Source organism: Protopterus annectens, chromosome 4.part1 (genome assembly GCF_019279795.1).
Source record: "Protopterus annectens isolate FY-2018-M chromosome 4.part1, PAN1.0, whole genome shotgun sequence".
Lineage (NCBI taxonomy): Eukaryota > Metazoa > Chordata > Ceratodontiformes > Protopteridae > Protopterus > Protopterus annectens.
The window spans coordinates 885,978,809-886,122,987 of record NC_056734.1 but is presented as its reverse complement, the minus strand read 5'-3'; positions in this window follow the sequence as shown (position 1 = coordinate 886,122,987).

The window sequence follows — 144,179 nt, the reverse complement described above, 5'->3', positions numbered from 1 at the left end:
GTTCCTTATTTATATTGGTGCCATAGCTGCAGAAAAAGGAGTGCAACTGGTTTAAGTGGCACAAATTACTTACCTCATATGGAGTTCAATGACCTCATGACTAGCACTAAAACAGCTGTCACACTGCAATAATAAACCAAAGTAATCTTTTCACAAATAAAAACAAAACAAAAAATGTATGTTCCCAATATAAACACACACTGCAGCCAAACTAACACACCCAAACAAAAATTCAGCAACTATACAAAGATGTACAATTTAATTGTGTTGTGTCTTTCTATCTGTATGAATGTCAGGGTAAGAATTAAAGAATTCAGAAGAGAATCCACCCCCTTGTCATTTATTTGTCAATTTGTTCTAAAGTAGATGTATTTGTTGGTATACATGCTTTTATATACCCCATGTGGTTGGTATATATTTAACTATGTCTTACCAGTTATATGCTGCTTTATTTTTAGATATACATGAAATGTGTAAACCTCATTAGTTTGCTATTCTTAAACTGATCTCAGAACTTGTAGACTTTTTAGACTTTTGCCCACAGTGTAACCGCTCTTCAGTCAGCAAAAAACATGTTTAATTATTTTATCTGCCCTTGCTAATTAGGTGTTAACTGTTTATAAGAAGCTTGCCTGCTCAAAGCTGGAACTGCATTGACCAATGATAACTAGATTGAATTTGTATAATTTGTTGTCAGACTTATCATTATTTAGCACTGATCTTTCAGTTACATGCGTACAAATAACTGGTTATTAACCACACAGTTCATTACCTAGCCCCATTCTTTGAATTTAGAGAGGTTTACCTGAACTTCCTTTGTCAGCAATCATGTCTGCTGTTGGCAGCACATCTGTGAGAACATCTGGATTAATATTTCCTCCTTGGTAATAAAATAACACAATGATAACCTGAATAGTTTGTGCTTAAGGAAGGAGATGTGAGGAATAACATGTCTTTGAGCTGTCACATTACATCTTATCTCACATCCTTAGTGTTTTATTTATTTTCTAAAAGGTCCACATGCTGTTTTCTGGGGCAGAAGAAATCTAGTTATATCAGTGAGGATTTTTTATGTTCATTTGGCAGCAGTGAGAAAATGTAGGGCTGATTGATAAATGAACTGTGCCTTGGGATTGCAAGAACATCAGCTCTAAAATCATGTTTCTGAGCTGAATTTTTTAATAAGAATTTTTAACGTGCATCCTGCCACATGACAAGCTACAGTGAACACCTCATCTCAGCTCTCTTCACTGGAAAATGGAGTAATTTATCGACTAGGTGACCTTGTTAAGTCTGGTTTCTACCATAAATATAGTAATACAAATCATGATCATATCTATTGAGACAGTTTTAGTCAATGTGATAAAGTTTTTTGTGGCTTACAAATAGGTCACTGTAACAGATGTTAGTTTGCCTTAGTTTCTTCCTGTCAGTGTTCATTTCCATGTGATGAATCTGCTTTGACATTCTCCAAATTGTCTGAGGTGGAGAACAAAGACCACTGTTTATGTATTGAAACAGTGTCATGAAAGCACAGGGCAGCCTTAATATTACATGACCCACTCTCCATGCCAACTACATTTTATGCTTTGTTTCCTTTTATTTTATAGCAATTTTCATTCCACTTCCTATGGCACTATGCCCAATCACAGCAACCTCCATAAATGAAAGCCTATTAAACCTGCTGGAGTCTATCCAAATTTCTCAGCTTAAGAATTGTTAGTGCTTATGTCTGTGAAATGTAATATAGCAATTAAAAATTGTAATAAATGGAATATGAATTCCCGAGGTTCATGTCCACTTAAATGCAATTGTTTGTTATCGTGCCTTATGATACCATATAATTTATTTTCTACAAAGTGCTAGGTATAGCTATAAATAGATTTAGGACCCCATGGAATGTTATTCGGATTCATCTCAGCTGGGTAGCCTTGAAAACTAAGGTTTCTGAAAATAGAAAAAAATAATTTCATTCTTGAATTAAATGCTCTGTGCAACTACCGTTTTGTGAATGAAAGCAGATTTCATCTTATTTTTCACGTTACAAAAGCAAATCTTTTGCTACAGTTCAAAGGTTACAATATATATCTATACCCTTCTTGTATATCATTCAGCTGTATTAGTAATAACTATATCAAGAAGATAACCACAAATGTAACAGAACATGAAATGAAGGACAGATCATTAAAAAATAAACATACTATCTCTGTTATAGCATGCTTATGTTATTTTTTTAGCAAATCGTTTATAATTGGTAAACAACCTTTATAAAGCCTTACACAGAGGTTTGTACCTTAAAACCATATAATTAAAAATAAGAAGAATGAGTGATTAATACATATTTTTCACTTAAATAATTAAAAATGATAATTTTTTTCCCACGATTCATAGACAGGTTGCCATCAATTCTGTGTGGGTAATACCAGTGAGCCCAGTAACGACAAGGCAATGTTTAGGGGCTCAGAGATTTGGTAAAGCTACATTGAGCAGTATGTAATTAACAGCTAATTTTGTCAATGAACTGCACACCTATATAGTTAGAGCTAGCAATCCTAGTGTCCCCTCTAAAAACCCAAATGATGTGGGCGAGCTGCTTTTTAATCACTTTACCACACTATTTTGATGACTATGAAGCCTTCCTGGGTACAGCATATGATAAATTTGAATCAGCTGCACTCTTGGACTGCCATGTTTTCATGCAGCCTTCACCCTTATTCCCAGTGCCATACTACTGGCCAGTGCCTTCTTACCACTGCAGCAATACAACAGTCTCTGAATTGCACGGGCATAGAACACTATGCACTCCTGATGAGAACAGGATTTTCTCATTGTATTGTGCATGTTTGAATCCCATTCTTAATACATATGTTTTATTTATGAGGCAAGACATTTTACAATATCTTATGTGGATAAGTATGTTTCCAAACAATATTGTATGATAGCTTAGAGTTTAAGGGCCTCTTTGTTTCAAAAGTAAACCTGACGGGGAAACAAACTTTAGGGATGCCATAGTACACTAGCTGGATGAATTTGTTTATTTAGTATTCTCTGTGCATATATAATTGCTGAAACAGAAGCAGTACAGTGATTCAAGCCAGTGCTTGTAAAGGGAAAAAGGGACTCTAAGTCAGGGAGGTTCTATGTTTTGAAAAGGGAGTTCAAATATACACTGCAAGGGTATAACTAGGCATGCCACCACACCTATAATGTTATACACTGTTTAAAAATAAATCACTTACTTTATGAAATCACATGATACAATTTGAAATAAGAAAATTTTATTTATAGATGTTGTTGTGTCTTTCGGCTGTTAGGGGTCGCTACAGTGGAACTCCGGTCCGCTAATGATTGGCAGTAGATTTTTATGTGCCCAGTTGCAAGCCCTGATGCACAACCTTCAACAAAGATACGCTCATTCATGCATGTCTCCACGCAGAAGATGCTCTAGCTGATAATAGAACCGGACAGCATCTTTCTGTGAGGCGACAGTGCTACCGCAGCACTACCACCGCAGTATAGCTGTTAAATAGCTTTTCCAAGCACGCCAAGCTAGCTGATTTATTCCATTAAAACTGACATTTCAGAGTTTGTTGTTTAGGAACATGAACTGTCTGGAGTGACTGGGGATCTCAGTTTGGGTGGCATATTCTAGAAGTTGTTTTACAAGTCTGTGTAATTCCAAATCTAGCTTTTCCCTGGCTTAACATTATAACACCGTTTCCTATGAAGTATTATCTAAGAAGACTGCAGTTATGAAATTCTTTCTTTCTGTCTTCTTTCCCATGATGACTTTTCTGCATTGAAACAGGAAATAACACGTAGAAGGAATAGTGATTATTATTATAGAGCAAAGCACATATTCTAATGATTACCAACCAAATGTGTTATTCATACCTGCTCTGCTTCCCTATCTGCTATCGCTTATTCTACCTTTCTCTACTTATCTTTCAAATCATCACACCATTTTGTTATTGTCCTTTTTCTGTTGTTAGTTTTTATCTTCCTGTTTTCCTTACTAGTTTGTGTCTTCCTCACTCTGAATTTGGTGGACATTGCAGCATGATGACGGACTGAATACTTTGTTTTTTTTTTTCTTTATGCACCAAACTTTTTCAACATTAACAGTCATAAATATGCAATCCACATTATAGATCATTACAATATTGTACTTGCAGCAAGCTGTTGTTCCCAGGCAATATACTATGCCTGGTAGCTGAAAACAGAGAGCTGTTAGGAATATAAAAAATCTCTTCCACTTCTACTGCTTGATGGCCCTTTCCCAGGTGTTCACCTCTCTCTCTCTCTCTCTCTCTCTCTCTCTCTCTCTCCCCTGATGTCTTCTTATGTCAGTAGTGCAGCAGGTGAATGGGTCAGCTGTAGGCATGATTTGATTATTTCAAGTTAGATGAGGGACTGAGGGTCTAAAATAAGCACATAAAAAAAATATGTTAGACACTAGCTTTCCAGCTAATTAAATGTGAGGATCAAGAAAATGACATTTAGTGATACAATCACAGCCACATTGCTTGTCTTTGCAAGTGTCTAATAAGTTCATTCTCAGATTGCACATTGTATTGCAATGCTATATGGAAGAACTGCAGCAAAACTAAACCTATACAGTACATTTATTATGGCGTTTTCCCCCTCAGATCTGTTTCACTATCCATCGAGACTACTCTCAAAATAGGAACTAGCTCCTTAAAAATCTAGCTCGAGGCTGGACGCATCTTACTTACCTTTACCAAAATTATACTTGTTCTTTTTTGGACATATAAATGGGTTATTAATGGACTATTTCCTCCAAAATTGACATCAGTAAACTGTTCCCTTGCAATCTGCCACAGAAGTGAAATACATTAGTTTCCATCCTGATAACAGTGACTCACTATTAGAAGGAAGTGTACTTCCTTATCATAGTGGCCCCAGTGATATAGTAATGTTGACAGTAAACAGGGTGAATAAGGAAGCACCAAAATTTTCATTTTGGGAGGCTGATAGTAGCAATGCATTACTTTTGAATGTGGTTTTTAATGTGTGACCAAAGATTATTAATCAATGAGTTAAACTATACTTTTCTGTGTGTGTGTGGGGGGGGGGGGTGCACATAAGTGTGACAGTTAAAATGAACAACAGTTTGTGTGAGAAAGTGGGTAATATTCCTGAAAATATGTAACTTTGAAAAAGTTAAGAATTATTTAATTTTTTATAGCTAGCCACAGACGTACCCTGGTATTTAAAAAATGTGTATGGTTCTGTTATATTGACTGTGTCTGCATGTTTGCAACTAGTTTCACTTTTCAGGATAGCAGGAATGATTATTATCGAAATGCATAAACACCCCATTGTAAAGTAATGTTTGGCACAACCTGGATTGGTTTCTCTGTTAACCAATGTCTTTTGTTGGTATTCGAGACTGTTATTGTGTCAAAGTAATATGCAACCTAGTTTGTACAAATACATTTTTGGAACTGGGATTTTATTTTAGTTGAGTCGCATACAAATAGCTGTAAATGGGGGTCTATATTATCTTATCGCATGCTTACAAAAGCGAACGATAAATAATCATCCCGATGTAAGTGAAAGCTTACAATATCGAAACCTCAGAACAGTGATTTTTTCCAAGGGAAAACAATCGCTGTTCCAACATAAAAAAAAACAACTTTAAAACATTACATAATGTGGGGGGGGGGGCTTTCCCCCCACACCCCCTACTTAAATATACCAACTCCGAGATCACACTACAGTGCTGAAAATGGCAAAGTTCGATCAAGACCCATTCGGCAAACTGTGTCTGCATCTGCGATCTGGTAATAGGGAACCATAAATGGGTAGTGATAATTCCCTGAACTTGTTGGAAATGATGGAAGCTTTTTTTCTCGCCTTTAGTAGGTTAGCAGTTTACATTCTGTGTTCCAAGCAGTCATCCTGTTCACTGTTTATGTTACCATATTGCCAGGGCTGCTACAATAAAGAAGTACCGAAGCAATTGACCTGAAATTGTAGGGAATGTACAAGGAATTTTAGAACTGAAACCTCAACTTCCAGAAATTAACTATTACCCCACAAGTATAACCCCCAATCCAATTATGTGAGCATTTCTCGACAGTATAGTTTTCAGCATTCCTTTCAGTACTGAAAAAAAAAAAAGAACATCCTTCCCAAAACGGCAGGCTTAAGCCAAAATTATTCTGCCATCCAGGCATCTTGTTAAATAAAAATCATTAAACAAAATTTATAACCATAAACTGTCCTAATGTTTTCATAAATCATTGCATAGCCCATTAAAGAAAGTAAATGTTTTATTTTTAAAAAGTACATGTTATTACATACTTGATAGGTCTGTAGCTATGGACATATTTTTTTATTTAATTTCTATTTGTTAACTGGGAATACTTCAATTGCGTTAAATGCTCATTTTTAATGGAGGCCTGTTGAGAAAAGTGACACAGTTACACAACAGAGCTAACAAAGAAAAAAAGCAACTGTACATGGACATTATTGAATGCATATGCAAAATAATTACAAAATAACATCTGTACATAAATAGGAAATGTCAGAAATGAGAATTACAAATAAATACATCAACATTATATAGCAATAGTTAAATATAAGGTTAAGAATGTGGATAGTATACTGGTTAAAGGAGGTACAGGAAGCGAGGGAGAAACTTGGATGGGTATGTTTTGGGATAGGGTGGATGAAGATGAAATCCAGGTCCAAGGAGAGGTTCATGTGGGTGTTATATAGGTTTTCAGACTGTACAGAAATGTTTTACATTTTCTATCATGTCTAAGGCTTTGGGGAATTGAATTCTGCAGCTTGTCTAAATGAACAGGGTATAAAGAGTAATCAAAGTGCTCATTTGATTTGAAAAAATCTTGGAGTTTTTTGGCTTGAGATCTTAGGTCCCTGGGAGGCATACATTCTGGAAGAAAATTAGAGATGGATGGGCACTTTCTGGGTTCATACAGAATTTTGCGATTTTAACTGGATAAATGTTAAACAGTTGTTTTAGCCCTAGCCAATTAATCTTTTGAAATCCTAAATCCTTTACAATGATGAGTTTTGTTTGGGACTGTAGATGCATATTTTGAAATTTATTGTATGTTTGTTCTAGCATGCATACCTAAAGTAATGTAGGTACATAAAGTACATAAAGTAATGTAGGTAGTGACAGTATTTAGGGTGTATTTAGTTGTTAGACACAGTTTTGATTTATATAATATACTCAACTTTTTCGAGTTTATTGAGGTTACAAAGTCAATATGTTTCTTGAAGTATAATTTATGATCTATGAATATACCTAATGGTTTGGTATGGGAGACTTGTTCAATTGGTATATTGTTTTGCGAAGTAATTTGAAATTTCACTGGAACTAAACAGAAATAGTTTAGTTTTATTGATATTTATTAAAATAATTGAATCTTTAAGTCAATGTTTTATGTTTTGGGGGTTAAGCTGTGTGGAATGCTGGGAGTGACTTAGGAAGTTAACATTACATATAACAGTGAAGTCATCAGCATGCTGTCCTAACGTGACATCAGATATCTTAGCATGCATGTCATTTACAGATACTGAATAGAACTGTCTCAAGTATTAAGCATTGTATAACACCTATCTTATCGGGTAGGAAAGTAGAAATTACTCACTTCCTGTTATTGATCAGTTAGATGACATTTGAACCAATCTAATATGTGTTTTGCTGGATACATATTGGCCAGCCTTTGTAACAGGAGAATGTGAGAGATGACGTCAAGGGCTTTAGATAGCTGTAAGTGAATAGTAGCTGTGGAAAGACCCTTGTTTTTGATATGACTGATAGCATTTAGGAAGGATTAAAGAGCAGTTTTAGTGCTGAATCCAGGTCATAAATCATGTTGTGCAGGCAATACATTTTTGTTTATAACATGATGTAACAATTGCTTTTGAATTAATTTTTCAGGTATTTTAGAGATGGTGGATTAACTGGCAACAGGTCTAAAATTACTAATGGAATTGCATGTCTGCCCTTTATGAAGAAGCATTACACACTATTGCTTCCACAGAAATGGAGCATAAGATTCACTTATAGATCTATATACAAGTACTCAATAAGGTAGGCTATTGTACTGACTGCAATTTAAAGATATTCTGATGGAAGATCAGGTGCAGTGTTTGGCTTTGGCAGTAACCTATTTTATCTGAGTGACACTTACTTGCTGAAGGTTCAGTGTACCATGCATGTCTCGGAGGCATTGCTATTTGTTATGAAGTTAGTGTTTTGCATAAAAGTGTTAGCTATGTCAATGAAAAACTTGTTGAAAGTGGAGGCAATGTTAATATCTGTTTTACTGGGGAAAAGACTGTGTGTGCTTTTTCATATTTTTCACTCTGGCTTTAAAAGTTAATTAATGTTTGCCCATTATTTTTTGGAATTATTTTGATGATGAAAGAGTTGCTGTTTAAATAATATTTGCTTGCTTTTCCAAGTAGTGCATTTAACTTGATGCTTAAGTATCTTATAATTTCATCTAGACTGGAGTGTTTGAGAGCTTTTCTAGTGTCCCCAGGTTTTGTGCTTAACTTACATTACTTTCGAAAATTCTGTTAGTATCTAAGGACCATAATGGATTTAACCTTTTTGTTACGTATGGGTGCATATACAACAAAGGAAATTTCAGCATCTGGTATTGCACCATATAAAGCATTTATCCACTGCCCTATACACCCAGTTATTTGAAGAGTTGTGCCTCTCTCTTCCTTGGTAACCATATACACTAACTTCAAGATCGCTGTATCTCTGGTAAGGGTTAAATGTATATACCCATTCACATTTCTTGTTCTGTTTTTTTTTTTTTTTTTTGAGGGGGGATCACAGATATGCTTCTCATAATTTCAGGAAAAGGGTAATACTTTTACTGTTCTTCCTTCCAACATTGTTAAGAAAAAATAATAATAATAAAAAATGAATCATTGTGTAAAGGTTACAGTATCTAAAGTTCTCACTCTAAAATCATGGAAAATAGTTCATTGTTCAGCCTGCTTGTACTTCATGTCACTCATACGTTAACTGCCCTGAACCTATGCATCCACTGTAAACTTACTTAACTGTACACTAGGGTTTTCAAACAGCATCACTAACTGGCACTGCGAGATCGAAATTGGCCTTCCCTTTAGCAAATCCTTATTTATGTGTAGCTTGGCACTGCCTTTGCCCTTCTTAGTCATTTCATCTAGAAAGCAACATAAATACACTAGGGTATTTTTTTCTTTCACACAGCATAGATGTTAGCATGCTTGGTTTCAGAGAACTATCTGAGTCTAGCAATGATGGCAGCCATGGCATGATAGACATAAGGCCACTGACAGGAACAAGTACCCTGGTGAGTGTATTATCTTTACTTTCCACAGGCACAGCTGCATTGCTTGTGTAACTCACACATTAGTCTCAGGTGAACCATACAGAACAGAAGTTGGCAGACACAGTGGCCAAAGGCATATCCTCATCCCCAGCACCACAAACACCAGCGGGTGCCAGTGGCTGCAGTGTGTGTGAGGATGGAAGTAGACAGCAGCATACCTGTGGCTGCCTTGGTTGCTGGTCTCCATTTAAGCTGACTGTCTCAATGACTTTTATACAACACGTTTGTGAGACATTCATACAGCATAGACTAATGCTGCAATTGCCATTGCAGAGCTAATCAATGTACATGGGCCGTGAGATGACATCAAAGAGAATTTTGCTATTTTTGGTAGCATTTTTGAAAAGTGCCATGGGGAGTCTATATCCTCTAGGGGTCCTGTTTTTTTCTACTTTCAGTGAGAAAACCTAGAGGGGATGGTTAGGGAATGGTCTAAGCCTCACAGAGCTATATCACCCACACTTACTACCAGTGTTGAGGGTGATGCAGCCCTCAGTCGACAAGCATATACAAATGGATATCTAAGTGCAGGGTATGTCCATGGCACAGCTTACCTTTGACATTTGTAGATTATACCTAGTGACATTTCTCAGAGGGGACAACCCTCTGTTAGGGCCTCTATGTCCAATGCACATGCCTTCTGAGGGCACAGTGCAGTAACATCTGCAGCCACTGAATCCATCCACATGCCATATGACTAACCCCCACTCACCTTAGCACAACTACCCACAACAGAATGCCAGCCCAGTGGAACAGAGGGAAAAAAATCAGATTATGACCCAGGTGACTTGAGTTTAACTAGCGGCTCAGGTGACCGGTGAGCTGGTAGGGGAACATTGTCTGCACCTATCCTGGGAGTGAGGGTGGTGATCCCTGGCTGACTTTATCAGCCACTGTGGTGTAGTGAGATGGAGGACAGATATAACACTGAAAGCAGCAGCTGGCCAGAAAGTGTGTGCCCTGTTGCTGCCCATACTAGTAATGTCAGATCCCAATCTCACATATTAAGGAGTGAGCGTGCACAGATGTGGGAAAACATAGGTAACCTATTTGGTGATGTGGATGGACATTTCACCACCAGAGAGTAGGGGTGGGGCTAAAAATACAAAATACTGTCATGGGTGGGATGCTGGCAAAAGCACAAAGAGCCTTCAATGTCTGCCTTGATGATGCTCCTCCCCACACAAGATTTCTGTTATAAATTTGAAAGGGTGTCCACCATGGAATCAGGGCTGGTGTATGACTGGGGAGGCTTGATGGTCTGCATGCAGAGGAAGCAGAAAAATACAAAAAAAAAAATACTCTGCACTGTACACACCACTCAGACCCTGGGCAGTCTTTCAAGCTCAGTACTCTCATCAGGCAATTACAAATATTCACATGCAGTCATTAATCCCATCCATTATCAACCCCTGTCACTGTGGTCTGGTCCTTCCTGAATATAGTGATGACTGTGGCCTGCCTTCATTGTTCTCTGACTAGGGTATGCTAGTCCAAATACAGTATAACATGACCTGGTTTATGTAATGCATGCATAATATTTTTTTTTTGTTTCTTTTAACCTGGTCCATAACAGGACCTGATTTTTATTGTATGCATCATTATTACATTGTTATGTCTAAACTGGTTCATGCTTGTGAGCCACAAACTGCCTATTAGGCAGGGCCACAGCATACCATGTCCAACTCCACCTCCTCCATTGCTGGTTCATATCATATCCCATGATAGCAATACCCTGCTGTATTTGTCTGCTTGCCAACATGTTGAGGTATATTGCACAGATGGCAAATATCATGTTATAAGTTTCTTTAGCATACGGCATGGTGTCACCACAGATGTCTAAACGAAGGAAGATGGCCTTCATCAGATTCCCTGACATGGTCTGTGGGTTTCCTTGGGAGGGGGTGGGGATCATTAGCCATTGCTTCAGGGCATCACCAAAATCACCAACATCACCAAAAGGATGCCCTTGAGGGAAATCTCCCAGTTCAAATTACTTTATACAACTTATTAGATGTGAGAACTGGGGGAGCTATACATTATACTCTCTGCACTGCAGACCACCTGTCAATTGATGGAGTGGAATCCCTTATGGTTGACATACCATTGTCTCTGTACCCTTGTGTGTCATGTGTGGAACCTTGATGGTAATGTGGGTGCATTCAATAGCATGGAGTACCTTAGGCAATTGGGCTATTTCATAAAATGCCCATTCCTTCTCTATTCTGTGGTACATGGAACTACATACAGTATGCTGCTCTATGTGATATAACATACCACTGAAAAATTGTTGCAGTATCAGTGAGACAAATGCTTAGGTGCACCTCCATGTGATACTTGGTTTCTAGAATATCCATGTAGCAAGGATTATCAATGCTGCACATATCTAGGTGGCCACAGCATGGGTATTCCATGCATCCCATCAGCCTGCATGTGGGGGTGATGCATTTTACCAGCTTCTATATAGTGTCTCTGTTCACATGGTACTGGTACACCCTTTCTTTGTCATAGAGGGGAGTCAAATGTTAGGCATGGTTGGACCATTCTGTGATTCAAAGAGCAGCAATGTACACCTTCATGACTACTGACTGAGAGAATGGCTATAAACTTATGCATTTCTGCAAATGCTGTTACCTTTTAACATAGCTTTTGTCTTTGTTCACTACAATTTAATGGCATTTAGCTAAACTATTAGTTGTGCCTTATGTCATAGTTTTTACATTTCCAATCCACTCTGCCATGTTGTTTACTATCAATTACATCTACCATTACCCCATTATCATAATGCTTCTAATTTCCATCTCATTCTACAGACATCTGCATATCATTTTGGCCACAGTATTTAGTGGACTTGGGTGATCTCAGTAAGTGCATCCCTGAGTCACTCCACTCTGCTGATTGGCACGCATTAAACAGTTTTGCCTTTTCTATTGTACTACCTGCTTCTGCATCCTGCACAATGATTATAGTGATGCACATAGTTCTAGAAACCACTTAAGGAATGAAATATTAATCATTTGGAAGTACCTCAGGGAATAATGACCAGAAGGGACAGTGTGCTAGAAATGGATGGATGGATGGATGGATGGATGGATGGATGGATGGATGGATGGATGAATTGAAGAATGAATGAATGGATAAAGTTATTTCTGGACTTCTGGAGTTGGAAGTTTTATTTCATGAAGTCAGAAAAGCTAGTATTGATATTATATGGGTGCTCACTGTTATGTTATACAGATGGGAAGGGCAATCTTGAACAGAGTAGATGTGGATGGGGAGATGACATAAATAGCAAATTGTATTAATCCAGTGTCACTAACCCCACCTTCTGATCCAGTATAAAAACACCTGCACCGGGATTCATGAAGCTTGCGCCAGGTGCAGGCGTAGCGTAGGTGGTATAATGCCAAATATGGCCACCGAGTGATTCAGGTACAATCCAATTCCACATGCACTACCAGCGTACGCCAGATCTGCACAGCTCTCGGCTCAGGTATGCTAATCACCCCATGCACAGCACTGCAGCATGCAAATGAAGGTACATAGTGATTCACGAAGTGGCATAGGCATAGTGTAAGCCTACAGAAATGTAAACCAAAAATAAATGGTTTACATTTTGCCAAACAGAACATTGGAGCTATGAAAGTGGACCAGACTCATGTATTACAAAGTTAACTTATGCCAATGGCTAAATATACAGCCAATGGCATAAGAAAAGATGCACAACACATAAAAAATAACATTTAATGTCATGGCCACAGTAACGCAAAGTACAACTGCAGGGCATGTGTGCGCAAATGGGAACACAAGGAAAATATATACAAATGTCATAAAATTGCAATGTAACACAAATCATGATTTCACCATAATAGTCAATGGTATGCATGCTACACCACAACCAAGCTGCAGGGGTTGCTAAGTGTCTGTGACAGTGTTCAGCGCGGTAACTATGAATTAGTACTCAATGCCATGCAAATGAGGCAAGTAATAGTGAATCGCAAACGTCCTGCTGGCCTAAGGATGTACCATATGGCGCAGCACTACAACACCGAGGCGTGGTCTGGAGGAATACAGGAATACATGACATCAGCAGTGGGGTGTGCCACTGCAGCTGTAAGAACATTGGAGCAATTCAAATCTGGGCTGCCCATTGCTAAGCAAAGCCGCAGGACAGGGGTGTGGATGTAGGTATAGCTTTGCTTAGCTGAGAGCACATATGGTGCCCAAAAGCACATGTGTACATGGATGAAAATGTGCCCGAAACACGGTAAGCGGACGCATGCGCCGCGCACCACAGCTCAAAAAGGAAGCTTAGGGAAAGACAATAAGGAAATGCCACAGTAGGGTAATTGGAGTACAACTGAGCAATTAACACCTATCAACTCACAGTGGGCCATTGACGGCAGCTAACAAGGCTGCTAGCAGCAACCTGCAGAACAGGATAGGGGAGGTGTCGGATTGCAAAGAAAAGAGAACTGTAACCACAGAGCAAAGCAAACCTGCAGTAGATCAGCTATAGAACACATTTCGCAAGACAATCCTGGTTTGGGAAAGTGCAAAACAAGAAAGCAAGCTGCTGGATGCATGCCAGATAATGGGAGGGGAATTGTTAAGAAAAGTTAAGGCAAGGGCAAGAGGTAATCCATGGCAGCTAAATGTAATTCAACACCAAAGGCACCACAATAGCAGTACCTGTGGTAAAACACATAAGATACCCTGCAGCTCCGATTGTACATACACACCCTATGACATCATCAGTGTTCAAAGCACAATAGTATAAAGTGTGAAGGAACCTCACACACACTTGTGTATTCCTAAACACTTCACCATCGGTGTAAACAGATGGGGAACTTTTACAATGTACTTGTTGGGAGCTGCCATAGCTGTGATTCATAACCATGTGTTGGAGGCTGAAGGTGTTGTGGAGGATGATGCTAACAACCACATCAGGCCCCGTGGGAGAAGAAGAGTGTTCAGACCAAGGGTAACCTACCAGGGGCTACATGATCTGGAGATAGTAGAGTGTTACAGAATGGACAGGGACATCATACAGCAAATAGTTGAGCTGTGCCAGCCACACCTGAGATCCAGAAACAACAGAGGGGAACCCATCCCAGTGGACACGAAGGTATGTGTAAGCTTGAGAATACTAGCCACAGGTACCTTTCAAAGGCCAACTGGAGATATCATGTAGATCTCACAGGCATCAGCATCCAGGGTATTCCACCAGTTCCTGGATGCCATGTTACCACATGCCAATGAGCATATATACGTCCCCCGAACTCAGGAGGAGTTAGCCAGCAATATGCGTCTCTTCCACCATGTGGCACACTAGCCGGAGGTAATGGGTGCAATAGACTGCATGCACATACATATCAAGTCACCACCCGGTGAGCATGGTAGGCGCTACATAAACCGCAAGGGATACCACTCCATCAACTGCCAGGTTATGTGCAATGCCCAGGGCATTATCATGGATGTGTGTGTTGGCAGCCCTGGAAGCTACCATGACTCCCACATCTGACATGCCTCACAGCTGTATCCGGTATTTGTTAGGGGGGGCATCCCATATGGCCACCTTTAGGGGATGCTGGCTATGCACTGGAGCCGTGGATGATGGCTCCCATCAGAAATGCACACACACCCATGCAAGAATGCCATAATGAGGAACACGCACAAACCTGAATCATCATAGAGCATGTGTTTGGGATGCTGAAATCACGGTTCCATTGCTTGGACATATCTGGTGGATCCTTGCAGTACTCTCCAGACACGTGTGCCCACATTTTTATAGTATGTGCCATGCTACATAATATGATCCTGTGGAAACAGCTGCAGCAGGGACATAATGGTGAAGGCCCTCACAGCCCACCACAATTGCCAAGGCCATCACAGGCACAGAGGGATTCAGACCATAAACACCCTGTGCCAGCCCCAGTAGGCAGATGGAGGCATGCCCAATATGCCCACGACTTGGCAAAGAGGGAACGTATAGCACATACACTGACAGTGTAGGCCCCTATGGACTGACACACTTCTCCACCTGCACACACAGTAAAATGGATGGCACACACACACGACCATCTGTAAATTATAATGTATAGGTGGCCTACTGTATGAATCCTACATAGGCAGCCCTCAACTATTGCACACTCAACAGCTATTGGAACAAGGAAAACCAACACCTGAACAGTAAACGAAGCTAACAGCATATGTTGATACTGTATGTATAGGTTCCTAGGTACATCGGTAGGTACATGCCCAATTGTCATAGGCCATTCATCAGCCTAGGCAAAATGTGTCTGCTGTCGCCACCCCATCGATTAACTAACTGTCCCTCTGTGGAGCAGAGCCAATTGCGGGATCCATGTGTGTAACCACTGTTCCCCACCTACTTTGCATGGATTCCCTGGTGTGTTAATGAGGGCCTCCATATAATGTAATCAGGGATGTAGTGCCAAAGCATGGGGAGTACCCATGACAGGTATCTGCTACCCCAGCATTCTCCAGTTATGGTTGTGTCAAGGTGTGGCACATTACAGTGTGTGGCTCACTGTGACATAGATTCCCAATGCTGGGCACATCCATTAAACATCACTTGGTCATACCATTAATAGGTATCATCCATATGTAAACTAACTGAGTTACACATTTGATTGCAGTATGGAGGAACAGCCATAGTACAGTCCACATACAAAACACCATAACACTTGTACAAATCTCAGATGACCAAGTGGTAAAGCCACTGACTGTGTCGTGCATGTTCCCGGTTCCACGTCCTGCAAGGTCCATTACGTAATCCCGATGACACGAATAATGGATGTTGGATGCAGGTCATTAGAGCACGTTTAAGCACATGTTAGTGGGTTTATGCGGTGGCAAGTGACGGTAAGCGTCGTTTAAACATGACTACACGGATATGCGCAAAACAGGTCTAAGCTTTGCTGAATTCTGCACAGATCACAGTCAAAGATGTCCAGAACAGGTGAAACCAGCATTATTCACCCTTGTACTAATAGTGCCTGCTCTGAGAGGTAAAACGATCACTGCCAGGAGTAGAACACGCAACCGTGTACACAATCACCTACCACTAAGCTACCCGAGATGTACCAACGGCAGGTGTGTATTGTGACAGGTTAAAACACAAAAGGGTGGAGTTCAGGAAACAGTATACACCACCATGTACCCAAAGAAAGGTGTGTTCACTCTCTCTCTCTCTCTCTGTCTGTCTAGATATATATATATATATATATATATATATATATATATATATATATATATATATATATATATAGAATAGGAATAGAAAGGGTGATAGAGAGATGTATAGATGTATGTCGATATATACAGATATACATATATCTGCAAATATATAGACAGGTTAACGACATGTACACAACCATGGAGGTACAAATAAATAGGATACTGCCAAATACCGAATGCTTTACATACCGGCACGCGTAATCACGAGGCTTAAAGACTGAAAGACCACAGTACCGGAACACTAGAACTGTGAGTAATATTATCACAATGTTAAGGGACATTTAGTTATTGCTGCTGGTGCTGCGGTCCTGGTAGGTACTGTGTTTAGGTGTGTTTCTGATTGCTGTAGTGTGTGTAAGTGTGTGTTGAGAGTGTGGTGTGTGTTTCCGTGGGACTGTAATGTGTGTGTGTGTGTGTGTGTGTGTGTGTGTGTGTGTGCATCATGTGTCTGTTCGTGCTAACTCGGAGGTAGATTATTACAGTAGGTGTGGTCATAGCTGGCCTTAGGCATATGGTTACCACCTGTCCCACTTTGAGAGGGACAGTCCCTCTTTGGACAGTTGTGTCCTGACAAAAAGTATTAAAAAGGGCAAATGTCCTGAGATTGTAGGACATAATTATGTCCCATATATTATATAATAGTTGCATTAAATAGTTATTCCTGTATCTAAAATATGTAAATGTTACAAGAAACATAAGATTTTATTTAGGACAAAAGTAAGTTCAATCCTTTGTACTGACAGTGGGTATGTGTCGGCCTCTAAACCCCGATGTGTGTCCTGCAAATGTCCCACTATGGCCATTTGAAAAGGTGGCAACCCAAGCCAAAGAGGTTCAGTCCCCAACACAACTGCAATGAGTGCAAATATCTGTGACAGAAATACACAAGACAGCTTTCATGTAGCAACATTTCATTACATACCGATGTATTTCTGGAGGGATTGAATGATCAACATCACCTGCATGCTATATAGGAACCAATTAACAATGGCTTAATGAATAAGCCTGCAATAACCATAGTATTAGTCTACTAAATGATAGGTCTTCAATTAGGGAAGGAGCCCCCACACACATATGGAATATGTATAAATGCAGTCCCCACAAACTTTTATCTGCTATATACACCCACCTACATCTCCCCCACACCCAAAACAATTGCAATACAGACTGTAATAACATCACAAACATCCACTCACTCAATGACATCTGCAGAAGTGTTAATATACCTTGTGAGAGACACACTTGTAATGGCGCCATGTAAAATCATTGCTGTTGTACAATGGGACAGACGCCGATGGTACAGGTTTTGTTTGCAATCATCCCGTATCAGACGGTTGAGATAACAGCTACACTCACATGTAGAACTACATACTCTAGCCATCACACACAATCCACGGGGGACATGAATTCAAAATATCTGTGTCTCTCCATATAGCAGTTGCAATTCATCACAATAAAACACATCCACACCGTCTCCCTCAAAGGTAGGGCAAAAGGACAATGCCCAAGTGTAGTATTCAATTATACCCCACTGTTGCCATGTAATTGGTCAATGGAGTAGCTGCACAGCTGATGTGCATGTAATAATTTACTCCAGAACACCAATTGGTGGCAGGATACCACATGTTACAGGTATCTACGTATAAAATGATGGCTTGCCATGCATTCAAATCGTATGCTCATTCCATAGAACCATTTAAACAGGAAAGGAGTAACACAGATATTACCGTAAACTTGGACCACTAAGAAGGTATGTAGAACACTCAGTATGTTAGTGTATGTAGTGCCTGTTCTGTATTAATGAAAGTGTATGCAATGCATACAGTGGGAAAAGGTATTATGTAGTGATGTCTTGTTAAGCATAGTAACGCTTGTAGAAATTGTGTGTACTGCTGTGGGCCACAAGGTAAACACCTCATACACCACAAGGAATGCTACATAAGGGCTTTAAACATAACAAGTCCACTCCAGCCGCTGTCGGTGGTAGGGTTTGTCCAACAAGTACGTGCCATAACAGGGGATAGTATATGTTGATATACTGTAACAGTAGGCATATGTATGGGCGTATAACGAGAATAACATGCCTAAGGTGGTCCTGCTGTGCAATTATGCTTTGCATTATGGGATATTGTTTCAACAATGTGAAATGTACAGTATTGTAGGTAGATATGTCAAATATTTTACATAGCATTACTGTTATATTATGCAAACATAAGGTATGTCTATTGGAATGTAAAATACACAATAGCAGGATACATATGGCTTGTAGTCACCAGACAGTGTAACAGCATGATAGCTAATTGAAATGGAAGAGCTACTCAATTATCCATGCACAAAGGACATGTAATAGCTTCATAGGTTCATAGTTAGCTACTATGCTGTCTGGCCAAGTCCATTTGTAAGCCCAACTACAGTGTTTTCACTGGCGACACCTCCCTAGGTTAGTGTCCTGTGCCTGTGAACAGCAGAGCCATTTGTTTCCTGCACCTGTGTACAGTACAGCCACTGCAATGATCCCTGGTGTACATGTCTTTTCCCCATCCACCCATCGAGGTATCTCATGAAGAGTGCTAGTGAGGGTCCCTGCCTGATGTACATAGGAATCATGTTCCAAAGCATGGTGAGTGTCCGGCTCAGGAATGTATCCCTCCAGCACGTCCTACTCATCGTTGCGTTTGGGTACATATCCCAGAGCATGTTGCTCTCAGTGGCATTTGCTTATGTTGCTTATGTGGAGCATATCCATCAATATTGTTGTGGACATGGGCCTTGTATGTTCAGCAGAGGTCACCTCTGAGTATGTAGTATGCAAATGAGTACAGTTGGGGTTTCTGTAGTTGTGCTGCATATGTCATCCTTCGGAGGTGAGTAATCCTGTTGGTGTGTTAATGTTGTGGTATTTAAAGCCGTTGCTGTTCCATAAGGTACACCCCAAATGGGGTGTTGCACCCTTGAATGTGTTTCATAAGTCAGGAGTATAGAGGTACAATAGCTGCCTTTGTTCCAGCTACAAACCCATTACAGATTAGGGTGGCCACGTAGAAGGATATCCACGCCACCTTGGCAATATGGTTATCAAAGGAGTGGGTGCTATCTATGTGTGTACTAAGATCCCTTATAATGTCTTATGTATGTAGGGGACTACCACCTATGTGATAGTCAGTGGGTGATTGGTGTAATCCAAAGGGGATGTCTATGCACCTTGTGGCATGCAGCTTGAGGCCATGTTATCGACACCAGGTATCCGTCACAGTGACACCCTTATGGAGGGTGTCTGTATCAGCTGGTGAATCAATCATGGCTCCTAGTTTACAGTCATCTGGAAAACTATTCAGGGAAAGTCCTTCTGTGCTAGCCTGTACCTCAGGGAAGCATATACCGAACATGAGGGGCCCTATGACTGAGGACTGGGGTACGCCAATTGTAACTGATGTACAGTAGGAACTACAGTATGCTACCCTCACTGTGTGTGTCCTGTCCATGAGCCACTTTGCATAACATCTTGAGACATAGGGGTCGATGTGCAGGTGGATGTGTATATTGACAATACCAGAATGGGGAACAGTGTTGAAAGCCAATGAGAGGACAAGGTAGGCTGTGTGGACCTCCTTACCATCATCTACTACCTTGGTAACTGTCTCAAAGGACTCCAGCAGGTGTAGGAGCCATGGTCTGGCCCTAACAAATGCAACCTGGGTGGTATCAAAGGTTTGGAGGCCACCAATGTCTCTGTGAATGACTTCCATGATGATGTTCTCCATAGCCTTGCAGAACAGTCTAGTCAGGCGTATAGGGCAATAGTTCCTCTTGTCCATTGTGGCGCCACATTTGTGGAGTGTGATAACTGTTGCTGTGCACCATTCAGGGTCTACAATGCCTGATACAAGGCTGTTAGTGAATTTGGTGCCCAAGTGGGGAGCCATGTCATTCTGAGCTTTGTGTAAATTGCAGCCTGGGACGTTGGACGATCACATGGAGTCTGTGTTCCAGGCTTTAGAGAGTGCAGGTTTGAACTGCGTAGTTGTGACCACAGGGACTCTGCATTGTTCCTGTATAGATTTGGGTCCTTTAGGGTGTGAGAGGGGTGTAAAGTTAGCATTGAACCTATCTGCCAGGATGTTGCCAATATCAGTCGGTTCTGTAATGTTCCTGCCTAACCGTTGTATGTCAGAGAAGATGTGGGTATTGCCATGGAGAGTAGTGACATACCTCCATAATGCTTTGTGGTAGTCCTTGGAATGTGTCGCAGTAATGTTTACATAGCTAGCTTTGGAGGATGTGATAAGGGATCTCAGTTTCCTACTGAGGCTAACCAGGGAGCTACCCCACCCATGGGATTGTACCCTACTTTGCAACAGTCTCCTCCTTCTGTCGTACATTATGTCCATGGCAGTGGACCCCCAAAGTGGTGTCCGTTATCTGGTGGGTGCCGTCATGGCTCTGTTTGGGATAGCATAATCCAAGCAGTCATGTAAGTGCTAATGAAGTGCAGTTGTGTATGTTTCAGCGTTTGTAACTATATTGTCCATCTGCACGGTGTCATGACATTTACTACTGCTGTCATAAGAAGCCTGAAGTTGGCTTTGTAGAAATATTGTACTGTGTTTTCCATGAAGGGTGTGGTGCCAGGATGTGGATAACAAGGGTGATTAGCATACGTTCGGAACTGACCAATGAGGGGATAACCCCAGGTGTGGAACACCAGTCACACATGTTGGTAATGCCCAGGTCTAGGATATTGTTGGCCTTGGTGTTGGTGTGTATAGGTTGATCCAGCCGATTGGATGTTATGAATCCATGAAAGTATTGGCCTAATGTGTCGGTACATGAGTAGTTATCACAGTTCAGTGTGGGGTAGTGTCAGTCTCACATCAGTAGTTCCTGTTTGAGCCATACTTTCCAGTACACCAAGAAATGAGGGCCGTTAACTGTGGGGTATGGTGTGGAATCCGTAGCAAGCTACAATTTGTATAGCAGTTCTGGCCACAGTTAGTTGCACTTGGATTACCTCTGATGCATTGTGCTAAGCAACTAGCCTGGAGGTGTGTACATCCTTGTGAAATATGGACACACCTCCGCTGTGGGTGTTCCGGTCCTGGTTACATGACTGAAAGGTGTGGTCTGTATAATAGCCTGTCAGTGCAGGGGTGCTCTCTGGAGCCTAGAAGCAGGTCCCAGTCACTGCAGAGATATCGAAGTGGTCTATTATAAGGAGTGCCTCGGCTGAGTGCATTTGAGATGAAGATGTCAAGCATTGAATAACATTACCCTCAGATGTTGCTTGCCTGTACCTGTTCTGGTGGTGAATATGTTATTTGAAATGTGTCTAAAACAGGCAGTATAGGAGCAGCAAGAGCCTTAGATGTTATCCATAATCCCAGGGCTGACAGGTGCAGGTCATCTGTGCCAAAGCATTGTGTTTTGTTGACCATGTCATTCAAAACAGACAGATACTGGATACCCTTGGAATGACACCAGAAGCATAGGCAACTGTTGAAGTGAATAATTCAGTCGTTGTACTGTGGTATCAGTCTGGACTAATGCAGAATGCTTCTCAGGGCTTGGGCGATACCTGCCCGGGCTACAAGATCGGAGAGCTATTGCATGTCCCTGTACATGTAGTCCAGGAAGTTACATCTCAGGGCATTCACACTAACATGGAGAATGACAGTCATATTGTACCTGTTGAGGAGTGACCTGAGTGCACAGGTTATGTTGCGGATCCTGTTACCCGACAGCCAGATGAAAGTGATTATCGCCTTGTGTAGCCTGCTGAGTGGGACATCAGTGTGACCACCTACAGAGTCACCTATGACTAGTGTGTTGGGTATGTTATAACACTCTATTGGCTGTTGTTGATGGGCACACATGAGTCTGTGGGCTATAAGTAATTGGTGTTGTGTTTGATGATGGGTGCTGCCTCTGTTGCCTACACAGAGTAGTATGGAGAGGCTCCTCAAATGTTGTAGTCTTACTATGTGTGGCCTGTGGTGGTGGAGATCTAGTGAGACTATGTGATGAGTGGGGTGTGGTGCAAATGTTTAACATCCCCACATGATTGTCAGGTTCAGTCTGGGTTGGAGAGAGCATTACCTCCAGCATGGCTACATATGTGCATTTCCCACAGGCTGTAGTGTCACATGTTAGGAGGTGAGCATTGACTGTGTACATGAGACAATTGCTATATTGCCTCATGTTGCCCATATTCATCATATAGACAGGCAATAACACTGGTAATTGACACTTGGACATGACTGCATACTCAACCATTTCTCAGAAGATATGTGAGGTGTGTACAACAGCTGTTGTACTGTCAGCAAGCTGGAAATGTAAGGACAAACAGTGTTTACCTGTAGGAAATTAGTAGGATTGAGTGCTATAGTAATTAGTAGCTCATGAAGTGCTTACATGTTCTGAACAAGTGCTGAGCATGAATAAGCAATACAGATAGGGTGTTGGATAAGATAAACTCACTGCCCCCCGACAGGTACACAATCACATATCCATGAACACTACAGAGCCCCTGTAACCATAACTATGATAGTACAAGGTGCACTCAGGCTGCATGTGACCTGTTCAAATCCCTGGTCGTATAACACACATATGGCAAAACAGTTTGCTCTACACATACACTTCCATGTAAAACATAGGTTCATGTCACTCTGTGAAAACACTGAATGGAGCACACCAACAGTTATCACAACCCACAAAGTGGAGATGCCACTCATAATGGGAGGCACTGCACTATTAACCATGCTGAGTATGGTCTGAAAGTCTATGAACCTTAATCAGCGTAGATGTTGTTAGCAGTACAGATGTAGATGACAGTACAGATGAATTCACACTGCATAGCATACCTGTGACAGGTCATAGGACATCATCCCCATACTGTGTTCCACCTACACTCAGTATACTAGATGTACCTTCGTATGTCACAGGAGTGTTCTACCAGTGGCCTGTTGACAGAAGCAACACTACAAAAGGTGTCTGAGTGACATGTGCATATCACACCAGTGGCAGCTACAATAAAACAGGGTTAATGTTTTGTACTCCCCCACATTGTAGCACATACCACACAGACAAATGGGAGGCATCTGCGTATGTAAGTATGTGAATGGCAATGACCTAGGAGCAATAGCTGACTCAGTGTTGTGGACAACATACAGAATGGGCTTTGTGGGTGAGGTGCGTGACGTATGTGCACAATCTGACAGCTACTTATTGCATTGTCACCTCTATGTTAATAACCCTGTACCCATTAACTACCACCTAGGCAGCAGTCAACATTATGGACACTGTGTGTATGGGATGGTGCTGTGCAGTTTACCTCCCTGAGCTAGTGACATCACCAGGCCTAATAGGTAGTCATAAGAGGCAACCCAAGTCATGACAGGATGCCGTCAATGAGCATGGAGATCATTGGACAGCCATACTCAGCACTCAAGTGACCAATATCGGATCACATATCACCTTTAAGGAGTATTGGCCATGCTTGGATGGGCGACACCAGCCTTCACAATCCTCATCTCCACTATGCAGCATGCTGCCTACCCTGCATAAAGACATGTGCAACATTGTGATGTTGGACATGCTACACATACATATCCTGATCTGAAAGACATACGTCATGGACAGCCGCCTTCCTAGTACAAGGGTCGCGACATGCTGGACAGATCCCTGTGCCATACATGTTACATACTCCTGCCATACCATGCAACCCTTTTCAGCAAAGCTGCACATGTCATCTCTGTCATACATAGTGCGATGACCACATTGTAGATGTATCATTAACTGTCTGGATCAGTAATGTGGCACTGATTCACCTGTCGGCGGGAACATGGCTGTTGGATACAGCTAGAAAACCTTACATCCTATGCCCATACATGGCCCAGGGCATACACACTACTACACGATCTTGGCCGTACATGCTATAGTTGATAACCATCCCTGCGAATACCATCAGGCTAGCCATTGTCGCATGTGTATCACATGTGCAACACAGGCGATACGTGGCAGGATGTTGAAGTGCTGTACAGTGCCGTGTAGATGTATATGGCAAAACACTTGCATGTAAAGGTTTCCATGCGCATGTCTGTATTGTCACTGCTCATGTCCGTTAAGGTAGTGTATGTGATAATATGTGACATATACACAGCATCAAGGTCAACAGCATTAATGTGCACACATCCAGGCATGTGCTGATAGGTAAGAACACCAGTACAGACAAACAGACATGCCCACATCAAGACAGCATTCACATGGCATATGAGCAATGCAATGAGGTGACACACATATATGGTGATAATATCCAATCCCCATCGGGTGTTACATGTGTGTGACACAAACATGTCAGTCATGTTAGTGTCATGATGATTTGCAAAGTCAACTGTTCATATGTACTAAATGTAATACACATGTATGTGCAGCTGTATCTCTGTGCATCTCTGAGATGCTGTGACCTGTCTCCATCATTATGTCTTCCAGATAATGCCTCGGTCATGACTGCCAGCATATAGCCGCTTGGAGGATGATGCCCTCATACCATACCTCCAGGATAACTATGAGGTATTGTTCAGCCATGTGCCACAACATGCCCAGCAGCGTGATGACCTGTGGCAGGAACTTTGCAGGAGGGTTAATGATGTGGGTGGCCATAACTGCACCTACCAGCAGGTGCGCAGACACTGCACGGACCTGATCCGACATGCAAAACAGCATGCCAATGCAATCGCCAGAGAACAAGGTAGAAACAGTGGTGGGCCACCAACCCAGCCCCCACTCACACCTACTGAGGAGCTACTGGCCAGCCTGGGGACCCCATCAGAACAGCATCCACAAACTCTAACTGCCATCATGGAGGTGGATGTCTCCTAACCACCGAGCCTGGAGTTGCCTGGTAAGTCACTACTGCACATATAACTATTATATCCCATTTAGTCACATGTGTCACTGTACAATATGTAATGTAACATCATATGCAAGGTATGTTTACACACATGCCGCATACTATAGTATGCTACCCTGTGTATGCACACATGTGCATACTCCATAGTATATGCTATTGTACTGGCGAATGTGTTAACATGAACAGTGCACCCTGTAGCTGTCATACAGTCATGGATAATGATCAAACTGCTGTGTCACCCCTATACAGGTACCTCTGGCATGCTGCAGAGACAGCAGGCCATTGCAGGTGAGACAGTTATCAGTATCAGGCATGTGAATGCACAGATCTATTCGCCATGTGGCCAGTTAACACATGTACACATAATGTATGGTCCAGTTACGATATACAGGTCACATTTTTCATCAATCACACTAGCTACCCATGTGCAATATATACAAACCAAATGAAACACCTACATGAATCTACAGTAACTGTCATTGCTAGATGTGTGGACAGCTATGCATACAACGGTGGAGGTGTTGTTCAATGTAGGAATATGTACTATACATCAGAACAACACATATGGGGTATGCAAACAGTACTACACAGTGAGGTGGGATATGGGCAGCCCACATGATTCACCATTGTGGAATATGCCCCTGCAATGAGTGCAGACATTGTTATGTGCCATCTGGCATGTCCCAGACATGTAGTGGTCCAGTTGCAACATTGTTTTACTATCCTATAAAACATACCCCACATACCAAACATACCACCCTTTGTCTGCATAACCCTGTGGACAGTGGAGTATCTGACATCTATGGGTGTATGCCATATGGGACAACACAGACATGTGAGATAGATGGCCATCACAAACATTTGGCCAACACATGCTCACACATGGCCATGGAGGATGGCCAGAGACATGTAGTAACACACAGTAGATGTGATGTGTATGTGTGTACACCCTGTTGCACATTGTCTACACATGGTCCAACTATAGCCTTTGTTGAATGGTTATATAGTAGATGTTGAACACTGGACATCTTAACAGCCTGTGCACAGCTTGTGGAGGTGTCACTTAATTCGACCACATAAGATGTGTTGAACACCATGACTGTGTCACAGCATGACAGTAGTCACCTGTACAGCTTCCACATACATACACAGATGCCACATCAGGCCAGATATACCATAAATTTCACTTGCTGCTGTTGGACATCACTGTCAGCCGTGCACCTCGTGTGTGTGGTACATAAATGTCATGTGGGACATGGTGCATTGACAAGTCTGCCATATGTGGACACGGTTGCCAGGCAGCTAAGAAATGTTAGCAGTTGTGCAGGGGTGTCATCCGTATGTCTTCCGGTGACCTGTCACACATGACACAGCATGGTTTAGTGTATTTATGTATTGTGTATGCACGCAGTCATGGCTATGCACTGTGTGTGTATTCCACACTGTATAGCAACAGAGATGCCTCATGATTCCAAGCAATGGCACTGTGTCTGTACTTCACACTGTATAGCAATATAGACACATCATACTACCCTTCAATGGTCATGCACATCTGCTAAAAGTGCATTCTATCTGTAGGGCATACAGACAAAACTGCAATGTGACACCATTACACCGCTGTACATACACCATTGTGTCAAACATGTATGCATGTCAATGCACACATCAGCAGATTACATGTCATACTACATGTTAATGTCAAGGACATATGCCTCATATCAGCCATGTGTACTGTTAACCTGTGCTGGTCCACATGGTGTATCACAGGGATGCATGCTTACTACCATGATTGTGTGAAATGCATGGCTTCTGCTATGACACATGCTTGCTGTTGTGTGCAACCCAGGGATGTATGCTAACTAACACTATTAATGTCTGAGTTGCATGCCGTCTGCTGTATCACATGCATGCTGCATGCATTCTGTCATATCACATGCATGGTTGTCTGTGTGTGTCTGTGTGTGTGTCTGTGTGTGTGTGTGTGTGTGTGTCTGTGTGTGTGTGTGTGTGTGTGTGTGTGTGTGTGTGTGTGTGTGTGTTTGTGTATGTGTCTGTCTGTATTGCAATGTAGAGTCTTTGTTTGCCTTCACAGGTGATGTAGGTGCGTTACCCTCCTGCAGTCCATCTGATGTTAGTGTCCCCACAGACTCTAGCAGTGATTAACATATGCTTGAGGTACAGGCAGGGTTGTCAGGGGCTGAATCTGTGCCATTGTTTGCCATTCCACCTATATCCCTCTCTTCCTCGCACACAGTTCTCATGCCAACACATACCCCATCACTAGTGGCCATAGAGGAAGGACAGTTACCGTGTGTTAGCTTGGAACAGGAATGTGTGGTGGCTACGGAAGGTGTGCCTTCACACCATGGTGTCTGTGAAATGACTGCAGATGTGTGGCCAGTGCTGCTCATAGGAGGACCTCTGGCCAACATGCACCTGCACGACAGAGCGCAGCAGCTGGTGTCACCAGATACATGTTTCAGACTGTAATGGCAGGACAGGCACATGCTGAATGGCAGAACAGAGAAGGGCAGAGGCTTCAGAGGGCTGCTATCCATTCTTTAAATGGCAACATCCAGGCATTGGCAAATGCTCAACAGCAGATTGCTGACATTTTGGACAGGCGATTGGGTGACATGGTTGAAATCCTTGACCATGGCATGGCAATCCGTGAGCATGAGCTGTCTATGCTGGAACATCTGGTAGGAGTGAGGCATAGACCACGTGGACGTAGGCCAGCTACACTACCTGGTGCAGGTCTATGTGAATGAGCTACCTCACATGCCCGCTCCCATAGTGCTGGTAGCAGCAGCATTGCAGCTGGTGCTGTGCTGTCCACACCAGGACACAGCAGTCCACGTGGACATGGCCCTGGATGGTCCCAGCGGGGACACGGTTCCAGTGGACATGTGTCATCGGACAGTACCCAATCTGTACCTCTGCCTGGTAGTACCCGTGCAACCCCTGGCAGGCACAGGTCACGTGGCCGTGGCTGTGACCAGACACAGTGAGCTGTAAATCCTGGTCTGTACAATATGGAGCTGTCAATAATACCCCTGTGTAGGCTGGACACATGGCAGAACTGTGTGCACACATGCACGCACACAAGAGAAACATCTGTAGGGCACCGCAACACCCACATGCATAACAACCACACATGTCCAATTAGATCACAGGCCCTAACCCACACACATGATGTCATCCACTTGTGCAGCCTAGGCCCCTGACAAACATTATCACCCTGTGCATATGATGATGCCTGTGCCGCATCCCTGTCATCCACACCATCGGTGCAGGGGCATGCTCTTATGGTCTGATGCACAGGGTGAACAGAATAGTGAGATAAGTGTATATTACAATTGTTGTGTACTGTTGACATGCAGCAGACATACCATGTAGTACAGGTTTAGAATGCATTGTTTTATGTTCACAGTATGTGTCTTGGTAACAACAGTTACAGCATGTTGGTAATGATGCTCTGCGTCCCTCCTTAAGGTCTAATTGCATGTGCCATTACGTCACAGTGTTTTCAGTTAGAATGCATTGTTTTATGTTCACAATATGTGTCTTGGTAACAACAGTAACAGCATGTTGGTAATGATGCCCTGCTTTCCTCCTTAAGGTCTAATTGCATGTGCCATTAAGTACCAGTGCTTGCATTTTCACATGTATAAATGTGGAGTACTCACAGGCATGTATGGCAACACCAGCATGCTATATGTAGCCTCAACTTCACTGTTAGAAAGGCTGACATTCCAAAGATCTCTGCACATCTACTGATCCAGGATCATTTGAGCTGTGTACTAGGCTACAGTGGCTAGAGACATGACATCCATACCGGGTGACATCACAGGTACAGTTACATGGTGCAGGGGGTTTACACAGCGGTCTAGCTGATGTCAAGGGTAGAGGTCAGTTGATAGCATGAGGCCTCACTGTGTAGCAGTAATACACTTTCACATTACAGGATGAAAACACCCACAGACACACACAGTAACATGCCCACACTCACGGGGTCAATGACATTACACACACTTGATAGTGTTGAGGTGAGGACCCCTGCCTATGTGGTAATCACCATTACAGTACTGTGCACCCACATGATGCAACACAGAGAATAAACATGTACAGGTAGTCAGTAATGTCTAAGGCTGATGGCATCAACAGGGTAGTAGATTGTATCACCTTGAGGGGTTAGGGGCCCTATCTGTTCTCAATGGTAGCATACATCCTCACTCCATGCACCAGACAGCCATACATACACACACACACTAGAGTCCACAAATGTCATGCACATACAGATAGCTAGCATGTGTGTGATACACACACCACCCCTGCCTATGTCTTGCTTTCTACACTGCAGTATGTACAGATCTCTACAACAGCGTACAGGGGTGTGTAATAATTGGGATGTATTCCCCACCATATGTGGCATATATGGTCACACAAGCAAACACATATGGCAGTACTGTGAATCAAACACCTGCTATCTTATGATACGTCTGACAGACATGCAGCAGTATTGCCCGCAGTACAATGTGTACCAACACTACCTACAGCAATTGTGCTGCTATATGCACACAGGAGGACTTAAGTGTTACAGGTGTCAAGTGATTTACAGTCAGTGACACCCTGATGCTCTGTAGGTTTTATGTCTTCACCTTCAATTAATAGAAACATAGCTTACTGTTTGCACATGTTATGGTAGGATGGCTTGTGACACACCTGTGAGCTGTCTTCAGCAAACATCCATCTGCAAAGGTGGCCCACCACTTTACGTACACACATCCATCCATACCTGATGTACATCTTACCATACTGTCAGTATTTCACCATATACAGGTGTCAATAATGGGTCTGCATTGCAACTGCATGTTGTAGTAAGACACAGATGAACTGCAAACATCAGCTACTGCACATGCATGGTAGCTGAATGCACACCACTACATGTACATGTGTATAGGTCCTACATTCCTGTCATGTAGCCATGTTTGTATGCATTGCAATTGGTGGACATGTGTGATGACCTACATGATACATGGACTGTTATATTATATGATAGTTGTCATGGGTAACCAGTACAGAGGGAATGTTAACTCAGTTGACATTGCTACCTTATGTACTGTTAGCATTCAACAGCCATGGACCTACCTTCCATGTGCATGCGCATAATCATTGTAGCCCTGTGTCTGCATGAAGGACAGCAAAAGCTATGCTATGTACGTATGTGTTGTGTGTGCGTGGGGCATGTACATATCCATGGCAGTTACATGTATGTCATATCCAAACATGAGTGTGTTGTCTGGTGTACAGCAACAGTTATCTGTTACAGCTGTATAAGACCCAGGGCCCCTGCTATGTGTAGAGCAGACCTGGTTATGAATAGTGGCATCAGTGCATTGCATAACACATGATGGAACCCTGTCAGTACATGGGTAGTCTGCACAGTTGCTGTAGAGCTAGATACAGTCCACTGGTTATGAGTAACATGGTGTTGTACTAATGTATGGATGTGTGTTGCTGGTCCAAGGACATGGTGATGTCTGAGGGCTACATACAAGAATGCGGAATTTACCACTGTGATCTGCACCTGACACATCTGTGATGGCTTTTGAGTGTGTACTGGTCAGTACATGTGAGTGGCCTTCATATACATGGGGACACTAACACCTGAAGCAGTCCGTAATGGTCTTATGGCCCACATGTCTGTATCTGAGATATACGGTGGTAGTGCTATTGTGCACAACTGAGCCTTATGCCAGGTGTTCCTCACTGCACAGATGTCAGTATTCCCCATTGTTGGATCTAGATTGGCAACTATGATTATGAACGCTACACATCTAGCACTGTTTAGCATACACATACAATGCAGTTGTCCTGTAGGTGTCAGGGTGTTTACCTGGTCTCAGGTTCTTCATCTATGTATGGTACTACATGTGCAAAGTACCCACTCCTGCCAGGACATCACCACGGGTGGTATTTGTGTGCCAGGTTTAGATTGGTACAGCTAAGGTGATGGACAGCAGCAGACATTGTGTAGAAGACTGGTGTCAGACATATGTAGTGCAGCGTTCATGCTAACAATAATGACTATCGACACACTGTGCCCGTCTGTGTTTAGAATCTGTGGGCATACAAGACAGCCCTTCGCTACTAAGTGTGTGAGCATGCCCAGTATGCCATTGTGTAGATGGACACATAGTGCATTCCAAACTGACATGTGCTACTAAGTGTGTGAGCATGCCCAGTGACACCTTGTGTTGGTTATGTGCCTCTGTGTATGGGCATGACCATTGTAATCCTGTATAGCGATAGTGGTCATCCAGGCAACAGATGGCCATACCCCACTTCAGGATGGATTCCTACATTGAACACACTGGTTCACAGGTATGTACACCGTAACTGGCAGCATCCATGTCAATGTCTGCATTCCTAGAAGGTCATATTGACTGTCGTGAAAGGTGTATTGTCTGTGGCGCGTCTCGTATCTATGTAGTGTTGTAATAGTGCTATGTAGATAGGCAGTTGTCCTGTTCACACCACTGCCATGTGTTTGTCTCCATCTGCCTTGGGACAGTAATATGCCTTTAGACTGCTCACACTCCATACAATCCCTATCGACGTTTGTTCCATTGTTGATGATGTCACCCACCTGGAAGTATGCCTCTGGGAGGGCTGTGATCCAGCAATCCCAGTAGTGCGTTCTGTAACTGTGTAATGCTGTAGTGTGATAAGGTGGTTAGGTCTATGTTCGAATCCCAGCCCTGATGTGTGTGTGTGTTTTCATCTGCATGGGGACAGAGTAATGCTTTTAGACTGCTCACTCTCCATACAATCCCTATTGGCATCTTTGCCTTTGCTGATGATGTCACCCACCTAGAAGTATGCCTCTGGGAGTGCTGTGTTCCAGTAATCTCGGTAGTGCATTCTGTAACTGTGTAATGCTGTAGTGTGATAAGGTAGTTAGGTTTATGTTCTAATCCCAGCCCTGCCAAGTGTGTGTGTGTTTCCAGTTGCCTGGGGACAGAGTAATGCTTTTAGACTGCTCACTCTCCATACAATCCCTATCTTCGTCTTTGCCTTTGCTGATGATGTCAACCACCTAGAAGTATGCCTCAGGGAGTGCTGTGATCCAGTAATCTTTGTTGCGCGTTCTGTAATTATGTAATGCTGTAGTGTGATAGAATAGACAGGTAGGTGCTTGATTCCAAGGCATGACAGGTGTGTGTGTTTGGCAGTCATATCCTATGTGTTGGTATCTGTGGGTGGCTAGCTTCAGGATGTGTTGAGTGTGTTTTGTTGCTTTCCTATATAGTGTCCACAAATGTCATAATCGCCCAAGACACTGGGTTGTCAACACATACATTCGCCAATAGGTCTGGTGAGTAAATGTCAGCAGCCCTACTCTTACCCTTAATACAGTCTGACCCGTGTGATGTAATGAAACACACTTGCCTTGATAGTAACACCACTACATAATGCAGGTGGCACATGTGGTTTCCTTTTCATTCTTGTCTAATGCTTTGGTGACATGTGGTCCGCTGTTGTGATATAAATGCAATATCTACGTATGTGTGTGTATGTGTATATGTGTGTGTGTGTGTGTGTGTGTGTGTGTGTGTGTGTGTGTGTGTGTGTGTGTGTATATATATATATATATATATAATATACATAGATATAGATATAAATAGACATATATATATATATATATATATATATATATATATATATATATATGTGTGTGTGTGTGTGTGTGAACATTAGCACTATTGAATGTTTGTGCTGGATGATCTGTACATGATCACCTTGGATGTATGTATATCTGCCATGGCTTAGTGGTAAAGCACATCATCTGTGGTGTGCAGGGTCTTGGGTTCTTGTCATGTAGAGACTGGTTATTTTGTTTCTGGGAAGAACAAAGGACATTGAATACGGTGATAGTAAGGCACCTTTAACCAGTTGTATACAGATCTGAGTGACAGTAAGCAGTGGTTATTAATTTGGAGGATCAGTATGGGTCATATAACTATGCATTAGAAGACAATACTATGCAAATGAGGGTGACAATAGTGAATCCCGTTTATCCCCAGGGTATGATGCAGATCCCAAGAGTGTATGTGTGTAGATAGCTGGGTGCAGGACTCGAATATAGGTGAAAACATGGGAGGGGGGGTCAGGCATACTGTACGTACATTGGAGACCTGTGCCTCCGAATTGCTCCTGCCTTAGCACGCCTAAGCTAAGGGTGTGTCTATACCTGCCTGGTGAAATTGGGAGGGACAACAGCAGTAGTGGAGTAGTCAAGGTGAACAGGCTGCACAAACAGGTGATAATCAGCGCAATCAGCAGATTACATGGCCAGCCCGCCCCAGAACACTACTGTAAAGTGAGCAAGCACCATACACACACATTTCCTCCACAGTCTACACCACCGGTGTATACATGCGGGGACATTTCTCGACACATTCCAACCAAATGAGAAGGGCTGCAGCAGGCAACATAGACAAACATGTGCAGGAGGCCGAGGGTGGTGAGGATGTGAATGCTGCTGAACAACCCTTAGTGAGGTGACATAAGACTTTACAGACCCAGGGTAACCTACCAGGGACTACATGAGCTGGAGATAGTGGAGCACTATGGGGTGGACAGAGACCTCCTACAGCAGCTTGTTGAGCTGTGCCGGCCACACCTGATACATCGAACAGGCCGAGGGAAACCCATCCAAGTGGATACCAAGGTATACGTTGGCCTAGGTATACTAGCCGCAGATACCTCCCAAAGCACTACTGGGGATATCATGGGGATCTCACAGGCATCTGCATCCAGAGTATTGCACCAGTTCACAGACACCATGTCACCACATGCCAGTGAGCACGTACATGTCCTCAACACACGTGATTTGTTGACCAACAATATGCGTCTCTTCCACCAAATGGCAGACTACCCTGGGGTACTGGGTGCTATAGCCTGCATGCACGTATGCATCAAAGCACCACCCGGTGAGTGGGGTAGGGCCTACATTAACTGCAGGGGAATAACCTCCAACAGCTAGGTCATATGCGATGGCCAGGGCATTAAACTGAATGTGTGTGCTATCTGCCCTGGAAGCTATGATGATTCCGATATATGGCATCTGATGCAGCTGTACCACATCTTTGCCAATATGGACATCGCCTACAGTGTCCTAGTGGGGGATGCTGGGTAACCACTGGAGCTGTGGCTGATGACACCCATCAGCAATGCACACACCTGAACAACTACACCATAATGAGGCACATGCACAGGCAAGACATATAATTGAGCATGTGTATGGGATGCTCAAGTCACAGTTCTGGTGTCTAGACACATCTGGTGGAGCCTTGCAGTATTCACCAGCTACATGCACCCAAATTGTTATGGTATGTGCTATGCTAAACAATCTGATCCTGCGGTAACAGGTGCAGCAGGAACAGCATGGGGCAGGGCCACACAGCCCCCCACCAATGCCACAGCCTGTACAGGCACAGTGTGACTTGGAGGAGGAACTAACTGAGCTGGACCCAGTAGGCGAAAGGAGGCGTGCACAGTATGACCTGCCCTTGGCAAAGAGGCAACACATGGCATATGCACTGACACAGTAAGTACCCAGGGAATTTCACCCTCTCTGACTCACACAGACAGTACAATGGATGCCAAACATGACACTACCTGTGCTCAGCCATGTATAGGAAGTGCACTGTGTGCATCCGACATAGGAAGCCCTCCAGCACCATCCTCAGGTCTGGAACACCCCCAAGGTAAGTCAATCAACCTACCAATTGGCAGTTATATTAGAATGTGTATTTACCTGTAGCTATGGTATGGATGTGAGCATACAAGGGAATTTGGTGGCCGACTGCTAGGGCAGCAGACAGTACACGTCCATTGTGGCACCATGACATCTGTAGCACATACCGGGGTCACAATAGTAGCCAGTAGTACACTGGGTGTCCTAACCCACTGCAGTTTATGGGCTGAACATCATGTGTGTCCATACAGCCCACACAAGTCTCATACAGCTGAACAGGTGTAGACCAATACAGACAAATGCTATACAATGGCCTCTGGATATGCTCAGTGGATGACCCCAACTCCCACAGACACACACACACAGACTACAGCAGGCCAGGCAGTTGGATGTAGGTTGTGAAGGCTAGGACGTCTGAAACCACTATGCTGGTAATTAAAGCTAGGATCTGACGTACACTGGTATGCCTCCAAACAGCAATTTAGGTAGGTCCACACACTGAAATGGAGTACCTGGCATACCAGTACAGTAGTAGCAAATGTGTACAACTGTCAGCTGTGCCCCCCTTCCAACGTACACATGTGAGAGTCATGTGCACCACCCCCGGTGCTGTGTAGGACTGTGGAGACAGTTGGATGTCCCCCCCACGCTGTGCAGAAATGTAGCAACAGTCAATGCCACATGACCATTAGCTACCCTGCAGACACAGCATGCCACCTATCGGTGTACAACGCAGGGGCGGTACCACAGTACAGACTATCTGGACATGTGACACATGTGATCCATTTGACCATACTGGGCATGCTCAAACACATGAAGTTATGACGGTAATGTTAGTCAACAACATGCGTAGCAGTCATACTGGGCATGCTCACACACTGAAACACAGGACAGCCAGGTCTGCAAACACCAGTGGTCTGGACATATCTGCCAGTACATTGCTATACTGTTGGATGACTGTGCTGTATGGTATGTGTGTGGTACTGTCTATTGTCTGTACATATGCCATGGTGCATTGGTAATTCACATGATCTGTGTGCACAGGGTATTGCTACCAACATGTGCAAAGGACAGTTCTTTGTTTGCGGCCAGAACGGCGCCTTTAGATACGGAGTGGGTAAGGCACATTCCAGCAGGTGGGAGTGATTGTGCGTTGGTTTGCTAGGTGTTAAGCACTGCTGACCTCTGGTTACAGCTCCTTATACTTGCTTAGACTCCACATTTCTTTAACAGTGCAATACTCGCATACTGGTAGACAAACACACTTACACCCGCTTGCTCACTCATTTGCACGTGCACCGACATTTGTGCTTACATTTGTCACTCATGCTGGGTGGGCACGATCCCTTGTGATGCCTATTATATCGGACTACATGATTACAGTATTGGGTATGTCTAACCATTAGGCGACCGCAGGCATTCAACTGTACGGAATCGGTGGCCTGTCCAGTGACATAATCATATTATATGCGTGTTCCTCATACAATCTGCTCCCATCTGGCTGATACATGGGAACCAATACTCTGCAATGCTGACATGTAAATGTTTTTTGGGAAACGCATCTCTCTGCCGGGTCATGCTACCGCATACCTATTGTAGGTTTTCCACCTTTTAGATTGGCCGACGTGAGACTCTAGGAGTACACCTTTCCCACTTTGCATGAGACAGTCCCTCATTAGGCATATGTGTCATGCAGGAATACTCTAGCCATAGCAACTGTCCTGATTAGAGGACATTATTATATTCTACGTGTCTGTAATAGTTGCATGTAATGGTTATTTTATACATGACACATCAATATGTTATGTGAAGTAGCATAAGCAACTTGACTGCTGCTAGACTAAGCTTTGATTTGTGCTAATATGTATATTTCTGTACTATGCATGTCTGTAGGTATGTTCTGATCTGGTACGTCTGACATTTCTACAGAGCAGGTCCCACTTTGGCCATTTGGAAAGGTGGCAGCCCTATAGGACCTATATGTAGAGCTGTCACATTTGGCAAGGCAACACATACACACAGCCAGTAGTAAACTGACTACTTCACTGGTTTGCATACGTTAAGGTTATTCTTGTAGCATTATAGTTGCTAATACTGTTTCCTATAACTTGTAGCTGTTTCTGATACAACAAAATCATTTTATAACACCACTACACACAATATATGACCTCCTTTCCCAAAATCACAGGCCATGTACCGTAACATTCATTTTGCAGGACACAACTGCCCAGAGAGGAGTGTCCCTCACAAAGGCAAACAGGTGGTAATCCCAAACTATTATGCTATCATCTACCTAAGGTGGTCGGTGGAATATGCGCTTTCCGTCACTAGCAGACTTCACATACCAATGGGGGAGAATGAACACTGTATCAGGGACACTGCATAACACCCTGAGGGACCCATTTAGATGATTGGTTCTATTAACCTGACACATTGACAGTCACAGGGCATATGTATTCATTCACATTTGTCAAGGTACGTGCTGTTTATGACTCATGCATGTTGTCATTAGTCATTACATGTATTCCGCCACCTGTCCACCTAATATCACTAGTTCTGGAAGTGTTTAGTTAGGACTGTGTTACATTCTGATTCATAATCATGGACGTCCATGATAATTGGGTACATGGCACTGATATAGTCCCTATGTGTTCCCCCAATGGTTTATGGACTATCCATTAGATATGCTCTTCAGGTTTGGGAGGTATAGGCGTCTACTTATGCCCACATTGGAATATTAATTACTTCCACTGGGCGGGCCTACTACATCTCTGCCATCCAATACCTGCGCACTTAGGCCCATTACTGCATACCCATGATTCACCTACCTGACACCCCTCTACAGCACTCATGACAAATACTTACTGTGAGCGCAGCTGGGGTATGAACACACCCCTACACATTGCCCACTCTCCCCATCTCGGGACACATGTTGTACGTTTTGTCAACCCATGTGTTATTACACTTGGACAACATACTGCTCCATGTACAGCTAAATCCTGCTCACATCGATAACCAAGGGTTCACATGTAAAGTGAATTTTTGGTGTCCCGCAAGGGACCCAGTTATCCATGTTTAAAGTGTAGACCTTGCAAATCTCTCCCACTGGTACTTTCCTGCCGGTGATTTGGAAAGCAGCAGTGTATTTATCTTTATTGCCTGTCTGTATGTCTGACCGGCCTAGCTGGGCGGTGTGGGAGGTAAATGTTTGTTTATTGGACCTCCCAGTAACATATGCCCTGTCTGAACATATGTTACCCGTAATTGCTGTAAAGTAACCTATTTATGTACATGTGTATATCTACAATGACATATATATGTTTTTTGTGTGTATATGTGTATATATATATATATATATATATATATATTTTTTTTTTTTGTATATGTGTGTGTGTTTATATATATATATATATATATATATATATATATATATATATATATACATATATATATATATATATATATATATATATATATATATATATATGTGTGTGTGTGTGTGTGTGTCCGTTGACCAATACATTTCCCGGACAAACACACTTACACATGCGTATTGGGTTTTATCTCTGCTTCATCAGCATACTATTGCCTTAGTCATTATGACACAGACACTTCACTCCGGTTTACTTGTAATCGGTATACAGCATGTTATACAGCGGACAGATGTCACACTTTGTTCATGTATGGAGTATCACTGATAAGTGTGATGTGATACAGTGTCATTTGACCTATTCCTCGTCTGCACAGCCTATTATTCCTGCTACTGTATTTGTTTCTGTGCACATTCATATTATTTATGTCAATAAATGGAGTGCATGTGTTACAGAGAATGTACGTCAACATATTGAAGTCTGCATGTTGGTGTGTCTTTCGGCTTTTCCCGGTTAGGGGTCACCACAATGGAACTCCAGTCCACTAATGATTGGCAGATAGGTTTTACGTGCCGAGTTGCCAGTCCTGACGCACAGCCTTCAATAAAGGTACACCCATTCATGCATGTCTCCACGCAGAAGACACTCTAGCTGGGAATCGCACCTACGTACTAGCTGACTTATACGGGCCGCTCCATTGCAACCGGTGCAGCCAACCCTGGCACTCCTGTTTCCATAATCGCATAGCAATAGTTTTTCCAGCCCACCCGTGTTGAGTTTCCATGCATAACAGCCATTATCCACCTGATATCGCAGCCATGACACACCTTTACACATTGCCCTCTCCAGAGCGTTAGGGGCCCTACACACATTTTGTACTGCCTTGTGTATTCACAGGGTCTCCCACCATTTTTATTTGCACATACGTGCCTTTCCTGGTGTTATGGATTACGAACATTTGTGGGTTACAAGTGTAGGTGGTCACAACATGAACTACATTCCATCTGTGTGTAATGCTGACATAGCAGTTCAACGATATTATGGCCACTGGTATAACCCTGCCTCTGGTGTGAATAGCGGTGCTCTACTCACTCTTGTGCAGCTTTATCTGACATACGCTGCAAGCACTTTATAATATCTTAGTTGCTCTAGATTCCCTTCACAACCCTTGTGTATGCTTTCTTCTTTCGGCGTTCATTATATATATATATATATATATATATATATATATATATATATTTTTTTTTTTTTTCATATATATATATATATAAGCGCTTACTTGTCATATATGCCAAATAAATTTCTTTTGTTTAAATATAAGACGAGTTTTATATTGGAGTCTGCCTGGTAGCAGTGTCTGCTGCATATATTTTGCTGCATACTAGTACAGTTCGTTTTGAATTACATAGATTTGGCGCCTTTGTTAAAAGGAATTTATTTTGGAGACCTGTTGCAGTTAACAGCCATCGCCACTCCTGCATGATACTTGACTGCTTTTGTTTTTACAATATATATATATCTATATATATATATATATATATATATATATATATATATATATATATATATATATATATATATATATATATATATATATATTATATATTATATATATATATACATATATAAGTTACATCTGTACAAAACAACATACATTTGCTATGCTGGGAGCTGCTAACACCCGCGCAGGCACACTTGCATATCCTTATTGTGAGTTAGATATGTTTACTGCCACTTCTTTGTGCTTATGTGTGCCTTATTCATTATGACAGTACCACTTTGATTGATGGAATACGGTTAACGGCCCCATGCGAAACACACGTTCACCTTTACATGTTTAAATGTTGGCTTTACAGCACAGATGCATTCATTACACAAGAAAATGATATGTGCTATAGTCATACTTGAACTGGGAATGCCTTTATGTTAGGCAGATGCTCTAACCACTACACTATTGGTTGTCTGCTTCATTTATATGTATACTCATGGTTCATAGCTACCCTAACATACACCTCAGCGCTTCACTTACACAGCAGCCATCCATTCTCCTGCTGGGAAAACCACAGTACTACACATGCGACATTCCCTATTCCTTACTGCTCTGGACCCATGCTGCATGTTTACTCACTCCAAGGATATTCAGAACTCCAAAGCTTATAGTTCTGACACATACATGTGTTTGATTGTCAGGGTGTTCATGTGGTGATCTGGGTTTCGGCTTGTCCGACTGGTGACCGTAACTGCTCTGTACCTGTTCAAATGTCAGACGTAGTACATGAACAGAGTTGGTCCCAATTTTAACATTTTACCTGTGTTTACAGATGCAGGGGTTTGGGCACCTCTGATCAGATTATTATGTTGGCACTATATAATATATGGTGGGGGGTGGTTCCACTACATAATACAGGGTGGGGGGTGTTTCCACTGGTGTTTCCCTTCACATTTGACTATTTCATTCATTCATATATACGATTAATATTATTCTGGACATCACTTATGACTTCACTACAGGTATGCAATAGTACTGTCAACAAATGTGACAGTTGGTTGGTGTATATATGTATACGGACCTCTGTAACACTCAGGGACTAATTAAAACAGGGACAAATCAATGACAAATCAGGGACAATCACGGACACTTCTACAATATTAGTACTACTAACTTGAAACGTGTTGACAGATTCAGAGCCATATGTATTAATACTTATTTTCTGCAGTTAAAAGCATCTATTACTCTTAATTATTGTCATTAGTTATTCAAGTGTCATTCAACACCTTTCCTCCAAAGGTCACTGGTTTTGTGAGTGATTAAGAGGCTGGCCAGTTATTGTGCGAATGCTCTGACCATTGGTAGGGTTGCCACATTTTCATATGTACAGGATGGGATATATTCTGGACACACCAGATTGTTTAGGCCAACACATACCCATGGTCAGTACAGGGTTTAGAACATTCATTATTTTCCTAGATGAGAACTTATTCCTGTAGCACTTTAGTTGCTTATTCTGTTTCTTGTACGATTTACGTATTTTACATCCAGAAATAACTGTTTTAGGCAACTGTTACATGAAGTATGGTCCATATTTATTTCCTACAATCACAGAATATTTGCCATTGTATCATTCTTGGTCAGGACACACCTACCCAAACAGTGACTGTCCCTCACACACTGGGTCAGGAGGTACCCTGTTTACGTCAGCACCTTAATCACCCTATTTCCAAGTGCCACTATGCGACTGTGTACAATATATTCTCTAGATAATTCATGTGGGGAGACGTGCGTCACGGGCAGGTGTTTGATCCTGGGTAGTAGGTTCTGCATGACCGTCTAGAGGCTGAACAGTCTCATGAACCACTACTGCACATACAACTTGTGTCCAGATGTCTACAGGACTGGACATCGTGTCGTGATACCAAGTCTGATGTTTACACAGGATACTTATCTCATGAGGGATATCCAAAAATTGAACAAGACAATGACCGTCCATTCTTTTGGATTTACGAAAATGTGTTAGGGTTTTACATGCAAGGGATATATAGTTTGCAATCCTGACACTGCCTAGGGTGACACTGCCTACTACATATGAGTAGTGGTCACTATGTGTAGATATGACTGCGCCAAGCTAGTAGCCCGAGTATGGCTGGATTTGGTGGACATTCAGGAATGGGAGCAGGTTGTGTGCTGTAGAGGGGATGATGGGTATTCAATTATGCATCCAGGTGTGTTGCATTTGGATGGCCCATTCTGTGGGTATGTGCCGGTGACATTTCTGTACATGTGTATTGCACATTTTAATATTCATATGTTTGTGTGACTGTGTTCTACAGTATGGCCTGTCAGGTTGTATTGCGGATGTGTATGCTTGTTTTTTGTGTTTCTTTCTGATTCACCCACTGCTCCCTCATACACCTCCAGTTCACCTATTGTGCATCCAACACAGTCTTGCCTTTGTGGATTATACCATTACCCATCCCCCCCCCCACACACATATTCCTGACACTCCATCCATCCCTTCTTTGGTTGATGGCCCATGGCATGTTCAAGGGAACACATTGCATACACTACATATGTCAGGTACCTGTATGGTTGTGAGGACTACCCTGGCATTTTTCACCTTCCACATGCTGTACATCAGGCACATAGGTACATGCAAATACTTATCTTTCATGACATGGTAGGTACACCCGGGTAATACCCGTTCACCTTTGACATATCATGACAAAATGGCTTGGACCGCATATGGCAGATATTGGCCGAATGCTCTGACCATTGGTAGGGTTGCCACCTTTTCATATGGCCAGGATGGGATATATTCCGGACACAAATCAGATTCTACAGGACAACACATACCCATGGTCAGTACTATGGATAATACTTTTGTTTTTTGCCTACATGTTAGCTTATTGTTGTAGCAGTTTATATGCTCCTTCTGTTTCGTTTACTTGCTTATTCTATTTCTTGTAACATGTGGTATGTTACATATAGAAATAACTATTGTATGTGACTATTACATGCAATGTCGAACATAATTATGTCATACGGTCGCAGGATATTTTACATTTATAATGGTTTTGGTATGGACACAACTGCCCAGCTGTGTACTATCCCTCACAATGTGGGACAGGTGGTAACCCTGACCACTGGGATAGACGTAGCTATTGGCAGCGTGCTAATATGATGCGTTTCACTTCCACTTGGTATAACTATCTACACTGCGTTAGAATATGGGCACACAGTTTTAAATGTCATTTGTTCGAGGGATGGAGACTCGATATTCGCTAATGTGCATTTGTGTTTGCTTCTTAATTTTGTGTTCGCAAGTACTGTCTTGCATGCTTTGCATACGTTTCAGCATCCATGGACACTGACAGGTGTGATTACTATTGCAGGCAGATTGTAATATTCAAGCATTTTAGGTTGCACGTCAACAGCCGACATTTCCACGCCTCCGTGCGGCACTTCGACACGCCTCATGCACTCATGCTTGTTTCCTATGCACGTGGCTGTGGTGGCAGCGCACCTTCATTAATATGCATATGGCACTACTGCGCCATCTACATGCCACATGGTCGGCGCAAGCCTAACCCCGGTCTTGCGCCGAGCTTCATGAATCCCGGGGCTGATCTTGTCTGAGAACACTACTAGGAGTAGCTTTGTACCTCTACACATGTTATACTGTTCATGACACCTGTTGTCTTTCATGTTCATTGGTTTTAGGTTCATTAGTTCATGCACTCATAATATTTTGTTACATTTCCTATGTTATAATTGCTTTAATTTTATGTTACAATTGCTAAATAGATAAATGAACTAGAACAAGGTCTGTTTTCAGTCATGAATCAGACTATGAAAGCAAGACAAAGAAATTTGCATTATACAATAAGAACAATGAACAGTGAGTAACAGGAACAGGTACAGGCAAGGAGAAATATAAAATAAATGAATATGTAGATCATATAAATTCACATATTTCAAAGGAAATGTATTACTGGTTGTAAACATATTGCTAGAACAGTCAGCTGTAGGACAATTCTCAAGTAGGGACAAAAAAAAATAGTGAAGGAGAGGCCATACATTTGGTATGCAAAATGTGTACGTTAGCAGCACCTGTACCAAAGACTTGTTTTCAGACTTGAGGCCGTATGCATATTTTATATCCAGATGGAACTGGACACGGAAAGACTCACTCCTGGGTGTACATCCCTGGTGGACAATCAGATCTGTCAGATCCACCTCAGTGCAAGCCAGTTTGCTGAGGAATGTTCAGCTTTCCTCTATACTTTATCAGGGTTCCAATTTGTCATCCCAGAAGTTTGGTGGGACCTATCCTACCTTGGCCCCATGCAGTTGAATACATACCAATAAACATTCCATCCACAATAATCTGTGAATTTTTCAGAATTGTTTTGTGATACTGATCTTTTATTAGTAACAGATGCATGTCTTTGTGACAAACTTTTTCACCATCTTTTAACAGTTGTGCCTCTTGGCATCTCCCTAAAATGTGGTCAGATCAGGGTAAGGTTTGCTATCCATTTTCTTTAAACCTGAGCATTTGTCAGCCCAGGGTTTCAGTAAGAGTGCAGTCTGTTTTTACCATGACATGGCTACCAGTATGAAGTGTAAGTTTCTCCTCATCTACCATCAGCCTAGTTTTGTGGGGAATTGTCATAGATTCATAGTTAAGTACTAGATTAGCTGCCCTTGCAGGCCACTTTAAGCCTAGCCAATTCCCCTTCAAAGGTGAAAATTAAACCCCGGACCTTGTGACTGTAAAGTAAACACCTTAACTATTACACCCACCCAGTCAGACTATTCAAATAAGAGTTTACCACCTTCCTCATCAACTGTGTGTTGTGTCACCAAAATCATGTAGTTCTTGGTGACTTTAAGGTATGAGTGAACAATGAGTTGATAATTTAGGAAAAAATTCTCTGTATTATGAATTTAGATGTGATCATGTTAGTTCCTTTGTATCTGTTTGGTTAGAACATACATTTGATTAGATAAACCTATTGAATGTGATGACTTCTGACTTGGTGGTAGAGCTGGTTTCATGATCTTACCATCTCCTGGGCCATTTTGCTCTGGAGCTTGCACATTTTATTCTTCCAATCCTTGAGTGAATTTCCAAAGATAGTACATGTGGTCCATCACTGATTACTAATCTGGACTGGCTTTATCATAGCTTGATAGATCCTTTGATACATCAAGGCTACTGAATCAAATGACCATTCATGCCTTGCCAGTAATGTTCATCAGGCCACATCTCCTTTTTGGAGGACAGTCACGCTAGCCAGTCCTGAGTAAATTTGTGGATACTCATTCAGTTTTCTATCTTATGCATGATTGAAGATAATGAGTTGCACTGCTTATCATGTAGAATACGTTTATTCCTCAGATTTATGTGGTGCTGGGTTATAAACCTATCCCATCACCATGTTTTATTGATCTTTTGGTGAAGTTTTATGTCCCTGGTCCTAGTACTGCTGGAGATATTTAACTTGCAGAGACACAGGAGGAACGTGGCATTCACATCTCTAATGGCATGCAAAGCAAGTGTGTAAGACACTGAATAAAGGGATATACATTATAGCATCTCTTGGTAGCTCAGGGACATTAGGCATGTTGATATTTTTGGTTAGGAACCTTTGAGGTATTTCTATTTGTTTGATATGTTTAGTGAGATATGCCCCAAATGATATGCTTTGCTCTGTACTTGGTCTGACCAAAGCTGACTCTAACGAAGTGGTTACCTCATCAGATCTTGTTAATATTTCTTTGGCAGCTGGCTGGGCTAAATAACAGGATTTTCTAGCAACCTTTGTCACATGATGATCAGAACAGAGGGAGTTATGAACACAAGTACCTACCATTCTGATTACTTTTGCATTTTGTAGTGGTGTGTTGTCTCTGTAGCATAATGAGGGGAGAGGGCTGTTTACCAAATGTGATGATGCTATAAAGTTTAGCATTTAGTTTGATCTTCTTCTATTTACAACAAAAATTCATTTTAGAGGGTTTTTGGGGTCAACAATCCCTAGTTTGCAGTCATCTGCATTGGCCAGACATGTTAGCTTGGAGGTCTGAGAAGGAAATTTGAAAAAGGAGTGGTCCCAGCACTGAGCCACAGGGAATACCACTGATCACTTACATATTTTCTGATGAGGCAACTGCATCTCACTCTCTGTGAATTAGGCCTTTTAGCCAGTTTGCTGTCCATCTTACCACATATTTATCTTTTGTATGACGCCAGCATTAGGGATGGTGCCAAAGGGATTTTGTGTGTCAAGATATGCCATATGGGTTGTGTAGCATGGCTTCCATCTACAGCCTTCATAACAGTTTTGAAGGAGTTTACCAGATTAAACAGAAAGAATCTACTATTCACCAAGACAAAAATGCTGTGAGTGAAGTCAAAAGATTCTTGACCTCTCAGTTTATGAGGTGAATTATAATATATTTATGGCTTTGCAGATGAGGCTTGCAAGGCTAATAGGTCAGTTATAATGCCTCCTTTATGGAGGGGTATCACACTGCTCTGCACTGCACCACCTGTCAGGAGTGAAACCTGTAGCTTAACCTAGGTTAAACAGTTTAAGTGTTTCTTCAAGGGCATGTCCAACATTATTAATTATGTAATCATGTATGATATAGAGTTAGGTCCCATGGAGGAGGTATTTTCAGTCTTGGTTAACACTTTTGTATGTGATCTTTAGAGATAATTGGGGAAGTAATGGATTAAGATAATTCCTGACTTTGACTAGAAGTTTCTGGAGTGATGTTGGTACTAATTTGTACAAGGATATTGGCAATACCTAGGGTATATTTTTTGTTTTCTAACGTTGGTAAAGAATGTTTAAAATGATCTTTGGCCTGTATTTATGGGCTCCTTTAGTTTTTTTTTTTTAATGCTTTTATATTATCCTTGGGATGAAGGGTAAGGAGTTTCTTTCTTTTCTTATTTATTTCATTTATGGCAGAGGATCACTGGGTGAGTTATTTTTGAATTTCTCATGACACTTAGCTCTCACATGAACTGTTAGCTGTTAAGTTCAGAGGAAGTGCAGTCATAACACAATTTTATTATTATATTACAGAATTTGTTGAGGTTGCCATACTTATTTTCCTTAAATTCAGTGGGGTATGCTATAGCACCTTTTGAGATTTTAAAAGAGAAGATCACAAGTTTTTGGTCAAGTTACACCGGGGATGAAGTTGCTAGAAGAGTAGTAAAAGAGGTGGCCATATTTGTAAGAATCAGATCAAGAACTTTGTGCCGTCTGGCAGGTTTATTTATAAACTCTTCAAGGGAATTTTTGTTTATTAAGTCAGATTTTTGCCTCATGTTTTTCACCCATTTTTCATAAAATTGTGGTTTTCTGGCAAATTAGTGGCAAACCATTAAAGACTAAAGTTAGTATATAATGAAAGACATTTGAGTTTCAGACTTCATACCCTTTAGAATATTCCTGCTAATGCAAAACCTGTTATTTTATCAACTTTCTAAGTTTTTAAGAGCAATATTTAAAAATTGTCTTTATTTTTGAGTCTTTGTACCACTTTTATTTATGGCTTTGTCCAGATTTCTTGCTCTAAGAAGTTGAGAGGCATGCTGGTATTAAGGTAAAAGGGTATGGTTATATCATATCAGATGTAAATGTTAAGGACATAATATACATTGCTATATGTCAGTCATGTGAAAATTTTATGAAGTGAAAAACGAGAAATTTCTTTAAAGAAAGGCTATACAAGCATATGTATGCTGTTAAGAAACAAAACCAGACAATCACCCTTTGGAAGCACATTCAGCAGAATGGAGGATATTCACAGGTTTATAGGTGTTTACAAGGCTAATGACCACAAGGGCCTTTTTAGGCCTAGCCATGCATCCCTCATTTTTGACAAGTTCTGATACCCTTGATAAGTGTAAGCGTGGGCCTGGGAGATTAACCATTTACAGGTTACCTTTGTCCATTACAGACATAGGTGCCAAACCAGGGATGAATTTCCAGTTTCCCATGCAATTGTCCAAATTGCACTTGAATTGGGTTAGGGAGGAACTCTGCTTAACATAGATGAGGAGCTTGTTCCATAGACGGGGTAGTTTCTGGCATACATACCTATCTCTCCAGCAGGTCCTATTTATATCACAGACAAGGTTTAAGTCTTTAGAATGGGTAATTCTGGTTCTGTTTGTTTTGTGGATATGCAGGAGGTCCACCAGAGTGGTGTCTGACAATGCCTTGTATGCCAGGCATAGATCTCCCCTCAAAAGCCAGTAGGAGACAGAATACAGGGGTAGGGCCTTGAGGCAGTCTCCATAGGACATTTTACTTATGTCCTGTATTCTTTTAGTGAGGAACCTCTGTGGACATTCCAGTTGTTGGATATTCCTGGTTAGGTATATAACAAAGGGGCACTGTACTCAGTGATAGGTCTGATGAATGCCAATTACAGTGGGACAATGACTTCCTTGGACTTAGATGCCATACCTTTGTTTATAAGTTGCACAACATAAAATGATTTCCTCACCACTGCAGACACATGATGGTCAAAGGCTAGATTACTATCCATGTGTGTCCCTAAGTTGGTGACTACTGGGTCATCTCTAAGTGGTGTGTTGTCAATATGATAGTTACCAGGGATGGATGACTTCCCAAAGGATACTATTATGCATTTTTTAGACCTCTCTAAGGCCTTTGATATGGTAAGAAATGACAAACTCATTGACATACTTGCAGATTTAAATCTGAACCTATCTACCACTTCCTGGTTCAAAAATGATCTAACAGGCAGACAACAGAGAGTAAGATGGCAACAGGAGCTCTCCTCACATCTACCAATCTCACTAGGGGTCCCACAAGGTTCATTCCTTGGGCCACTACTGTTTAGTATCTTTGCCAACAAACTACACACAGCCACACTCCATGCCTCCATCATACAATACGCAGATAATTCCACTCTCATCTGCGCATCTCCCTCACCTGAGACCCTCCACTACCAAACACAATCCTCTTTTTTGCTGTTGAGCATTGGCTCTCAGATTCACATCTAATACTAAACCCCAATAAGACTCAGCTTATTATTTTCCCACCCATACATTACTCATCCCATACTATTAACTTTAATATTACCTCCAGTAACAGCACCATCATATCACCAGCCACTCACACAAAACTACTTGGGGTTATCATTGACAGCTAACTGACGTTTGACATACATATATCCACCACCACAAAAGACTTGCATAAAACACTTGCCATGCTATACAGGAACAAACAGTTCCTAACCAACTCCACCCAAGCCACCATTGCACGTACCCACCTTATTTCCAACACTCTTATATGCATCACCAAAATTCACCAATCTCAGAAAGTCAGACCTTGTCATTCTTCAAACCTGCTATAATAAAATTGCCAAATTTGCAACAAATATGCCCCATCGAACACATTGCTGCACTCCTCTAAAAGCTCTTGATTGTCTGGAACATCCCAACCTCATTCTTTATAACCAACTTATAACAACCCACATACTTCTTCACTGCCTGACAAAATCCCTGTTCTACAAAACCTACTTTACCCAAGCACCAAAGCTAGAGTTCTGCGATCAAATCAAAAACTCCTACTAGAGGTAACAAAAACCACTAACTCCGCCGGCACTTCCCTCTACAGCAACTCTGTTGCTAAGCAGTGGAACAGCCTCCCCCAATATCACAACTATAACTGCCCTCACCCCTTCAAAAAAGTCATAAAATCCCATCTTCAGCATCTTTGGTTATGTAACTAAAGCAACCCAGACTAATCTCCTACTAGTACTGTCACCCTACCAGTACATCTCTCTCACTATTTCTCACCCCACTACTTCTCCTTCCTTGCTCTACTTCCCAGTATCATTTATCCTGTTACATCTCCCTGCTTCTCCCTCTAAGTGTCATCTTCTTTTCCTATATTCAACTGACTTTATGTACAGCACACCTGCCAATACTATTATTATTTACACCCTTTGAATTATTCCTCTTCCTCTTTATGTCAGCAACCTTCCTACTTACCCTACCTTTAGACCTTACCACCTACTACTCTCTATCAGACCCTCCACTTTCAATTCATTATTTCCCTCTCTATACCTATTCTCTCTCCCCAGAACTATTCATATCCAATCTATCATTTATACATATTTCACCCTACCAGCTATTTTATAATGTATATATATCCCAAATACTCTGAAGTATTTGATGTCTAAACTCCTTTTTAAGGTATTATTTTTCAGCAGCATTATTAATAGAAAAAGTGTATGGCTACTATATATGATTGCATGTAATCTAACTGTATATCAACTGTATAATGTAATATTTTACCGCTGAAAAAGGACATGTGTCCAGTTGGACTTTCCCGGTTAACAAATGTAAAATAAATAAATAAATTATACATTTAGTTTTAGTCCATGGCTCTAACAACAGTTGTTTGTCTGTATCAGCCCCTCCTGGAGAACATTTGTGTCAGAGTTAGATTCAATGACAGCTCCTAATTTGTAATCATCTGCAAATTTAGTCAGTCAGAGACAACTGACATTGGCCTTGACTTCTGGGAAGTAAATACCAAAAAGGAGCGGTCCAAGGACTGATCCCTGAGGGACTCCACTTGTGACTGGCCTCTTTGCAAAGATGGACTCTCCAATTCTAACTTCCTGGGTCTGGTCTGTGTGTCATTTGGCTATCCACCGGGTGACATACGGGTTTGTAACTAACCTCTTGAGTTTGTCAACAATGCCTGTGTGGGGTATTGTGGCAAATGTCCTGGCCAGGTGAAGGTAGGCAGTGTGAACAATTTTCTTTTAAGTTTTTTGGATTAGACACTATGGAACAGATTTATGGGGTGGAGCACGGAAGTATAAGCTAAAAGCGAAATAATTATTCTGGCAGATCAAATTATATGCCACTGGATCCAATGGTCTTAATGACACTATCTTGAAATCCATTGGCTATTGTGTTTAAATTATTGAACAAGTTTACTTGTTATATTTACAATTTTTAGACATGTTAATGGAAAAGTGTGTGTTGTGTAATTTAAATTTAAAATGGAGTGTGTTTGCATTTTTCATATTTGACAGGTAATAATATGATATTGTTGCTTTAAAGTTTTGAAAAGTTTAATCAAGTTTACCATTACCTGTTCAAAAGTTATAAGGAAGTGATGTTTTAACTGTTTTTTATCTCTAAGTCCTGTAATACTTTATTGGGACAGAAGCGCTTAGACATTTTCATTAAATGCCTTTTTATCTTAGTTGGAGTACAATTTTTTTACTTCCAGTGTTCCTAACTTTTATATGTTTTTTACCATTTGTTTGACCACTGATTCTGCAAGCGGTGTGCAGTCCTGGTTGCGAGACACTGTTTTTGCTTTGAAACTTGTCTATTAGTCAGCTAATCTCCAGCTATTTGACAGTTTGAGTACATGAGGGGTATGTCGAAGATGCCCTGAAGCTTTGGGAACTGGACGACTGTTATATCGTTTGCAGGATATAACCCATATAGCTAAGGTTACTGCAGCACTGATCAATATGAAGAACATGGCATTTACTGTGATTAGAAAAGGATCATGATGAAGGTGTTAAACTCTCATAGAGAAAGCTTTTAGGTGAGGGAATCCTCTATATTAATTAGGTATTTACACTTCTTGCTGACAGAATTCTTAGAGCTAAGTATAAGTTTGTTATCTTGAGCATATAGCAATTTTCATGCTGCCTTAGGACATTTAATGCTAAAAGGCTGGCAACAGAATTTAAACCAACAGACTAACCTTCCATCTTGCCCAGTGCTTACATGTCATATAAATCCTGTCCCATGCAGGTCAAGAGAGCCATGGTTTGTGTTTGAGTGCTGCTGCCTGTGGTAGGAGAGACGGATTTTAGAATTACTTTGTAAGTGTGATGGTCTTTGAATAAGTGCTATGCTTATTAACATACTGCAGTCTATTAAAAAACAACTTCCCTGTATTGAGCAAGCTTTGCTGTGGGCAATTAAGCAGCCACGTGTTTTTTGGAGATGGACAACATACTTCAACTTGGTCTATTTAACCGACTATAAGGATTTTACGTTACATAATCATATAATTGTTTTTTGATTCCTTACCAAAAATGTTATCAGAGCTGCATTTTTTTGTTGAAAGTCCATGACCAGTTGAGTTCTTGAAGCTGATAGTACCATCTCCTTTAAATTGATGACAATTCAAATTCCTAAATAAGATGAGCACAGGTCTATCTTACTGAGTATACATTTCAAAAGATGTGACCTGAAACCCTTTTCTTCAGACTGGCTATAGCGTAGCTAGATATTCTGAAACAGTTATTTACAGATTATGGAAACCCCACTGAGATCCATGTTCTTTCTATCTTCATTAAATGAGGATGTACTTAGTCCATTCCTAAAGAATCCATGTCGGGATTCCAGTACACTGGATAATATCACTTAATATATTCAGTGCCTATAACAGTCTGGTTTTCCTGTTGGCCGTAGTAATGAATCTGCTCTTGGTAGGGTGACTAATTACGACCTTATGACCTGCTTGACATCTCTGAGGCATTTGATACTGTATGATACAGCATTCTGATTGAACATTTGAGTTTTAAACGTTGTCTTTCCTCTATGGCATTTGACTGGTTTCCCTTCTACCTTTCTGAACAAACACAGAGGGTCGTTTTTTTGCTTCTTGTTCTACCTTTGGTTGGTTATTCTTTACACTGTGTATGCTGCAACCTGAAGGCCTTATGAGAAGGAGATGTCAAGCATATCACTCTAATGCAGGTGGTTTGCCACTGTACGTCTCCTTATGTCAACTGGCTATCCATAACTTCAACGACATCTATCTTTGGCTTCATAGTAGGTGGTTAAAAATGAACACTTCTGAGAAGCATTGACTTAGAATGGACATTGAAGGAGTCCTCTTCCTCAGTGTTTCCATCAGGCATTTTTTTAATGCAATAAATAAGCTGGAGATTTTTTTCATGCTTGCAAAGTGTGTTTGCTGCCCACAACATTTGGCTGAAATTTAGGATCAACTCTCAGCCTTGAATAATTCCCCTTGTTGTCATCTGAGGGGGTATCATTATAATGAAATAATTGAATACCTCCTGATGATCTCTCTGCTATCATTCATGCCTAGTCTCTTGTCACTTTGAGTTCTACAATGCCCTTTTCCTTGGGCTGCCTGATACTAAGACTGATAGGTTATGACTTGAGAAAAATATGGTAGTGCTTGTTACACATTGTTGTGATTACATTACTCCCCTGCTTTGGGAGTTGCACTAATCTTCTGTATAATTTTAATAATATTCAGAAACATGCTGTTAGTTGTCTTATCCCAATATTAACTGAATATCCCTTACTTTAAAGAACTAACTGTTCCCTACTGCTTATCTCAGATGTTGTGATCTAGCAGTGTGAAACTGCAAGTATTTTCTGAAGTGTGGCTTGAACCATCTATTTTGGTCTTTTCTTTATCAGGCCCCAAAATGTCAGCATAAATGTCCTTAATAGTCTAAGTAAGTTCTTTTGCAGGATGGATTCAAGAGCTCCCTTTGGCTATATTGTTATTATTATATTTATTTTTAATGGAAACTCTGCTCAACAATTTTTCCACATAAATTATGCCTTCCACTGATAGTCTATATTGTTTTGTCTTAAATTATTGCTTAATTTTTTTTTCAAATTAGTTGATAAATGATCAATAATGTTATTAAACAGAAGATAAATTTGATGCCCCATATCCTTATAGCAATCTACAACCATAGAGGCACCATTCTACTGCCTACTATGGTCAGCTCTATCATGTCATTGTTCTGTCATAGGCCACTATATGTGGGTTACCACCTCCTTTTGTATCCAATTTGGTGTTTATATCAGTGGTGGTCAAACTATGGCCTAAGGAAAAAAGACTGTACCTTGACCTCCTTTGTACAGCCCACTTGTCTCCCTTTCCCTGGAGTAAACTGTTGAGATAGACATATGTTTGGATAATAAGGTATATATGTTGGTGAAGCACCCACCAAGGGGAGAAAATGCTGAGAGAAGAAAGGAGCCACTTTTGAGACTTTAAGTATTTTTCCTCTGTTTATTTGCTAAGTTTTTCTGCATAGCCGCCTATTTTGAGCATTTTCTGGCTTGTTAAATTTGATTTCTGCATTAGTAACTATATTTAGAGCACAACCTAGAGCTGTTTACTGAATTTCCTGTTTGCACTTATTTTTAAAACCGTTTTTTTCTCAAAACTTGCATTTTATCTGTCTTTGGCCTAGCACACTTGTGTGGGGTCATTTACTGCACTGTTATAACTTGTTGATACTTGCTAACCTCTGCTATCTCTGAAAAAACAAAAAAAAAAAAAATCTTGCTTTTTTCCCACTTTTCTGAGATTTAAAAAAGTTCAGTTACAGGCTTGCTGTTCTTGAACTGTTTGTAATTTTCTGTGAGGCCATTTTTGCTTGGGCTAAAGGAAAGTCTCTCTGTTGATCAGTGGCAGTGAAAAACATTGAGCAGCCTGCCTGCCCCTGTGGGAGTGGTTACTGACTTGAAACTGTAGTTTTATTGGCCATTCTGGGTCATTTCCAAAACTCCTTCATCTTCCTCTCTTAAAACCTGGTTGCCTCGTGGTTTTGGCATCTTTTCAGGCTTGTTGGCTGTTGGTGAAGCACCCACCAAGAGGAGAAAATGCTGAGAGAAGAAAGGAGCCACTTTTGAGACTTTAAGTATTTTTCCTCTGTTTATTTGCTAAGTTTTTCTGCATAGCTGCCTATTTTGAGCATTTTCTGGCTTGTTAAATTTGATTTCTGCATTAGTAACTGTATTTAGAGCACAACCTAGAGCTGTTTACTGAATTTCCTGTTTGCACTTATTTTTAAAATCGTTTTTTCTCAAAACTTGCATTTTATCTGTCTTTGGCCTAGCACTCTTGTGTGGGGTCATTTACTGCACTGTTATAACTTGTTGATACTTGTTAACCTCTGCTATCTCTGAAAAACAAAAAAATCTTGTTTTTTTCCCACTTTTCTGAGATTTAAAAAAGTTCAGTTAAAGGCTTGCTGTTCTTGAACTGTTTGTAAGTTTCTGTGAGGCCATTTTTTGCTTGGGCTAAAGGAAAGCCTCTCTGTTGATCAGTGGCAGTGAAAAACATTGAGCAGCCTGCCTGCCCCTGTGGGAGGGGTTACTGACTTGAAACTGTAGTTTTATTGGCCATTCTGGGTCAATTACAAAACTCATTCATCTTCCTCTCTTAAAACCCTCTTTTGCACGGTTTTGAGCTTTTTTGAGCATAGCGCAACAACGGGCAGTGCCGCCTAATTGGGTTTAAACTATTCCTGGCTCCACAAAGTCTGCTCTTCACTTTTTCCCTTAGAACTGCTCTATCTCTCAATTTAAACACCATATTCTCATTCTAAGGCCCTTTACTGGTCCAATTAAGTAATCCGGCAAGTTAGCACTATTAAACCATAAGCACTACTTACTCTTATACTCTCTACGATTACCCTGTCCTCTATTGGTCCGTCTTAAATTCAGTTTCCCTATTACTCTAGCATGTCCAAAGGTCAGTCAATGGTTTCCTCTCCAGTCCAGCTGGTGAATCTGGGAATTTTGAGGCAATGTTACAACTGTCTCATGTACACGGACAACCCTCTCCTCCTCCAAACAGGTTCAAATATATGTGAGAGATGCAACTATTTAGCCAAACTGGAGGCTGAGCTCTCTCATCTCAAAACTGGTGAAACCAGTCAGGAGGAGAAGGTAACCTCACACAACACAATTCCAGTATCACATAGTCCCACCACATCAGCGAACCAAACACATAAATACACAAAAACATACTCGGAGGCTCTAAATAAAAATCTACCTAAGCAACAGAGACCTCCAAAGCAGGCATCCAGGCAAACGCTACCTCAAAACAAAACACACACAACACATAACCCACAAAGTCAGTGTGCCAAGCAGCCACAGCCCTTAAGGCTGAATAACACACCTGATACTCTTGTTATAGGTGACTCTATTGTCAGACACACTGATGTCCCGCTCACCAGGCTGAATAAAGAGAAGGTCACAGTGAGCTGCCTGTCGGGTGCTAGGATCCGACACATAACGCAAGCACTCAGGTCACTCCAAAGCAAATACAAATATGACTCAGTCATTGTACATGCTGATGTGAATGACCTGAGATGTACCTCCCTGGACTACATGAAAAGAGACATAGAGGAGCTCTCTGATCATGTAGCCCAGGCTGGTATGACCCTGACCTTGAGCAGCATCTTACCCTCACCTAGGATGATGCCAGAGTACAAAGACAAAATGATTGATTTTAACAATTGGCTAAAATGTTGGTGTCATTCAAAGGGGATCCAGTGTCTGTCAGCCTGGGATGACATGCTCGACAAGCCACATTGCTTCGCTAGGGACGGCTTGCACCTGTCACTACTGGGCTTTCGGATATTGGCAAAGGCTCTTGCCACCCCCATAGTGCCTTTTTTAGGCAAGGCTCAAAAGTCAAACCCACCCCCATAGACAGCACAAGGAACAAGAAACTAAGGGTAATGCTGCTAAACGCCAGAAGTCTTAACCTCAAGATGCGCGCACTCGAAGCTCTCCTCAGTATGGAGAACATTGATATCTGTGCAGTGACAGAAACCTGGTTCAAGGCTCCAGAGAGCACCCCAGCACTACCAGGCTATACCTCATATCATGCTTTTTGGCCCCAAAACCCAGACCGAACCACAAAATGAGGGGGAGTTTCCATATTTATCAAGGATATCCACACCTCCAGGTTAGTGGCATTGCTCGAAGTATCGGAGACCATCCATGTGCAACTAACAGTGGGCAAGACTGCTTTTCAGTTTATAGCATCCTACAGACCACCCTCTCAAAGTCAGAAATCCCATTCGGCTTTCCTGAAAACATTGGAGAACATGAAGATCTTTCCAAACACCATTATATTGGGCGACTTCAACTACCCAAACATTGACTGGAAGCTCTACTCAAGCCCCAGCACCTTAGCCCAAAGATTCCTGGAAATTATAAACTCAAATGCTATGGAACAACTAGTCACCACTCCCACAAGAGGGGACAACATACTAGACCTGATCATTACCAACATGGGGACTCTATGCTCCATACCAGAAGTATATCCCTCATTGGTAAGATCAGACCATAAATTAATTTCACTGGATGTCAACATCCCGACCCCACCCCCAGCCCAGAAAACCACAGTGAAAAACTTCTCGAAAGTGAACTTCTCACTTCTCAAAACCGAAGTGGAATCCTTCAAGGCCCCAGGGCCAGTGGAAACTACAGCCCAAACTGCAGAATCCTATATAAATGCATTATATGGACATCTCCAGTAATGCATGGATCATGCTATCCCAAACAAAACCAAGACCCAATCATCCAAAGGCAGGCGTCCAGTCTGGTGGACCCCTGCCATAAATAAACTGTACAACAGAAGGAGGAAGCTACTACATGATAGAGCAAAATCCCTAATAGGGAAGGCATCTCTGATCAGTACTAGCAAAAAATTACGATCCCTCATAAAATCTTCCAAGGCCAGCTTCGAGAGAAAAATTGCACAGGACACCAAAGACAATCATAAGGCTTTTTTCAGTTATGTTAGAAACCTGGGATGCAACTCCCAGACTTGTTCTGAGTTGATTCTAAATGACAAAAATACACTGAACCCACAGACATTGCCAATATCCTGGCAGACAGGTTAAGTGCAAACTTCTCCCCCAAAGAGCAAGTATCTATCCCGGCAGAGGGCTGCCTCCCAAACATCTCAGATGCTCAGGTGAAGGCTGCCCTCTCCAAAGCAAAAAAACACTGCTTCCATGGGACCAGATGGCATCCCAGGTTGCGTCCTACATGAACTACAAGAGGAACTAATCCCTCAAATAAAACAGCTATACAATCTCAGCCTCACTACAGGATATGTGCCCACAGAATGGCGTACAGCAACAGTGGTCCCACTCCACAAAGGTGGAGCCTCTACGGATCCTGGAAACTATCGCCCCATAAGCCTGACTAGCTTAGTCTGCAAGGCTATGGAGAGGATCATCATGGAGCTCATAAACAAAGACATTGGGGACCTACAGACACTAGATCCTACCCAGTTCGGCTTTGTCAAGGGCAGATCCTGCCTTTTGAACCTGGTTGACTTCTTTGAAACAGTCACCAAAGCCATAGATGAAGGGAAGGTAGTCCACACAGCCTATCTGGACCTTGCAAAGGCATTTGACACAATACCCCACTCGTGCATCATAGATAAGCTATCCAGCTTAAATATAAACCCCTATGTCACAAGATGGGTTGCAAACTGGCTCAAAGACAGAACCCACAGAGTGAGAGTTGCTGGAGTCATGTCAGACTCAAAACCGGTCACAAGTGGCATCCCATAGGGTTCTGTCCTGGGACCACTCTTGTTCGGTATATACTTTTCCGAGGTACAGGCAAACATGGGAGGACTATGGCTCACCAAGTTCGCAGATGACAGACCTTAGGGTTAGGGCGCAGGTCATGGTAAGGAGATAGCTAGTAGGGCTATCCCCTTACTATGACCAGCGCCCTAACACTAAGGTCCGTGACTACCGCACCACAGTGGATGACAGGCTATCCAGAATTTGTCTACCTCACTTCCTAACACCATGAGCTGGTGTGGCTGCCCCCTTTCTTCCCACTCTAGTTATACTTCTAAATCCTGCATTACCCACAAATGAGTTTGCATTAGTGCTATTACAGAATTACATTCGTTAACAAAAATCTTCTGTACCTTTTTAAAAAAATCTGAATGTATGATAGGACAGTAATTTTCATCCACAATATCTGTTGTATAGCAGATGTCTGACTGATGTACCTCATATGCATCTCTCATGCACTAGTGAGCTTTTGCTTAGCATATTCTGTTAACTCTCAGTGAACAGAATGAGTTCAGAAAACAATATAGGTTGTCATGTTCCTTAATGTTCCTTAAAGCCTTAACATGTAATTTTGAATATCCCACAATTTTTACTAAAATTTCCTGTTTTAAAAGTGAAAGGTCACCAATGTCTCAAATCACGTTCTTTTCAAAATCCTGAAGCATTGTTCCAACGGGCCTTTGTAATCCTTCTTCTCATTGTTCTAAACATTTTTATTCTTTACATGCAAAAGAACAAGATTACATTTAATGTAACTCCTGCTGTATGAGATCTCAAAGCTTCTCCAAATTTGTCTGGAAGACACCTCAGATGTACCTCAGGCAGGTAATGGACTTTTTTTTATAAAAGTAATACTTGATTTAAAATAAGAACACTGATTCTTCTATCTAATCAGCTTGCATATTTTTTGTGTACAAATGAAGTTTATTGTACAGTAAAGGTTATTTGTAGTGTAGTCCAGTAATAGTGATATGACAAGAGAGCAGTATAAAAGTGTACAAAGAACTTGTTCATCAACAGGATAGCTGAATATGTAGCAAAATATGATCAAGGAATGAGCAAGAAACAGTTATTTTCCACCAACTTTTATAAAAACAGCAGAGCACAACAAACTAGTGGAACAATAAAACAAAGTTTCAGGGATCAGATGAAAGAGTGGCATGAGGAGGAAATGATCTCTATCATTTTCTCCATTTGTTATGAGACTCTAATGGAAACTACAAAAGTTCATAATTGTAATATTAGAGAGGGGGGCAGACGAAAAGGTAATAATGACCCCATGTAGCACAGGGAATGGAACTATTAATTCCTCAGTTAGTGGTACAGGTTCAACTCATTAATTGAAATCATTAGTCAATATTAGGAGCTCTGTTCATGAACAAGTTATATTCCATGCCATTTCCAGCTGCAACCTTCATCTCTGCATAATAGGGCTCATCTACAGTATTCCAAAAATCCTGAGAAAGTGGTGAGTTTGAGGGATTTCCAGTAATCAATGTTTGCTTTTCAACCAGTCATGACAACAACTGGAAATAGAAATTAAGCATGTTTAGTGTCTTCTTTCTTCTTCTTCTTCTTTCGGCTTTTCCCGGTTATGGGTCGCCACAGCGGATCACCTGTCTGCTCATGATTGGCAGTAGAGTTTTACAGTGTCGAGTTGCCAGCCCGGTGCCCGACCTTCCACAGAAGGCACACACTCACACCTAAGGCCAATTTAAAGTGTCCAATCCACCTACAGCATGTCTTTGGGATGTGGGAGGAAACCAGAGCACCCGGAGGAAACCCACGCCAACCACAGGGAGGACATGAAGTCTCCGCACAGAAGGCACCCCAGCATTGAACCGGAGAACCTTTTGCTGTGAGGTGACAACACTAACCAATGCACCACCGTGGCCACCTGAAGCATGTTTAGTGTAACAACTGGAATTCATGTGATTAAATAGTGCCAAGTCCATACCAAGCCTGATATTCTTCCTTAATATTAATTGGTAGTCAGACTCCAAGTCAACCAAAACATAGTAAATAGGATAGCAACCTTTACATGTATATCGGTCTGGTACTTTATACACAGGACCACATTTCTGTCATCAATGAGATGGTACTGGGTAAAATTTGTCCAGCTTGTCTGGCATCATTAATTCTTGTTTTACTTAATGACTGATATGTGCATATATCTGTATTGTGTTGTAATCAATTAGCCATGCTCGGTGTTGGCTTCAAAAGAGAATAATAGTCTGAGAACAGAGCAAGAGGCCTAGAGATACTTAACCAAACTCCTAAGGAATAGCCAAAGCTGCTGATGTTGGAAAAGATGGATGCTCTCAAAAGCTTAAGAGTGCTGTAAGTCATTAAAATTGAAAACATTTTAGCACATAACAAATGGATGCAGATTTGGTCTCTTGCTTAATTACCAAGCATTAATCAGGGAGGAATGCATCAGAACTAAGGACCCTATAAATCCATGTAGAGGAAACATTAAGAGGAACCAAAGCCCAGCCTCACCAAAGGGATGTGACATACTTCAAATGTTTAAAAAAATTGTTTTTAACATTCTTATAAACAAAGTTTGATTTTCAATTCCTTTGTCAGCCTAGAGCAAAGGGCCTTGTTAGTGGTCTCTTCATAGTTGCCAAGTGGCCAGAAAGAGTCAGACAGAATCCAACAAATACAGACCTGTTGACACATGGTCAGACATGGAATATAGAGACACTTTTTCTCTCTAGAACAGCAATGATTGTATTTAGATTCTGGACCTCTCTGTGGCTTCAAAGCAAAACAAATACCAAGATTCCTCTTTGCCCTCAAGTTAATTTGAGAGGGCGACTTATGGGAAAATTTGAAGGATAGAAAGAAGTTACTAATATAAAATCATCTTAACAAGCACAACACAGATTTCCATGGGTAAACCTCTTCATTCCATGGAGCAATATTTATAGAAAGTAAGGTTTGGAGGATTTTCTTATTGGGATTTATAAGGGTGATAGAGTTACAAACAATCCAAAATTATTAGGCAAAAAAAATGGATATCCTGAGAAAATCCACACAGTTGACAGATGTGATTCTGATGTTATAAAAAGACCAGACGTTCTTTTATAGACACTGGAGTATGTTCCTCCTTACTACAGCAAGAGCCAACAGTGGTGACGGAGCAGATAAGCTGGTCTTGCAGAATGTACAACTCTATGATCCAAGCCCAGCAGAAGGTGTTGACCCTGTAGTGGATCCCGATATATAAGAAAAGAAATTAAATAAGTCCTACAACAGATTATGAGGTCTTGATTTGATCTTGTGCCTACAGAAACATCTAACTTATGTAGTGGATGAGGTTGCCAAATTCTGTAGTTCAAGACTAGTATGAGGATGATGCCATTGATCAATGTCAAAGGATCCACAGAATTCAAATTCAAGTATGATAAATTGTGAGTAGAGAATACATTATTAAAAAGACATGGAACCCTCAAGGTCTTCTGAAATGAAAATACTGTATATAGTACTAGAAGTACCATGGCATGGGGAGAGATGAATAAGTAGTTACTGACTGGATGATCATTCAGCCCCCCATGACCACCAACTTCCTAATAAAAGGTGTTGAATTTAAGAACTTCACCAAACAGAAAGCACATCCCAAGCCAAAATAAGGTAGCCCTTCAATCTAACCTGAAATATTCAAAGTGGCCATGGTCATTCTTAACACCCATTCCTAAATGCAGATATACGCTATACAATATCAATTTCCACTGTGAGAATCTGATAGTGATTTCTGCCAAATCCCCATCTTTTTTGTTTACATTATGGTGGCATTATATGTAGACATTCCCTGTTCTTCACAGCTTCATGTGGTTAGAGGTATGTCTCCTGCAAGGCTGATTCACAGATATACAATAGCATGGCAGAGTATGCAAATCTCTTTTCCAATCCCCTGGCATAGTGCATATCTGCATAACAAAGCTTTCAAGAGTTTATATCTTGGCACGTCCATAAAAAAAAGCTGCCTCAAGCTCACTTCTATCACATGAAACTATGAAAGCATACAGATATGCTGGCAAATATCCAAAATGTCTTAAATCTGCCAATACGAAAGGTAAAAGCCACCAACACTACTAAATATTATACTTGTTCATGCTGTGTAAGGTTACAGTCCTATCACAAAAAGAACAAAATATAGAGTAAAATCACAGTCCACGTATTGAAGCTCAAATACATACAAAGAGGAAACTGGATAGCTCTGTTAAGAACAAACTGTTTATTGAGAAACAAAGCTTTCAGGTAAAAAAACAACCTTTATCAGTGTATAACAGTCAAAGATAAAGCAGTTCACTTAAATACTCATCACACACAGCCTAGCAATCAACTAATTAACAATCAATTAAAATCTTAAAGTAAAACATTGCTATTGCAAGCACATTTACTTATGCTTTAGTATGGGTTTTAATGACACTGCCTGATTTATACCAGGTAACGTGTCAGCATTCATTCTTAAAATCCATTCATATTCCTTAATTTCAAGTTTATTATTAACATCACATTTTCTTAAGTTCACAATTAATTTATCTATCACCATAAAAATAAATATATGACCACTGTCATATTCATTTGTATGTTTGGATAATGAATTTGTACTAATATTTATTCATGTATCTGACCTATGCTTAGTAATTCTGTCTTTGAGATGTCTAGTTGATTTGCCTATATAAAAATCTGTACATAATTTGCAGGTTTGCCTCTAAACCAACAGCACTACTCTGCAACAGGTTGTCAGGGACAACAAACTGACCAATGGAGTTACAGAATCAATGTCATCTATGCCATCAATGTCATGTATGTAACAGTTAAGTCTTTAAGGCCTCTGAGATGGGTTTCAACATGGCAAACTACACACATAGCTGAAATTACTAGAGGAGGTAGTGGTAAAGAAATGGGAATGGTTGAGAGGTCACTCAGCCCAGAGAAAATGGGGGAGAAGTAGGAGCTTCTCCAATTCGAAGAAATAACACCAAATAAAGGTATATAATTGAAAACAGCATGGTTAATCTATCTGAGCTGGTATTAACTTCTGCAGACATTTCTTTGTTTAATAAAGGGCTGAAATTTATTCCATCAGCCTTAGAAGGTCTTAATAATGCCCTCACTGATCTTAAATTATTCACACAGAGTGTGATGAGTATTTAAGTGAACTGTTTTATCTTTGACTTTTGTACACTGAGGAAGGTTTTCTTTTTACCTGAAAGCTTTGTTTCACAATAAACAGTGTGTTCTTAACTGCACTATCCAGTTTCCTTTTTGTATGTATTTGATCTTCAATATGTGGACTGTGGATTTACTCTCGATTTTGTTCTTTTTGTGAATTTTGCAACATATCTAAGATATAGAGTTGCCTGGAATATCTACAACACAGCCTCCTGACAATGAGTTGCAAGCTGAATGACATCTTAACTGTCCACTCTAATCATCTGTTGGGGTTTTCTAACAAGGTAATACCATCACAAAACACTGATATACAATATAATGAAGAAGTATATAATTTCTTATGTTCAATGAACCTTCTTGAAAAGAAGGTAAGAAAATACAAGACTCTGCAATGGCAGCGCTACAGCTTTATGGCATACCTTGATCTTGGTATTGTTCCCAGAGTATTGAGGGTGCTAAAAATGCCTTAGTATGCTCACATTTATCCAACCCTTTTACAGAAATGGCAGGAAATGAACTTACAGCTCGGTCTGAGCTATATGACCTTGATGAATAATTTTTTTCAAAAAATTGAACTTGATTTATGTAAGGAAGTTAATGAGTTAGAAGTGAAAATTTCATCTTCTGTTTTGTTTACTAAGTTTGTCTCAAATTATGACAGACTATTGGACAAATTGTCGAGATTAGATGAAAGCTTAGGGAAAGCTAAAAAACATAAATTAAATCGAGACATCAATAATTATAACAATGGTCAAATCATTTCTTGGCCAAAATCTAAGTGGTCTGTTGAATCTAGGGATAGAAATGTCATTAACTATCCTAAGAGAACCACTACCTCAATGGACACACTCAATGATGCTACATTGCCTTTAATTAACCATAAGGAGGGCTGCCTCCAAAACCAACAGCAATACTCTGCAACAGGTTGCCAGGGACAATGAATTGACCACTGAAGTTACATCATCAATGTCATCTATGCCATCTACATCATGTATGCAAACGTTAAGAGACTCTAAGGCCTCCAAGATGAGTTTTCAACATGGCAAACTACACATACAGCTGAAACTACCAGAGGAGGTAGTGGTGAAGAAATGGGAACAGTTGAGAGGTTGCTCAGTCCAGAGGAAATGGGGGAGAAGCAGGAGCTTTGCTAATTCGAAGAAATATCACCAAATAACGGTAGTATAAATGAAAACTGTGGTTAATCTATCTAAGCTGGAGTTAACTTCTGCAGACATTTCCTTGTTTAATAAAGGGCTGAAATTTATTCCATCAGCCTTAGAAGGTCTTAGTAATGAACCTCACTGACCTTAAATTGTTCACATGGAGTTTGGTCTTAAAATTTTAAGCATAGAAGCACTTTTATACCTAACAGTCATCATGTAATTGTTGCATTTCACGATTTATGCAACTTACAAATTAGGCAATTATATGAAAAAGGTCACTTTAGTAAGTTTTTTAATCTTACATCAGCAGAACATGATGCATTGAATAAACTATGTAAGAACCAAGAAATTTTCATTAAAGAAGCTGATAAAGGGGGAGCTGTAGTTATAATGGACAAAACTGATTATTTTGAAAAAATAGATAGCTTTCTATCAGATACTAATGCGTTTGGAATTGTTAATAATAAAGATGTGAGTGACTGCATTTCAAGTATTAATATGGCAATTTTTGACCTACAAGCGATGAATGAGATAGATAATAACATGTTTAACTTTTTTGCTGTTCCTGCTGATAAAATTCCAATTTTGTATGGTCTCCGTAAGATCCATAAAAATGTAAGCAATCTTCTGATGAGACCTATCATTTCAGGACAATGATGGATAACTGAACCATTGTCTTTATATTTACAGAATAAATTATCAGTATATTTGAAATATGTTCGTAGTTATATAAAAGATACAGCTGATTTTTTGCTATGCTTAACTGATTGGCTTAGCAAGATTGAATATACTGATTTTTGGATGGTAGTATTAGACATACAATCGTTGTTTACAGTTATACCAAACAACTAAGGTATTGATGCAATAAGGGAATTATTAATGCAACATGGTCAAATTGGTGGCAGATATATTGAAGCCATGTGTGAGTTGTTAGAGATTGTACTTGAAAAAAAACTATTTTGTATTTAATACTAATATTTACCATCAGATACCAAGTGTGGCAATGAGCACTCCTGTAGCCAACGCTTACGCTAATTTACTATTAGACAAATGGGAGCATATATGATGGACCTATTCATTATTCAAATAACGTGTCTTGTTTCAAATGTTTTGTTGATGACATCGTTTTTGTATGGCATGGTACTAGAACTGAGCTTGATTGTTTTTTTGAATATCTTAACACTAGCACTAATTTCTTGAAGTTCAAAATGACTAGTTCCACAACACACATAAACTTTCTTGATGTTTTCATTAAATATAATGGGACCAATATAGAGACTGCAGTGTTTAAAAAAATGATACACAAAAATAAATGTTTGCATTGTACTAGTATGCATGCCCCACATGTGTTTAAAGGCATTACTAAGGGGCAATTTTTGAGAACAAGCAGGTTAAATACCTCAACAACCATATATCAGCTACAAGCTAGTGAATTAAAGAATGATTTTGTGAAAAGCGGGTATGATGCAGAACACTTAGGGAGATTGAGGAAGTATTACAACTGAGGACATCTACTGCTATACCCTGTTTTGGTATGGAAAACTCTGAGGAACTAAATGGGATGAGAACGTCTGCAAAGAAGGAAGAAACAATACGCTGTTACAACTTTTAACAGAAATGCTATTGATATAAGAAGAATTATCAACAGCATCTGGTGTTTTCTAAGGTTTCTACCAGATTTACATTCTATAATTGACAAGGTCCTTAATTTTTCATATAGTAATTCATCCAGTTTAAAACAGAAGTTATGTTATAAAGATATGCACATGACAGAGAAAATAAATATTAATATAAATCAAGCTGCACCTTGTTATAATTGTTGTTGTTGTGATGCTATAAATAAAAATACTTTTTGTCCATCCAGTAAGTGGGAAGGAATACAAATTTAGTTGTTTTGCTACATGCAACACTACACACATAGTTTACCTTGCTACCTGCAAATTATGTACAGCTTTTCATATAGGCAATCGACTAGATGTCTCAAGGACAGAATTATTTGACATAGCTCAGATACACAAAGAAATATTAGTATAAATTCCTTAGCCAGACATACAAATGAATACAACAGTGGTCATATATTTATTTTTATGGTGATATATAAAGTAATTGTGAACTTAAAAAAAGGGGCTGGATTCACGAAACCTCCATGTAAGACTTAATATGTCTTACTCGGAGGCTGCAGTTGACCGGTATGACGTCAGCATGCCATGGATATTCATGAGGGCACGCTGACTCATCCGTAACTCTTACATGGACTGAGTAGGCAAACAGGGGGCGTGTCCAACTGCCGAGCAGTCTAAAAGTCCACACCCCTGCAAGGTTTTAAAAAGCATAATGGCAACAGACAAGAGCGAGTCCGCTCAAATGTATATGCACCCAACACCACACTCCCTGACACTGTAAACCACCCACAGAGTTATAAAATGGAAAATATTATTTTTTTTAAATCCACGATATAGCTGCCCGTATTTGCACTTGTTTGCGCGGGTGTGCCCATTGCTTAACCACAGTTAGCAGTTGCGACATTGAAGAGCATATAAGAACTACTTATGCAAATTAATCCAAATAGCAATAGCGTAATGACAGAGTGTATGCACAAAGAGAAGGCATTCACGGTTCGAGTCCCACCACTCCACTTCTTATTTATGTTTTAAATCAGTATTGGAAATAATACCAGACAAATATGATTAAAATTTTATTAAAAGCAGTGACATGGCCAATGTATCAGTGAACAAAATATATATTTTTAAAGGACCGAGATATAGAATAGCCTGCTGTTAAGCAACACTTTACCCAGCTAAACATAGGTGCCCATAGTTAAATAGCACTTTAGCCAGCTAAACAGAGTTGCCCATAGTTTAATAGCGCTTTACCCAGCTAAACAGAGTTGCCCATAGTTTAATAGCACTTTACCCAGCTAAACAGAGTTGCACAAAATTTAAAAACGCTTTACCCAGCGCAATGTGTTTGTGCGGACGTGCTACCCAGGGCACGATAGGGCACCAGGGAGCAACGTAGAGCTAGGTTGCTTAAACGCAGCCACACCCCCTAGCCTGTCTAGACAGTATTAAAATAAAAGAGTGACAAGGTTCGAACCCAGGACCCCGTGCATCATAATCAAAGCACAGAACCACTAAGCCATGACAGCTTAGGAGAAGCAGCCACTATTAGCATACATATACTTAGAAATGGTAGATTAACCATTACTAAGCAGGTCTGCAGTCAGCTTAGAATTCTCAAAAACGGCCAATCACAAAAAAGTGCGGGAAATGCGGCATATTTAAGCCCCATCGGCAGGAATACTCGCCATAACTGATTGTGGTACCCATTTGCAGTCAGGATGGCAGGTGTCGGAGAGGGCAATTGCTTTAGCACGCAAAGGTGGGGCATTGAGGAGTCCAAATTTACGGTTTGTCTCCTAGTCCACCAACATGAAGGCCGACTCATGCAGGGCCAGGTTCAATGGGGAGTGTACAAGGCAGAGGCATGGAACCAGTTGGCACATGATCTTACCAGTGCCACAGGCATTCCTAGGACTGGTGAGCAGGTCCTTCACCACCATGCGGACCTGAAGCGATGAAAGGAGGACCAACTGAACCAATGGATCCAGGAGGCTCGTCAGATGCCCAATGCCCCACTATTGAGTAAGTATCCATGCAATTAAGTATGTAAGAAATGCTGTCCTAGCCTATAGTATGGATAGGTATGTTCCAATATCCCTTCATTTATATTACAGCTGCAGGTGTTCGTTCCACGAATCAGTAAGCCTATGCTGATAGGCTGGTAAGGCTGCACCACCAGGCAGGTTAGTAATTATTCAGCTGGTATTATTATAGAATATAAGTGAGACAGCCTGTAAAAGAGTTCAGTGTTGTAACCCAGTAATAAAGGTCAAATAAGCCTAGAATAAAGCTTCTGCTAGTATTCTAAGATTAGATAAGTGATGCAGCCTGAAAAGAGTATTGTAATCCATTAATAAAGAGTAAACAAGTCTCAAATAGAGTTTCCACCTGTATTGTAATATCAGATAACTGCTTCAGCCTGAAGATGAGTGCTCTAATCCATCAATAAAGGACAGATAAGTCATGAATACATCCTTCTATATACTGACATATGAAATAAGTGAGTCGGCTGGAAAGGATTGTTGTAACCCAGTAATAAATGTTAATAAAGCCTGGAATTAAGTACCATCCTGAGATGTAAATATAAAATAAGTTAGAGAGTGTGAGAAAGAGTTTGAAGCTACCAATAAAGGTGTAAGAAGTCTGGAATAAAGGTATACTGCATGCACTACATAATGAAATGAATGAGACAGCCACAATCAAAGAGTGAAATGTTTTTAATAAAGTACAATACCTGGACTGTGTCCATCCCACATTTTGGATATGTTGTTGTACCCTTGCATTATGGAGATAGTATAGTTGTATGAAATGCTGAACATCCACAGTTGTCTAGGCCCATATAAACTGTCTGATGGGAATGCCAGTATCTCAGAAGAATATTTATAGTCCTCAACTGTTTCATGTATAGTATGTACATGTTAATCCAATACATGAGCAGCTTGTGCTTGTGATCCCACAAATGTCAGTGTGTTGCTAGAACTGTACGTAACTGTTCAAATGTAGCAGGATACTTTACCTGAACACAGCCAGATATGAACATATATGAATACAAATGGAATGTATATTAATGTAGCAGTAACATCTCCATCACTAACATTTCTAAGGTTACATACAGGGAACTGTACTAATATATGTAGGGGATATATATCTGCATCTAGTAGGAATGTACATTATACATATAGGTATTCTAAGTTGTTAATGTAATAGTATACCCCCCTATGTTATGTTCACAAATGATGCCATTCCACACCAAACTGGGTATGTGCATTCACAATTAATTCCTATGGACATTTGTCCTGTTGGTTTATACATATCTGCATGTACGTTGATGCATGTGCCCTGTTCACATATCTAAACCTGATGGCCTGTTGCCACCAATCAACCCTGCATGCTGTTGGAATGTCCACTGTTGTTCTAAATATGCATGTGTTATGCTTGCTGTTCAACGTTTGGAATTCATGTGTGATTGGTTAATGGGAATACTAATGCATGCTGTTACAACTAATTTGGAATGGTGTTTGTTACTAACCCAAAATACCATTAAATACTGCTAAACAGAGGACAACTGGGAAGGCGGGTCCCAGCGGACCCACCTCTCCCACCTCATCTGGCAATTGCACCTGGCACCAGTGCCCAGCCCGGGACCTCCTCCTCCGGTGGCCCTGTGCCACCTTCAGGTGGAAGCACAGCAGAGGATGGGGCTTGATCCCCTCTGCAAGCATGGCCAGAGGAGAGCCTCCACTCACCCTCCAAAGGGTCCGGGCTGTGGTGCGTAGTGAGATCAGGCGTTCTGTGACTGATCCCCTATGCCAGCTTGAGGAGAGAGTGGTGCAGCTCACAGGTGTGCCTGCCCCTCCTATCTAGCCCCCAGCACAGCCTCAGCGTGGGCTGTGAAGTTGCAGTGGTAACTGCCCATGGGTGGGGATCTCAGTTCCACTGTTGCCATCTGTGGGCTCATGGGCTTGTGATATCCAAACATCCGTCCCCGTCAATTGTGTTTACCCACCAAATGTGTCATACTCCACCCCTGTATGCGTCTTGTTTGTCTTGTCTGTTAACCTCCCCAACCCACCTCCCCCAATATTCCTGCTTCCTTTACCTCACATTCCACTCTTACCTGATAAAAAAAAAAAAAAAAAAAAAAAAAAAAAATTATGCCCCATACATAGCTGCCCATTTCGTACACATGTCTGCTGGACATGTAAACTGATAATTACAATTGGCTGTACAACATACTATGTTGTCCTCACCCCTGTCTCAGGGGTGGAAGGTTTCAAATGTCACTCTAAATTTCAAACATATGCACAGCTGTTGCTGGTAAAGAATTGGGCAGCTATGGGCTTTCTCTACATTCTTCCTGCACATCCCGAGCTTGTTTTCATACTGTCCTACCCTTTTTGTGTCCCCTTTTTCACCACTTTCCTATTTCCCCATTTACTTTTCTTTAAAAGAAATTAGCGCGGGTGTTAGCAGGAGTAAGCACTTTTAAGCAGTAGTCAGTGGGTATGCGCTTGTGTGCTCGTAGCTAAGCGTAGATAAGCATAGCTAAGCATCGCACAAACTCACACAAACCCCTTTACAACTGCTTAAAAGTGCCTTAGTCACTCTGTATGACAAGGCCTGTAGTCTGTTCATCAGCAAAATAAAATACCCCTATCAGTCTCGAAACCCAGACCTTGGACACACTAGACTGCATGAATTACCACTGAGCCAAAGCACATATACAATTGTTTGGTGCTGTAATAAATATATCATGCATTACTATGAGGGAATGTAAAGGGAAAATAGGAATGCCATAACACAAATCTTGTTCTGTGGGTCTTTACCATCAGGTTATGTGGAATGGTATGATATGACCAATTTTGATTTGATATAAGGATTTAAGCAGTGCTTTACCTAGCTAAATACAGTTGCCCAGAGTTTAGCAGTGCTTTATGTGAGTGCGTGAGTGTGTGCTTGTGTGCGCTTAGCTAAGCATCGCTAAAGTGTCACGCAAACCCACGCAAACCCGCTTATAACTGCTTAAAAGTGCCTTAGTCACTCTGTATGACAAGGCCCTTGTACTGCTCAGCAGCAAAATAAAATATCCTTGTCAGTCCCAAACCCCACACCTTGGACTCACCAGTCTGCATGACATACCACTAAGCCACAGCAGCTATACAATAACTGGATGCTGCAAGAAATATAACATGCATTAAAAGGAGTGAATGTAAAGGGAAAATAGGATAAGCCAGAGCAATACATTTCAAGACAGACATAAATATAACATGCATTAAAAGGAGTGAATGTAAAGGGAAAATAGGAAAGCCAGAGCAATACATTTCAAGACAGACAGAAATATAACATGCATTAAAAGGAGTGAATGTAAAGGGGAAATAGGAAAGCCAGAGCATTACATTGCAAGAAAGAAATGTAACATGCATTAAAAGGAGTGAATGTAAAGGGGAAATAGGAAAGCCAGAACATTACATTGCAAGAAAGAAATGTAACATACATTAAAAGGAGTGAATGTAAAGGGGAAATAGGAAAGCCAGAGCATTACATTGCAAGAAAGAAATGTAACATACATTAAAAGGAATGAATGTAAAGGGAAAATAGGAAAGCCAGAGCAATACATTTAAAGACAGACAGAAATATAACATGCATTACAAGGAGTGAATGTAAAGGGAAAATACAAAAGCCAGAGCAAAACATTTCAAGACAGAAATATAACAGGCATTACAAGGAGTGAATGTAAAGGGAATATAGGAAAGCCAGAGCAATACATTGGAATAACCACTGTTGTATGCTAGTTAATTTCCTAATTCCAAAGGAAAGTACATACTCCCATGTATCCAGTGTTAGCATTAGCAGGTGTGAGTAAACTGACACACTGAGAAGAGTGTACTGGAAGAAGCAACAGTCAGGTTTCAGTACAACATGCATTTCACCGGCTACAGCCCAGCTGCAGATATGAGACATATACCAACCTTCTGACTCACACAACAGTGTCCACAGCAAACATGCATGGTCCCCACCTTGCAAAACTGAAAGGCCTATGCCTACCTAACCTATCTTTTTATAGCAGTGTCCTGAAATCACAGTGAGAACTGCAATTAGCACACAGCAGGCTGCATGCAATTACTAAATGGTGGGCACCAATTGGTGCAGAGGCCATCACATGCACATGTGCAATTACCTACAAAAGCAGCCTGTACTTGCTGTCCACACATGCAATAATATCATTGTAGCATATGGAGAGAGAGAGAGAGAGAGGGAGCGAGCAAGTGAGAGAGAGAGAGAGAGACAGACAGACAAACAAACAAACACAAACAAACGAACAAACAGATGTGTTTGGAGACACCAAAAAAAAAAATATTTAAAAAGAAAAATAAACGTCAACAGGTACAACAGACAGACGTAAGAAATACAAAGGTAAGGTATGTAACAGATATGTATTTGGTGGGATGCGAATGATGTGTCTGAAGGGTACTGTACATACAGTGAACTCTCCATATGTGTGCGCAGTCCATATCTATATGTAAATGCAGATGTGCATAGGGTAAGGGACATACTGCAACTGTTTGAAGGCTAGACATATATATGTAGTTGAAGGTTGCTATGTGCACATAGCTATGTAGGTTGTAGTGTGTGGCATTGAAAACAGCAAGCAGTGCAGGTATATGTCATGTGGTGGTTAAATGCTGTGGGACTGAGACAGTGAGGCCTGCTACAGCTATATGGTCTGAGGACAGCAAAATGCATTCCGCACATTACTGTGCAATATTGTTACAAAATTGTATGTGTCACAACTGTTTAATGATTGATATTCCCGACATGAAAGGCGGCCAGTATATGTGCCTATATGTGCATGTATATGTACAGCAATGGATGTTTACAAGTATGTGTATATATACCTGTATATATGTATATATATATATATATATATATATATATATATATATATATATATATATATATATATATACACATATATATAGAGAGTGAGATGTATACGCGTATATATATATATATATATATATATATATATATATATATATATATATATATATATATATATATATATAGATATATATATATAGATAGATATAGATATATATATAGATAGATATAGATATATAGATATAGATATATACATATACACAGATATATAGATATGTACATATATAGATATGTAGATATATAGATATATAGATATATAGATATATAGATATATACATATATAAATATATAGAGGTATATAGATATACAGATATATATGGATATATCCGTATATAGGTATGTATATATATATATATATATATATATATATATATATATAGTGAGAGAGAGAGAGATAGATATGTATGTGTATATATCTGTATATTTATATATATATATATATATATATATATATATATATGTATATATATATATATATATATATATATATATATATATATATATATATATATATATATATATATATATATATATATATATATATATATATATATATATATATATATATATATATATATATATCTATATATACATATATATATCTAGAGTGAGAGAGGGAGACACGGGATCAGACGTACTGCAACAGGTGCCTGGTGACCAACGCATTGACTGAACACCAGTGTTGATGCTGCAGTACCATACCCCATTCCAAAATACTTTACACACTAACTACCAGATAGGTGGTTGCCTGCCCAACACTGAAGGTATCAGAAGGGAACATGGAACACAGTGTACAGTAGCCTCCCCTCTGTTAATCACAGTTCCGCACTAGTCTTGTAATCCCTCTATGTGGTACGTGTAATCACAAAAGGTGTGCCTTCTAGGGGAAATATAGGTCAATGTATCCCCTACTCCTCACAATGCCCCATGTGGTATATACCTCACATGACAACCACTGCAAGTGGAAAGGCCACATTCATACCTAACAAAGAGTGACACTGCCCCAAACACATGCCCTATGCGGACTGACTCACAAAACCACAGCTAGAGTGCATTGCATACGTCATACACAGAGGTCACCACTGCCGGACATACAGAGGTATGTCACACCCATAGCAGTCGGCCAAGCACCATGACAACACCTCCCAATCCCTCCAGGCTACATGACCTAGGGCCCTAGTCCTTGTCAATGCACTAAACAGCACATGCTGGAGGTACAGGTTCCTATACACAAATATGCCATACTCTGGACTAAACTACCCAGCATTAATAAACATGGCTCCTCATTAGTAGATGTCATACATACCCCTGATGAATGTTATGGAGATAGGTAATATGCCCTGGGAGTCACCTCTGTGTGTCCATTTGACAGGAGCAAGTGTAATCACATTACATGTGTGTCAAATGGCAGGGTAGCATATGGCTAGGCTGCTGTAGGTCCCGGGCCAATAGTGTAGTAGCTACCTATGACACAATGTGCACACACATGTACTCAGTGCAATACCAGCTATGTGAGGTGGAATGAGTGTGATACTGACTGTGTGCAAGGTCTGTAAAGGTGCGATAGCTTAGTGTGAGGTTGTGTCTGTCATGGTAGTTTGTGTCCTAGGTGTGAGGGCAGAGAAAGATGCGTCAGTTATTAGGATGCAGACATAGTAGGATGGCATATGTTATGACATAGTACCTTGTGTATGACTGTGGTGTCCCATTGTAGGCTGTAGCAATACATGTATGCTCAATAAGTGGCACTGCTGATGAATCCAGGTCACATATGAACTGTTGTACTACCTGAAACTGTAGGCCTAAACATCACAGTATGGTGTATGTTCACATTCCCTGGTATCACTGTCTTGTGTGTTTCCTGTAGTCTGCACAGATCACATTCCTCAGGCATAGGTATCTGTAAGTAGGGGCACACAGTACGATAAGGTACACAGGTAATGCTCATCTGCATTGGCATACATTTGTGTGTTGTATGTATGTCTAATGTGTGTGTAATGATGCCTGTACCATGACCACAATCACATGTGTGTTACAGGGTATGTGTGTATACCTAGCAACATGGATACTCTGTTTCAACAGTATGCCAGCTATATTAACAACCATGCACATATGTTAGGTAGGGGTATGGCATCAAAGACTAGGGTGGTTTACTGTTAATACTGTAACTGTACATTACATTCATTGCATTGGATGACAATATTCATCATGCATTAGCTTGATATATACCCCCAGTGTGAGGTTGTGCATTGTATCCAATACAGTGTGTCGAGTACTGGTGTATACTGATTTGTTGTATGGAGTGCGGCAGCCACTGTCAGGCAGTTGTGGGTTGAGCACTGATATGTGGTATTGAATGTGTGTATCCTCTGATAGACAGACAGATGCTATATCTGGCAGTTACGTGATATCTGTACTTCATAATGTTAAGTGTGCCACATGACTTGCTCACACATATTGTTTAATTGTCTTCCAGAGTTATGGCTCATCGCCACAATCCTTTGTATACAGCTACAGAGAAGGAAGTCATACAGGCCAGCCTGTATCAGAACTATGCACGGCTTTTTTCCAGGGCCAGTCAGCACCATCATGAGCGCACTGCACTGTGGCAAGATCTTGTTCACTGGGTAAATAACATAGGCATGCATAACCGGACATATGAGCAGGTACGCCATCACTGCAGTGATTTAATCAGACATGTCCAGCAGCATGCATCTGATATCCATAGGCGACAGCTTGCCACAGGTGGTGGGGTGCCCATACATCCCCCCTCACCAGAGTGGAGGAGCTGCTCCTAACCATGGTGGCTCCTGGCCTACAGCAGCAACAACATCATGCATGTGTCATCATGGAGGCCGGAGCTACCCAGCAGGACAACATGGAGTGTGCAGGTAATATGCCCTAGCTGTAGACTACTGTTACCTGTATTGTTAGAATATGCTTATGTGAGATGTGTACTGTGTGCGTAGCAGTTGTGCTGCATCTCATGTGCAATACTGATATTTGGAATAGTATCTCCACACCTGTGACTGTTGACTGTTGTTCCACTGTAGATTAGCGCACTCACTCATGGCAGCAATGCCACAGTTGTGGCCACTGATAAACTGTGTCATATTATTGTAGGTCCCTCTGGTGTGACATCAGGGCAGACGGTACATGCTGGTGAGTGTGTTAACACTTTAATATTGGTAATTAAATGTGCATGTCATAGGTGAGGTGTGCGCCATGTACACGTAACACACCTACTCATAATGCATGCTGTCCATGTTTGCTGTGAGACATTAATCATCTCATTAAAGTCAGTAGCTGCCTCAAGCACATACACTGCACAGTGCAGCAGACACAAGTGTGGCAACACTGTACTGAACCTTAGATATGCATAGTTGCTACAGCTGTACACAACAGAACACGTTTATCATATGCAGTACATGAAAACATGCTACATTTCCCATCACACCTGCTGTAAGGTCACACATCAGTATCCCACATGTCTTGCACACACACATGCTGTACCTCAGGGGTAGAGTCCTATCATGGGTGTGTGCAACACTCTGCAACACATAACACAGTCAAGTTAGGCAATGCTCCCTATTGGTCACCTCACACACCCATGTACAAGGCATCTGTGTAATTGTGAACATAGCCATGACACTGCAGTTCAGGTACAGCATGCTAGGCGGTGGTCTAGCACACATTAGTAGCTGTGAGTGACCAAAGGATGCATGTTGATGATGGCACAGGGTAATACATCCAATCCAGTTACAGTGACCACAGTACTACTCATAGCAGTCATTGCTTTGCACCTCAATGTTGTGGTGTGCAAACATATGCACCTATACACAATATGCATAGCATGTTGTGTGTGTGCTTACATATGCCAGTATACACAATATGCACAGCAGTCGCCATCCAAACAAAGTGTCACATGTATGTCCTGGAATGCTAGTGGGTGTAGAGGTCACTTGACACACATTGGGTATGTGTGGTGTTTAATGTTGCAGTCATGTAGCATGACATGCCATGCGTGGCACTGACATATCTGCAATATGTCCCACACTCACCATAACCACTGTACACTGGCCATTTAGAGCATTGGGATACCTTCATGTCAACATGCAGCAATCATCCCGTGTGTGTACATAGCATGCATGTGCTACACCTGTGCCCACTATTATCTGCTTTGGACACAGACACTGTACTCAGACATTGATATCTATGTGTCACACAGATAACACATGCAGCCATGGCATGTATACATGTGAGTGATGGTGCACATGGCATTGCAGAGCTGATAATACCTGCACAGCAATGTTGTGTCCATGTACACATTGTGTTCCAGGGTGTAGCCAATCACTGAACAATGACACAGTTGCAACAAAGCCATGTATACTGCCATTACATTGGGGTGTCTACACTTGTACTGTATGGTCTTGTGCAACACATATTCTGCATGCTGACATGCGTGTGGTGACTGTTTACCTTGTGATACTGACACCCACCTTCACCCACTATAGAGTATGTGTTGGATCGCTGGTGTGTGTGTGTTTATGTGCTGTAGTGAGGAGTGTATTACTGTTCATGTGTGCATGTGTGCATGTGCACATGTGTGCACATGTGCATGTGTGCATGTGTGCATGTGTGCATGTGTGCATGTGTGCATGTGTGCAAGTGTTCATGTGTAGACCGTAAAGTGTGTTTCCTGTCTTCTTCTCACAGGTGCTGAGTTAGGGCTGGACGAATTCAGCAGGGAACCTGAAGCCACTGCCACGAATAGTGCTGATGATGAGACATGTATTTTGACACAGGGAGGTTTGACAGGGTCTGTCATTGGTCCACCAATCGACAGTACACAGCGTTCAACCCCATCTATGCGCACACTCATACTGCCAATACATCCCTCACCACCAATGGCCATAGGTGAGGGACAGCATACAGTTGGCACTGACCAGGAGAGTGTGGTACCCATGGCACTTGCATCCCCTCACAGCAGCCATAGCCATATTCCTGGAATGGTACCACATAGGCAGAGGTTCAGGGGGTCCAGGGGGAGCACCGCTGGTCGTATTGCCCCTGGCAGGCGTGCCCTCACTGGTCTTACGACATCCACTATGTTCCGGGCTGTAATGCAGGCTCACGCACGTATGGAATGGTACACCAGGCAGGGACTTAGGGCGCAGAGGGCACATTACACCGCTATCAATGACAGCATCCATGACCTTGCCGGTGCCATCCGGACTTACACCGAGGTCATTGATAGACGTTGGGTGGATACATTAGATGCCCTCCACAATATGTCATCCATGAGCCAGGACTGTGCGGGACGGTTGCGACGTCAACGCAGACACATGCCAGCAACAGCAACAGCTGGCAGTGGTCGCGGACGGCCCCCGGTTCAGAACCGCTCCCGTAGTGGCAGTACCAGCCCCAGCAATGCTGGAGCTGGCCTGTCCATTGACCGTCCCAATGTGCACGTGGCTCTGGCCATTCCCAGCAGGGACATGGGTCCAGTCATCCCACCTCTGCCTCGGAGGACAGTACCCAGTCAGAGTTGGTACCTGATACTGTCTGTAGCACCCCTGCCAGGCACAGGTACTGGGTCCGTGGTCGGAGACAGTAATCTGTACAGCCTAGCAGGTACAGTCTGTGGCTGTCCCACAAACTACTGTATATGGCAGCCACATGGTGGAGCTGTGTGCATGCAGACACACACACATTAACCAAACAACTAGGGTGCACACATACACACACACATTACATCAACATTGGCCCATGCTGTACTGTTGTCCCTCACACACACACACACACACACACACACACACACACACACACACACACACAGACATATCGATTGGATGGGTCAATGTCAGGCTCTGGCAAACAACAAAATGCCCTGTGCATATGATGATACCTGTGTCACCTCCTGTCATCTGTAACATTGATGGAGGAACAGGCTAACATGGTGCTGATGCACAGGGTGACTCTATAGCAGTGTAGCAATATTAGCAAGTTGTCAACAGGAAAGTGTAATGACATCCTTGTAGGTATATCTCAGCAGACATTATTCATCAAAGCTCTGATTGTCAATGTAGCATTGTTTACACTACTGTTAGGTCTGACTATGTATTGTCCACCCATGTGCCACTTGGCTGACGTGTAATGTGTTGCCAGCATGTGTTAGTGAGTGGACAGTATGTGTGTGATGTGTGCAGTACAGATTAGCAAGTGTACATCTGTGTACATGGTGGGTGCGCACTGTCTGTATGTACGTGCATAGTGGACACACGGGACATGTGGCATACCCTGTTGTACACATATTGAACATGTCACAGTATCTTTCAATGGCCAGTATGCATTCTACTACAGTTATGTACTAACATGGGTAGACATGTGTGTATGACATGGGTAGACACCATGCTGTGGGTGATACTGTTAGTATTTGTCAATGATTTGCGGTCTGGTAGTATACATAACCTCAACAGCATGACTATAAGCAATCATTGGATGTTGTCCTGACAAATGACACGCAGTCGTAGGGAACTCAGCAACAGTTGTATCCTTCCGGTGCTACACTATAATACTAACCAGTGGTAATTACTGCCACCCATTCCTGTGTCCACACCTGTTTGGCATATAGCCCCCTTAGGTACATGCAAACACACTAGGGATGTGTCCATCCACATCTGGTAATGCATGCAGTGGCCTACAATCCATTCCCTGGATTGGACACATATCCTACACAGGGGTATCATACAGACAGATGCCTGTCATATGATACATGCTGTGTAACAGAAAGCCAACTATGGCATAGTCATCCACATGTACTATACTTACTATCCCGTCAGTACCACATAGGTGGTAGCCCTCAACATATATGTTGGGTACCAATGTGTACATACAGCCTCATGTTATGTCATGTGTCCCTTGGTATCCACATATCCATAGGTATTGCGGAGTCCCAAGGTGTGTCATATGAAACATTGGAGGCCCGGATGCATATACACAAGGCAGTTGTACACCTATAAAGACAGTCCATTATTGGCAGTCATGGTTGTGTATGAACATGCCTGACATATACTCCAGGCGTATACCCTCACTCACACTACTGTAAAGTAACTGTCATGGGTGTGTGTAGCACAGATGACTTGGCCACGGATCACGACAGTGGATGGGCCTGTCACATACATACATATGTGACCTATGATCTGAAAAGCTGCCGCACAACCTGTCAATGGCAACAAATGTATTCATGTAGTATGCAGGCTTCACACCTATGTACTGATTAAGGGAACATGTACACATATATATTAGCAATGCATATACCTGATGTATGCAATGCACTTACTGTTGTAATCATAATATGCCATAACATAGTAAAAGTAAGACGCACACCGCCCTACTTAACTATGTTATGATACTAGAAAGAGAGACGCATAAATGCAGCATGCTATTTGCTTTAGTGGGTGGCTTCCCTTCTCTGTCTGTATTTCTAGGGTGGTGACATCATCAGTCTTTCCAAAGAGGAATGTACATCTGTGGTGTGTTTTCCCAGTCTTCAAAAAAGGCCACTACTTTCAAAGAGAATTGCACACACATCCCCCACACACAAACAGCGTTTGCAGGATTCAAACCCCTACCTAATTAGTTTATGATACTAGAAAGAGACGCATTAGCACAGCGCGCTATTTGATTTACAGGGTGGTTTCCCTTCTCCGTCTGTATTTCTAGGGTGGTGACATTATCAGTCTTTCCATTGAGGAATGTACATCTGTGGTGTGTTTTCCAAGTCTTCAAAATGGCCACTCCTTTCAAAGTTAATTGCACACACATACACACACCTCCCCACACACAAACACAGTCAGCATTTGCAGGATTCAAACCCCTACCTAACTAGGTTATGATACTAGAGAGAAAGCCGCATTAGCGCAGCGCACTATTTGCTTTACTTGGTGGTTTCCCTTCTCCGTCTGTATTTCTAGGGTGGTGACATCATCAGTCTTTCCAAAGAGGAATGTACATCTGTGGTGTGTTTTCCCAGTCTTCAAAAAGGCCACTCCTTTCAAAGAGAATTGCACACACATCCCCCACACGTAGTCAGCATTTGCAGGATTCAAACCCCTATCTAACTAGGTTATGACATTAGAGAGAGAGAGAGAGAGAGAGACGCATTAGCACAGCACGCTATTTGCTTTACTGGGTGGCTTTTCTTCTCCATCTGTATTTCTAGGGTGGTGACATAATCAGACTGGACATAGTAATGTGTGTACATTTTGTTTTATGCCATTCCAGGAATGGTCCATGTGGGTCGTCAGGTGTCAACAGCTGGAACAGGAACTCATAATCCTTACCTTGTGTGATCTATCTGTGGACACATCGACATTCCTTCATATGTCAACACATATTTATACACAGCTTGTTGGTTTTGTGGGTACTACATGTGTCTGGGTTGTTGATAAAGGGCTATTCAAAGTGTATGTGAGACATTTGTAGCTGTGTTCAGTGATGTATGTCCTGTGTGGCTGCCTTGCAAACAGTCTAGCATGTTTGGGAACCACGATCCGCACATGAACATACCACGGTTAGTAGGGTTGTGTGTATGTCAGCTTCCAATAGCTCAGTTTATGACTTCAACCATGATGGACTCCATGGCTTGCCGATCATACTTCATAGGCATACTGGACTGTATGGTGTGTTGTGCACCAACACTTGTGTGGAGTGCCATATGTTGCTGTAACACATTCAACGGTTCCACATCCTGTGTAGGGGGGGGAGGTTCAGCTGACTGTTCAGGTGCAGGATCTGTTTGTTCTGTAGTTTATGCATGACACATATTGGGAATCAATGTAGTCCACTTGATGCCATGCTTTTAGCATTGGGGATAGCTGTTCATCCATTCTACATGTGATATCTCCTGGTATGATGATATGGACTATCGTCGGTGGGAGGTGGGTATGTATATATGAGCCTGTCTGTCAGGATATCGGCATTGTCAGTCAGGTACAGTTGGCCCTGACTCATGACATATATATGTGTGTACATTGCTATATATGACAGCTGTCAGAGGTGTCATGATTCAGTCTGGACTCCTTCTCAGCTACTCTTTACAGAACGCCAACAAACCTGAGCACTAATCCCTGTTATACTCCTTTACACACTTAACACCCTACTGATCCTTTGTCATCTGGCTACAGAGTATGTCATGATGATATCCTGGCATGTCCAGGAGTCGGCTTTGTGTGCACTCTCCAGTCCAGCTGGTGAATATTGTGATGTAGACACATTGTCACATCTGCGTCATGTACACAGACAAGACTCTCCTCCTCACAACAAACCCAGATATATGTGTGAGATGCACCTATAGAGACATTCAGTGTGCTGAACTCTCTCGACCCATGACTGGCATAGTCTATCTGGTGGTGAAGATAACCACACACACACCACATATCAGTCTCACATATCCTCTGGCGACAGCACTCAAACCACATTATCACACATACACATACTCGGATGCTGTAAATGAACTCTGCCTAAGCAGCAGAGACTGCCACAGCAGGCACACACACAACTGCTACCCCACTACAATTCCCACATCTCACAATGTCAGTGTGCCACACAGTCACTTGCCTTCGGGCTACACGACACACATAATACACTTGTGATAGGCGACACTTATTGTCAGACACACTGACGTACCACTCACCAGCCCATACAAGGGAATAGTCCCTTTGTGCTGTCTGTCGTGTGTCAGGATCTGCCACATAACACATGCAGTTAGGTCACTACAAAGCAAGTACAGGACTGGCACCATCATTGTCCATGCTGGTGAGTAAAACCTCAGATGTTACTCCCTGGACCACATGACATGGTACATGGAGGAACAGTGTCATCATGTAGCCCAGGCCAGTATGACCCTGACCTTGTCTAGCATCTTAGACCCACCAAGTATGATGTCACAGTATACAGACAAACATATCACGTTTAACACTTGGCTAACAGATTGGTGGCATTCATAGGGGATACAGTGTCTGTCAGCCTGTGGTGACATGCTCAACATACCACGTAGCTTCACTATGGACAGCTTTCACCTGTCACCCTTGGACCTTTGAATGCTGGCTAGGGCTCTTGCTACCACCATAGTGCATTTGTTGAGCAGTGCTCAAAAGACAAACCCACCTACATAGACATTACAGGTTAAATAACACTAAGGGTAATGCTGCTCAACACCAGATGTGTTACCCTCATATTGCGGCCACTCAGGACTCCCCTCAGTATGGGGGATAGCAATATATGTGCACTAACAGACGCCTAGTTCAGGGTCAAGTATGCACACCAGCACTACCAGGTTATGTTTCATACCATGCTTTCTGACCACAGGACTTGAAACGGACAACACAACTAGGGGGTGTATCCCTATACATTGCAGAAACACAAACCTCTGGGTTAGTGGCACTGCAGTAAGCATCACAGACCATACATATACAACTACCATTTTTCGAAACTGCCTTTCAGTTTGTTGCCTACTACAGACCACCCTCCCATACTCAGGAACCACACTCGGCTTTCCTGGGAACAGTGGGGGATATTATGGTCTCCACAAACACCATTATATTGGGTGACATCAGATACATGAATATTTACTGGGGATACTACTAAAGCCGCAACAACCTCACCCTACAGTGGCTACAATTTATACATTCATATGCTATGGCACAACCAGTCACCACAGCCACAAGAGGGAATACATATTGGACCTGATCATCACCAACTTGGGGACTCTATGTTACACACCAGCAATATACCCCTCATTGGTAAGGTCAGAACATACATCTATCTCATTGGACATGCATATACACTCCACACACCCATCCTGGGTAATCTTGGTGAACTTCTGATGAGCCAACGTCTCACTTCATCAAAGCAAGGTGGTATCCTTCAGAGAGCTTGAGACAGTGTGGAATACAGCTCTGACTGCTGAATCCTTTACATACACATTCTATGAACTCCTAGTGGACTGCATGGAATGTGCTACCCCAAATAACATCAAGACTCACTCCTCCAATGGCAGGGGACCTGTCTGGTAGACACCAGCCATTAATGAGCTGTACAATGTCAGGAGGAAGCTATTACATGATAGAGCACAATCCCAGATGGGGAAAGCATCTGTGATCTGTACTAGCAGACAGCTATGATCACTCATGTGCTTATCTAAGGTCTTCTTCTCACGGACAATTGCACCAGACAAGCAGGACTATCACAAGGCCTTCATCAGTTAGGTCAGGAACCTGGGTGGACACTCACTGATATGCTGTGAGTTACTGCATACTGACTACCCTTACCCTGAACCCACTGCCATAGCCAACATCCTGGCAAACAGGTTCAGTGCAGATGTCTCCCCGCATCCCCCCTAGGGAGCAACTATCCATCTCAACAGAGTTTAACCTCCCTGACACCACCCAGTAACATGTGAGTGCTGCCCTCCCCAAAGCATACATTACAGCATCAATGTGACCAGTTGGTGTCCCGGCCTGCATCTTACACGAGCTTCATGACAGACGTAACCCTCACATTACATCACTGTGCAATATTGGAGTTACTACAGGATATGTACCCATGGAATGGCATACAGCAACAGTGTTCCCACTCCACATAGTTGGTGCCAGAACGGACCACAGACAATATTGCCCTATAAGCCTAGTTATCCTGTTATGCAAAGCTATGGAGTGTATTGTCATGGGACTCTTACACATAGACATCAGGAAACTACAGACACTGTGTCCTACACATTTCAGCATTGTTGTGGGCAGATCTTGCCTCTTGAACATGTTTGTATTCTTTTGACAGTTAACAGGTCCATCAACATAGGGACAGTTGTACACGCAGCCTACCTGAAGCTTGCTAAACCCTTCCACACAATAACCCACTGGGCCATTATGCATAGGCTCACCAGCATTGATATGGACACATATCTCACATGATGGATTGCTACCTGGATCAGGGATAGCACCCACATGGTCAGAATTGCAGGTGCCATGTCTGACTATACACCAGTTACACGTGGCATCCCACACGGCTTGGTCCTGGGACCTCTCTTGTTCAGTATATATTTGTCTGACGTACAGGCTACCACAGGGGGAATATGGCTGACCTTGTTCACACTTGACTGCATACTGGGTGCCATGATCACCTCTCCAGCTGCCACATGCATACTCCAACAGGGTCTCACAGAGATGGATGACTGGTGCCTGAGCCATGGCCTACAGCTAAATGCCATTAGTTGCATAGTCATCCCCTTTGGGAATAACAACATGCCCACACATTAACACATAGGTGGTACTCCATTACATATGGTAGGTGTTGTTAGGTGATTGGGGACATGACTTGTTCGTACTGTCGCCTTTGACATTCACGTTGCCACAGTGGTTGGACAGACCTTCTATATAAGCAACCTTATCCCATATGGTTTCACATCTAGATCAAGTGATGTCATTGTGCCCCTATACTAATAACAACCGTGCTTGGTTACAATGCCACCTTTGGGGTGTACCTTACCCAACACCTGCAGCAACTGTACTGACCACAGATACCCAAGCAACAGCCACCCCTCAACAATACCCACAAATCACATATCTCACAAAATCAGTGTGCCTCACAGTAACAGCCCCTAAGGCCTAACAACACACCAAATACACTTGTTATAGGGGACTCTATTGTCCGACACACTGACATCCCACTCAACTGACTGAACAAGGAGAAGGTCACTGTAAGCTGCCTGTCAGGTGACAGGATCCACCACATAATGCAAGCACTCAGGTCACTCCAAAGCAGGTACAAGTATGACTCCGTCATTGTCCATGCAGGTGTGAATGACATGAGACGTACCTCCCTGGACTACAAGAAATGAGACATAGAGCAGCTCTCTGATCATGTAGCCCAGGCTGGTATGACCCTGACCTTGGTTAGCATCTTGCCCTCACCAAGAATGATGCCAGAGTATAAAGACAAAATGATCAGTTTCAACAATTGTCTACAGTATTGGTATCATTCAATGGGGATCCTTTGTCTGTCAACCTGGGATGACATGCCTGACAAGCCACGTTGATTCACTAGGGACAGCTTGCACCTGTCACCCTTAGGCTTTCGTATATTGGCCATGCCTCTTGCCACCCCCATAGTGCATTTTTTAGGTGAGGCTCAAAGGACAAACACACCTTCATAGACAACCCAAGGATACAAAATCTAAAGGTAATGCTACTCAATGCCAGATGTCTATACCTCAAGATGCACCCACTTGAGGCTCTCCTCAGTATGGAGAATATCGATGTCTGTGCAGTAACAGAAACCTGGTTCAAGGCTCCTGAGACCACCCCAGCACTACCAGGTTATAACTCATACCATGCGGTTCACACACATAACTCAGACCAAAGCACAAAAGGAGGGGTAGTATCTATATTCATCAAAGATACCTACACCTCCAGGTTAGTGGCACTGCACGAAGCATCAGAAACCATCCATGTGCAACAAACAGCGGGCCAAACTGCCTTTCAGTTTGTAGCCTGCTACAGAACACCCTCCCTATTACAGGAACCCCACTTGGCATTCCTGAGAACACTGGAGAATATCAAGGTCTCTCCTAAAACTATGTTATTGGGTGACTTCAACTACCCAAACATTGACTGCAACAACTACTCATGCCCAAACACCCTCACCTAATGGTTCCTTGAAGTTATAAACTGTAATGCGATGGAAGAACTGGTCACCACTCCCACAAGAGGGAACAACATATTGGACCTGGTCATCACTAACATGGGGACTCTATGTTCCACACCAGAGGTAAACCCCTCATTGGTAAGATCAGACCATTAACAAATTTCCATGGACATCCATATCCTGTCCCCACCCCCAGCCAAGGAAATCACTGTATAGAATTTCTCAAATGCCAACTTTGCACATCTCAAGACTGAGGCGGAATCCATCAAAGCCCACGGGCCAGAGGGTAATACAGGCCAATCCACAGAATCCATTACAAATGCATTCTATGAGCACCTGCAGGAATGCATGGATCGTGCTATCCCAAATAAAACAAAGACTCACTCCACCAAAAACAGGAGATCTGTTTGGTGGACCCCGGCCATAAATAAGCTATACAACAGAAGTAGGAAGCTACTACATGACAGAGCAAAATCCCAAAAATGGAAGGCATCTCTCATCAGTATTAGCAAGAAACTTTGATACCTCATAAAATCATCAAAGGCCAGTTTCCAAAGGGAAATTGCCCTAGACACTAAAGATAATCACAAGTCCTTCTTTAGTTATGTCCATAATATGGGTCAAAACTCCCAGATATGCTCTGAATTGTTGCATAATGGTACAAAATATACCAAAACTACAGACAGCCAACATCCTGCCAGACAGATTCAGCACAAACCTCTCCCCTCCTTCGCCCACAAAGGAACAAATGCCTATCCCAACTGAATGTAACCTCCCTGGCATCACAGATGCACAGGTGAAGGCTGCCCTCGCCAAAGCAAAGAACACAGCAGCTATGGGACCGGACGGTGTCCCAGGCTGTGTCTTACACAAGCTCCAAGAAGAACTGAACCCTCACATTAAGTCACTGTTCAAACTTAGCCTTACTACAGGATATGTACCAGAATAATGGTGTACAGCTATAGTGGTTACACTCTACAAAGGTGGTGCCACAACAGACCCTGGGAACTATCGCCCCATAAGCCTGACTAGTCTGGTCTGTACAGCTATGGAGCGTATTATCATGGAACTCATAAACAAAGACATTGGTAGCCTCCAGACACTGGACCCCACCCAATTTGGCTTTGTTAAGGGCAGATCTTGCCTCTTAAACCTAGTTGATTTCTTTGAAACAGTTACCAAAGCTATGGATGAGGGCAAGGTAGTCCACACATCCTACCTGGACCTCGCAAAAACATTCAACACAATACCCCACTCGGAAATCATACATAAGCTTAACAGCTTAAATATCAACCCCTATATCACAAGATGGGTTGAAAACTGGCTCAGGGATAGAACCCACATGGTCAGAATCGCAGGTGCCATGTCCGAATACAAACCAGTTACAAGTGGCATCCCACAGGGCTCAGTTATGGGACCGCTCTGGTTCAGTATATACTTCTCTGAGGTTCAGGCTAACACGGGGGGATTATGGCTGACAAGGTTCACAGATGACTGCAAACTGGGGGCCATAATCGACTCTCCAGCTGACACAAGCATCTCAAGAAGGGTCTCACAGAGTTGGATGTTTGGTGCCAAAGCCACAAGCTCGAGCTACATGCTAAAAAGTGCATAGTCATCCCCTTTGTGAAAAACAAGGAGCACAGAAATTACCACATAGGTGGTAATCCATTAAGTACAGAAGTAGTAATTTGAGATTTGGGGACCAATGTAGATAGTAATCTCTCCTTTGATAATCACATTGCCAAAGTGGTTACAAAGACCTTCTATATATGCCACCTTATCATGAAAGGGTTCGCATCTACATCGAGGGAGGTCATTGTGCCCCTCTACTTGTCAGTCATCAGCCCCATACTTGAATACAATGGCTCTTTTGAGATGTACCTTACCCGACACCTGCAGCACCTGGGGAGACCCAAAAGTACCTCTCCAAGAGGATCATGGGCTACAAACAGATGTCATATGCAGCTCAACTAAGGAAACTCCAGCTCTACTCAGTTGCTTACCGCCTACTCAGAGGCAATCTATGCCTGACATACAAAGCCATGTCAAAGCCAGAATTAATGGACATGCTCCACCTCAAAAATCCAAGTCCCTTAGAGATACACACTCCAGGAACTTAAACCTCAGCACAAGAATAAAAAGGACATGCTGAAGGGACAGATTCATTTCCCAGAGGCTTCCCTCACTCTGGAATAGAATCCCAATTCATATTAGACATAGCCCCTCGTTGACCCTCTTCAAGCCAAATCTGGACACATGGATGGGAAATCGCAAATTCACCCCTAGGATCTCTTCTGTGTCCCTGCTAGACAGAGGCACGGCAAACTAATCTTAAAGGGTACCTTTTGTGACCTAATTTACAGAAGCACAGTAGACTAATCTAATAGGGAGACGGACGCCAAATACACTCTGGCTAGGCTTATAAATGCCCTAGGGCAGATAGCCTAGTATCTACCTATGAACCTATGAACCTATAAGTTCCGCACCAAGCAGATGTAGGGACTCACACAGATGACCTGCACAGTTCAGCTGCATTAACTCCAGCTCTACTCAGTTACTTACCACCTACTCAGATATGATGTGTACCTGTTGTTTGCAGTAATACCCCACCCAGAATTAATGGACATGCTCCACCCACCTCAGGATATCCAACTCCCTTGTAGCTACACACTCCAGGGACATATACCTCAGCACAGATGTTAATAGGACATGCTGGAGGGACAGATTCTTATCCCAGGGCCTCCACTCACTCCATATTGTGATCACAGTTTCACATAGGCAGAGCCACCTACTAACCACCTACAGGGGAAATCTTGACGGCTGTATGGGTGATCGTATGTTTACCCATGGGATATCTTCTGTGTCCCTGCTACACACTGGCAGACTAGCCTAAACGTGCATGGGCTATATTGTGTGACCTACTATTCACTGGCACAGTGTAGTACTCTGACAGGGCTGCAAAAGCCAAACACACTCTGGCTAGGCTTGTACATACCCTAGAGCAGATAGCCTACTATCGACCTCTGAACTTATGCTTCTGCTCGGGATGCACAATATTTATTGCTGATACTGTTTGCAGGTCTTTATCATCTTTGCTTTCCCAGTTTCTATGAACAACTTAGGTATCTGTCAAACATGTTTGATCATGACAGGGTTCCACTATATTATATAAGTGTCTGTTGTCATATAACTGTGTGCACAGGGCAGATTGCTGGATAGTGAGAGGTTCCTGGGTTAACACATGCAACTGCCAGATATGTGTGGCCCACTGATGTAGTCAGACATGGCGTAAGTGTGTGAGCATACCCAGTTCAGGCTTTCCATGTTTTGTTGCCTGACATATGTCTCATTTATTCAAGTGTGTGAGTATGTCCAGTGTGACCTTTCAGTATGTTGTTATCTGAAGTCCACTACATTTCTGGATGTGTGTGAATATGACCAGTATTAACATTTATACTGTGTGTGTTGGAAGTCAAGTTCTGTTCTTACTGCAGAACTCACCTTTGTGTTATAACTCAACAGGGATTATGCTGTGCCTGCAGGGTTTCCATGAGATACTTTGCATAGACTTATCAACATCCCTTCATACTGGCTAAACAGTGCAATGCTGTCATGGTTTAGTGGTTCAGTACTTTAACTATGGTGCACAGTATCCTGGGTTCGAGGCCCATCACTATTTATATTTCCATACTTAGCAGACCAGACTGCTTAAGGGCCAGTTAAGCAAATATGAGCATGTTGGCTTTTGTTCTGCTATACCCTACTTAGACCAGGCTTGTTCGACATTGCTGTATATTCGCCAACTTTGCTGGACATTGCCCAATATTACTCAACACTGACCACAGTTGTACTAGTTGGTGTGTGTATTCTGTTTGCATATACTACATGGTGGTAAATGCTGTTTAGCACTACCTTAAATTGCTTGACACATGGCAATCATGCCTCAGGTGGTGCTGCAGGGCTGCCTATGTCAGATGCACATATTACATTCCCTGTACATGTTTGAAGCAGGTAGTGTCAACTTAGGCATCCCTTTTACTATATGTGCGGGTCAGAGAGAGTTATCATTTCCAGGGTTCCTACTGAGCCAGTGTATGTGCTATGTGTTGCCTCTTTGCCAAGGCCAAAGCATACTGGGCACACTTCCTTCTGCCTACTGGGGCAGGCTCAGGTTGTTCCTCCTCTGAGTCATGCTCTGCCTGTGATGACCTTGGCAATGGGGGGGGCTGTTTGGCCCAGGCCTATGCTGGTCCTGCTGCAGCTGTTTTCGCAGGATCATATTATGTAGCATAACACATACCATGACAATTTGGGTACATGTAGTTGGTGTGTACTGCAAGGCTCCACCACATGTGTCCAGGCACTGGAACCATGACTTGAGCAGCCCAAACACACGCTCAATTACATTTCGTGTTTCCCTAACTAGGTGACCATGTGGGATGTCCCCATTGGCAAATGTCTGGTACAGCTGCGTAAGATGCCAGATATGGGAATCATGGTAGCTTCCAGGGCAGCCAGCACACACATTCAGTATTATGCCCTGGGCATCACACACAACCTGGCAGTTGATGGAGGGGAAACCCTTGCAGTTGAAGTAGACCCTACCCCACTCACCGGCTGGTGCTTTGATGCGTATGTGCATGCAGTCTATTGCACCCACTACCTCAGGGTATTCCGCTATTTGCTGGAAGAGACGCATATTGCTGGCCAATACCTCACAGGAATTGGGGAAATATACATGATCACCGACATGTGCTGACATGGCATCCAGAAACTGGTGCAGTACCCTGGATGCTGATGTTTGTGTGTGATATCCCCATCATATCACCAGTTGGTCTCTGGAAGGTACCTGTTGCTAGTATTCGTAGGCCAACACATACCTTGGTTTCCACTGGAATGGGTCCCCCTCTGTTGGTTCTGTGTGTGAGGTGTGGCCTGCACAGCTCAACAATTTGCTGCATGAGGGCTCTGTCCACTCTATAGTGCTCCACTATCTCCAGCTCATGTAGCCCCTGGTAGGTTACCCAGGGCCTGTACACTCTTCTCCGTCTCCTCACTGGGGGTTGGTTGGCAGCATTCCCATTGTCACCACCCTCAGCATGTTGCATATGTCGGTTTATGACAGCAATGGCAGCCCCTAACATTTCTTTGTCTCAGTTAAGCCTTTTCAGTATTCACTTCTCTTAGCTTACTGCAGTGCTGCAGTGTCTCTGAGCAATACATGATGAAAAGTTGTTTGCAGAGTTTTAAGTGCTGGGCTTGGCTGGGCTGGTTTACTGCCAGTGTAATTGCCTGATTCTGATTATTTCCACCTGCTAGCTCTGCTGACTCTCCCTGGTTAACTTTCTACTGTTTGTTGTGCTTCCTTTTCTCTTTCCATTTCCTCAGGGGGGCAGCGCCACGCACACTAGCGCAGATGCACGTACACGTGATAACATGCACGCACACAGGCTTAAATGGAGTTACACTAGCTAATTCCTGCTTAAACGCTCGCACACCAGTGCAAACATGCTCACATTACTGTAAACTGCCTTATACATGCTTACTCCGGCTTAAACACGCGCATTCATGCTTACACGCGTGCACACTGTCTTACTCGGATTTACAGGCGCTCACACGCGCACATACATGTTGTAAGCATTTTTACAAGACTTTAGTGATACCCACAGTGTGCACCTTCTATTTCTTGACTTTAGCTAGGATACCTGATGACACACCTCTTCCAGTGATGAGCAACTGACAGCTAACACATGCCACTCTGCTCCAATGAGCTTATCTTCTTTCATACATACCCCCTTCTGATGTCACCTATATCCTACTCTGTTACTCCCCTTATCCTAGTATTACACTCCACTGACTATGCTCATTTGCTATGTAGACTTGGGATTCACTATCCTTACCCTCATTTGCATAGGATTGCCTACTAATGCTTGGTTACATCTCTTAGACTGGGTTCCCCCCTTAGCAACCCCTACTCGGTAGCCATGTTGTCTTCAGCCTGCCATTGCCTTGCATTGTACATTACAAATACCCACAAAATCTACATTTGTGGGTTTTAATTTTTATTTTTCTGTTTTTTAAAGCACAGCCAGTTTGCGCAGCGCTGAGCTATGCTTAAACATGGAAAATTGGACAAAAAAAATAAATACATTTTTTTTTTCATTTTGCTTCAGGAAACATTGCCAATGGCCATATATTTGGCCACTGGCATGCTTCCTCTACTGGATGCAACCTTTATTTGGAGCTGTCACGGCTCCGTTTTGCTATTTTCAGAATGGTACTCAGTTGTCAACTGAGTACATTTCTGCAGATAACACTACTCTTACTCGGACAGGTTCAGGTTTCCTGAATTGCAAATCTACCTCATTTGCATGCCTTTCGGCTGCAGTTGAGGTAATTTGCATGCCCCGGCCCTGTCCGTATAAGAGCCATTTTAGGAGCTCTCTTGCGCGCCCCTACAGGCTGTTCCCGGATCGTTCGTTGGACATGATGGCTGCATGGAGTCTTACTCTACTCTTAGACTCTGTGCAAGCCATCATGAATCCAGCCCATGGTGATGTTAATAATAAACTGGAAATTAAGGAATATGAATGGGTTTTAAGAATGAATGCTGACACTTTACCTGGTATAAATCAGACAGTGTCATTAGAACCCATACTAAAGCATAAGTAAATGTGCTTGCGTCATCTATCTTTTACTTCAAGATTTTAATTGATTGTTAATTAGTTGATTGATAGGCTGTGTGATGAGTATTTAAAGTAAACTGTCTTATCTTTGACTGTTATACACAGATGAATGTTTTTTTTACCTGAAAGCTTTGTTTCGCAATAAACAGTTTGTTCTTAACAGTGCTATCCAGTTTCCTTTCTGTATGTATTTAAGGTTACAGTCCTATCACCTGTATCTCCTGCTACCCAGGTGATGTTAACTGTAGTCTAGATAGGATGTGAATACCAGAGTGTTAGAATTGTACTGTGAAAGCTTCCTTCAATGCTGCTGGATGGGACAAAATAAGCCTTCTGAACTGTACATAAACGTATTTCAGTGACTTTCAAAGGGGATAGGGTAAAAAGTCCTGCAGGACATTGTTTGGTAGAAGACGGAAATAAGGTCCACAGAACAACATGAATTTCAAACTGACATTCTCCAGACCAAGCAGGTTTCTTTCTTTAGTCACAGGTCTCTGTAGCACAGCTTTGCAGAGTGCATACTCAACAAAATGAGTACTCAGACAAGCAAGCTGGATGAAGTTGATCATCAGCAATGCTATATATACTGGCAATACAGAGAAACAGTATCATGAATAAAAAATTCAAGCGCTTGCCAAGAGAGGTCCCACATGCAATGTATGATATAACATCATTTTCATTAAACAAGCATTCATACACCAAAAACATGGCCTGATTGAAAGCACACCTCACTGACTTAGTAAAAAGAAAACAGAAAATTGAACAGTTTAATTCTGAATAATAAAAGCAATAGTCAGTGAAGATAATACTTTGCCAGTATTTGTTACCTCTGAATAGAAAACTTCAAAAACCATCTATTCCTTTCCGCCATCCATAAAGACAGGAAACTGATATGAAGAAAGCCTAAGACACAAACACAATTGCAAGACTGTCATCTAGCAGTATAAAGGAATGTGATATCTGCATGAATGCATATATAGCATGTCCCTCAATCTATATCAACAATCAGTCAGAACACCCTGACTTCATGCAAGACTGTGCATATTGTTGTATTTGCATCCTATCTAGAGCACAGTTAATAATGTCACCTAGATAGAAGGAGGTACAGGTGATAGGAAGGTCACCTTACATAGAATGAACAAGCAGACTGCAGTAATGGATAAACAATTAGGCCGAATAATGGAAAACACAATACCTATCTAAAACTCAGACTATTCCACTTTTAAGGAAACTCCCAAAAGACAACAGCCTAAACATCTGGGCAGTTATTTTCAGGCCAAAAGATACTGCACATATATAAAATAGATAGATAGATAGATAGATAGATAGATAGATAGATAGATAGATAGATAGATAGATAGATAGATAAAGCAATCAGTCAAGTAGCCACATCAGTTGATTTAACTATTTTAAATAAAGTAATGGGCCAAAAGGATTTTGTTTGCTTCAGATCAAGGAAAGGAGAAGACTGTTGAAGTGACTGATGATAGCACTTTTCTTTCTGTTTTACCCATTCCTTGACTTATTGACTAGACAGCACTCCATTATCATAAAATAATATGGTTGCATTATTTGGCTGAGAAAAAATGTGGCATCCTTTGGGTAGAGTAACCTTAAATCATGTATAGTAAATGGTAGTTACAGGGTCTTCAGAGAAAATATCATGGCACTAGGCCCTCTTTCTTCCAAAATCAAATGAGAAAAGTCATTGTCAGTGTTAATACCTAAATGATATGTCTGCATCAGGCAAACTGCCCTTAATCCCTTCTGTGTATAGGACAGGAACCTCACCATTATCAACCATGGTTCCTTAGGCAAGTAAAGAAATTAAGGAGTGGTATATACTTTCAATAGGAAGGTTGGAGGTGTCATTTAGCTCAATTATGGTAGGGAGCCATGACTGCAGGAAGCTGACAATTTATTTTTTTTACTTACTTCCTGCAAAGATTAAGATGTAATTTTTCCTGCCACAAACCTCCCAATAATCAACTTTATCATTAATTTTCTGAAAACAAATACAGAAGGACCTTCCAGTGGTATTAATGGAAAGAACAAGTGAGTCAGTTGGTGACATCAGTGTGATGGCTGAGTGGTAGAAACAAAGCTATGATTCAAAAAATATGCCTTTACTCCTAATGCTCTTTATCTTAAAATGGCTAGTTCTGTGGCAGATTAAGACACGCATGTCTGACCAAATATTTTAAGAGGCATGGTATGATTTCAGTGTTATAACATCATCTTTCTGAAGGGTTGTTTCCTGAGTTGGTATATTACATTACCTTACACTACACTATTTTTGAAATAGAAAATAAGTCTATCTGGTCTGTTGTTTAAATGCATTTAGCATCCCCCACCCCCTTCATCCTAACCTTCTTTATTATTTCTTTGCCTTTTATTGCCTATTGAATTCATCTGTAAGTTTGCTCATCATCATCAATTTTGATGGCCTAGTTCATGCATCCACAGCTCTCCCCATGAAGAATGTGTTCATACATCTAAAATACCGCCTTTCCTTTCTCTTCCCTCTTTTATCCTTGCTTTTCAGGGCTACCCTTTAACAGCCTTCTTATCACCTTGACATGATGCAAATATATTATGTCCAACATTTTAGGTTCATAGGTGTGTTCTAGGCTAATGGCCCTGGGGCCTTTAGAAGCCTAGCCCATAGAACTGCCCTGGCATCGTGCCACCTGATATTAGTTCCCAGTGCCTCTGTCAAGTAGAGCCACTGCAGTGATCCCTGGGTGAACTTTCTATTTCCCATTCACTCATCAAGATTTCTCTTGAAGAGGGCCATTTATTCTAAATAATTTTATAGGTTGTAAGAAGCTGTATATATATATATATATATATATATATATATATTAGTTGATTGGGTTAGTTGATGAATTCTCACTGTATTCTCACTGTTAAATGCTGTGATCACTGAAGCAAGAAGAAGCTTGTCTGCCCCAAAACAAGATATAAGACTATTGCACTCAACCAAGCTACCCAAGGCTAAACAAAATGCATGACTGCCAACACTGCTTGCTTACTTTGGTTTTAATGTTACATTGACACTTGATGTTATCTACTCTTTTGAAGGAAAGGCCCTGTCCTTCATATGTGCCAGTCTTTTCCACCTCATGTGTTCCCTGACATTATGTTCTGTACTCTCATTGTCTGATCCCATAGCCACACAATACAGCAAATATAAGCACAGACTGTGCTTATCTGTTCATTTTCAAAGTTGCTTATCATATTACATGAAAAATAAAAACATGCTTTGCTGGAATATTCTTAAATTATATTGGTCTCAGAAAATTTGATAAAACAAGCAGTAATATAAATTCATGATTGGCTGCATTGTCATAGCATCATGGCATGTGCCACATGGGGTATTCCTTCAAAAAGAGCTGTACCAGAAAATCAGTTACCTATGAAATGTGACTTCCAAAATAATGTGTTATTTGTGTGTATTTACTTACTTATTCTTTAATTTATTTGTTTTGTTTTAGTCTGTTTTCAGGTGAAAAGATATTTTTTAAGAATAAAAAATAAGTATGATTGCATCATTTTAATATTTTAAACATAAATTACTTAATAATCACAACACATAAAAAACTACAGTTCTATAGCTAACTACAGGATTTACATGTTCACTTTATGAAATGCTATGAAACCAAAAGTAAGCAAGCTATATAGACTATAATTTTCATTTTATCATTTGCATTGAAATATTTTGAATCAGTGGGAAAAGGAATATAGCTGTATAGCTGACGATTCATGACTAGTCACGGTGAGCAGCCTGTCAGGCGCTAGGATCTGCCACATAACACAAGCACTCAGGTCACTCCAAGCCAAGTACAAATATGGCTCAGTCATTGTCCATGCTGGTGTGAATGACCTGAGACGTACCTCCCTGGACTACATGAAAAGAGACATAAAGGAGCTCTCTGAGCATGTAGCCCAGGCCGGTATGATCCTGACCTTGAGTAGCATCTTACCCTCACCAAGAATGATGCCACAATATGAAGACAAGATGATCAATTTCAACAATTGGCTTAAGTACTGGTGTTATTCAAAGGGGATCCAATGCCTGTCAGCTTGGGATGATATGCTCGACAAGCCACGATGCTTCGCTAGGGACGGCTTGCACCTGTCACCCCTGGGCTTTCGGATATTGGCAAAGGCTCTTGCTACCCCCATAGTGCCTTTTTTAGGCAAGGTTCAAAAGACAATCCCACCTCCATAGGTATCACAAGGGATAAGAAACTAAGAGTAATGCTACTCAACGCCAAAAGTCTAAACCTCAAGATGCATGCACTCGAAACTCTCCTTAGCATGGAGAACATCGATATCTGTGCAGTAACAGAAACCTGGTTCAGGGCTCCCGAGAGCACCCCAGCACTACCAGGTTATACCTCATACCATGCTTTTTGGCCCCAAAACTTGGACCGAACCACAAAAGGAGGGGTAGTATCGATATTCATCAAAGATACCCACACCTCCAGGTTGGTGGCAAAGCACGAAGCATCAGAGACTATCCATGTGCAACTAACAGTGGGTAAAACTGCCTTCCAGTTTATAGCCTGCTACAGACCACCCTCCCAAACCCAGGAAACCCACTCGGCCTTCCTGAGAACACTGGAAAATATGAAGGTCTCTCCAAACACCATTATATTGGACGACTTCAACTACCCAAACATAGACTGGGAGCATTACTCTAGCTCCAACACCCTAGCCCAAAGGTTCCTAGAATTTATAAACTCAAATGCTATGGAACAACTTGTTACCACTCCCACAAGAGGAGAAAACATACTGGACCTGATCATCACCAACATGGGGACTCTATGCTCCAGACCAGAAGTGTATCCCTCACTGGTAAGATCAGACCATAAACTCATCTCACTGGATATTCACATCCCAACCCCACCCCCTGCCCAGAAAACCACAGTGAAAAACTTCTCTAAAGCAAATTTCACACTCCTCAAAACCGAGGTGGAATCCTTCAAAGCCCCAGGCCTGTGGAAAATACGGCCCAGACCGCAGAATCCTTTATAAACGCATTCTATGAACACCTTCAGGAATGCATGGATCATGCGATCCCAAATAAAACCAAGACCCAATCCTCCAAAGGTAGACGTCCTGTCTGGTGGACCCCAGCCATAAACAAACTATACAATAGAAGGAGGAAGCTACTAAATGATAGAGCAAAATCCCAAAAAGGGAAGGCATCACTGATCAGTATTAGCAAAAAACTACGGGCACTCATAAAATTGTCTAAGGCCAGCTTCGAGAGAAAAATTGCACAGGACACTAAGGATAATCACAAGGCTTTCTTTAGTTATGTTAGGAACCTGGGTGATAATTCCCAGATATGCTCAGAATTAGTCCAAAATGACAAAAAATACACTGAACTCACAGACATTGCCAACATCCTAGCTGACAGGTTCAGCGCAAACTTCTCATCCCCTCTCCACCAAAAGGGCAAATATCTATCCCAGCAGAGTGCTGCCCCCCTGACATCTCAGATGCTCAGGTAAGAGCCGCCCTCTCCAAAGCAAAAAACACAGCATCAATGGGACCAGACAGTGTCCTGGGCTGTGTCCTACATGAACTCCAAGAAGAGCTAAACCCAAACATAAAACTACTGTTCAATCTCAGCCTTACTACAGGATATGTGCCCAAAGAGTGGCGTACAGCAACAGTGGTCCCTCTCCATAAAGGTGGTGCCTCAACGGATCCTGGAAACTATCGCCCCATAAGCCTGACTAGCTTGGTCTGCAAAGCTATGGAAAGGATCATCGTGGACCTCATAAATAAAGATATTGGGGACCTACAAACACTGGATCCTACCCAGTTCGGCTTTGTTAAGGGCAGATCCTGCCTCTTAAACCTGGTTGATTTCTTTGAAACAGTCACCAAGGCCATTGACGAGGGAAGGTGGTCCACACAGCCTACCTGGACCTCGCAAAGCCTTTGATACAATACCCCACTCGGGCATTATAGATAAGCTCACCAGCTTAAATATAAACCCCTATGTCACTAGATGGATTGCAAACTGGCTCAAGGACAGAACCCACATGGTTAGAATTGCTGGAGCCATGTCAGACTCCAAACCAGTTACAAGTGGTGTCCCACAAGGCTCAGTCCTGGGACCTCTCTTGTTCGGTATATATTTCTCGGAGGTACAGGCCAACACGGAAGGACTGTGGCTGACCAAGTTCACAGATGACTGCAAACTGGGCGCCATAATCGACTCTCCAGCCGACACAAGCATCCTCCAAAAGGGCCTCATAGAAACAGACAACTGGTGCCAGAGCCATGGCCTCAAGCTAAATGCCAAAAAGTGTATAGTCATCCCCTTTGGCAAAAACAAAGTGCCCACAAATTATCACATAGGTGGTAATCCATTAAGTACAGAAGAAGTAATTAGGGACTTGGGGACCCAAGTTGATAGCAATCTCTCATTTGACAACCACGTAGCCAAAGTGGTTAGAAAAACATTTTATATAGCCCACCTAATCATGAAGGGATTCACATCTAGATCAGGGGAGGTCATCGTGCCTCTTTACTCATCCCTCATCAGGCCCATAATTGAGTACAATGCCCCTTTTGGGATGTACCTTACCAGACACCTTCAGCAACTGGAAAGACCCCAAAAGTACCTCACCAAGAGGATCAAAGGGCTCAAGCAGATGCCATATGCTGCCCGGTTAAAGAAACTCCAGCTCTACTCAGTGGCATACCGCCTGTTCAGAGGCAATCTGTGCCTGACATATAAAGCCATGTCCAACCCGGAATTAATGGACATGCTGCACCTCAGAAAATCCAAATCCCATCGAGCTACGCGCTCGAGAGACTTGAACCTCAGCACTGAAATAAATAGGACATGCTGGAGGGACAGATTCATAACCCAGAGGCTCCCTTCACTCTGGAATAAAATCCCAGTCCAGGTTAGGCAGAGTCCCTCACTGACTCTCTTCAAGAGGAATCTTGATGAGTGGATGGGAGATCATAGGTTTACCCCGAGTATCACTTCTGTGTCACTGTTAGACAGAGGCACAGTATACTAACCTCGAAAAAGGGCATAGCAAAATAAATTTAAAATGGGTGGCGAAAGCCAAACACATTCTGGCTAGGCTTATAAATGCCCTAGGGCAGATAGCCTAGTATGAACCTATGAACCTATGAACCTATGCCTAATTAACTACTATTAAAATAATATTTTATTAACATGTTATACTATCAAAGGCCATCATTTTATATAAGACATATTCTGAAATGATGATGAAATGGCAGAATTTATAAATTAAATCAGCACAAGCTAACTTTATTGTATTTCTTTCAGGTAATGATGAAAATTTGAAGCAGAACTTAATGAATCATAGAATATGTTTAGTTCTTAGTTTGATGGTCTCAGTTTCATATTCATATAGAATAGTGGCTGTTTTTAAGAAATCAGTAAAAGAGGGTGTAACGAGTCTTCTCCATTTCGTTGTAGTAATTCTGCATGCAATGAATAAAAATGATTATTATAGGAATAAAAATTATTATCAACAAAATGGCTATTACACAATTTTTCGGGGGTGAGCAAGAAGGGGGAGGGGGAGGTACTGGATACAGCAAGTACCACCAGCCCCACATTGGAAAAATAAGTTATCATCCAAGATGTTAGTAACCCTTATAGATTTACTAAAGGTGATTTTAGCATATATAATTTCAGCACTATTAAGTTACAAGATGAACATTTTAGTTTGTTATCCAAGGGTATTAAATCCATACCCATGAGGAGAGCTGAGCTTACAAAGACTCTATTAGATATAAAAACATTTCTAAGGAAGATCAACCTTCAAGTCCTTTTAAATCAGAAAATGGGACCAAGACCAAATAATTTAATAAAGAAGAGTACATTCAACCCTCCACTACACCCCCAAATAAAGAATTTCGAAAATATGGTAGAAAATGAAATTAGATCCAATTATGACAAAGTGAGATATACAAGCAATTTAAATCCAGGAGAAAATAATATTTTAACAGAATTAAAGAAGGATGTTAATCTTAGAATTATGAAACCGGACAAAGGGGGTGGAATGGTTTTGATGTATGTACTCATGTATGAAGGAAAGATGAATGAGATCCTAAGGGATCCTACTAGATACACTAGTTGTTCTAGAAATGAAATAAATATAGTCTATAGGAGGATTGTCGTGGTTCTGGAAGACCTTTTTCAGAGGGACTCATTGATGGTAAAACATTTGGGGTATTTAAAAGTGGAAAAAACAAAAATTCCAACAATATTTGGTATCCCCAAAACACACAAGGATGGAATGGACCCACCTCTTAGGCCTATAATATCTGCGAGAGGCTCTAAAACTTTACCATTGGCCAAATATGTAGATTCAAAGTTAAAGAACATATGGTTAAAATGTGGTAATATTCTTAGGGACTCATGGGACTTCATGAGAAGTGTGAGACAAGACATGTATGCAGACAACATAAATTTCCTTACCATTGATATTATTGATCTATTTTCCTGCATCCTACATGAGGAAGGCAAGACAATGTTGGAGGAAATAATTTTTGAAGATGGTAGTCTAACTCAAGATGAATGCTTAGTTATGTTACAATTAATGGACTTGGTCTTAAAGTACAACTTTCTTTACTTCAAATGTAAATTTTTTCACCAAATTAAAGGTGTAGCTATGGGTGCAGCTTGTGCACCTACATATGCCAATTTAATTTTAGCAAAATGGGAAGAAAAGTGGGTATTAGATTCTGAATATAACCAAAAATGGTTATTATATAAAAGATTTCTGGATGATATTTGTATTTTTTGGAATACATCAAGTGAAGAAATTGCAGATTTTATAACTTATTTGAACAACAGTACAGACGTTTTGATGTTTACTTATAACCTGGATGATGTTAAACTAAGATATTTGGACACAGAGATATACAAAGAAAACAAAAAGTTCCATTCAAAAGTATATAGGAAAAATACATATTCAAATTACTATTAACACTTTGATAGTGCTCACCCTGTTCACCAAAAACGAAGTCTGGTCAATATATAAGGTCATCCAGAATGATATAAAAAAATGGAAGATTTTATCAATGAAATGAACACTTTGAACCATATGTTTAAGAAAAGGAGCTACCCTGATTCTTTAATTAAGGAAGTGGAAAAGAAAATATTGGAAGGTAGAGTAGTTAAATTTCAACCATTTTTGGGGTGCAGTGAAGTGAGTAAGGAACAGTAAAAGAAGGTAGAGGAGAATTTTATTGGAGCTTTGGTTATTGAATTTAATGCAAGCTGTACCCTTATAAGAAATACAATGGTAAAGGAATGGAATAGATTTACTACTATTACAGATATAGACAAAATAAAAAATGAAAAAGTAAAAGTAGTTTATAAAAATGGCTGTAATCTTAAGAACTTGTTAGAAAGAAATGATATAGGGAACATAAAAAATAGGAATCAAAAAAGAAAAGGAACATTTAAATGTGTGCTCAGTGTCCATATATTATAAACAAGGAGACAGTGTTCCTTGAAAATAGGCAAATGTTACTAGAGGGGAAAGAATATTGTAACTGTGATGACATGGGAATAGTGTACATGGCAAATTGTGTTCACTGTCAAGCCTTTTATGTTGGGAAGACAGAACGAAAATTGAAAAGAAGAATTTATGAGCACATGTATGAGGTACAAAATAAAAAAGAGACTAATGCGCTCTGTAAACACAAGTTACAATTTAAACATGCACATTTTGTATTTTTTGTACTTGAGAAAGTGAAATATGATGTAAGGGGTGGTTTATGGGAGGAAAGAATCGAATACCAAGAGCTTTGGTGGCAAGTTATGTTACAAGCCAATAAATGGCCAGGACTGAATGAAAGTATTTCCATTGCCCCCCCCCCCCTCAAATTAAGAGCTGTGAAACTATAGGTTTTAAATAGGAATTTTGGGTCTTTCATTTAACAATCAAGTCATTAATTAATTTCATTTTTCTACTAGAATTTTACCTTGTATTTTACATGACATATTTACATAAGGATGTTCTTTCAATATGATTAGGTAAAGTTAATAATGAACTACACTGACGTCTAATGCATCAAAGTTACATGTATTTTTTATTTGTTCAGCACGAAGATTTCATCATTCATGTATTTTTTATCATTCTTTTATTACAACTTATTAAAGTATGGCAATATAAGTCATTTTATATAAGATTTAAAGTTTGGCATAAGCATTCACGAAACGTATTTATTAGAAAGGGCCATTGCAGTATATTTTTATACCACAAGATGGCATTGTAACAAAGTTTTTTGAATAGGTTTTAATTTTTATGCTTTATAATAAAGGTGATTAAATTAAGAAATTTTTAATTTTATAGATAATATTTATGATGCTTTTGTTAGTTTTATAATCAAACCTTGTTTAGATGATGTCTTTGACTCAGAAAAAAGTTGTGTTTTATGAATTTTTACAGCATAATGTTTAATTATGTCTCATTTATTATTCAGTACGGGGCTGGTAGTTTTAATTTAAATTTGTGTGTATATATGCATTGTGGTTGATACCAGCCCACATCTGAGGAAGTTTTAAAATGAAAATGTATTTATACATTGAGCGTTATTGAGTGGCATATGTGATTTCTGTGGAGTGAATACTCGGATTAAACAGTTTAAAGCTCGTCCTGCCCGTAAGCTTCATTGTGCTATCTTGCAGGGTCTTGTTTTCCCTTTATCTGCATGCAATGACTAGTAAATGCCACATGAGAAGCTACTGGCCTTTTTTAACATGAGGGGGGACTGTAGCATTAAATAAAGCAAAATGCTTATACATCGTAAAATAATCTGATCACAACACCTAAGAAAAATATTTGAAATCTATTCCAAACATCTGTTAGAATATACCAATTACAGAGCATATATTGACAGTTATCTTTAAAGGTCATGTTTCCTCTTTAGTAACAGCTATTACTTATTTTAGATATCTTGCTGATATTATGGCTGGCAAGGTATGTTCTATGAATAAAGCTCCATGTATATATCTTGCAAAATAGGATATTGATGTTCTTGGCTGATGCTAATGTTAATTACTCATCTATTTCACTGAAATTAGGTTAATTCATTTGGTTTATTTTTTTTTCAGTATGATTCTAGTATATCTGATCCAAACAACTATTGTATATTGCCCAGATAAAATTGTATTAAATGTTTTTTTTTTTATTAATGCTATTCCTTTATTATAACTTAACAATTCTGGACAGTGATTTGTTTCTCCTACAGCTATCTTGCACAGTGTAAAAGATTCTAGCAACACATATATAATAAACCCTTATAAAATACTTGCAAGTTGGTCTCTAACTATAGTCACCAACATACCTTTATTTTTTCATCTTTTTGGTTGAAGTCTGATACTTCTCTAACCTCTCACACTACCCATAAATCTGTTCAATTCAGTCTCTTAGATATTTACCTTTAAATAAATTATTCTGCACTCAGTTTATCATTTTAAATAACGCCCATATGTCTCCCACCAAACTTGCTTCATTTTCCCTCCTTTTCCTCTAAATTTAATGCATATAATTCAGAGCAAGCAGCTATCTTTGATATTTTCTGAAGCTATACATTTTCTCAACATTTCTGGGTTTCCTTAAATAACAGATTGAAATAATTATGATACTATAATGATCTACTTACTACTAATTTTACTGGTGCTTCATATTTCAAAAGACACAATGACAACTAAAAACTCTTTTAATCTGCAATATTTATGCTACTTAAGTCATATATAACACATTATTGGGCAGAACTTTATTAACTTTCTTGGTCTGATTTTATACAGATGGCCTCAAAATGCATTTAGACTTTTAAATATCTACCTTTTCACATGACAGATATCTCTTTCTTTTTGGAATCCTGGTCAAAAGTCATTGATACTATACTGTAAATCTCTTTATTGTAATACTTTTGTTATCATGCCAGTATAACCACACTTGCTACTTTTTATGATCCTAAAAATCTACTAATGTTTATTCCTCCCGTCCTTCTTACTTTTCATTGCATACACATCACTGCCTATTACCCTGCATTAGAAACCTCATTATATTCCATTAGCACTTTGCACTGTTGTACACACTTGTTATTAGTTTAAATATTGTATGCAGCTTTATAATTCTATTGCACATATTTGCTTGTAATTCATTGTTTTATCTTTTACTGACTTTTTTGATTGGTTTTGCTCAATACTGTAATTGATATTTAAGAAAAGAAAATTGAAAACAATTTATAATGGCTGCATATCTATATATATACATATACTCTCTAAACCTTTTCAATTTTGCATTTATATAATTTGAATCTGCGGTGAAAGGGATAATATATTATTGTAGATTCATCTATTATTTTAAAGTTTGTATCACTACATATTGCTTTATACATTTCTTCCATTTTGCAATATAGGACTCACCCAGACAAAACTATTAATTTTTTAGAATGGATGCTAAAAAGTGATTGTAAAGATTGGAGCCCATAGATGTTGTAATACTTATCTATGACAACTAAAATGTACAGAAGGTTTGTTTGGATGCCAAAGGAATTTTGCAAGTACTTTGTACAAATCCTTTAAAGGATGAAGAGATTTAGATCTTCTTGTCTCTTACCATGCATAGGTTCATAGGTTCATAGGTTCATAGGTAAGTATTAGGTTATTGCCCTTGCATAGCCAGTTTCCCTTTTTGTGCTTGAATGACACTATCACACTTGGTTAGAGACTGGTCTTATCCATCCCATGGTCCATAATTATATATTACCCATATGATAATAGCTGGGATCATACCATAAATAATTTGAGGGGGATCTATGCATGAGATAAGGCATTTAGGAGCTGCTTCTGTCCATTAGTATACAGAGGGAAGTCCTGGGGTAAATTTTCTATTTCCCATCCATAGATGCAAGTTGCACTTGAATATTGACAGGGATAAACTGTGTGAATAGGGAGTCTGTCTCAGAGCAGCAGTATCCTCTGCAAGATATACCTGTCTCTCCAAACCATTTGGTTAATGTTGTAGAAGAGGTTTAGATCCCTAGACTGCATTTTTCTGATGTCATTTGACTTGCTGATGTGCAGTAGATCTATCAGTAGTGGGTCAGATGATGCCTTGTATGCCAAGCACAGGTCACGTCTTAGCAGTCTATAGGATACCAAGCATAGTAACAGGGCTTTGAGTCAGTCCATGTAGCACATGTTGTTTAGGCCTTGTATCCTTTTAGAAAGGTAACTCTGTGGGTGTTCCAGTCATTTCATGTGTCTGGATAGATACCTGCCAAAGGGGGCTGAGTAAAAGGTGACAATGACATCTCGAAATCTAGACACAATCCCTTTGTTTATAAACTATGCAATACAGAAGGACATTCTTACAATGGACACACATGCTGGTCAAAAATTAGGCCACTCTCCACATAAGTTCCCAAATCCCAAACAACTAGGCCATCTCTCATGGGTGTATTTATAGTGTGGTAGTTCCCTGGAATAGAAAATGTCCCAAAGGATACAATAATGCATTTTTTGGCATTTAGTTTTAGTCCATGATTTTGGCACCACCTATTTATTTGGTAGGATGGCTAAGTCATTTGGGGATTCAATGACTGTCCTAGCTTGCAGTCATCTGCAATCTTAGTGAGCCAGAGCCCTTTGGTATTGGCTTCTACTTCAGAAAAATAGATGCCAAACAGGAGAGGTCCCAGCACAGAACCCTGGGGGACTCCACTAGTGACTGGTCTCTTTGTGGAGGTAACTTCCCTTATTTTGATTTCCCTCATACCATCTGTGAGCCAGTCGGCAAGCCAATGGGTGACATAGGGGTTTATTCTCAGTTTTTCTCTACTATTCCTGAGTGGGGAATTCTATCAGAAGCTTTAGTCAGTTTGACGTATGTGGTGCATACCATTCTGCCTTCATCCATTGCTTTGTTGACCTTTTCAAAAAATCCGCCAGGTCGAGTAAGCAAGACCTGCCATTCATGGATCCAAAATGACACACGTTCCCTATGTCTGCTTGATTAGTTCCATAATACGTCTTTCCATAGTTTTCCATGGCTTGTCAGACTTATGTGTCTGTAATTGCCTGGGTCTGTGGAAGGTCCTCTCTTTTGCAGGACATCTACCCTTTTCCATGTATCTTTATAATAACTTCACTCTGGACTCCATCCAACAGCCTGATGTATCTCTCTCTCTCTCTCTCTCTGTCTTGCATTCTCTCTCTCTTCCTGTCTTTTTTATCTCCTTCTCTCTCTCTCTCTCTCTCTCTCTCTCTCTCTCTCTCTCTCTCGTTCTCTCTCCTGCCCTTCTCTATCACCTTCTCTTTTCTCTCTCTCTCTCTCTCTCCTTGAATGGTCTCCTGAAGGCCATACAATACTCAAGATTAGGTCTGGCCACAGTGTGGCACATCAGAAACATTGGCTCTTTGTTTCTCAAGTCTATCCCTGTGAAGATATACTTCAGTATTCTGTTGGCTGCCGACACTACTTTCTCACTATGCTGCTGGAGTTCCTTTCCAGCTGTGATCAATAATCATAGATTATTTTGACTGTTTTCATTAGTTTATTCAATTACATATTAATTTATTTAAAAGGTAAGTGACCAGAGTCGCAATTGTATCTTATCAATTATGACCTAGTAGAAGAATACAAAAAATTCAAAATGTTAGTTTAACAAAGAGCCAGATGAAGTCAATGGCAATAACTACAAGGAGACTGCACTGAACAATGACATAGAATGCATTTCCACTACTGCTTTTCCCAGCTATTACTTCATACCAGGGTTAATGAGGCCTAGGTGTATTGTTTTGCATTTGTTTGTACTAAGCCTCAACCACTGCATTTCTACTTGATCATGGTTTTCAAATCCTTGGCTAGACAGCCCCCCTCTTTCTCCATTGTTGCTTCTCTATTGGTGTCTTCACTAAATAGCAGAATCCTGTTTTTAATTCTCTAAGTTGTGTCTGAGACAAACACAATGCAGAATACTGGACCAAAGACAGATCTCATGCTGCACTAGTGACTTTCCTTATTCTGACATTGTCCATCTCACCACTGTAGTCTGTCTACTACCATTTAACTCTGCAGAAGTCCAATTCCTTACCCTTGTTTCTACCCCAACCCATCCATTTTTTCCAATATCCTCTTCTGCATAAATGAGTCAAATATTCCTAAAGCTCTTGTGTTACATAACCAAGATTTACTAAAGTAGATATTTGTGAAATGGTCAATCTCATTTCTGCAAATGGAACCAATAAGGTATTAATAATAACAGTGAAAATAGCCAAACACAGGGATTTTGCATTGCTGATGACAGTATAGGAATATGCAACTTTAAAATGTCACCATGGATAATTTGCTAAAGGTAAAACAAGGATGGAAGACGATGCATAAAGTAATTATTCTGCATGAGGAAAATGTGATTTCATTCAAAAAACAAAAAATAAAATAGTGAAAAAAAAACAAAATCAAATTCATCATGAATCAATCTTGCTCTGTAAACAATTCAGGCAGTTTTCACTCTGTCATTCTTGCCATTCGTACTTCCTAAACATCACGCACTGCATCTACGTACACCTAACTTCACTCTGCCATGCCCTTCCTTCATTTGCATGCACTACCACTTACCTGATTATTCTTCTGGCACTGCTGTATCAACTAAAAGGAGGTTGGAAGCCATCATTTCTTCAGGAATGATAGGCAGATCCTTTTCTCTACCCTGGCCTGTGGAGATCCCTGCTTGTAGTTTGGTACCTCCTTCATGCAATGGCAGTGCCAATCAGTTATGTACATTTCTGTACCTGGTTCCTTTTCTGCTAGCAGCACTTCACCCCACTGCTTTACAGAAGAGTACACCCCGTGTCCTGCACTGATGGTCCATTCAGTATTAGATAGATAATTAATAAACACTTGCAACATTAGGTGGGCGACAGTTTAAGTACAATAGAAAAACAGGTATTTTTATATGTTTATATGGATCCACTTTAATAATAGGACAGTAGGAACATAATAGCACACTAAAAGTGTCTGACACATGCTTGACTGATATGCAACACACCAAATAAAGCAAACACAGAAACTGTAGCATATGCAAAACAGACAATCATATGGACTCAGATACAGTGACTTTGGTGAGTAATGCTCCATTAAAAAGTTTCAGCAGAAAACCACTTTCAGCTAATTAAAAGTGAAGTTTGGAACAGATTAATTTGTCACAGGTCGACCTCGGATGAGTAAAGTGGGGGGAGCTGTAAGTAGGGTGATAGGTAGGTTAGGCCTGTGTGGGTAGGGAGCGGGTAGGAAAGAGTTAATTAAGGTGGGAGCCGAGGGAGTAAGTGTGGTAAGGCTAAAAGGTGTGTCTTAAGGGGTTTTGTAAGGGAAATTGGTATGAGTAAGCACATTTTGGTGTGGTCTTGTTGAAGCAAGATCACGTCCTGACGACTTGAGGTGGTAAAGGTAGGTCATGGGAGGTTTCTTAACATACAGATAAGTACAATTCTTTGGTTGGGTAGTGGGGGTTTTATCTGCAGGAGATTGTTTTTTATTTTTTTTCTCTCGTTGCTGTTTATCTCGCCGAGGAGGGATTTGTGGTGAGCAGTAGTCTTAATTAATAGGGAATAGTAGGTAGGGTTGAAATACAGAGGGAGAGAGTATGAGAGAGTATGAGAGGAGAAAACAGATTTGCAGGTAGGGCTGAGGGAAAGAGGGAATCCATAAGACTGAATGTAAGGTGAATGAGTGGTGCTGTTGCTACATTGGTAGTATAGTGTTATTCACTTACTGTGTTTTATTCTTGAGGGCTGTTGTGGCGAGTAGGTTGGTTGCTGCATGGTATGGTGCTGATGGCAAGATGGGCAGACTGTGATGTCATGCTTTTTCTTGTAGATATGTTTTGTGTTGTTGTTGCTAGGGTGGCCCTATTCTGCTGCCACAGTTTTCTGCTTCATTTCCCACCCCTACCTTAGAAATTATTCATTTCCGCTGTCCTGCAGCTTGCTTATTGATTTATTTATTTTGGTTAAGTATACCTTCTTTCGTAATTCAAGAGTTTTATTTATTTATTTAATTTTTGAGAAAATAGGAAAGCAAATGGCGAAATGTGGTGCTGTATGACAGTTATAGTGACGCAATATGAGGGGAATGCGTTAGGTCATTGCACTATGTGGAGTTCAGGGTAATTTTGAGTCTTTGGTAATGCCACGTAAGTTATGGGATTGTTGGGTCTAGTGAATATACTGAAATTGGAATGTGTAGGTTAAATGTTAATACAGACCCTGTTTAAGGAACAAAGGAAAATTCATGAAGGATTAATGTGTTTCTGCGTATCTAATTTGGATCACATCTTAAGTTTGGTTTATGATTAGCATTTTGAAATCACACTCTTGTCCCGCGCAGGTTTGCTAGGTCCTCGCTTTGAACTAGACCCTTTTTGTATATTTTTCTTCTGTAAAGGGTTCAGTGGTGGGATAGCTGTGGGTTTATGGTCTTTCAGTCTTCCCTTGCTCATTGGGGGAGGCTTGTTGGTTGTAGTGGTGTTTTTCATGGGCATGCAAGGCTAGTGTGTAGTATGGAGCATGCGCATTGCCATGGCTGTCCATTGAGGTACAAGGGTGGATGACTGGGGGAATTAGTTTTCCTGTGCGGGTTATCAGTGCCAGAGTTTCGTTAGTGGGGTTAGTGGATTTGGGTGTTTGTGTTTTATTATGCCCATGACAAGTGAAGTTTGGAACAGACAAATGTGTCACAATAAGTATAGGCCTGTGTTGGTAGGGAGTGGGTAGGAAAAGAGTTAATTAAGGTGGGAGCCGATGGAGGAAGTGAGGTAAGGCTAAGGGGTGCATCTTAAGGGGTTTTATAGAGGAAATTGATATGAGTAAGCACATTTTGTTGTGGTCTTATTGCCCTCCCAGCCCTCCCGTTTTTTGTGAAGACTTGAAGGGTGGAGAAGAGGGTCAGGCTTGGAAAGATGGAATTGATGATGACATTGAGGTGAGTGGGGATGCTGCCTTCATGATTACTAGGATAAGTGAGGAAGTGGGGGACGCTGCTTATCCAGGGTGAGTGGGTGCGCTGCCCTTATGTTTACTATTTTATTTGTTACAATGTTGGATTCTGTGTGCCTCAATAAAGTTTGATGTTCGTTCATTTTCATTGCAATAGAGGTCATCAAATGTCTTTGGGTGTTTGTGTTTTATTAGGACCATGACAAATAATTATTTTCCCGCAGCCCTAATGTAGAGAGAAGCCTTCACACACCAGTGAAATATATACTTACTGAATGATTACCCAACAGTGTTAAAAGGCATGGTCACGAAATGTAATTTTCAGCTGCACTGTTCCAAAGGATTGGGACTTGCTAAACTTGCTGTTGTTTAGCTGTCAGACTCCCCAACAGACTAATGGAGAATATGCCAATGTCTGGCTATAGTCATATAAGCACATATCATAGTATAGCATACCTGAAAAATTCACACTAAGCATACATGTAAATGTCTGTTTAATGGGGAGATCCCTTTCACTGAACCTATATCCTTGAATATATAAACAATAATTCCACTGTTAGAAAATTCAAGGGAAGCGAGGGGGTTATGTTGCAGTGTGTCACTGCAACGGTTAACCATATAGGGTTGTAGGCCTCTATATTTTTGTTAGTTTTGTGGGTAGGGGTGAAGCCCAGCATTTAGTGTGCATGAAAGCTGCCCATGCAAAGCACTGATTTTCTTGTTATGTTGTGTTGTTTCTTCTAAGAGGCCTCATTTCATTGTGTCATTTGTGAGTCTCCTTTTGATTTTGACAAACTGTAGTTTGCCTGTTTGGTTGTAGTAACTTGGGTCTCAGTGTTGTATACTTTGTTCACCTTTAGGAATCTCATCATAAAACACATTAGGGTGTATAGTATTCAGAACACATTAGGATGTGCTGCAGTATTTTAAATTGTTGAGGCTTATTTATCATTCTCCGTTCAAGATCAGTATCTTAATATGAAGCATTGCCTAGCCTAAATTCAAACCTGCTTTAAAACCATTTAAAACATTCTAAAACAGCGCCCTGGAATTGCTAGTTGTGATCAGACTTAACAAAAAGAAAAAAAAAGTCTGTTAAGGCAGCAGTTCTGGAAGATGTTGTCCTATGCATTCAGGAAACAAAAACACAAGAAGCTTTCCTGCTTCAACAAAATGAAAATATATTTCATGATAAGTGAAGTAATCAACCTTTCAGAGAGAGAAGAAACTATATTCCCACATGTAGTTGCAAAGAATAAATAAATATTTGCTATTGTAGATCATGTTTGGTTTATATCAGTACACTTGTTGGAACAAAACTTTCATCATAGTAGAAAAATCTAATTGGTCATTATTTTCCACTCAGAAATCTCACAACAGAATCTCATACTGATCATTATCAGACTGATTTAATTCAGTACCTGGTAACTCGAGCAATGCAGAGTAAAAAACAATAATAAGGCTCCACCAACTGAGTGTAAAAACACGATTTAATCTTCTCAGCTCCACAAACAGAAATGGTACACGAGACAGTACATCCAACATCAAGGGTTAAGCGCTTTCATCTGTGTTTGCCAGATTTCTTCAGAACCATTAAATTGCTTAATTAATTCTGTTATATACCACATTTTGGCGCCAAAATTAAAAACATTTAATACATTCTTTAAGTGAATTCATAAAAATTAATTAATTATAGACCTAATATGTAGCTGCCTTTTGCATTCAAAATGCATGGTGTGATCATTACAATGCTTACATATCTATATTAAAAACTTTAAAAAACTTTAATATAACAATTTAAAACACATAAATATAAATAATATAAAAACTATCAAATTTTATAACTATATGGTAATCTATACAACTACAAAAATTGATAAGTGGTTGTATATATATGTAACAAGACTATTCACTAAAAACTCTCCATGTTTAAAGGGATCCAGGTATCAGGAATGGTTTCAAACTGATGTATTCATTGAGACCTGGGAATGTGGTGGCATCAAGACACATCTGCCATCTACTCTCCAGGGCACCTAATCTAGCCTTCCAATTACCACTTCCAACTGTTCTATCTACCTGGTCTATTATAGCAAATTTAAACGTATGGTCTTTACCATTAGCTATAATATGTTTGCTGAGTGCATTCTTCTCATCGCCTTTTTTCATCCTATAAATATGCTCGCAAATCCTGGTTTTGAGTTTTCTTTCTGTTTTTCCTATGTAATATGCGTTGCACACTGTGCAGGTGGCTAAGTATACGACTCCTTGACTGTTACAATTTCCATGTTTAAATTTACATGTACTTTTCATGGTATTATACAGTTTGATACTGTGATCAACATTAATGTATTGACACTGTCTACATGAACCACATTTTTTTGTGCCTTTTATCTTACAATGTTTCCCACTGTTCATATTAGCATTTCTTTCTATTAGTCTCTTTAAGTTGTGTCCTGTTTTTAATACTATGTTTGGAGTGTTCCCTACTATGTGTCTTATTTCGTCATCATTAATGAAAATGGACCAATGTCTACATAATATTTCTTTGACAATGTTAGTATATGGATTAAAGATAATGACACACACTCGTCTGTTAACACTTTATTAGTCTTTATATGGATGTCTTCTTTCCCTAATAATGGATTGTATTTTGTACCCCATTGAGCTCTAACATAATTAACTACATTTTCAAGCATGTAGGTAGGATAACCTCTTTCCAAAAATCACACCATGCATTTTGAATGCAAAAGGCAGCTACATAGTAGGTCTATAATTAATTATTTTTTATGAATTCACTTAAAGAATGTATTAAATGTTTTTAATTTTGGTGCCAAAATGTGGTATATAACAGAATTAATTAAGCAATTTAATGGTTCTGAAGAAATCTGGCAAGCACAGATGAAAGCGCTTAACCCTTGATGTTGGATGTACTGTCTTGTGTACCATTTCTGTTTGTGGAGCTGAGAGGATTAAATCGTGTTTATACACTCAGTTGGTGGAGCCTTATTATTGTTTTTTACTCTGCATTGCTCGAGTTACCAGGTACTGGATTTGGATTATAGTTCAAGTTGTTCTGGTTTACTACAATTTTTCTGAGTCGTTCCATGGCCAAAACAGCACCTTCGGATACTTCATTGAGCAGGGTGGAGTTTATAACGTTAAGAGCGGAAGTCTCAACGCTACAAGCGGATGTCAATAAACTACTTGAGCTTGTGGGGAAGCTAGCTGCTACGGTGCAAGCTGGCACAAGTACGAGCTCTCCCCACAAAGAAGAAAAAACAACTGATACACCACTATTTGTCGCTGAACGCATTGAGCTGAACAGTTTGGGTGATATACCAAATGGCCAAATTCATATGAGAAATACACCTATGCAGAACACTTGCATTGACATTAAAGAAACGGGTGACAATATACTATCCGAAGCTGAATTCACCTTTGATTTCAGCTTGTTTCATCACAAAGAGGAGTCACAGAGACTGGGGGCTCGACCAAAATTACGTGAAAAAACTAAAACGTATTCAAACGTGATCAGTAAGGGAATGAATAAAGCAAATACAGGTACTTTATTTAAAGAGTTTATTTCGAGCCCTAAACCAGTATATAAACCAAATGAAAAGTATGGTACAAATCAGACGATTCAAGATACTGATTACAAAGGAAATAAGGACAAAATTATGTATGATTTTTTAACTGATGACTTCGAATTTAACTTGGATGGTGATTGTAAAAATAGATATGATATGTTTGCATCTAGTGTACCACCTAACAGTATAAAAACGAAGATTAACTTACTAGGTAAAAAGTTGATACAATTCAAAAGTGTAAAGCTTGACAATGTGCATTTAGAGAAGTGCATGAATGCACATATTGTGCCTAAAGGGTTACATTTTTTTAAACTTCCTTTAGGGATTGATTACAGTAATACTGTTAAACAAGATTTTAACAAATTATTTGATATGTTTGGTAACATGTACATGAAAATGTTAATGAAATACAATGATGAAAAGATAGCCAAATTATTCAATGAGTTAGAAGTACTTAATGATGAAATCACTTGTGATAATGAATTTGATGCATGGCAAGAGTTGTATTTTAAACAGTTCCAGACAGTCAGTCATAGGATGAAGATTATATATAATAGGAAAGTGCACAAAGTGGAGAGAGACACTGAACAATACCGGATAGGTAGAGTATATATTTGGCCACAACAACAGAGGGAAGGCACCAATAAACATCATTTGGAACACAGCGAAGGTAGGAATAAATATGACAGACAGGACGGTAACACAAATTTTCAAGGGGGAAGATACTTTCCAGCCCCAAAGAAATTCACAAAGAGATATTGAAACGGAACAGTAAAGGTAATCTTACCACTATGTTGGACTATATGGCGTGTAATGTGACTGCTGAGATACATGAAAGTGACCAAAGAGAGGAAAATAATAATAAGGATAGTCCTATGATTTTCAATTCTAAAGACATGATTCTGGAGCATTTCTCCCCGGGCCTCCGCTGAAAACAGGATCTGTGGAACCTAGTCGGACATTCCCGGTCAACAAATGTTAAATAAATAAAAATAAATAAATAAATTTTAATGGATTTATGGTATATAATTATACTAACATGGAAATAAAACAAGAACTATTTACCCTCTTTAGCAAAGGAATGAAATTTATTCCGACAGAAAGTTTCAATCTATTTGACATTATAAAAGAGGTAAAATTATATTGTCGAAGACTGAAGTTGGCATTACTTTTTAAGGATACCAATGAGGGCTCTATAGTCAATGAAAATAAACTGGTCAAAAAAAGTACATTTATTCCGTGTAATAATACGCATGTAGCACTATATGAACAGGCAGTATGTAGAGAAGTATACGCATTATGCAATAAAACAGGGAAAAGAGATGATTCACATGATACATTAAGAGACAATTTAACAAAGGATGAAAGGAAAATGTTACAAGATATTATTTCAAATAAAGAAATTAGGATCATGAAACCGGATAAGGGGGGGGGGGGTTATACTAACATACCAATGTGACTACCAGTATCAGATTCATGATATATTGTTTAACTCTGGCAATTATGAGGTAGTTTCATTTAACCAGATTAACATCGGGTATAGACGGATTGACTTAGCCATTGAAGAATATCTTCTGGATAATAGAATTACAGAAGAACTTTACAATTTTATAAGAAATGAATATCCCACAATGGCACGTATAATAGGCATTCCTAAGATTCATAAAAATCTCCATCACCCCCCTTATAGACCAATCATATCCGGTTCAAAATCAAAAACATTTAATATGGGTGTAACAGTGGATCATCGGACGAAACATATATACAATCATGTTCCACATTTAATTAAGGAATCTTGGCATTTTCTTAGCAAATTAAATCGAGATGTGTGGGATGTGGATATTACCTTTATAACAGTGGATGTAAAAGATCTTTTTTCCTGTATACCCAACGATACAGGCCTAGAATACTTTTGCAATACTTTGAGAAAATATTCAGGGCTCACTTGGGATAAAATCAAATTAATTATGTGCATGATGGAACTCATTTTGGATCATAATTACTTCGAATTCCAAGGAGAAATGTTTAGACAAACTAAAGGCGTGGGTATGGGTGCATCGTGTGCACCCATATTCACCAACTTAGTAATGTTAGATTGGGAGGATCAGTTCATATTCCCTAGTGAATATTATAAACACATGTTATTGTACACATGATTTTTGGATGACATATTCATTGTATGGAAAGGAGAAACAGAGAGTATTTCAGCCTTCATTAATTACATCAACAATACAACGGAATTTTTGAGTTTTACTCATACAGTGGAAAAAAGTGGTATAGCATATTTGGACACATACATCAGTACCAACGAAGATGGCTATATGTCTAAGTTGTATCGTAAGCCCACTTTCTCCAACGATTACATACAATATGGGAGTTGTCATCCCCCACACACTTTTAAGAATGTGGTTAAAGGCCAATGTGTGAGGGCTGCTCGGATGTCATCCACAAGAGAAATTATGTCACAGGAACTAGATTATATACAAAAAATTATTTTTGGAAAGAGGTTATCCTACCTACAGGCTTGAAAATGTAGTTAATTATGTTAGATCTCAATGGGGTACAAAATACAATCCATTATTAGGGAAAGAAGACATCCATATAAAGACTAATAAAGTGTTCAACAGACGAGTGTGTGTCATTATCTTTAATCCATATACTAACATTGTCAAAGAAATATTATGTAGACATTGGTCCATTTTCATTAATGATGACGAAATAAGACACATAGTAGGGAACACTCCAAACATAGTATTACAAACAGGACACAACTTAAAGAGACTAATAGAAAGAAATGCTAATATGAACAGTGGGAAACATTGTAAGATAAAAGGCACAAAAAAATGTGGTTCATGTAGACAGTGTCAATACATTAATGTTGATCACAGTATCAAACTGTATAATACCATGAAAAGTACATGTAAATTTAAACATGGAAATTGTAACAGTCAAGGAGTCGTATACTTAGCCACCTGCACAGTGTGCAACGCATATTACATAGGGAAAACAGAAAGAAAACTCAAAACCAGGATTTGCGAGCATATTTATAGGATGAAAAAAGGCGATGAGAAAAATGCACTCAGCAAACATATTATAGCTAATGGTAAAGACCATACGTTTAAATTTGCTATAATAGACCAGGTAGATAGAACAGTTGGAAGTGGTAATTGGAAGGCTAGATTAGGTGCCCTGGAGAGTAGATGGCAGATGTGTCTTGATGCCACCACATTCCCAGGTCTCAATGAATACATCAGTTTGAAACCATTCCTGATACTTGGATCCCTTTAAACATGGAGAGTTTTTAGTGAATAGTCTTGTTACATATATATACAACCACTTATCAATTTTTGTAGTTGTATAGATTACCATATAGTTATAAAATTTGATAGTTTTTATATTATTTATATTTATGTGTTTTAAATTGTTATATTAAAGTTTTTTAAAGTTTTTAATATAGATATGTAAGCATTGTAATGATCACACCATGCATTTTGAATGCAAAAGGCAGCTACATATTAGGTCTATAATTAATTAATTTTTATGAATTCACTTAAAGAATGTATTAAATGTTTTTAATTTTGGCGCCAAAATGTGGTATATAACAGAATTAATTAAGCAATTTAATGGTTCTGAAGAAATCTGGCAAACACAGATGAAAGCGCTTAACCCTTGATGTTGGATGTACTGTCTCGTGTACCATTTCTGTTTGTGGAGCTGAGAAGATTAAATCGTGTTTTTACACTCAGTTGGTGGAGCCTTATTACTGTTTTTTACTCTGCATTGCTCGAGTTACCAGGTACTGGATTCGGATTATAGTTCATGTTGTTCTGGTTTACTATGATTTAATTCAGTGACAGACTGCTGCACTGTGAAAAACTTGAGTCATTTTTTCCCGTCAGTAGCATTAAAAGTAAGTTGAATAGGTCAAGGATATTTTGAATCATTTTTGGCATAAAACAGGATGATATCCTTGGATGAAAATATTTAAAACCTGATCAGGGCAGATTTATATTCTACCAAAACAGAGTCTCAAACCTCTGTGTGCAAGAAAAAAAATCTGAGCCTATGAATTTGGCACTAAACTATCTAGTATTGCAAAATACATAAGACCTAATGAAATTAACTGATTTTAGCAGGACCACATTCTACTGACTATATAACTCTTTACAGCTTTTTTTCACATCATACAAAATGCAAAAGGGGTACATTTGTACAAATGTTGTAAGTGTCACAAACATAAATTATACCAATGAAGTATAATACATACAATTTCTTGATTTTGTTGTTATTCTAGCTGAGCAGTGTCTATTCTCCTACTTTCTTGGTTATAAATCAGAACATATGATTAAGAATAGAATATTTAACCATATCATGTGCTGTAAAGAGATAACGCCCTGACAATAACCCAGGTAACCCAAGTTTGATTAACAGCTCAGGCACTGGAAGGACCAGAATGGAGACAGTGGGAGTGAGATGCCACTTCTGTCATGCCCATCCTTGGAGGGAGGAGGTAATATGCCCTGCTGTACATTCTGATCCCATTAGGAGTGCCAGGAGATGGCAGAAGTAGCTACTGTGTCACTGTGGTGACATCCTTTGCTCAAGCCAATTAGGTATGTACATGCACAAAAGTATGCATCACATTTCTTTCGAGTAGCAGCAGTTTTTGGAGGTACAAGCCACCACAGAAAGGCATTAGGACTTAGAAGGGGATGCATATGATCAAGGGACTCCTTGCTTTCTGTCTCCTGCCTGTTGCATCCTGGGAAATAAGTGGCTTGATAAGGCTCTCAACCAGATGGGAATGAATTCACTACAGACTTCTTATTGTGGTTACAGAAAGAATTGGTCTGATTTCTCCCATTATATGATGAAGGGGTGGTTTGAGTGGGTAAAATAAGGGGTGCCCTATTTTGGTCATGTGAGGCCATAAAAAAAAAACAGAATGCTCATAACCAGAAAGCAGTGAATTAAAGTAACCAGAAGTATCCCTATTCACGTCTCTTTGTACTATATTTTAGGCTTCTGTAAATTATCCTATGAATATAACATAACCGTATTACACTGGTAGCATCTTGAATGGCTTGATTGGTATAGATGCATTTTAATAGCCTTATAACTGTTTAACCTTGTACATTTTTTCCTTAAGTTCTATCCTTTCTTTCACTTCTAATATGGCATTGCAGGTGCACAACCTGCCATGTACAGCTTTCTTTAACTTGTTTTTAAAATACATCATGTGTCTTATGCTGAGTTGTTGCTGGGAACTATTCATAGTGCCTTCTTCCTGTTTTCAAAATTATGACTTCTGATGTCTGAACACACCTTAGTCCCTTTATTCATGTTTCATTCACAGCTTTAAATGCATGCATTTCCTATTTGTTGAACTGATATGACAGAGTACAACACAAAGAATGCTATGTGGCTACTGCGTGTAATTCATGAACTAGCAAGAAAAATAAATGTCCCTCCTTTTATTGACCTGCTTACTTTTCTGTTTGAATTGACACAGTCAGCTGTTTTAAGTGAATTGGTGATAAATCTGCAAAGAATATTTATGAGTACAAAAGTCATGTAATACAGTTGCTGAAAGCTAATTCCAATGAACCTGAAAAGAAAGCTTTCATTTTTCTCAAAAGTGCAAGCAACCCTATATCCACATATGGGAGGAGATGTTCTCACTGGCCCATCTGATATTCACACTAACTGCAATGTTACACAACTATAGAGAAAAAGGCTGACTCCGGGTTCACTGAAAAACAATTTTAGTGTAGCTTGCAATATCAAAACTTACAGAGTTCCCTAAAAACTGACAAATTTCTGTTTAGATTAACTGCCTGGCTTTTATCATACTTTTTGTCCTAGAATTGGTTATTCATAGGTAATTCATATGTATTTTTAGGTTAGCTGCCCAATGAGCCATTTTAATCCTAGCCAATTTCCTTTTCAAATGTGAGAATCAAACCCTGTACTTTAAGTTTATGTGGTAAATATCTTCACCATTATACCACCCCCAACATTGCACTTATTCAACTAGAACCGCTGTAAACTGATCTTAGCTGAATAACTTTCTGCAGTGATTACCATTATACTAATGCCGTGTCCTGCAACCTGGCAATCAATATCCGGTTGTAATTTAACAATTTTATGAATGATATAATCACTGGTGAATTAGAGATAGAACAGAAGGTACAGGCATATATGTAATGACTTCTATTTTTTCATGTTACTTAGTACTGGAAGCTGCCATGTAGTCTGCTGTATAAATATTCTGTAATATCATGACTCTGCCCTTCCACATCATATTTCAAACAAGGGAGAAATCTGTGAGCTTATGTTATTGTGATTTAATCATAACTGCTAGCCTGCCATAAGATGCGGAGACAGTCCTGAACCAATTTCGGAGAGCAGTAGCAAGTACACAATTAATTTATGAACATGCCCTCCATTCTAATTCAGTTTCGTATCTATTACACAACAGGAGAATTTCCCCAAATTTATTTTCTTATTAAATTTGAATAATAATGCTAATATATATATATATATATATATATATATATATATATATATATATATATATATATGAAATAATATATGTACTCTTGTTTTGAATGACTTATTATCTTCTAATGTGAACATTTTCTTATTATTTAGGCAGCCCACACTATATTCTACTTTCCTCAAATTAATTTCAGTCTTTCCTTTCTCATCCTTTTTCATATTGTATGCCTTTATTTAGAAATACCTCACAACTTTGCATATCTATATTGGTAGATGCTCAGAGTTCACACTGATTTTTCCGCTGGCCTCAGTTATGTTACATTAAGACTATTTCCTGTCAGTTCTTGCCTTTTGTTTTTGAATTAATCATATGGCATAAGCAAACTAATGTTTGAACTCTATGCAAAAGACACATATGTTCCCTGATTGCTCTGAAATCAACTATTAATGAATATAATTCCTTCATGTTTATTGTTGTTAGTAGATGGTGTGTTTGACATGTTTTCATGTTATTCCAAAAAGCCAAGAAACTGTATTTATTTGTTTCCTTTGCTTTCTTATTAACAGAAATTCCATTATTTATTTACAAGATTATAATCAGTGTAGCTTGAGTCATTGTGTACAATATGGCTAGAAGTCACATTATTTATTCACAAGGTAATATTTATTCTAGTTTGAGCATCGTGTATAACATGCTTGAAGCATTCCTGTGGTCATGCAGAACTGGAACAGCTGCGCTAGTTCTAAGAGAAATTTTAAAATTAAAAAGCCTGAATTTACCCAAACACATAAAAGAGTCCAGCTAGAAATGCCTTTTCTACTATGTACGAATGGTTTCATACATGTTAATGAACTCTACTCCTGTTAGAATAATGTAAATGACACATACAGAGGGATATGAAACTGGGTTAGCAATTCTGTGCATCCTAACACAAAGATTTTAATGTATTTGAGTATCAGAGATAGAATATAGATACAAATTAACAACATGAAAAAATGCACACACACACACACACACACACACACACACACACACACACACACACACACACACACACACACACACACACCATGTATGCGTGTATTTATCAATCTATATACATGGACTCCTGAGTGTGCCATCCTTTGGATGAGTCAAATGAGATGGTAAACTGATGTCCCATTTGCCTGAGTTGGTAGTAGCTCGGGTGGATGTAAAAGATTCCATGGCACCTATTGAAAAGAGTAGGTGTCCTTTATTTAACACAAAATAAAAAGTATTTACATATTTACAAAATGTACATTTCTTGCTATTGATCATTTTTATTATAACACCCACATTGTTATTGTTTCATAACTGATCCTCAGTACTTCCACAACCATAATGTGATTTTTCAGAATATATCTACCAAAATCCATTTCCAATTAAACAAAATTTCTATATTTCATTCCAAATAACCCATATTACATAATTCTTCTCACATATTCTTTCAATAGCCATATAAAATCATATTCGTATTTATATTATTTATGCCATTACTGTTAGCAAACAAATGTTCTTTACACATCTTTAGCCAGAGTTTAACCACTCTTTTACATTTCAAAAACATACTCTGTTGTCTCTTCCTCTTTCAGCTTTCTTTTTATATGCCATATTTCCTCATGACTTATTTATTATCAGTCTCCATATGAAATCCTGACACTATTTTATCTTGCTGCACCGCTTTTTCTTTACTTTAATGGCTTTAATCACTTTTTCTGGTAAATTTCCCCATGGATTTACACAATAACATTTCATCATATTACTATACCACATACTTTCTGTCTTAAAATCATTTGTTTTTATTTTCCATGCTAGCATTTTTCTTGATAATTTCTAATTTCTTCACCAAGATATTATTTTCCTATTTTCCTTATTCTCATCTTCCCATAATTTTTTGTATTTATATTTAAACATCCTTACTATTAATTTATTACTTATTAGCATTTGCTTACTGAAAAAGATTGAATGAGTCCAGAATACCCATCTTCAGAGGAGGTCCTGGGAGAAAAGCTTCAAAACATAATTATATAGTCAGATGAATATATCAGTTACATAAAAAAACGGAAGCTGCACCAAAGCACAGCCGATAAACTTAATATACTTTATTTGAGTAAGTGCTTTCAGGAACCCCGTTCACTTCTTCATACTCTAAAAGCTATTACACATCCAAAAAAGTACTTACATAAAAAAATTCAAAAAAGGACCTGTCAATAACATACTTCCAATTGACAATGTAGCTCAAACATTTAAAGAAACAGTAACAGCAACCTAAAGAAGTTAAAATAACATAATAAAAACAAAAACACAAAACAGTTTCTAAGTAATAAAATCTCAAAGTGGATGCAGCAGTCAGTGAGTCACAAATGCATATAAAAATCTTTGCAAACAACTATGCCATGTTCTTCCTGTAAAAAAATCATCACATGTTAATTCATAAGCAATTACAACACTGTACATCATATCAGATGTTACAATTGCAGAATGTATAAATTCAACCTGAAAAGGAGCAAGTAAAGAACATAAACTAACCCAATCGAAACACAAGTCATCATTCTGCACTTTATAATCAGCATTAGGCTTTACAGCATTCCACTGAATTTTCCTTTAACTCAAAGGACTCCATATGAAACATAGATTCTAAGATGCAATATGTGAATGCAGTGAGGCATTCCACTGTATAATGCTTGTCCATCCCTAAACTGAAACATAACTTTAGCTGTTAAGATAACTCAAAAGTGTCAAACAGAAGCTCCGGTCTACTACCTAGCAGTACAACTCACATAAAAAGACATAGTAAAACATAACACTAAATAAAAGTAAACCATTCCTGAAACAGGAACAGTCATACATACATGCCTTATGGCTGCTGATAGTAATAAACTATTAAACTGCAGCTTAAATCTATCAACTATCCATGGAACTTACATTCAGGACACATTTCATATGAAGGATGGTTCGATCCTATGCCCATAACTTTAATGAAGTGCAGACTCCACAAGAACAACACAATGCTGTCATCAATCACAGCTCAAACTAACAAACACTACTGCTCCATTAAGCTTGGCCTTAAATAAACTACCCACAGTGCCAGCTACTGTCAACTTCACAATATATTGCTTTAACTGCTAATACCAAAGAATGTAAACTCACCCTTAAAACTGACAGATATTGCTATAAAGAAAATTTGCCCATCTCACATATACAGATGGCCTCAAACAACCGTCAGCATATTCAGGTTTAAATATATAGAAATAAGTCTGGTGCCCTAATTAGCTAAGACTAGAACTACTAAACCCACTTAAGATATAACATTCTAGTCACCATACTACGCTCATCTCCTTAGTCTCATAGCTCGCAGGGCTAGTCTAATTGGTACAAATTCATTCAACCCCAACTCCTTTTGTGCCATATGTCTAACAATCCATCAGGACTCCAAAGTCTCTGTACGTTTGATCAAATCACCTCCTTGCAGGTAGTCATGAACCATATCTGTAACCTGAAACTGAAAAATATGATAATCACCTATATTCAAAGTATGTTTGGCTAAGGCAATACATTCTAATTTCCTCTTTCTACAATAACTATGATCACATATACTGTCACGTAACCTACTGTTGGTCTTGCCCACATAAAAACGTGGGCAGGTCACACAACAGGCTAAACAGACCACATTTTGCTGTTACAATCAGCCTCCACTTTGAACTTAAGCATTCTACCTGTATCTGGGTGCTTAAACACTCCTCCTCACTCTATGAAGCAACAGAAATTACAGCTGCTGCATGTAGTAGTCCCCATGGCAGCACCATCCTTTATCTGATGTGATATTTTATCAGGGTAACACAACATATGCTTGAGTGATGGTTTATTCTTATATCTAAACCTAGGGTGAGCTCCAGCCACCCTTTTATATTTCTCATCCAGCTGCAAAATCCCCCAGTTCTTATGATAAATCTTTTTTAACAGGTGTATATCACTACAATATGTAATGGTGACCATACTACCTCTATTAGTTCTTTCCACCTCCCTCAAAGTGGTACCATGGTTGGAAAAGTAGGGTCTTGTCTTATGCACCTCAAAGCCCTGGTGTCATTCACACCCTTATCAATCTCATTCCTGACATATCCCCTTCTTTTCAAATTAACCTGTAACTGTTTCAAATGTGTATCACAAATAGCATCCTTAGCACAAAGCATAGACAACCTCATGGCCTGTCCCTTAACTATGTTATTAAAACTGTGCTCTGGGTACATGCTAGTGCTATGAAATACAGATATCTTACAACACTTCTTCATGTAAAGATCAGTGGTAAGGGATCCACACAGGTCTCTACTAACAAGAACATCCAAAATCTCAACTCTATCAAATGAAGACTTCACTATATTTTTAAGAAATGAGGTACTGTCATTCAACATAGATGCAAAAGCATCCAATTCACATTCTAAACCACCCCAAATGAGGAATAAGTCATCGACAAGTCTTCAGTAAAACCAGACCTGGGATACGAGTAGAACAACTCTGGTTTTCCATTCTGCAAGCACCATGTTGGTGTAGCTATTGGCACAAGAAGTACCCATAGCTATGCCAGATATCTGCAGATAATATTCCTCATCAAATATACAAACTAAACTAAGTAAAACTATACAAACTAAACTAACTAAAACTAAAACAAACTAAAACTACATCCAAAAACAAAGGAGGTCAACAAAGACTAAATCACATTCACTCCACTTTAACAAAAGGCTCCTTAGCATTTCAATACACTGTTGATTGGGGATAACTGTAAATAATGGTTGAACGTCCATGGTGACTAATAATACCTCCTCTAGATCTGGAGATCATTCCACATACTCAAGTAAATCTGATAGAAATTGTTTAGTGTCCTTGAGAACATATACGTACTTATCAAGAATAGGCCTAAGAACTTTCTTAATATAAATGGAGAATGGCTCCATCAACCAACCCCCATCAGCTAAAATAGGCCTAAACAGTGGTCTCAATGGATCTTTATCAACTTTGGGCATACTTTGTGTAACCAACACAAGTGGGGCCTTTATGACCAAATAATCGAACAGGTCTTTAAAAAAGTTTGTGTGTTAAGACAGCAGCGTGTTCATGATATTGTTATTCACGTGTTGTATATCTGCAGCACTGATAACTACTTATGTATTGAAATCACCCAGCATCTGTTTCATATATTCAAAATAGTAATCTTTATTCATGACCACCGCATAACCACCCTTGTCTGCAGGACATATAACAATGTTCTTGTTATTCCTCAATTCATCCAGGGCTGCTCTCTCAGCAAGTGATAAACTATAGAATCTACATCTTCTACTACTATCATTGAATAACTCATAAATGTCATGTTCACATTTTATAGCAAACAGCTCTACAATACCAACTACATAGTCAGATAATACAGGGATATAATACATTTACAATATTCATTAAGAGGTTTGAATGAGATAATACTGCATATACAAAGTATGAACAAATATTATTACTGATGCGGATATATGGACACTAGGTAAGACAAAAAAAAGAGATAGGCATAGGTTCATAGGTTAATAGGAGAATACTAGGCTAGCAGCCCTAGAGCCTTTACAAGCCTAGCCATGTTAATCCCAAGAATCCCCATTTGTTCATTTTGGGTAGTTTGCGGAATGAATTTATGAACAGAGTGGGTCTATGATCAACACTGACTACCGATGTGCATGAGGGACATGGGTGCCACCCCAGGAGTGAATTTGCAGTCTTCCATCCAATTATCTAGGTTGCATTTGAATAGGGTCACTGAGGAGCTCTGTTTTACATGAATAGGAAGTCTATTCCAGTGAAGTAGCAATCTCTGGGAGACATATCTGTCTCTCCAGTATGTTCTGTTAATGTCACAAGCTAAATTGAGATCCTTAGAGTGAGTGACGCTTGTGTCATTTGACCTGCAGATGTGCAGCATTTCCACTAAGCCAAGGTTGGAGATTGCGTTATAGGTTAGGCCCAAGTCACTTCTCAGCAGTGTATAAGATACAAAGTAAAGTAATAGGACTTTCAGTCTGATCATGTAGAGCATGGTTTGGAGTCCCTGTATGTTCTTAGTGAGAAACTTCTTACTTTTCTCCAGCTGCTGCAGGTGTCTGGCAAGGCCCATGCAAAAGTGTGCATTATACTCTATTTGTAATCTGATGACAGTCAAGTACAGTAGAGTTATAACCTGACCTGGATGCTATGCTCTTGTTTATGAAGTGTGCTTCATAGAAGGCTTTCCTTACCACTGTGGAAACTTGGTGGTCAAAGTTCAGATTGCTATCAACCTGTGTTCCCATGTTTCACACCACTAGGTTGGAACTCAGGGGGGTGCTGTCAGTATTGTAATTTGCAGGTGATTCTGTTTTGCAAAGAGGATAATAATGCATTTTTTCATTTAATTTTAGACCATGGCTTTGGCACCAATTATTTGTTTGTGTTAGTCCTTCTTGTAGTATGCTGACATCATTGGGGGACTCAGTGATTGCTTCCAGTTTGCAATCATCAGTGAACTTGGTGAGCCAAAGGCCATCTACTTTGGCCTGGACTTCTGAGAAATAGATGGCAAGCAGTACGAGGCCCAGCACAGACCCCTGTGGTACTCCACTGATGACTGGTCTACTCATGGAGGTAGAGTCACCAATTTTGACAGAGTGTGTTCTGTTGGTCAGCCAATTGGCTACCTATCTAGGACATACCTCTTAGCTGTCCAGATTTTTGCTCATATTTTTGGTCTGTTCCTCATAAAAGTTGTGGATTTTTGCATTTTTGTGGCAAATCAGTTAGTTCTGAGTTCAATAAATAATGGAAGATGTTTGCAATTCAGACTTAATATCCTTCAGAAAATGTATGTCGGCACAAAACTTTTTGCTCTAGCAGATTTCTGAGATTTTAAGACAAAATTTAAAGTTGTCTTTATTTTTAGGGCTTTGTCCAATGATTATTTTTTACTTTGTCCAGATTATTTATGCTAAGAGGATGACAGTTATGATCTAGTAACATAAGGGTTAATCCCTATCTGAGAGAGCTTCTCAATGATGCCAGAGTGGGAAATTGTGTCAAAAGACTTGGCAAGGTCAAGATAGGCAGTGTTCACTGTCTTACCTTCATCCATGGCTTTGGTGATATTCTTATAGAAGTCTTCCAGGTTTAATAAGTATGATCTACCTGTAATGAAGCCAAACTGGGTAGGGTCCAGTGTTTGGAGGTCACCTATGTCCTTGTTCATAAGGTCCATGATAGTTATTTCCATGGCCTTGCAGATGTGGCTGGTTAGACTTATGGGTCTGTAGTTCTCAGGGTCAGTTGATGCCCCCCCCCCTTGTGCAGGGGGGATTACTGTTGCTGTTCTGTATTCTGCAGGAACATAACCAGTTCTCAAACTATGATTAAAGAGAATGCTGAGTGGATCTGCTAGGTCTTCTTGTAAATTGTTTAGTAAACAGCTTGGGATATTATCTGGTCCTACTGAAGCCATGTTTTTGGCCTTGGTGAGTACAGAAATGACCTGTTCTCTAGAGATACTAGGCAGAAGGCTAGTGTCAGGTATGCTTTGGTATATGGTAGGTGGGGATGGGGGGTGACATTTTCACTGAATGTGTCAGCTAGCAGGCTTGTGATATCATCTGGTGTAGTATGAGCGGTACCATCTACAACCAGATTGGCACATAGCTGAGCATTCCTTTTTAGACTTCAGACATAGTTAAAGAATGCCTTATGGTTATCCTTGGCTAGGGATGTGATTTTAGTTTCATGACTTGCTTTGGAAGAATTTACAAGATTTTTCATTTTCTTGTTTAGGCTTAGGAGGGAACTCTTCCTCTGCAGGGTGATATCCCTCTTGCTTTTGGACAACAGTTTCTTCATCTTATATAATCTGTTTATACTTGAAGTCCACCTCGGTGACATGTTTTTACAGGAAGACCTGGTTTTGATCTGGTTAAGTACAGCAGAGTTTATGCAGTTGCTTAAGTGTTTGTACAGGCCTTTGCATCCACTTCTGTGCAGTGATCATTGGAGTCTGTGATTGTGCATGGTATGAAGCTTTTTATACCATCACTTAGTAGGCTGTAGTTAGCTTTGGTAAAGGTTTTTATAATTTTTGTTCCTGTGATGGTGTCAGTGCCAGTAGTTACTTCAAATGAGACTGATTTGTGGTCTTACCTAACAAGGGAGGGCATCATGCATGGGGAAGTACAGTGACTCCCCATGTTTGTGAGTATTATATCCAGAACATTGGAGCCCCTGGTGGGGGTGCAGACTACCTTTTCCAGAGCATTTGTGTTAATAAAGTCCAGGAACCTCTGAGTGAGCATGTTTTTTCTTGTGTATGTCCCTCAGTCTATGGAAGGATAGTTGAAATCTCCCATGTTTGGCTGTATGGTGAGGGATTCCAGTAAGTCGAGGTAATCAGTTTGCTTATCCTGCATTATGGTGGGGGATCTAAAGCTAGCAATGATGTGGTATGGTACTCTCCCAATAGTTAATTGGACATGGATTAGTCTGAGGGACTCATGCTGTTTGACCATTCTTGAAGTGTATCTGGTTTTAATGAAGTTGGATACACCTCTACCTTTGATTCCTTCATGCTCATTTTGAGGTCTGAAAGTGTGGAAATCATTGTAGCCTTGCACAGCCAGGGTGCTCTCAGTAGGCTTGAACCATGTCTCGGTAACTGCACAGACAATAGCATCCTCTAAGGTGAGGAGTGCTTCCAGGGTGTGCATCTTTATGTTTAAACTCTTAACATTAAGCAGCACAAGTCTGAGTTAATCTCGATTAGATTTTGCTACCTTTAAAAATGTGTTGCTTTGACATTGCCTGAAAAGGCACAATGGGGGGGGGGGGGCAAGGGTTTTTGCTAGTATCTGAAAGCCTGGGGAGACAGGTGTAGGGAATCTCTAGCAAAGCAGAAATGTCTGTCGACCACATCCTCCCAGGCTGACAGATACTGGATCCCCCTGGACTGACACCAGAACCTCGTCTAATTGTTGAAGTTAATAATTTTTTGTTTATATTGTGGCATCATCCTGGGTGAGGATAGGGTACTGCTTAGGGCTAGGAACATACCTGTCTGAGAAAAATAATCAGATGGTTCAGTCATGCCTCTATTCATATAGTCCAGAGAGGTACGTCTCAAGTCATTCACTCCAACATGAACTATGACAGAGTCATAGCGGTACTTGTTGAGTGACTTGAGTGCATGCATGATTTGTCAGATCATGGTACCTGATAGCTGACCGTAACCTTCTCCTTGTCCAGTCTGGTGAGGGGGACATCTGTGTGCATCTTACTATGAAGTGTTTTGCTTTAGGGGTTTATTTGTTGAGACAAGGGTGTGTGTGTTGATATGTGTAGTGTTTTCTTTTTGCTTAGTGGTGTGTGGGTGGTGTGTGTTTGGGAAGTCTCTGTTCTTCTGGTAGGCTTTTAGGGAGTACCTCCAATGTATGTGGATTTATGTGTTATGACCTTATTTTGTGTGAGAGGTGAGGTTTGCATGAGAGGTGAAATGTGTGTGCTGACAACCTGTTTGATGTCTAGCTTGTTTTTATGTGAGACAATTGACTCCAATTCCACAGTGTATTTGCATCTCTCACATAGTCTTGTTAGTTTGCTTTAGGAGTAAATGGTTGTCACTATACATGAGGAAATTGATGCATTGCCTTAAGATGCCCATATCAATCAAGATGGCAGGAGACTGTATAGGAAACTGCCCATCCATTGTGGCAGAATTTTTCTGAATGTGGTATTTGAGAATGAAGTGGGCTAGCTGGACTTAGTTGCAAACAGCAAAAATGAAGCAGTAATTAAGTTATTTGAATTAAAGCATATGAACAAGTATTTTAATAGACAAGTCAAATGGATAACGAAAGATGAACACTTGGGACTACAGAGGTAAAGATGGTGTGAGAAAAGGAAAAAAAAAGATAGTTCAGATGCTAGCAATAGGAGAAAGAGTGATATTTTCTATGTTGGAAATAAAAAGGGGAAAGAGAGAGATGTTAACTGAGTAAATAACAGTAATGGGAAAAGCTATAGGGACATGCTGGGAAGGTTAAGACTGTAATAGTAAGGCTAAGGAGCTGATACATTAACCAGGTTAGGAACAGGAACAGGCCTACACTTTACATAAGAATTCTATTAATGCATGTTTGAAGGCTGGGGATTTGGATTTGATCTGATATTAATGGGTAGATTGTTCCAGGCATTCACAATAGAGTTGAGTAAAAGCTTTATCCAACAGATTTATTAGGTTTATGCAATAAGAGAATTTGTTTGTCTCGTACCTCTCAACCTCTTAGAGCAAGAAATCTGGAGAAAGCAATCAACAGTGAGGGGACAAAGGCCGAAAAAATAGAGTCACTTTTTAAATAATGCTCCTACAAACTTAGAAAATTGATAGAATAACAGGTTTTGCTTTTTCATGATTTTCTGAAGGGTATGGTGTTTGAAACTCAAATGTCTATCATTTTTTTTACTTTAACCCTCAATGATTTGCCAATGATTTGTCAGAAACCGCAATTTATGAGAAATGGACCAAAAATATGGGGCAAAAATCTGTACAGTTGAGAGGTATGTTTTGTCTTCTGATCTTATGGATCTAGTGGGTGTATAACTCTGTAGTCCAGAAATAATGGCAGGCAGTGGGTTTATATATGATGTTATGGGCATTTAAGAGGAGCTTAATGACTTTCACATACTCTGGAAATTACAGACCCATAATTTTGACAAGCCTCATATGTAAAGCCATCAAAAGATTTATCATAGAACTAATCAATCAGGACACAAGGAACCACCAAACACTAGACCTGTCTCAGTTTGGATTTGTCAAGGGCAGATCATACTTATTCAACCTGGTGGACTGTTTTGAGAAGGCCACCAGAACAAGGAATGAAGGCAAAATGGTACACAATGCATACCCTGACCTAGCCAAAGCTTTTGACACAATTATTCACTCAGGCATAGTAGAAAATCTAAATAAACTGAGAATAATTCCTTGTGTTACATACTTGATTGACAACTGGCTCACAGATAAGATGCTGGAAATCAAAATAGGGGACGTTACCTCTGCAAAGAGACAGGTCACCAGTGGAGTCCCCCGGAGTTCTGTGTTGCGACCTCTTCAGTTTGGTATCCACTTTTCTGAAGTAAAAGCTAATACCAAGGGGCTATGTCTGACTAAATTTGCATATGACTGCAAGCTAGGAGCATTCATTGAATCCCCAAATGACTTAGCCATCCTGCTGGAATGTTTGTCCCAAATAAATAACTAGTGCCAAAACCATGGAGTGAAACTAAATTAAAAAAAATGCATTACTGTATCTTTTTGAGAAGCCATCTACAAAGGGGAACTTCCGTACCATCAATACTCCCCTAAGAGATGACCCAGTTGTTTGATATTTGGAAACTAATGTGGACAGTGATGTCACTAAGAGTCAACCCAGTTGTTTGGGATTTGGGAATTTATGGGGACAGTGACCTAACTTTTTACCAATATGTGTCCATTGTAAGAAAATCCTTCTGTATTTCATAGCTTATAAAGAAAGGGATTGTATCTAGATCTAGGGATATCATTGGCCCACTTCACTCAGCACCATTAGGCTAAATGTTGAGTAAGTAATTTTTCTGATTTAAATATTATATAAGATCAACTGTGATATGACGTTTGTTCCCAGAAAGGTTTATTTTAATTTTAGGTCACATATAAGTAGCTTTTATGAGTAGGGAAATTTCTTTTTGGTGCTTTTAAAAAAAATAGGGGAGTGGTCTTGTGACGTATTATGATTAATTGTATTGATGTGATTTAAATACAAGACTTGTTGAGTATGTTTCTATTTGAAGAAGTTCATAAGTTTTAGAGGAAAAAAGTGCTTGTTTATTTAATACATTTTGGCTTAGGTTTTACATTCCAGTTAGTCCATTTCCCTTGCCTTTTTTGTTTTTGCTTTGAGTCAGTTTGTTTTCCTCCTTGTTTACAATGTCCATAAGGGAAAGTAGAGTTATTCTAGCCCTGAGGTTAATAATTTTTTTTGTAAAAGATAATTAAGAAGTTGCTTATGGACACATTTCTCTAATATTTTGGAGAGGGGTACAGGATAGAAATGCAATGATAGATACGTCAATGGAGTTACCTCCTTTATGCAGTGAAATGACAAAAGACTTTTCCCAGAGTGTTGTGAGATATGGCAAAGCAACAGATCGGTTCATAAGCATACAGAAAGGCTGGGCCATGGGCTCTGCAGCTAGTTTAAGAAATTCATTTGGAAGTTTATCTGCAAAGGATGACCTGGGTTTGAACTTGAAGAGGAGTTTTTTTTATAAGGTTTGTGGAGATTGGTTTAGTAAAAACTTCGGGGAATGTATTGAGGGGTCTTGAGTGGAGTTTGGTTGGAGAGATAATGAATGTGGACTAGAAGTTGTGTTTTGAGGAGGAAGTGTTTAAGAGTGGTTCTGGGAGATTGTGGGTTAGAATAATTAGTAGTTAGGTAAGCTGTAATGTAGATAAATATGTATTAAATTACTGGCAGTTTGAAGAGGTGATTTATCAGGGTGTGGATTATTGTCTTTCTTGTTCCTGGGTTACATTGTGAGTCATTGAATGACCAGATATTTTTCTGTTTTTGGGTTAAATTCTCATTTTCTTCTTTTACCAACTTTAAAACTCTATATAAGCTTAAATAAGCAAAATAAATAACTGGATTTAGTAACTCCAGTCAGGTCTATATCAGCTTATCAAAAGCTGAAAAAAAGATCTCTCTTTGATCGAACCCTAAACTTTGATTAACCTAAATACTGAAGACACAGAACAGCGATTTTTTTCCTGCAAAAAAAAAAAAAAAACAAAACAAATAAAAACACAACATAAAGTGGGGGGCTTCACCCCCCCTACTTAAATATACCAACTCTGAGATCACACCACAGTGGGGGAAATGGAAAACTCCCAAAAACATCTGTGTCTTCAACATTTAGGTTGGTCGACCTTTAGGGTTCGATCAAAGAGTGTTCACTCTTCTCAGCTTTCGATAAGCTGATATAGACCCACTCCAGTCCTCCCCTCCAGTCCCCCTTCTTTTTCAGTCATACACGACACATCTATCTTCACAGCTTTAATAGTGAAGCCCATATGAAAGAAAATACCAACTGCGCAATTTCTTTTTTACATTTTACTGGGATCATATATACATTTGAAGTATATTTTACTTTCCCATTAACAACAAATTCACCTGTTAAAACTTTTTCCTGAATGCTAATCTATACATTTTTCACAGAAGATATATTTCCTTCATTTCTTTCAAAATTTCATCCCATTGCATCATAACTACATCATTTTCCCAAATTTTACTCCTAGCAAAGGTACTTCATTCATTGAAAAATACACACTTCCTGTTTTCTACATATCACCCAGACCCTTACTTTTTTCTTTATTCAATATCATTCCCAGTTCCTTTAAACATATATTCAGATAATCCAACATTTGCTAAATCCATATTTTTTTCGGGTCTCTATTAAATTGCCAAATGTTTCAAAGTTCGAATTCCCTATGGTCAGCACCATATGATCAAACTTTGAAAAGTTCAAAGGTGAAAAGCAATGGGTCAGTACACACAGAATGGGAAAATTTCCCTTTTCTGCACTGAAGTGCAGTCTAGGAGTTGGTATATTTAAGTAGGGGGATGTGGGGGGTGCAGCCCCCTATATGGGTGATGCAGGGGGGCTTGCCTCCCTGCTCAGAGTGTTAAGGTAAGTGTTTTTTTTTTATATTTTTATTATATATTCAAAGATTCAAATTTTGCTCATATGTTGTTGAACATATGAGGCTCAAAATTTTGAAGCTTTGAATATATAATATAGAACCTTTTTTTCTTAGCAACTACAAAATAGCATCGGCATATGTCAAAACTATTGGCATCACCACCTCCTTTTTATCATATATTCAGCATCTTTCATTTTATAAGCCACTTCACTCACTATCATATTCATTACCAATCCAATCAATATTTCACCAATGGAACATCCTTGTCTTATACCATACTTCATGCATAATTCTTTACTCAGCCACCCATTCACTAATAGTCTTACTCTATTATTTTTTTCTCAATTGTTTTTATTGAAAACGTTAACAAAAAAACATGAATATATAATAGTATAAATATTATAAAACAAATATACATATCTAAAAGAACAACAATAAACAACTCACATAACTGTTTACGATGGTGTCTACTATAAAACAAAGCTTTGTAAACAAAAAAAGAAACTGTGATAAGGGTAGTTGTTACTTAATTATAAAAGTCTGTTTATCCAGTAGTTCTTTGAATTTCAACCATATATTATATGAAGACTTGAGTCTAGATGTTCTTTTCTTGATCGTGATAAGTTCAAGATGAGAAACTTTGGTTGCCAAGTGTACACATTTTTTCATAGTAGGAGTAGTCTGATTCTTCCAGTTCTTGGTGATGACTTTTCTTGCTAATTTTAAGATACTCGATAAAAGAAGGTATTCTATTTTCATGACACAAGTGGGAATAGGTGTATTAAATAAAATAAGAGATTTGGTCATCATTAATTTATCATTAAAAACAGACTGTAAGAGAGAGAGAATTCATATTATCCCAATATGGTTTAAGTTTTATAGAAATTTAAAATATATGCTTGCAGTCACCTTTAACATTTAGTTTACATCTCCAACATCCTATGTCTTTATTAAACATCAGTTCAACTTTACATGGTGTGATAAAGGTTCTATGTAAGAACTTCCAAGAGAAAATCCTCCACCTTAGTGATGAAGTAGTTTGTTTTGAAGATTGGAAAATTAGTTTTGTATTATCTTCACTTGGGGAGTTATTATCAACAAGTCTAAAACAACCCAATAGTTCTTTCTGTGACATTCTGTTGATTTTGTAAGTATCTTATATATTTTAGATAGAAGTCCTTTTCCAATTATATGCTGGTGCATTACATTGAGTAAATCAATGAATGCGTGGAAAAATTTTCTAACTATTGGTTGCATTAGATTAATCTTATGTTCAACCAATTGTCTATAATTTTGATTTTTAACCACATGTCTTTGCTTAACTCAAATTTATTAATGATATGGTCAACATTTTGTAACATCCCATTTTATAGTAATTGCAGATTTTGTCTTTAAATGTAGCCATGGTTGTTAAATTAAATATATTAATCCTATTATTAATTACAAAAAAATCTATGCTTTATATTCAGGGTTCTGGAAGATTAAATTGTTAAAGGAGATTATTATTGCATTAATATAATAAGGGTTAACTGGTTTGTTTTGGTTTTCTATAAAATATATGAAATTTATTAGCAGTTATATTAGTATGATACGATTTTGTAAAATTTTTGGATTTACATCAAATACCTCCCTGAATATCTTTCCATTTGGAATTATAATTATTTGATCAGGAATTTATTGTCTAAATGATTGAGGATAAGGAATATAATTAAAAATCTGTAAGACAACACTACCCAGTGTCAAATCTCTAATGTAATGGCTTAAAGCCAATCTAGGCTTATTAGGAAACCATAAACATCTCAGAAACAAATAACTATACTCTTATATATTTTTTTAGGAGTGGGAGGGATAAAGATTGTATTATGTGTAGAATTTTATGAATGATAATTTTAATTAAGGAAAGTTTCTCTTCCATAATGAAAAAATATGCCGTTTTTTAATAGTTTGTTTTCTGGAATTTATGTTATTATAATTAAGAGTTGTTATATCTTTAATATTATCAGACAGGACTATACCTAAGTAAGTGATTTTTCCATCATTCACAATGTATTTATGTATTTTTTTTATCTATTTTATTAATATTATAATTAATAGGTAGTATTTTAGTCTTATTCTAATTAAAACTGGGTCCCAATTTATTCTGGGATATTTCTATTACTTGGGGAATAAGACAAGACTTGCTATCAATCAAAGTTAATAGGGTACCATCTGCAAATAATTGTATTTTGGGGATTAAATCATTATTTATTAATATACCTTTAATGTTTTTATTTGATATTATATAATTTGTAAAAGGTTACATAATTAGAGCAAAAAGCAATGGGGACAAGGGACAACCCTGTTTAGCACCTTTAGTAATCATGATTGATTGGGAAGTATATGAGCCTATCTTAATGTATGCAAAGGAGGTTTCATTGAGAAGTTTGATTAATTGTAAGAAATTGTTTGAAAAATTATATTCATGCAATACTAATTGCAAGTACTCCCAATTATTTGTATCAAATGCATTATTGATATCCAGACTAAAAAAGGCAGTTCATTTTTTGAATTATAAGTATTCTCTTGATGTTATCATAAGTGTTCCTGTTCATTATAAAGCCAGTCTGATTATTGTTTATCAAAACTGGAATAATTTGCTTTATTGTAGAAGTATAAAGTGCCATTAATATTTTATAATCTACATTTAATAATGAAATTGGTCTACATGAAGAAGATTGTGTTGAGTCCTTGTCAGGTTTTAAAACTGGGGATATTAGGGCGTATTTCCAAGATAATACTTTAATAAGTCGTTTAACTGTTAAAAATACCTTTAGTAAGTTACTCAAATCATCCTTAGTCATAGTTTTGCATAGTTCAGGTATTATACTATCATTTCCAGGTGCCTTATTGGGTTTTAATTTATTAATTTGAATTTTGAGTTCAGGCATTAATATAGACTTGTCGATTATTTTTATTTGATCTTCTGACAGTCTGTTTTCAGTATATTTTTTTATAAACTGCTTATCTCTGTGACTGAGCTCCACCTAAGTTATTCCACTCTAGCCTGGTTCCAGGGCTACTTCACTGATTGGCAACAAGCCACCCATCAGAATAATGCCTTATTGTCCCTATTACTGGTAACCCTGGGTGTGCCTCAAGGGTCCAATCTCGTCCCTCTTCTTTTTAACTTGTTTACAAACAACCTCCACGCTGCCACATCTCAAGCCACACTGATCCAAAACAAAACCTATGAATCCTTCAATATTATAAAAACATGGCTGGCAGATGCCCAATTAATCCTCAGCACAAATAAAACTAGATTCATGCTTTACCACCCCACTAAAACTGCATACCACACCTCTTGATTTAAAACTATGTCTAGCAACAAAACATTGATCAAGCCAGTCCCATTCACCAAGCTACTTGGAGTTATTATAGATCAAAATCTGAGATTTGATTCACACATTGCCCAAACAATAAAACAGTCCATAAGAAACTAGGAATCTTATACAAATGCAGAGATTATCTGACCAAAATCTCCAAAACCATTACAGCCAGGACCCATCTTCTTTCAACACTACTGTATGTATCACCTATTCTTTCTAACCTTAGAAAATCTGACCTAGCCAATCTAGACATCTGCTACAACAAGATAGAAAAATTTGCCACAGACTTTCCTCTTAGAACACACCACAGCCAGGCCCTAAATCAACTATCTCAGTTAAAAGTACCCAATCAGCTCACCCTCAACTAACTCACCATGGCCCAACAAATGTTCTATGAACCTGAAAAGACACCAGCACTCCAATGTCTCTTGATCCCTCACACAAAATCTCATTCATTAAGATCCACTAACAAAGCTCTGATAGAAGTAAATTGATGTAAAAACAGCTCAGGATGCATTATAGAATGCCTTGCTCATTGACATTAGAACCACAACTAACATAAAAAGCTTCAAGCATCTCATTAAAACCCACCTCACCAATTCCTAGCTATGCACCTCTGCTGATCACAGGTAACCCTCTCATAATACTATTTTCTTCTCCTATTCCTTCTCTGCCCACTTAGCCCAACTAATATTCCCACTCAGGTGCACTCCAATCCACCTCCCCAGACCCCAGAAACCCTAGTACATAAAACAACTTCTGATCTCATTTTTTTCACTTTAGAAATAAGGCATCATCTAATTTCATAATGTACTATTACATTGAACATAATGTAACTTTCTCTGTTGCAAATGGTTAATCTGTGACCATTTTCCTGTAACCTATTCATCTTGGTACTATGTGAATTATCCAAATTTTCACTGATAGTACCTTACTAAAATGTACTCATAGTGTACTTACATTGTTTTGATTCCTTGTCTAAATGTGTGATAATCCTGTAAAATACCAAGAGCCTTTAGATATAATGTTGCCAATGTATAGTGTTACATGCCTCTTGTTTGTTCTAACTATGCTTGTTTGAGTTTTTGTTTCTTGTTTTAATTTTGCTTTTGTTTTTTCTTGCCAATGTAATACAACATTATACTAACAATGGAACTCTTCCCCTGAGCTTACACTGAAAAAGGGCAACCAGCCAGTTAAACTTTCCCAGTAAACAAATGTAAAATAAATAAATAATAAATGTTTTAATTAGACCCTTGTGTAGAATTTTTGGTTTATGTTGGTTAATTTTATTAAAACAAGACCTGAAAACATCCAGAATATATTCTATTTCAGTAACCTTTTTTCTACTACTAGGGGAATATAATTCTTTAATGTTGTTAGATTTAACAATCATTATTGCTCTAGTAGCCAATTTATGCATGGATTTAGGATATATGGAATAATTACTTATTTAATCTTTTCTAAATTTATCATAGTTTTATGTTGTAACATTTCTACATATTTACTGTTTAAGCTATTTATTTTTTCTATGTTATCATTTCCTTTATGACTATCTAATTGTAATATATCAATTTTCTCCTGTAAATCTATTGATTCGTTGTCCCACTGTTGCTTTTTTTTGTGCATGCCAACTTGTAATTTTGCCAAAAAGGGATGCTTTTAAAGAGTCCCATACATAAATCCCTGAGGTGTTACCTGTTTGATTAATTTCAATAAAAGTTAGAATTTCTTTGTTAAAGAACTCCTTAAATTATTTCATATTGGTTATATATGCAGAAGTCCTTTTAGTTGGGGTGTTATTACTAGATTTTAATACAGCTTCAAATGTTATTGTATTATGATCTGACAGTGGGCAAGAGACTGCTTTAACCTCATCTATTCTGCTAGTGATCTCATTTGAAACATATACTCTATCTAGTTGTGATTGTGTCCCATGCCTGTATGACAAATGTGTGAAGAAGAGTGAGTCTGGTACTGAGAACTCATTTATATCTCTCATATTATATAGGCCAGTGAACTCCATCTAAGCCTTGACTGAGGCAGGCTTCTTCCTTTTACAGCTGGTGTTAATATCCTTGTCAGATAAAATACAATTAAAGTCACTTGCAAAAATAATGTTTCCATTTTATATTCATATTATATCTCCCAACTGTTGTTTAACTGTTTGTATTCCCAATCCAGGTATCCAATACACATTAATAAAAGTATATATTTTCCTTTGAATCTCTAAAGTCACTGAAGAAAATATGCCTTTTTATCACTAAATGTATTCAGGAGTTTAGGTAGAGGCAAATAATTTTTCTATAAAATAGCCACCCTTTTTCTTTTTTGTTTTTAATGAGCTAGTCAATACAGAATAGTGTTTAGTATTAAGTCTGTCCAAATCTTCTTTTATTAAATGTTTTCCTTTAAAAAGATAACTTGGGAATTAAATATTTTTAAAAGTTTGTGTAGACTACCCCTTTTACAATCATTGTTTAATCCATATATATTAATTCATATGTATTTCAAGTTGGCCATATTACTAAAATAGGAACAATAAATATTACATATAATACCCTCATACATTTATAAATAATATGGTACTAAAAAAACTATTATTATATCTAGTGAACTGCTTACTCATAGCTATAAGATAATAGAGATTGTTAACTGTAAACATTCTAGCAAAAAAAATAATTAATTTGTAAGCTACTATGCATGCACTGTTCAAATGCCCCCCCCCCACACACACACACCCATGGAGTTTAAAACTCCTGGTTTGGACAGCAATCCTATTCAAACACTATGACCTACCCACAAATAAGTATCTAGCATCACTCTACTACCTCTAAAGTTATGATATATGAAAAGTCTAACTTATTTAACAAAATTAAAAAGAGTTAGTATATACATAATATTCACATTATAAACACTCATTTGCTTGCTATAAAACATATAAACTGTAAAATAAAACATATCTTGTAGTCATATGGCTGTACTCTATTTATAAGAGCCTATACAGTATTATAATAAATCCAATAATTTCTTTCAGTTGTGAGAAAAAAGAGATTAACACAGCTAAACAACAATGCATGTAACATTGTTTATAACAATCATGATATATTTCTAATATGTCATTATATATTATTGATAATAGGACTAACTAGTTAACTATTTATTTCTGACTACAGCACTGTACATGCTTGAATATTATGGCAGACACATATCAATAAAAATCAAAAAACACAAGCTGCCAATGTGGAGAACTGGATCCATATCAGATCTACGACAGAACACTTACCCAATGACCAAATCACTGAGACAACATCGCCGACAAAACACATCACTGGCAAAGGTAAGTATAACTACTGCAGAACAGAATTTATTCCCGTTTCCACAATAAAATAAAAAACAAAAAGGAACATGTATATAGTAGAGGGGACAAGTCCCCCTGCACCCCCCACACCCCCCCCACTTAAATATACCAACTCCGAGATCACACCACATTGCAGAAATGAGAATACATCCCTTTCCACGCTACTTATACTTACCATTGTTGGATATCTGCTCTGTCAGTGATGTGGTCTCGGTGATCTGGTCTTCGGGTATGTGTGCTTTCGTGGAACTGATAGGTTCCCAGAGAACTCACTTTTATTACTGATTAAGCACTTTCATCTACAAATGTTAAAGACTTCTTCAAAATAACTTATACATTATGTTTATTATATTTTGTCTGAAATTCAAAATTACAGCTAAATTCAGCCATTAAATACAAATAATGACTCAGATTGTCCTTAATTCACTTCACAGATCCATCACTTTTAACGTTGTTTTCATATGTACTTATATGTTATTTATACTTTGTTGCTGCATTTTCTGTCTTGTTTTGTGTTTGATTAAGAAAAGTTATGTAGTGGGATATTAACATTTTTATGTAATAAAGTTGAGAGGAATGAAATACAAAAATGGAGACACATCACAGTAAATAACACATATTATAAAAATGTTATGAGAATAACACAGAAGAGAATGGAAGGAAGGATAGACAACATTATGGAAGAAAGTATATATGGTATAAAAGGGAAGGGGTGTCAAAAATTGTTATTGGTTCTGAGAGAACTTGTGGATGATGCTATAAGTAAAAGGGAGGTTGTGAAAATGATGACAGGTGGTATTAGCAAGGCATTTGATGCAGTAGGACATGATGCTTTTTGGAATGTTATGGAGAAGTGTGGAATAGATAATAAAATTAGAAGAGTATGTATGACAGCATAAACTCTGCACTGTCATTCTTAAAAACAAAAACAATTCTAGACCAAACTTAAGATATGGACTGGAACAATAGTACTTTGAAGAGAGAAGCAGAAGTAAATACCTGGAATTCCAATGAGAAGAAAAAAAAACTAAAGGACTGATGACTCTTAGCTTTAGTATAACATTGATGTTAACTGTATTAATAACAAAATTATTTTTCCATAGCAAAGTTTAGTTATTCAGTTACTGAAGATATAGGTGAAAGGAAGGAAATAAGGATTCTCTATAAGGTAAATAAATGGCATTTTTTTCTTTTCCTATATGTATGGCTAAAGTAATATTCTATATTTTATTTTCTCTATTAAATATATGCTTGAGCTTAATAAATATTAAGAAATTACCACTTTAATAATAATCTTTCTTTACATATACATCCCTGGTTTCCTTTCTTCATATATGTGCCACATAAATCCTAAAGTGATAGCTTGTGATAACATAACATAATACCAAGTTGCTCACAGTACATTAAATAAGTGTGTTATGAATGGGCTGAACGTTTATGGTGTTTTTAACTTTTAGCTCTTAATTTGCATGTCATGGCTGATTGGAATATGTGAGGTGCTGCATGTATGGGATGATGATGTGCTTTCTCTAAGTGATATCAGACTGTTATGCTGTGTATGAGTGCTTCAT